This window comes from Prionailurus viverrinus, chromosome C1 (genome assembly GCF_022837055.1).
Source record: "Prionailurus viverrinus isolate Anna chromosome C1, UM_Priviv_1.0, whole genome shotgun sequence".
NCBI lineage: Eukaryota > Metazoa > Chordata > Mammalia > Carnivora > Felidae > Prionailurus > Prionailurus viverrinus.
Genome location: NC_062568.1, coordinates 52598622 through 52732500, shown reverse-complemented (window position 1 = coordinate 52732500; position 133879 = coordinate 52598622). Strand labels below are relative to the sequence as shown.

Here is a 133879-nt window from a genome sequence, read left to right as displayed (position 1 = left end):
CATACATATACATATATACATACATATATACACAAGGATATGTAGGTAGCACACCTACATTTTAATACACACACATACCCACTTCATTGGGTCTAAACATGCACTAGCAAGTTATTTTAGGGCTTCAACTCTTCAGAAAATCTCATTATGTGAGGAGCGAAGTGGCTCTGCGGGGAGCATTATGGAAATATCTGGGCTTGATTTAATGAGGCTGTTCACATTGGTGGAATATCAACTTAACAGAGAAAAGTCTACCCAGGGCGTCCGAGTTACCAAAATGAAAATTGGCAATTGAGATGATAAGAACGTGGCTTTCTTCTGCGAAATCACTTCAGGTAACAGAGATAACATTAAGTAACATACATTCTATGCACCAAGAACAATGTTTTATGTACCGAGTCTCTTATCCGTCTCTCCTAATGACTTCCCTTAGCGGGTTGTTAGTACTTGACAGCAGGTCTCCGTGCGGGGAACTTTTCTCCAATTCCACATTCAAAGGAGGTCCATCAGAGAGCATGATTGGCAATTTTCGTCATAATCTGCACATTATTAGCATCAAAATTGACGTGGCAGTTAACACTGGTGGGTTTTGATGTGCCTTTCTTCAAGTTCAAGGAAACCCCTCCAGTAGCCGGGGTTGGCAGAATGGGTCTCAGCAACCCATCCGTGGCTTTGCAGAGGCGAAAGCGCAATAGACATGCGTGAGAAAGATGCCAAGAACCATTTTGCCCGAGCAAAAGGAAAACGAGGAGGGGAAGGAGTGAGGGGAATCGAGTTCGAACTTAGAAAAGTGTCTAAGGAAATGCTTCAGGATAATATATATCTAGAGATTCAAGTATTTCCCAGATCGAGTGGAACCCGGTAGTTGGAAAACTGAGCTGGAAACGCTTCTTCAAACATTACAACGATCTGTCAATCTTACCCCTCCCCATTCTTTCGTTTCTCTTTCCTTTTCTGGCCAGGCTGTGGCACCCTTATTAGCCATTGCTTTTTGCTTAAAATATGCAAGACGCCTGCATCCCACACCAAAAGATCAAAAGAGAGAACAGCGGAGGGCCGAGAGGGGAGGCGAGACCACCACTCCTTCCGGCCTCGGCTTTGCCCTTCCCCGGGCAGGAAAGACCGCCAGGGCCCCCGCCGGCCTTGCTCCCGCACGCGGTAAACCATCTCACGAACACCCGCAGCCGCCCGCGCTCTCCGTCCGCCCTCCTGGCCTTCTCAGACCTCCCTTCCTCCTCTCCCCGCGGACAGGGCCCCTAACGAGCTCAGGCTGAGAGAAAAATTGCCACCTCCCCTCACCCTCGTGTAAAGAAAAGAAAGGATGGAAGAAAAAGAGCAGCCGCAGGAACCTCGGGGGCGACTTGCCCTTCCGCACAAAGCACTAGCGCACAGCATTCCCCCCTCTCTTTGTTGTGGCTCTCCGTTGCTTCTGGCCACGTGGTTCAGGAGGGCTTACAGCCAGGACCCCAAACCTCTGAGGACCAGTTTGAGGGCGAGGGGATTGTCTGCGGGAAGACCAAGAGCTCCGGACAGAGGCGGGAAACGGGGCATGGGCGGTGGGAAACACTTAGAGGAAAAGATGCTGCTGGGTAGCCAATACAAAAATAGAAATCATTTGAGGGCACACCGCCGGGTTTTTTGCACGGCTCTTTCCCCCAATTGGGTCGGGGCAAGTTCCCTTCGGCCTCCCGCGCCGGGGCGCCCCCTGGCGGCAGCTTTGGCAGCGGGCAGCGCGCAGAGGGCACGTAGGCGCGCGGAGGGCGCGGGGGCGCTCAGGGGACCCCCGGGCACGGCCCCCTGGCGGCGGCGACGTAGTTATCTGGTGAGCGGTGCCTCGTCCCTCTGGTCCGGCGGGCTCACGGCGGTCTTGCTAAGGACGGCGGCTGAGTAGGGCAGGAAGCCGCTCTCGGAGCGAGGAGCCGCGGCGCTGCAACCGAAGTCCGAGCCGCCGGCGGCCCCCGCGCCGCCGCCGCCGCCACCCCCGCCGCCGCCGCCGCCGCCACCCCGGGAGCCCAGGGCCGCCGCGGCCGCTGCTGCGGCCGCCGCGGCGGATTGACTGCTGTGGCAACTGAGGCACGAGCAGGGCGCGGAGCCGCCGCTGGGGGGCGCCCCGGCCGCCGCGGCCGAGGAGGCCGCAGCCGCCGCAGCTGCTGCAGCCGCGGCGGCCGAGGCCGCGCTGTTGAGCCCCGCGGCGGCCGCGGGCGTCTGGTAGAGGCCCGGGTGGCGGAAGCTGCACAGCAGCTCCGGCCGGGAGTAGGGGTGCGAGAGGGCACGGAAGGTGTCCAGCGGGCGGATGGAAGTGGCGAAGGGCGACGAGGCCGCGGCCGCTGCGCCGGAGGCCGCAGCCGCCGCGGCCGCAGCCGTGACACCCACGTGCGGGTAATAGTGCAGCGGCACGTGCGAGTGGAAGGGGTAGGGCAGGCTTCCGGTGGCGGCCGCGTGCGTCATCATGTAGGTGTAGAAGCTGGGGTCGGCCGGGTGCGGCCACGACATAGCCAGGCGCTGCCGCTTGTCCTTCATGCGCCGGTTCTGGAACCACACCTGAAGGGAGAGCCGCACCGCGGCCCGAGTTAGGGAGTGCCCTGAGGCCTCAGCCCCCTCCCTGGGCCTCTGCACCCTTCTCGGACCTCCGAAAGGCCTGACCTACTCCCCTAAGACCCGGCCCAGCTTGGAGACCCCCTACTCTCCCAGCTGGCAGTGAGGGAGGCAGTGGGAACAGGAGTGGGCACACCTTCCTCAGCAAAAATAATCTTCTGCCCTGTGTCCGACTGCTGCGGCTCCTGCTCCCTTACTCTCCGCTGCGATTTACGGTTCCCAACCCAACCTTCCCTCTCCTTCCCGCCACCCACTGGTGCCCAGCCTTGCTGAGCACCGGTCTCTCAATCCCAGGATTTGCACGGGATTCTAGGCCACCGTTGAAGAGGGGCTACCGCGGCAGCTTTTCTAAAAGGTCGCCGCTCGAGGTCTTGAGTCCTCTGAGCTGCAAGGGCCTGCCCCAAGGGCACGGGTACGATTTTGATACTGAAGGGATGATTTTTGTTGGAATCGTTTGCCTCAAGTGAGTGGCGGGAACAACATCCTCGTAAACTGGGAAAGGGACTGTTATACCCCTCCCAAGACAGTCTAATGAAGACATCACTCGTCACAACTCTAAATTAAAGAAAGCCCGATCAAACCAAAGGGAGACTTCCACAACCTCCCTTATCCGTTGGAGCTTCCTCTTTGCTTTTTCTAGAGTGTGAGATCCTCTGCCAAGCGTTCGCCAAATCGCCCAACCTCCCAGCTATCGCTCCCAGGTTAATAAAATTAATCACTTAGAGATATATAAGTATGGACAATTTCGTTGTAGTCTCCCTTCCCCAGGAGGTTGCTTTTTTCCTGCTGCCCAGGAGAAAAAATGTTTAGGAAACTACTTTCTGAACCCAATCGATTTTTAAAATACAGTATTCCTTCCTCCATGTTGTAACGATTTATGTGGAAAATAAATCTCCAAGATCAAGAGCAGATGAAAAGTTTCACCTAGGGTTCGTGCCAGAGGAACAAAGACCAGCCGGCTTTGCCGCCGAGGGGAAAGTGGGGCCATGGACATGGGCTAGGGGCACCTGGGCAGGCGGCTGGGCAAAATTGAACAGAGGCCAGTGCTTCTGGCATCAGCTCCGCCATTCCCCGGGCTTCCCAGGTCAGCCAGGCCGGCCAACCCTTCGGATGCGGCAGCTGAGAAACAAATACACCAATTCCGTTGGTGACTCTACCCCGCAGATTTTCAGGCCCTCAGCTAAATGTGGCCACCCAGGAAAGAGAAAGGAGAAACAAAAACCAACCCAGACACCCCCGCCCCCGGGGGAGTCTAGAAAAGGCGCGTGCTGGAATCGATACCTTGATGGTGGTTTCGGGCAGGTTGAGCGCAGCGGCCAGCTCACACCGGCGGGGCCGCGACACATAGTTCTCCCTGTAGAACTCTTTCTCCAGGCGCGCGATCTGTTCGCGGGTGAACGCCGTGCGGTAGCGCCGCACCTGATCCGCGCCAGAGCCGGAGCCGCCCAGCGACGCGCCCCCGCCGCCGCCGCCGCCGCCGCCGCTGCCGCTGCCGCCGCCTCCATGCAGGCTGCCAAGGCCGGAGCCCGACGCAGACGTCGTGGTGCCCGCGGCGGAGCCGCTCTCCGAGTACCCTGGCAAACAAACGGCCGACAGCGCGAGAGTCACTGTAGGGCCGAGATCTCCGCGCTGGAGCTGAGCGCGGATGGGGGAAGCCGGGAGAGAAAGGCAAGAAGCTGCCTGAATTGATGGGGTCTGTCATGCTTACAAATTGCTGCCGTGAATGGAATCAATAAAGTTTGGGGAGCCCTTCTTAACCAAATAATAGGAACTCAATTAGGAAGTTTCTTTTTTTCTTAATAGAAATTTTCAACTCAGGAGGAAAAGTGGCCAAGGGAAAATGCCTACATCTAGGCGTAGTTTGGTAAACTCTAGGTTTACCATGGTCAGGAGATGGCAGGGCAGCTTTCCGTAGGGTTTCCAACCATTCTTTGATGGTCTTTTGGGTTTGGTTAAAAATATTTTTAGAATTCAAAAGACAGCAGCAGCTCAAACCCGAACCATTAGGGGGTGGACTCTACTTTTCAACTCTTTCTCCCGCTGACCCAAGCGGGTCTCCCAGAGGCGCCCGGCGAGGCTCCCTCCGACTTACTCAGGATGCCCCCTCCACTCGGCCTTGGGGAATCAGGGGCAAGGGGGGTTCAGAGCAGCTACCCGGGGCACCCTTCCCTTAGCGCGACTCAGCGGTTGGCTAGAGGCCGGCCAGCTCGCATGGGCTTTTAGACCAGCCCGAAGAAACATTTTCACTGACTCGGGCGAAGGCGGGCGGGCCTGGAACCTCCCAGGCCTGCGCCTCGCTGGGAGGCTCAAGGAGCAGAGCAGGAGGGCAAGGTTCCCAGCATGCGTCCCGCCCCCGCTCGAGCCCGCTGGGTGCAGCTTGCCTGCGGAGGGTCGGTTAGGGGCAAAGGCAGTAGGAAGGACCAGCAGGGGCCGCGGAAGAACCGGGAGGATAGGACTAGAGAGCGCGGCAAGGGCGGCGCGGTTACCTTTGCCATTGTTTTCCTTGAGCGGCGCGGCAGCAAGGCCGCCAGGGGAGCGCAGCGCCGAGCAGCCCACCTCCACGTCGCTGCTCATGTCCGCCTCGGCGGCCGCCTCTGAATAATGACCCGGCTTTTTACGGCCTTCGGCGGCGGACGAGATTTCGGAGGAGACGGTGCTTTCGCTGCCCGGGTGCTGCAGGTTGAACAAAGTGTCTATTTCGAATTTGCCCTTGGCAGGGAGGTCTCCCAGAGCGCCGTGCAGGGGGGCGGACGGCAGGCGCGGGCTGAGGCGAGCCGGGTGCTGCGAATTTTCCAGGGCCTCGAGCACAGCATTGCCAGCCGAATCGGATAAATTGGAGAACCGCTTGCCCGTCGTGGGGCTGTGCAGCCCCCTCTCCATCAGAATCATCTCTTTTCTTATTCTTTCCATCATCTCAGCTTTCTAAAAAATGTCACAGTGGCCCGGCTGTCCCGTCCTAATGATGGGCTGCGCCTAGGGCTAATTCTCATTCAGCCCCAGCGAGCGCCTCTAAATATTATTATCTCTTTTGGAGGGAGGCGGAAAAATTGTGGGATGCCAGAGCGAGGGAATGACTGGTCAAAATGACCCATACATCCTTCCGAGCCCGAGATGTCATTCATCAAAAAGTAGCGCTCGCTCGTCATTAAGGTACGAATGACGCCGTTCGAATAATCATTTATTGTAACAGGTTTATAAGCAAATAAATACACGCTCCTGTCAGTGGGTAATGAAGGCAGCTTCGGAGCAGACAAATAGATCCAGGTAGGAGGCGAGAAGAGACAAGAAGTGAGGAGGAAGGCTCCGGTCCTTTGCCCGCTCAGAGCCGGTTCTGTTCGCCCGGGGGTTTGGCCTCGGGGGTGAAATTGACAGTCTGATTAATAGAGCGCGCCGCGGCACATTTCCCCCTTCATTTAGGGGCATCATTACGCTCTCAGTTTGCTGGGTTGCCCCTTAGGTCCTAATCATGCAGCGCCTTCCTCATTTTTCCTCGGACACAGATACGTGTTAAATAATAGATAATGCTTTGATTTTCCAGAGTAGATCGTCGGGAAGGTTTTTTTTTTTTTTTTTTTTTTTTTAACATTTACAAGCGGGAGGGGGTAAGGGAGGGGACAAGAGGGAGGATGTAGAAGAGTTGCGTAAGGAGAAGACCTTGCGCTCCTGTCTGGATTACTTATCTTTCGAATTTTAGAATCAAATATGTATTTTATTTAACAAATAGGATGCCTAATTTTCTCTCTCCCCACTGCTTCGCCTCAGCGTGGCTGTTCTCCTCCCACCCCAGCTGAGAGAGAGAGAGAGAGAGAGAGAGAGACTGAGAGAGAGAGAGAGAAAGGGAAAGGAAATATCATAGAGTTTTGAAAGCATTTTAGTGCTACGTGGCTGGGGAGGTGCGTTGGGCCCGCGCCTCCAAACGGAAATCATTAGGTCCTCTCTGATTTTTTAACACCGTTTGCAGAGTGAGTACTGAACTTGAAGTCCTGGGTTTTTTACTTTTATAACCCTGCTGATGGATAGGCTTCTCGCCTACGCATTTTCCCTGGGGGAAATGAACTCGGCTGGACGATTTCATAGTAGAATTCGACAGCTAACTTTAAACACAGTCGCGATTTACAACGCCATATGGGCCGCCCCAGATCCACTTTTTGCGTTGCCAACTTTCCCCCTCCCTCCTCAAATCGAATTATTTGTGGCAAAGTGGCCGAATTTCTAGGTCAAAGGGGGAAAGAAGGGACTTAGCTTCCTTCCCCTACCATCCCGCTATCCTCCCTTCTCCACTGCTCTTTCTTCTCTCCTTCCTCTCCTCCCCCAACCAGGCCTCTTACCTGTGGCCCTGAGTATTCCCGGTGCTGAGCCCCGGCGCGGAGAGTCGCGGACCAGCCTTGCTGCTGCTTCTTGCGGCCTGAGCTTGGCGGCTGAGCCTTTTGGCGATAACTTTGATGGTCATAATGACGCCGGTGGCAACCATTTTAACGAAGATCAATCTTCACTCAAGGCCGTTGCACATCTCCTCCTGCGCTTGCGCCCCACCCTGTCCGGACCCCCAATGCGTGCGGGTCTGCCAGCCAGCAGCAAAAGAGGAGAATCCGCGGCCACAGGCGGGAACGAGAAGATAGGGACAGGACACAGAGGTCGCCTGCAAGCTTCCGAAGCGGCCGAGAGACCCTGGCAATCTGGGCGCCCGGCGCGGGTCTTGCATCCTCGCCTCGGCGCCAATTCAGACCCCAACCCAGCCCCCCTTCTTCCTCCGTGCCGCCACACCCAGCACATTGGGGTGTGTTAGGGGCAAACCCAGAATCTATTTGCCCATCTCTCCGTTGGCGCTTTCCTTTTAACCTTGAACCCGTTGGGGGCGCGTCAGGAATGTAAGGGGAGACGAGGTGTTAAATATATTTATATACATTTATACACATAGTCAATGCCAAAAGTTTCTCTCCTGTTCCCCTCGGCGCCAACTTACTTCAACAACGCGAGCTTTGCTTAGAAAATCAATTCCACCTCTTTAGGTAATAAACGGAATTCTCCCCCAAGGTGAGAAATGGAAAGCTGGATAGGCACGCGGTGGCTACAGAGTTGGGGGGGGGGGGCCGCGGAGGGGGCGTTGGGAACCCAGAACATGACTTGACTCAGCGTCCGCCTCCCACCCTATCCTCGAGGCCACACGACTCCGAGCACTATGACCCCTCCTCGAGCCGGCTTTCTGGCCATTAACGCGGTCAAAGATTAGTCTTGTGGACACCCCCACCTCTCCCTCCTTGCTCCACAGTCCAGGCCCCCAGTTCTGCCACCTCTGGTAGGGTGCTCCTGGCAAAAAGAAGTCGCTGTCCCAGGAACCTGGGAAGGGTACCCTCTCCCTAGTCCCACTTGCTTAGGGAAATGAATGGGACATTTCGGTCCAGGCTTGGGTCCGTGGGTGGCCAAGGCCCTGGCGGGGGTGGGGGGGTGGGGGTGTGATCTGCGGAGGCGCGACCCGGGCGGAAGTCGCAGATGCCTTTATTGCTGTCGTTTGGCGCCCCCGTCTGTTTTATTCGCGGTTTCGGCAGCTGAGAGCTGCTTTCAATCGCAGAAGCCGCCGCTGGGGGCTGGGGTGCGGACGGCAACCCCTTCCTCCTTCGCTCAAGGCTTCTTCCCTTCCTCTGGGACCTCACGCCTCTGGTCCCAAAGCCTTCGCCAAACCGGACCTCAGGCTGTTGAAAAGGTAAAACACCGTTTCTAGGCGACACCTTCATTCATTAGTGGGTTTGAAAACTATTTTGCACCTTTTAAATAAAAATAATATTTCATATTCTAGCACGTTTATTATAAAAGGTACACTGGAGACCATGTCAGAGAAACTATTCACAGTAAAAGACACATAATTTCCCCCTAAACCGTGTTTAGCAATGTTTCACGGGAGACAGTGAGCACTCCGTTACAATATTTAATGTTCCTTAATTTATTTAGATTCCATACCTACTAGTATAGTAATATTGGGCAATTTATTTATAGCTTTTACACTAAAATTACACGTGCTTTTTACATATATTATCTCCTCTAAAGCTCACAGCAACTCTCCAGATCCACTCTATTACCCTTTTACTGAGATGAGAAACTTTCCACACAGAGAGGTTGAAGGACTTGCTGATTTAAACTTTTCTCTGATAATATCCAAGTTGTATATCCAAGTTTAAAAGCTTTGGGGCAGCATTTTTGGTTGATTTTTTTTTCATATTACATATTTCTTCTTTAAATACAGGCCCACCTCAAAAACATTGAGCGTGTATAGAGGGTAGTGAGAAGATTAACATTTGTTGATGTTTGTTAATGAAATGCCCAAACCTTGGACCTCTCTCCAGATTGCAGAGGTTGAAACTGAGAATGGGCCTCTCAAGTGTTCCTAGTTTTTAGACGTAGAGTCCGGGCTATATCAAGGCCTCCTACCTACTACCAAGGTACAGGACTCACTCAATAAAACAAGACAGGAATCCAACCCATGCCCCCGTGGTTTGGCAAGAATTTTTAAGGTGCATTGGGGGCGGGGGGGGGGGCGAGGAGGGCCTTTCTCCAAATGGACTGAAAAAGCACTTTTTGGTCGAAAGGAGGAATTACATGAAAGAAGTCTAATTTTTGTCTGTGTGTTAGGCTTCCAGACTAAATATTTGTTTCTTGAGCAGCAGCGGGTCCTCCGAGGTGAAGTGGTAAACACTTTTGGCCTTCGACTGAAGGTAATAAAAATTTGTCCAGGCTGCCCGAAGGGAGGGCGCCGGTAAAACCGGAGTTGTAACGGGAGCCCCGCGTCCGCCCGGGCCTGGCTTCGGTCTTCCGCACGGTAGGCTCCCGGCCAAGAGGGCCCAAAACCCGCGGGCCCGCATCGGGACGCAAGCTCGTTCGGGGACTGGGACCACCTGGGTGTGGTGGGACCTCAGAACCGCTAAAGCCTGGGCTTCGAACCACTGGTACATTTTCTTTTGGGTAAATGCAGTCCCCGCGGCTTAAGTCTCGGAGGTTTCGGTTTATAAGGGAAGGAGCCTCGGCTTCGGCGACTCCAGGCCAGACTCCTTAGTGGCAACTTTTTGCTGCCATCCCTCGGCAGGTCGTCCTCACGTTGTCTCTTATAGGTCTCTCTGGCTGCTTCTGGTTGTCCTCTTCCCGCTACAATTGCGCACCCTACCAGGGATGACCAGGGAGTGGAGGTAGGGTACTTTCTCCCTGGACTCTGGGGCTGGCCGCCTGAAGCTTGTGCGCCCTCGGACGCGACAGGAAAACTTGCAGGGACATCTAGCGCCAGGCCTGAGGAACTGCGAGCTGCCCGGCCGGGAAACTAAGCCTGACCACTTGCCCCTCCCCCTCCCTCCGTGCGCACCCCCCCCCCCCCACCTTCGTAGTTAGGCATTTCCCTAACCTTCATCCCTTCTCCCTGCTGGTGATCACACGTGGATTCCTCATAGAGACCGCGGGCTCTGCGTAATAGACACACACACACACACACACACACAGAGACGGTGGGGAGAAAGAGAGAGAAACATTTATTTTCTTTCATCTCCAAAGGCCCACAGAGTGAGCACTTACAGGACTTTAGTTAACAATGACATTGCTAGAGAAGTGTATTCCGAGAACAATCCCACACCTTGAGATACAGGACAAAACAGCAGAAGATTGCAGTCCCAGCTTTTGTTGTGGAAAAAAGCAGCAAGTCACCAGTATCCTCGAGCTCTGGGCCCACCCTCCAATGCACTCTTCTCCAGGAGATTAGTGTTTCTCTAAGAGGGAAGACTCTTGCTGTGTTTAATTTTTGCCAGGGCTGAAGGTGTTGTCTTCATCCCAAACAAGGGCCCACTACCCTGTGGGAGGCAGACCTGGGTTCATCAAATAGCGCTTCAGGTTTAGAGAGCGTTCTGTTGTCGCTGTTGCAGACAATTTACATTTAACATAGACTAATTGTATTGTCAAATTCAAATGGAATACATCTCAGACATAGAAAGTGCCCAAACTGAGGATTCCACTGTCTGGCTTTTGCTAGAAACCCCTTTCTTTACCTTAGATTTGTTGTTTAAAATTAAAAAATTATATATCCAACCCGAATGAAACTGGGTATTGCCTACAGAGAGAAAATTCACTTCAAAGTTGGCAGGGTACAGACTTGGTTGAGAGTTAGGACATTCTCCAGCCAGTTCCGCTGGATTTAAGACTTTATTTTGGAATTAAGACTTTATTTCTACACTGAATTGTTGGCTTCTTACGAGTTAATTAGGAAGGTGTCTTGCCTTTCCCGGTGTGACCATCAAGGAAAACACTTTCAAAGGAATTTCCAGCACCCGCTCTGATGGGACTTGGTAATTGTTATCCTACCCTAACGGTCAGGATTATGTGGTTAATTGAGCTCACTGCTGTCTTGGCTAGCAGAGGAACTTATGTTCATCAATAAATCTAAATCGCAGCCTTCACCCACCCATTCCCCAACCCAGGACAAGGACATGATTTGAAAGATCGTCTACAAGGAGGACAAGGGAGGATGTAACTTTCAGAACCTTATTAATTCCCAAAAAGGGTGCCTATGGAAAGAGAGGAGAGAGAAAAGCAAGTGATGGGAAAGGAAGGCAGAGCTGACCTCTCTCTCCCTCTCTCCCTCTCCCTGCTGCTCCCTTCCCTCAGTGGGACCTTGGGCAATGAAGCCTTTCTCACTCAAATCAGGAAATGTGACAAAACTGGTTTCACTGAGTAACACATCAGTGTTTGGAGACATTTCTGTCTGGTGGCAAAGGATTTTCATTTAACAAAGATTATGCCTGTTGTTAAAGCCCCAACATGATGCACCTCCACACATACACAGGGTTCAGTCTGTGCTCCTGGCCAGTAAAGAAAATTATTCCCATTAGGTTTACACCTAAGATCAACTCGGACACAAGGGTACACAAGCTAAATGAAATGTTTCCACAAATTCAGCCTCAAAATTCCTCCACTACCTACCACCCCTGGCTTGTAACCTATGTGTCTTATTAGTTCATAAACACAGCAGCCCTGACTTTGCTTGGTACTCAACCACAGCCCTATGATCCAATAGTAGCAGCTGCCCTGGGGTGCTGGGTCCAGTCTGAACCTCTTTCCTAAGGGGAACTGGCTCCCCCAGTGCCGCGACTTCGAAGGCTGTACTGGAAACAGGTTCAGCGGCAGGGTAGCAAGAGCCAAAGCTCCTTGTTGTCCAAAACCTCCGTCATCCCTGAACATCCGCTAGGATGGGCAGAGAAACCCCAAATCCTGTGAAAGTCCCCCAGGGCAATTGGAGGCAGGGCCATCATTGAGAAGCCTCTTTCAATTAGAGCATTAATGTCTTTCAAAAAGAGCATGAATTGGGACTTTACTCCCAGTCCTGCACAATTTAATTTGCTGCATGGAAAATCAAACCAAAATTGAAGGGCTGTCTCAAATCAGCAAAACCTGACAAATTCTTCCTTCCTAGCTTAATTTCATTTTCTTCATTTTTTTGGCGTATAATCGGCTAATAAAGTGTATCAGATAGAATATGGCATAGAGGTCCCGGTGTGCAAAATCACAGGGATATTTAATTTTAAAAGACTGAAAGTTCATTGGTGCCTGTTATGTCTTAGAAATTATTTCAACAACTTTGCTTTTTGAGGTCGCAGGGGAAAAAAAAATTTAAAGATGCCTGTATTTTCTCTGAGAAAAAGCAAGGAAGACAAAGGAAAAATAAGTGTTTCAGGGCAGCATTCCATGACTGGTTTGGTACCAAAATTGTTGGGTAAAGACGACCCAGCCAAACTCTTTCAAAAAGTCCGCAACTCTGTCACCTGGCCCCGCTGGTGTTTTAAAAACGCCAATTCAGCTTCCATTACTAACTTTTGCCTCCTTGTTTCGAGTAACCAAAATTGCTCTCACCAGCAAACTTCTATTCCCTATGACTTTCTAAAAAGGCTCAGCCCCCTCTGACTCAAATTTGATCATGAACACATCTAGGACTTCAAAAAGGTCAAATTCCCCTGCTTTTCCTTTCCAGCGCCCCTCTCATAACTTTCCCCTTTATTTGAGCCTTTTATGGTTACTGCGTTTTGCGTGTCAACACTCCCAACACCAGCAGCCCACCCTGCAATGCCAGGCCAGGCCCAGGAGGGCCTCTTGGGCGTTTTTACTTGCCCCATCCAGTCATGTCTTGGGTCCAGGAATGGCAGGGCTGGGTGACAAGCTGGCTTCACCAATCAAGGCTCAGGGGAACAATTTTCTTGGAGATGGGCTGACCTGGGGAGTTGATGCTACAGAACCAAGTGGGCTCACTCTGAGGACTCCTGAACCCCACCCAGCACCTTCAACTCCTCAAATGAAACGTTGCTCCTAAGGTGTAGCCTTAAGTCTACAGCCGGACACATACCAGCTCCCCATTAATGGCTAAGATGGGGTGGGGGCGGTGCTGGGGCTCTGTGTCTGAGAAATGGCACGAAGGGATGAATCCGGTCAGGGCTGTGATGCTTGTCACAGGAGCCCACTTTATCCCGGGAGACCAGACCCAGTTGCTCTGGCTGCTCCTATCGGGAGCCCCAACTTTGCTCGCGGGGGAAAAAAAACTACCTTCCTAATTTGCCCCTCTCAGTTCTCTGCAGTTGGCAGCTTGGAAAAGAAAGCGAAACAAAGGTCCCTGGGAAAGTGAAGTTTTCAATTAATTGGTGTGAGTAATGGGCGGGGGCGGGTGGTGGCTGCAAAATGCAAGAGGCAGTTGGGCTGCAGGGGAGGCGCAGAAGTTTCGTGGCGGGCAGCAGAGTGGCTTTCTCCAAGAGCCTTCCGCAGGGTCTTGCTGCTGGCCAGGGGAATCTGAGCAAGGGCCGGGGAGCCCAGTTCGGGAGGCGACTCCCGGCAGGCCTGAGTGTAGAGGCGAATAGTGTGGACCAGGCATCCGTCCTTTTCTCCCTGGGGCAGATCGTCACGTTCGCCGCGTCAAGGCCGAGTCTTTTCGTCCGCTTGACTTACTTGTAAGTCTCTGTCCGGCACCAAGGGCGCTTCGTGGGCATTTTCCTGGTGGACGGTGTGTGTGTGTGTGTGTGTGTGTGTGTGTGTGTGTGTGTGTGTGTGTAGGGAGGGTCTGCTCCAATTGGTCTTAATTCAGAGGATCCTTTATGAGAACATGCGTGAAATGCCTTTGCCCGGTAGCAATGCTTAACGTAGGGAAAATTAGCTCCCTCGGGTTTGGGGTCTAGGTCAGCTAATCCAAGGGATCAAGCAACAGGGTCAAAAATCAGGCTGTTTTCACATCATTCTGATCATCTCTGTCCTTCGCCTTCGTTTAGTTGTACGCTCGGGGATCCGAGGAGAGGTGGCAAAAACAGCCGTGGCCGAAACAAGCGGCAGGCCTCGGCGCCCTTCTCAGTCGCAGACAGGGCCTAGGATGGGCGGTCGCGCAATCAGCTCGTGGGGGTTGGCTTCGGCGCAAACGCCAGGGTCCAGAGGAGGGCGGGAAGGGGCGGTGGGCTGCGCTAGGGGCTGGGAAGGGGTAGGGGCCGGGGTGGGTGGGTCCAGCGGGGCCCGGGCCCGGAGCCAGACTCTCCCGCGCCCCCACCCCCACGTGGCCCCGCGCAGCCAATGGCGCGGCCCCGAGCGGGAGCCCTCGGGGAGGGAGGAGGCCCCCCGACCGGCCCAGGCCCCCTCCCAACCTGAACTTCGTTTTTATAAACGTCCCGCGATGAGCTAACCTGTTGGAGGGCGGGCGGGCGGGAGGCGGGAGGCTCGCAGAGGGAGAGAGGGCGAGAGGAAGAGGGCGGGAGCCAGAGAACGAGAGAGAAAGGGGAGGAAGCGCGCCGCGCCATGGTGTCCTGCGCGGGGCCGGGGCCCGGGCCAGGGCCGGGCCGGGCCGGGCCATGAGCCGCGCCGGGAGCTGGGACATGGACGGGCTGCGGGCGGACGGCGGGGCCGCCGGGGCGGCCCCAGCCTCCTCCTCCTCCTCCTCCGTGGCGGCGGCGGCCCCCGGCCAGTGTCGCGGCTTCCTCTCGGCGCCAGTGTTCGCCGGGACACACTCCGGGCGTGCGGCGGCGGCAGCGGCGGCGGCGGCGGCGGCGGCGGCCTCGGGCTTCGCATACCCGGGGACCTCGGAGCGTGCGGGCTCCGCCTCGTCGTCGTCATCTTCGGCTGTGGTCGCAGCGCGTCCAGAGGCTCCCTCCGCCAAAGAGTGTCCCGCGCCCGGCGCGGCCGCTGCAGCGCCTCCGGGCGCCCCAGCTCTGGGCTACGGCTACCACTTCGGCAACGGCTACTACAGTTGCCGCATGTCGCACGGCGTGGGCTTACAGCAAAACGCTCTCAAGTCGTCGCCGCACGCCTCGCTGGGAGGCTTCCCGGTGGAGAAGTACATGGACGTGTCGGGCCTGGCAAGCAGCAGCGTACCGGCCAACGAGGTGCCCGCAAGAGCCAAGGAGGTGTCCTTCTACCAGGGCTACACGAGTCCCTACCAGCACGTGCCTGGCTACATCGACATGGTGTCCACCTTCGGTTCCGGGGAGCCTCGGCACGAGGCGTACATCTCCATGGAGGGCTACCAGTCCTGGACGCTGGCCAACGGGTGGAACAGCCAGGTGTACTGTGCCAAGGACCAGACACAGGGCTCCCATTTTTGGAAATCCTCCTTTCCAGGTAGGGGCGACGGGGGAAAAGGGGTGGCCGGGAGGGAGGGAGGGAGGGAGGGAGGGAGGGGAGGGAAGAGGGAGAGAGAGAGCGCGAGAACGAAAAGAAAGCGCTAGTAGTGTATGCCCCTACTTGGGAGCTGCGCTAGTCCTCCTGGCCGGCCAGGGTTAACCTATGGAACAGTTCGTCCAGTTTGCCTGAAATCTGTACATTTCTCCTTTGATTTCAACTGTCTTTCTCACAACCCTTTTCTTCTGCGTGCGGGTACAAGCCTGTTTTTCTCCCACAGTTGAAGGTCTTTGCGTGCCCTTTGCCCAGGCCTTGGCCCCTCCTCCCCAAAGAAGTGTCAGTGTTGGGCCCCACTTTTGAAGCACAGGTCTGCCCCAGGGTGACCACTAAGCTTCTAAGAGCTCACAACCTCCAAACACAGGAACACAAGAAATCAAAGCTTGAACAACAACAACAAACTGGATTTTTAAAAGACTGTTTGTATGTATGCCACAGGCATTTGCAGAAACTGTCCTTGTAACTGTCCACAATAACCATGCCATAAAATTGAAGGCTTGTTAAGATGCTGGTTTGAGAAACCATGATGATCCATCAGCATCAAATGGCCTTCACTTTGAAGTGTAAATAATCTTTCTTTAATAATGTGTAAATAATATGTCTGTGTAAACAATAATAAAATGCAAACAGCCTGGTTTTCTTTATTCTCCATACCCCTTCCGAATGTACACACACAGTCCCCAGTGGTGCCCCCAGAAACCCTGGTCTAATTTTTTTCGTGCTTTTTTTTTTTTTTTTTTTTTTTTTTTAAATACCAGGGGATGTGGCTCTAAATCAGCCAGACATGTGTGTCTACCGTCGGGGGAGGAAGAAGAGGGTGCCCTACACCAAACTGCAGCTCAAAGAACTGGAGAACGAGTATGCCATTAACAAGTTCATTAACAAGGACAAGCGGCGGCGGATCTCAGCCGCCACGAACCTATCCGAGAGACAAGTGACCATTTGGTTTCAGAACCGAAGAGTGAAAGACAAGAAAATCGTCTCCAAGCTCAAAGACACTGTCTCCTGATGTGGACCAGATTGGTCAAAGAGAATTTAAATGCTTTCAGTTGTCTCCAAAAGACCTTCGGAAAGACTTGAATATGTATTTAATTCCTCCCACCTCCCTGCCAATCATGGCAAATTTTGTGAATTGTTTTTCTCTCTTCCCCTATCAGGCTCTAAAACCTTTTGCTACCCCAACCTGACTTTGTAGTTCTGTTTCTTACTTGCTTATTATTGATTTTGTTCTTGTCTAGGTTTATTTTTTATGATGTTTTTAATGTTCTGTTTCTCCCTCCAGGCCAGTATAAAGGACTTGAAGTACTTTTGAATAATACCCCCCCCCAAAGAATTTCAGAAGTGCCATTATGATTTTAGGGTTTTATTCTCTTAAATTACTTCAAATGCCTGTTTCCAGCACTGATTATCTTCATAATCTATTAGGGCAGAACGATTTGCAGTCATTCATATCCTGTGATTGGGCAATTTAATCATTAGCTCTCAGCAGTCACCCTGAGGCAAGTGGAAACAGCTCTGGGCAGGCAGCACTCTAAGGTCACTGGGAAAGTCTAAAAACAGGCGGCTGGAGGTACTCTGATGGCTTTAAAAGCAGCTACCTTATTAAATAGGGTTTGTATCGATATCGAAATGAAGACAATCTTCCCTACTTCGGATCTTTCATTTGCTGTTGTACTTCTATGTGTTTAGTATATGTCGTCGATTTGTGCTTTTATAATCTTTAATTTGAAAATAATTTGTCCTCATGGATGCCTTCATTTCCCCAGCTCTGAATGCAGATATTTAAATGGCTGCAAATGTGAGAGTAATCCATGGGTGGTATAAATGCACACCTTCTCCTTGACCCTGGGTCTGTGGGACTAGAACTGAAGTGATCTCCTCAGTCCCCTGAAAGGGAATGAATCAATGTGGCCAAGGGTGGGAACTTTTGTCCAGAACCCAAGGAAGAACTTGACTGTCTGAACAAATGTATTGAGCCCCTCTTGGAATTTTAAAACATCTAACAAATATGAAAATGTGGAGCTCTAAAGTTCAAGGTGGAAAAAAAATGATGTGATGATAAAGAACTACTTTTTAAAGTGCTGCATATTTATACAACCAAGAGATATTTTTGTAGATGAAATGTCTGTGAGCTGGGATATGTGTGCAGTGCTTCAGGCATTTAAAAATGATTTTTTTTTTATTCCTAGGGAGATGCAAATAAACAGAACTCTCTTGTTTCTTCGTCTTTTATGTATTTTCTTTTTCCAAGCTTGTGTTACCTCTTGTGTTCTTATTTATTATAAAATCTTGTTGTCCTCAACATTATGATGTTCGCTATAGATGAAGGAAACTCAATACCAGTTCTACTTTCTGAAACCCCACTCCATTTCCACCACCCCTCTCCACCCTTTTCCCTGTGGCTTTAACATAAGTAGTGATGTCTTTAAATGAGAATATAATTTGCGGTGTCTGAAATGGTATTTTTACCGGGCCAAAAAAAAAAAAAAAAACATCTCCAATAAAATTTTACTTCTCTTTCAATATTATCACTTTATTCAAATAGTTTTATTTTTTTAATCAATATGTATGTTTGTGTCTGGGTGTAGGAAATTGTGCTCACTTGAAGGTGTTCTTCCTAGAAAGGCTGTTATAAATATCTACTCTTGGAAGATCCAGAAATGAGACACATCCATATTTGGCAATTGAAAAAGAAACATTTCAGGCTGATCCCTTATCGCCCTTTCCGAGCAGCCTCCAAACAGCGTTTGAGGACTGAAAACCATAATTATACGCCCTAAACCTCTAGACGCAATTTTTAGGCCCAATGAACTTGCTTTTTTGAGGCCTTTTTGCCACTCAGGGAAATGGCCGCTGAGAAGCTGGGTGCCTCGTGTTGTTAGCGCCTAGGCACAATCAGTTTAGTGGTTGCTAACTTTTTGGTATGTAAGTTAAATACGCATGTTTAAAACCTCACACAATATGTAAACTCTTATGGCGGGAGGGCTCCCTTATGGATCCGCTAGAGAAAACGCAGAGACCCAAGGTCCGGAGCTACTTTCGTTTTCTCTGGCCCGGCTTGATTTCTTTCATATCTTGCATCGATGGTTGGCTATGGGCGGCCAACTTCGTTTTAACTGGCAGAGATAGAGAGACACAGAGGGAGACAGAGGCAAACAGAGAGAGAACGGACTACGACTCAAATTCTGGAGAAGTAACCCTGAACAGAACTAACCCTGGACATAACTACCCCGACCTTCCACTTTAAGGAAGAGTTTCTAATTAGCATGTTGCTTTCCTCGCAAGATGTGCTTTCATCTGAAGCAGGCCTGTTTTCCCTTCTTTTCCAACGTCGTTTTTCCTCCTTTTTGGTAAATTCCAGACTCCAGGGCCGCACTCCATTTCCCAGGTCCATTTCTGAGGTTTCCTGTCGGATGCGGGGATTGCCTGGAGGTTTTCCTTTCATCCGTAGTTTGCTGGTCAGTTTACTCTGCCTAGGAGAAATGGGGAGGTTTGCTGAAGATTAAAACTGCTCAAATGCTCTCCGGTGGAATTTGAATTGATGGCTAAATCAATAACAGATGAAGACGTTGCTATTTATATGCATTCCTTTTATATTCCGAATTGAGGAGGGAGGAGAGGAGCCGGTAGGTGGCCGGAGCGCGGGTAGGGAGGCCCACGGGGAGCAAAGGCGAAGGGAGCTTGGGAGAGAGGCCTTTCTTCGGGCGGAGACCGAGAGGCCGCAGGGAGGACGCGTCTGAAACCTAGCAGGTTTGGAGTGCCGCTGGTGGAGACTCCAGGCCCGCGCGTCTACGCGTGATCCACGAGGCGAAGGAGGCGTTTGCAGCCAGGACGCACCGCCAGACAAAGGGGCGGCCGAGACACTTCCCCGTGTCTGGCAGCCTGCCGGGTGCCTCTGACTCCGCTGTCCCCGCCAGCCTTGCTGCCACGATCTCCGGCTTTCCGAGACGCTTGGCGGAGCCTGGCAGCGGGCCGTGACCGCACGGGCTGGCGACCCCAGGCCGGCTGTGCCGCCCTTCACTGTTGATCTTGACCGTGCGGCGGCGCCTCGCCAGGCGTGGAGCTCGCTCGCCATCTCCTGGGCGGTCGGCGGCATTGGCAGAACTCGCGGTTTAGCTCCGCGGCCAAATCCTCTCCCATTCTCCAGCTCACCAGCCAAGCCTCCTGCCCTTCCCACCAACACCCCCACCCCGCCCCCGCCCCCGCCCCGCCCCGCCGCGCAGTCCTCAGCTCCAAGCTCTTAGCTCCCAGCGTACAACTTTGCCTGCTGGACCTCGGAAATTACAAACCCAGGAGATAAGGTGGGGCAGATGGACACCACTCTGAGCCAAAGAGAAATGGAGGGAATCTAATTGTTCTAGTCTTTCATTGCTCACTTAGTGCCTTTATGTCTTTAGTCCCCAGGGGTAAACCGCTGCTGTGCGGCTGCCTAAGGGTCGGGAGAAGACACCCTTGGACTTGGAAATACCGGAGCATCGCTGCATGCTGAGACGGGAGGAGATGAGACTCCAGGGATCCCTGGAGCTGGAGCTTTTGGGCCTGGGGAGTCTGTAGCTCCTGGAAAACAGGGAGAGTTTCCCAAAACGAGAGCCTGGATCCCTTAAGCCCCTAAGAACTGAGGTTGCAGCTTATGGCTACACCTCCCCACGCCCCCACCCCCAAGGACGGGGAGTGGAGTTTTTTTCCCTCTGTGTCTGAGCTGGTAAGGAAACTCTGACAGAACCCTGAGGAGTCTCGGACATCCCCACCCTCACCCCATACCCCCGCCCCAGAGCGGGAGGAAGAGACCGGCTGCGTTCCCCAGAACCGCCCAATTGGTCGCCATAACTCACAACAAAGTCGCAGCGCGGTGGTCAGCCTTGCCCTCCGGCGGCGCCTGTGTGGTCTCCGTGCCGGAGCTGGCGGTCTAACCAATTCCAGCTTGGCTCGGGGACCGCGAGGAGGGCTGCAGGTTGGGGTGGCCGCCAGTCACGCGGCCACTGGGTTTCTTGGGACCGAGGCAGGGGAGGAGGACCCATAGCCCTCTGGCCAAGCTAAACCGGAGGGCCTGCGGAGGGGGCTGCCGCATTGCCCCCGACGAGGGAGCGCCGCCCCTCCTGCTCAGGCCCCTGTTCTCCAGAACCCCGAACCCGCCAGCGGCCTTGGAGGCGTTGAGCGGAGCAACGCCGCTAGCCTGCTGCCTGGGCGAGCCGTGCTGTTCCCCGCCGAGTGACTCTGGCTCTTCTGTCCTTCCACACCAAGTCCGGGGAGCTCGTTCTGCTCTGCCCGCTGCAGAGGAGTTGAACAGCTTGGAGTTCTGGTTGGCAGGACGTAGTCGCCAAGGTGACTCCTGGCAATAAAAGGAATGTAGCCTTTGGCCATGATTGGCCAATGCAGCTGCCCCTTCCTGGGCCAGCATTCTCCACAGACCGGGATGGCCGCAAATTTCCTGGGAGCAGAGGACTTGGCCATAGAGAAGCACACCAGAATTGGTGTGAAACCACCTTCCTGGGCACCAAACTTGGGCAGAGTTTGTGATGCATTTCTCCTCCATCAGCAAACCTTTGGAGCATGCCGGGTTCAGGCCGTGTGTGGGTCCTCGATGCAACATGACCAGTGCAGAATCCTCTCCAGAGGGACAGGGGCAGGAAGAAATCGGCCTAGGAGTAGCATAGCTCAGGCCTAGGGACAGAGCTGGTGGCCCCACCAGACAGTGGACTCTCTAGACAAGCCTAGCCAGAGGTGCACAGCGCTAGAAAAGGCCGTGGCTGCAACTTAAAGCTCGTGGAAGCAAGCCTGGTCTAGGTAGCCAGTGGGAAGGGGGAGTGCAAAGCCAATCAAGACCAAGAAGGATCCCAAGGGACATTGGGGCAAAGGCACCCAATGTCCCCCGCTCCTGAAGCTGAGCCCGGAAACTCACAGTGGTTTCACCTTCGTTCCACGTTCCTTGGTTCTTCTGCCTGGCAGCCTCCTCCTTCTCCATCGAATATTGCGGGAGTTATCATAATACCCTGAAGGGGGGGAAAACGGGTCGGGGGATGTAGGCGGTGCTGAAATGACCGGCTTTGAAGAACCTGCAGGCAAAGTTTCGTCCAATCGTCTGAGCCTGTCCTCTTATTCCCGGTTGTAACTAAATACTGCTGCGAGCGCAGCCGAAGCCCTTTGTTGGAGATGTGTGAGCGCAGTCTCTACAGAGCGGGCTATGTGGGCTCGCTTCTGAATCTGCAGTCGCCTGACTCCTTCTACTTCTCCAACCTGCGGCCGAATGGCGGCCAGTTGGCCGCGCTCCCCCCCATCTCATACCCGCGAGGGGCGCTGCCCTGGGCCACCACGCCCGCGTCCTGCGCCCCAGCGCAGCCTGCCGGTGCCACCGCTTTCGGCAGCTTCTCGCAGCCCTACCTGGCCGGTTCCGGGCCGCTTGGTCTACAGCCCCTGGGCGCCAAGGATGGACCCGAAGAGCAGGCCAAGTTTTATGCGCCCGATGTGGCCGCTGGGCCGGAGGACCGTGGCCGTGTGCGGCCGCCCTTCGTCCCCGACTCTAGCCTGGCCCCCGCGGCCGCTGCTCTCAAAGCGGCCAAGTACGACTACGCGGGTGTGGGCCGTGCGGCAGCGGGCTCTGCAGCCCTGCTCGAGGGGACCCCCTGCGCTGCCGGCTTCAAGGACGACACCAAGGGCCCGCTCAACTTGAACATGACAGTGCAGGCGGCGGGCGTCGCCTCTTGCCTGCGACCTTCGCTGCCCGACGGTAAACGGTGGCCATGCTCCCTGGGCCAGTCTGGGCTGGGCTGGGAGGTGGGGTGCAGGGGAGAGTGTGCAGAGGGAGGGAGCCGCTGGGGGCGGGCAGACAACTGGGAGCAGCCGGCAGGGCTGACTTGGGTTGGGGGTGTGTTGCAGGCCTGCCGTGGGGGGCGGCCCCAGGGAGGACCCGCAAGAAGCGGAAACCCTACACCAAGCAGCAGATTGCGGAGCTGGAGAACGAATTCCTCCTCAACGAATTCATCAACCGCCAGAAGCGCAAGGAATTGTCCAACCGGCTGAACCTCAGCGACCAGCAGGTCAAAATCTGGTTCCAGAACCGGCGTATGAAAAAGAAGCGCGTGGTCCTGCGCGAGCAGGCGCTGGCGCTATACTAGCCCCCCGCGTGGCCGCGGCTGGCCAGGCCTGCCCTTTTAAGCCGAGGCCTGGCGTGGAGGAAGAACTGGGACTAGGGGCTTTTCCTTCCGCTCCTTCTCCGCTGGTCCCAAGTACCCTCCCACTCAGTCCACAGCCCAGGTGCCCTGGCCAGTTGGGCCTCCACGCTTTCCGATCTCTGGGAGGGGCCTGCAGAAGTTGCAGCACAACCTTGGCCTTGAGGCTTCCCAAGTGGGGGCCTGGGGTCACCTGTCCTAGCTCTTGTCCGGGGCATTTACACGGGGGCTCACTCTAGCACCCTTGTACTTGGAATTCTGCTTCCACCTAGACTCCCTTTCCTCTCCTCCCCAGTTCTTTTTTGAATTTAGCAGGCACCTCACTAGAGCGCAGAGTGGAATTGAATTTAGGAAGGCCTCCGGGAAGGAGTAGAAAGGGCTGCGGGCCCAATTCTCTTTGCCACCAAAGCCGCTTGTGGCAAAGCCAGAATCGTGGCTCTGGAGTGAGGAAAGGGTGCCGCCCCTCTCCTGTCTGCCCTGGCTGCTTGCGGAGGACAAAAGCTACCCTAGACCTTCAGACTTGGAGAGGAAAGGCAAGGGGAAGAAGGCTGGGGTGGCTGGACAAACTCATGGACACCTCGGAGTTTGGGCTGGGCTGACCCTTCCAGCTGGGCAGAATGGGGTGCATACTTCCTTCCCATGGATTCGAGCAGGGAGGCTGAGGCTCCACCACAAACTGAAATCTCTAGACTGTACTGGTAAAACTCCCCTACGTCTCCTATCTCCTCATACACGCCTAGGCCAGAGCCCTGCACTCTGTAACTGGACTGAGCTCTGGTGAGGACAGCTGCTAGTCTGCTTTGAGGCTGGAGTGCACTAAGAGGTGGGGAAAATATCCAGGGGGAGGAGAAGGGAGTGAGCAAGGATAAGGGTGTCCTACATTCCAACTGTAAATATGGCTGTCCTGTCGAGGTGGGTAAGGGTGCGGACATGTCTTTCTTGAATTAGGATAATTAGGCGGAGGTGAGAGGCCCTCCAGTAGTCAGGGGGTGAAGGAGGAGGCCCTTCAAATCCTCAGCCCCTGGTCGCTGCTCTAGACCAAGTAGAGAGAAGTTCCGCTCTCTCACCCTCATCACCACCAGACAACCCCACTGGGGGCCTTTCTGTGCCTCAGCGCTATGCCCTTCCTGAGCCCATGCCTGTCCTGCCTCCATGGAGCCTGTAAGGCCCTGGGCCCTGCTGGGCTTGCTTTGTTGCAGCTGGGGTTCCTGAATGCCAGGTAGAGGTGTTTTGCATGTGCTGGGGTGTCCTGTCTTAACCTCACTGAAACCGAGCACCCCCCTCCAACTCCTCCTACCATCCCCTACCTCTTTTCCCTCTCCTTCTCAGAAGTAGCGCCCCCCAACTTCAACTGAGATGTATGACAGCCAAAGAGTTGATTCCTTCCCAAAGTCGGATGACTTGTTTTTAGTGGGGGACTAGGCCCTAGATGGGGAGTGGGCACCCCACATAGCCCCAAGCCTCAGCCCAACTGACCTCAGTTGATGTTTTGACTAATTGCATTTTCTCTGCTATCTAATAGTTGTTGTGCATGTTTTATGTTGTTTTGATTTTGTCAAAAAAAAAAACCCCACAATAGCTTGTACATATCAGATACATAGAAATGTTTTGAATGGAAATAAATATCCAAGTCCCAGCCAAGTTGTCAAGGGACTGATGTCCATTTTTCTAAACAATTCAGATTCCCTCCTAATGATGTTAGGCCACCAAATTCGTTTTTCTTTTCTGGTTGTGGTTTCGCTGCGGGTGTTGACTGTTCATTAAATGAGAAAATGGCTTCCAAGTCGGTCAGAAAATGGTGCATAAAAGCCCATGAATAAAATGTGTATGAAACATCCAAGTGGGAGGAAAGGGGACTGTAGGCAGACTTGAGCTTGTCTCCAACCTTAAGGGAACTCTAAGCTTGTTGCACCCCAGGGCTTCTGTATGTTGCCTAAATACCCCAATTTTGAAGCTTGCTGTTATGGGGAGGGGGTGCCTGCCAAAATAGGAGGCTCCTCGGGTCTCAATACAAAAGATCTCTCCTTGCCATGTTTTTGGTCAGGCTTCTTTCAAACAGGCTATGCCCTGTGGAAATTCTCCATGCTGGCACCTTTGCCTGGAGCCCAGCATGGTCCCTTGGGAAATGTGGCCTCAGCACCCTTATATGCCTTAGGAGCCTCCAGCTGAGGCTGGGAAAGCTGCCATCCTCTTGCAGACCCCAACTCCCAGCTAGCTCTGAGATGGCAACTAGAGAACTGTTAGCTTTTAGCAAGTGGAAGAATTAGCAAGAACCACTAAATCTCTAAGACCAAGTGTTCATGGGTTCCAACTCCCCTTTCCTGAAGCCAGTTTGATGTGTATGTTAAAAATATTTTTAAAGTAGCTCCTTTAAGAAAAACACAATGGTGGGGGGGGGGCGGGGGGCGGGTAGGAAGCCAGAGGCTCCTGAGGCCCTGTCTTTAGAAATGTTTTCCCACCTGATGGGGCTCAGGGAGGCGGTGGTACCCGGAGCTGGATCTCTCTCCCAGAACAAGGGAACAAAGGCGGAGGCCACACTCAGACCTCTCAGACCTCAGGTCCGGAAAGCTGGGTAAAAGACTAGGAAATCAGACTTAGATGCAGACCCTACAGTAACACAGAGAGAGAGTTTCTTTCCCATGTATACCATTAAATCACCATGTTCTTTCTCTTTAGCCTGGGATGTGGGGTGGGAGGAGAAATTCATGGAGACCACTCCCCAAAGAGATCGAAAGGATTCTAAGTGTAAAATCTTGACTGTTGGTTGGGGCTTCAGCAGTGTTTTTTCAAATCTATCCCTTTTACTGACCCGCACAAATACAAAGGCAGTGGTGTCCTCTCTCCTTTCCTAGCCGAAGTCCTGTCAGGGATTTGGAACCACGATGAAATTCGTAAGAAACAAACGCCGAGAGAAATGATGCTGAAATCTGAGTGCTCAACATTCCCTCGCACAAAGACAAATGCGTCCTCCGAAATGCGGCAGTCCAGGCAGGCCTCTTGATCAAGAAAAAGGGTTTTAAACGAGAAAAAATGGCTTCGTCTGGCATTCAATCGGCTGCGAGCTCAGAGGGCCGACCGGGGGACTCTTAAGGCCTGGGGGCTCTTCCCGAGGGAGGCGGGCTGGGGAGGCTTCCGGGAGGCCGGCGGGTGGAGGAGAAATTCAGAACCGTTGTAAATATTCATGTCTGCGGGGGTGGGGGGGAGGGTGCCTCTTCACCCCGCCTCTCCCAGCTGCATTCACCACCACCCCCCCTTCGTGGGGCGGGGGGGGGGTGCACAGCGCCTGTCCGATCGTCCTTGGACAAAGGTGATCTCCCCACATTTTTGTTCTCCGGTCATTTGACTTAGGGAGTCCATTCCAAAGGTTCTGCTGGGAAGGGACTGGCTCTGGGTGTTTTCCCCCCGCGTTTCTCCTCTTCTTTCGTTTCCTAAAAGAGCATAAATAATTAAAGTTTGGCAGGGAGGAAAAGCTTTCTTGCAGAACTGTAGTGGCAATAAATGAAATGACTCAGAATCCCTTCCCCAGTCAGCTTTTACGAGGGCTGCCAGACAGTGTCTGTTCACGTTCTCCAGATACCAGGGGCGCCCTGACAAAGTTAAGGTCAAGTTAGTGTCTTATCTTGGGTGGCTCAAAATTACCGCATCGCGTCTGGGCGCTGCGCGGAAAGCTACCACTCGCGGAGCAGCTGGATGTGCCGGGAGGGTCGGATGCGCTCTCTGTGCTTCGAGTGGGGCCGCGCAGGCAAGGACAAGGCCACAACGCCGGAGTCTTCATGGTAGGTTCTCGCGGGACGCGCGGGTCGGGAGGCTGCGGTTTTCCTTAGGTTTCGGGGTGAGGATCGAGGAGGGAGCTAGGGCAAAAGGCCGTAGCGGGCCGGGCGGAAAATGAAAGCCCAAGGTTGGGTGTGGGGGCGGGGGTCCGCGCTAACGCGCAGAGAGGGGTCCGCTGCCCCTTCCCCTGTGCACCCGCGCGCCGCTGCAGATGGCGCACCCTCCCCCGCCAAAGCGCGGCTCCAGCCGGAGCCGCCATCGCCATGTCGTTGAACTTGAATGGTTCCGTCCTCCCCATTTCCCTCTTCGGCGGTCAGCAGGCTCCGCTTTGGGGGCAGCAGGCTGCCTGCGCCCCACCCCGTACGAAGAGAAGGTGCGAGAATTTTCCGCACTCCCAGACCCATAAAGACTCGGCTGCGGGGGTGGGGGTGGGGGGCGCAGCCGCTGCCCTGGGTCCTGAGCGGCCGCAGGGCCAGTGTGCAGTGTCCGGGGAGCCATTTTAGGAGAGAGATCCAGGGGCGTCGACCACGAACGAGCCCGAAAGGGAGAGGCTTGGGCGGGGGATGGAGATAGGAGGCAGATAAGTGTGCTGGCGGTCTGGACTGAGGAGAAAGGGGCGAGCGGGAATCTGGGCGAGGGTGCCAGCTGGGAGGAAGGTGCACAAAACGATGGGTAGTTTGGGGGGCTGGGGGAGCCTCCTTGCCCTCCAGTCGCCACCGACCTGTTTGCGCAGCGTTCGGAGGAAAGCAGAGGTGGGAGGGGGGCGGAGGAAGAAGAGTGGGAGGGAGAAAAGGAGGGAGGAGAAAGAGGAAGAGGGGGGGGACAACGGCCAGAAAATAGATATGAGCTCCGATCACCCGCCTTTTCTCTGTCTGTCGGCATGGTGGGCAGAGCTCACCACACGGGCACTGCGGCAGCCGGGGCCAGGGAGGGAACCAGCTTCTCAGCCTGCGTCGCCCGCCCTGAGCGTAGGGTTGAGGCCCAGAACCCAGTTCTGGGATTGCCTGGGCAGAGGAATCTTGGGTACAGGGGCAACTTCTTGCCCTCGGTTCTGGGATTTGGGTTTGGGGAGCTTCTTTCTGAGAGACTGATTCTTTCCTTTGGAGAGCGCTGGCTCTCCCAGAGGCCGGAGTCCAGGCCTCGCCCGGCCCCACGGGGTAGGAAAGAGGGACACAGCGGCAGCGAAGGAAAGTGAGGCCTTGGGGCAAATGGATGGGGGGCCCTGGGGGTCAAGTGGTACAGGGAGGCTCAAGCAAGGAGGAAAGAGCTGCTGAGAGCACTCCCCCCTCCCAGAGCCACCGGACCACCTGGAGGAGCCCCTCAGTGATCATGCCGGCCCCAGGGCACCGCAGGAGCCTGGGGGAGACTCGGCGGCGTGGACGCGTAGGCCTTGGAGGGGCTCCGAAGCAAAGAAGGGGCTGGATGTGAGGCGGGCTGGTCCCAGTCCAGGTCAAAAAGCAGAGAGGGTGAGGAGGGTGGAGGCGCCAGTGGTTTGTCTCCGGTTGGTAGGGAGTGGGAGGCCAGGCACCTTTAGAGTAGGACTCCAGATCCTTTTGTTCACCAGACCCCCCACCTTCTAGAGGGGCATGGGGCGTCTCCGCTGGCTGAACTTCCTCCTTGCGTTAGCATTGGGAGAGAAAAGGCAGAGAGGCGACAGGGAGAGCACAGAGGTGGTGACACACAGCTAGGGGAAAGGAAGAGAGAGGATCAGGGGACAGAGAAAGGAAAGGAAACGAGGAAAGTAAGAGGAAGGAAGAAGGCAAGAGGCTCGAGAGTCAGATGCTCTTCTGACTGAGCCAGCCAGACACCCCAAGGAGGCAAGAGGAAACAAGAGAAGGGAGTGGGAGAAGAGAAGACAGGAGAGAGAGATGTGAGAAAACTGAAGGGAGACGAAGGAAGGAGAAAGAGAGACAGGAACACAGAGAGGAGGAGAGAGGGCGAAAGATCCGAGTGGGCACCGAGGCCCTGGCCTGGGTGAGCTCCTGGTAGGGTTTTGGCGTGAGTTTTTTTCTGAGGCTGGCACTCGCGTTCCCGGGGTCAGGAATGGAGAGAGCCAAGTTATTCCGCGATAAACGCGCAGGGCTGAGAAATATGTAAATCAGGGCTCCTCGCGCCCCGAGAGTGGCGCAATTACGCCCCTTGAGCAAGAAGCAACAAGCTCCTGGCGGGCAAGCTGCAGAGGGTGGCGGCGTCGCGGGGGAGGGAGCGGCTGCAGGAAGAGGTGTGGGGGGTGGGAACCTCACAACCTCACACCTAGTCCCCTGTGCCCTGGGCTGGGGCTCCCCCCTCCGCTCTCCGCTTCTTTCCCTTCCCCCTTCCTCCCCCTTCCTCCCCCTCCCTCCTCCTCCCCGCCGGCTTCGGTCCGCGTACTTAAAGCGGCGCGGGCGGGCGGGCGCGGGCGGGCGGCCCAGCCGGGCGGTGGCAGATGCACCCAGCAGTGGCAGCCGCCGGCGGCGCACAGGTGACCGGCCTGCGGCGCAGCCTGGTCAGGGGGCGCCCGGAGAGTGCCGGCTGGAGAGGGAGACCGATCCGCCCCCAGCGCGCGCGTGTCTCGGCGCCAGGAGCCGTCCCGGGGCGTGTTGGCGAGAGCTGATATAGATATAAGGACATTTCTCTCCATGGCGTCACGTGACATAATTACCACCAGAATCAATCAAGATGAATTGCACGTCAGCGCCCGGTGGGGATTTTTGCTTAGTTGATCCTGGCCCAAGCCTCTTGTGCAATCGATGGCTCAGGTTGGCGGCGCGGGGAGCGGCCCGGGGCTCGCCGGCGCGCACGCCGCGGAGCCATGAACGACTTTGATGAGTGCGGCCCGAGCGCAGCCAGCATGTACCTGCCGGGCTGCGCCTACTATGTGGCCCCGTCGGACTTCGCCAGCAAGCCGTCGTTCCTATCGCAACCGTCGTCCTGCCAGATGACTTTCCCCTACTCTTCCAACCTGGCGCCGCACGTCCAGCCCGTGCGCGAAGTGGCCTTCCGCGACTACGGCCTGGAGCGCGCCAAGTGGCCGTACCGCGGCGGCGGCGGCGGCGGCGCGGGGGGCGGCGGCGGCGGGGGCGGCCCCGGCGGGGGCGGCAGCGGCGGCGCCGGGGGCTACGCTCCCTACTACGCGGCAGCCGCGGCGGCGGCGGCGGCGGCGGCGGCGGCTGAGGAGGCGGCCATGCAGCGCGAGCTGCTCCCTCCCGCGGGCCGCCGGCCGGACGTGCTCTTCAAGGCGCCCGAGCCAGTGTGCGCCGCTCCCGGGCCGCCACACGGCCCCGCGGGCGCCGCCTCCAACTTCTACAGCGCTGTGGGCCGCAACGGCATCCTGCCGCAGGGTTTCGACCAGTTCTACGAGGCTGCTCCCGGGCCCCCGTTCGCCGGGCCGCAGCCCCCTCCGCCTCCTGCGCCGCCACAGCCCGAGGGCGCTGCCGACAAGGGCGACCCCAAGACGGGGGCCGGTGGCGGCGGGGGAAGTCCCTGCGCCAAGGCGACCCCCGGCGCGGAGCCCAAGGGGGCGGCAGAAGGAGGCGGCGGCGACGGCGAGGGGCCCCCGGGGGAGGCGGGGGCTGAAAAGAGTGGCGGCACAGGTAGGCACCCGGTGCGGGGTGGGCGGCTGGGCCGGGGGGCCGCGGGCGCGGGGGGGCGGCGGGGGCCTCCCTCTGCTTGCGCCGTTTTATGTGCTGCTTTATAAGCGTTCGAAGGGGTTTATACATCCTATAAGATTTCCCGGGCCGTTGTAAAGTGTGTTTACGATAGGAAACCAATTTAGGTGGGCTTAAGGTAGACTTCGAGGGGACATTAATCGCTACAGAGAGCTTTTCCCCAGTTTGGGGGGGTGGGGTGGTGCTAGAGACCATGGAGTGAGGGAGGGGAGATTTCAAGCCACTTGGTGAGTGTGGACACTGGAGCCTCCTGCTTCTAAGGGGGGTGGGGTGGGGAGATCCTTGAACTGGACTTTATCCAAGCCTCTGGCTGACGCGCGCTGCTGGCTGGAGTCGGAGCAGATGCCCCGGCGCGCTCGTGTTTCTCTCCCTTAGGGTTCCAACTCAGAGCCTGCCTTGCCCTCTGCTTCTCCGCCTCTGTGCCAGTGTGTGTGTGTGTGTGTGTGTGTGTGTGTGTGTGTGTGTGTGTGTCCGGGCGTGTACACACGTCCACGCCCGCACTCTCCTGTGCCCGCCCATATATCATCCCCCACGACGCAAGCAGGGTCTTTCAGCTGCGGCAGGGGACGTCCCCAACGGGCTGAGGCCTGGCCCTCGCTTGGGCCTGGGCCGCAGGGCGGGTGGGGGTGGGCAGTCAGCGGTCTCTCTCACCTCTTGGTTTCTTTGCCTTGCAGTGGCCCCCCAGCGGTCCCGGAAAAAGCGCTGTCCCTACACCAAGTACCAGATCCGCGAACTGGAACGCGAGTTTTTCTTTAACGTGTACATAAACAAAGAGAAAAGACTCCAACTCTCTCGGATGCTCAACCTCACTGACCGGCAAGTCAAAATCTGGTTCCAGAATCGAAGAATGAAAGAAAAGAAACTGAACAGAGACCGTCTGCAGTATTTCACTGGAAACCCCTTATTTTGAGAGCTCCAGGAAGCACCCCTCTCCCCGAGCCCCACTCACCCACCCTCCTCCCCAGCAACCTGCCCTCGGCAGGCCCAATGTCCTTGGGTTTAATGACGCTTCTTCTCTGTGGAACTCCACGATTCCTTCCCACGGTCAACTCGGGACCTCCCAGCGACCACTGCTGCCTGCGGACGAGGCCGGGGACTTGGCCGAATGGATCCTAATAAGGGGAAAATGGTAAATGCAAACGTCCCTTTACAATTTTACCGCCAATGTGCTGTTGTTCTCCCTCCCTCACTCTGAGTCCCCGTGGGGACGCTGTGGGATCTGTAGAGAGTTTAGGCCGCTGGGTTGGTTGGAAGGCACTTGTTTTTGTTCTGAGTTTAAGGGACCCGACCTTCCCCCTTGGTGAATGCAGATTATTTAAACTCTGGGAAATGTACCTTTGGTCTGTCGTATCGAGGCATAAGTCACTGTGTTTTGTGTGAATAAATGGTTTCTAGTAAAATGGAGGTTACAGCTTCAGCACACTATATGATTTTTTCCTCTTTAAAGAAGTTTATTGTCTGATTAGGGTATTTTAGTAGCCAGAACCTTCTCCCATATGCAACTGAAAATCAAGTGAGATGCTTTTTGATCCTGCTGAAATAAGAGTAGCTCTCTCTCACCTTCTCTAGGTTACACTCATTTTAAAATTCACTCTAGAGATGAATTTCTGAATCGACGGTGGGACCCAGCCATGGTGGTGCTCCTTCCTCCAGGCAATGAGGCTGGGAGAGCAGGACCTAGGAAGGACGTCTCCTCCCCCCTATTTCCCAGCTTAGTGAACTTGGAATTTCTGAAAAGGCAAAAACCATTTTTAAAAAAACTTGTTAGACAAGCCAAATTCACTCTTAACAAGCTGTCAAGGAGCCAGGGTCCCCCCCCCAAAAGAAACCAAGGTTAGAAACCTTCATTGAAAAAAATAATAATTTGCCAAAAGGAAGTTACCAATGGTGGAGAGAGGGCTTGGGGTCCTTGCTAGTGTCACAGCGGGCCTGCAGGAGAGGAGGTAAGACCCCTCCCTGCAATAGGACCTGAGGCTGCAGACCCACTCCTCACTGCATTTATCGCTTCAAGTTAAAGAATGTGGTGGGGGCTGAACAGCACTTTATGTTGCAGGGCCAGGCCAGGCTGTTTACAAAACCTTGAACTGTCTAGACAACACCATAAAAGCCAAAGTTCTAAACAGCTTAATTGGGTTATATTATACACCTTCTGGTGGGCCCAAAAGAGATTTCCGCAATGTGCAATAAACTGTAGGAGTGAGAAAAGCATCTCTTTCTCTGAAAAAAGTAAAGTGAATCTTATGACTCTTAACCTCTCCTAAGCCCAAAGTCAAAAACAAAACAAAACAAAACCATAAGGTGTACAGGACCCCATGCATCTTCAGAGGAGGTATGCATTTCCAAATGCAAAATTTTTTTAATTGCCAAAGTTTGGGGGGGGGGAGGAAAAACATAAGTGCATAAGTGTATGCCTTTGAACTTCCAAAATGTCAAGGTCATCACCTTTAACCTTTCTGAATAATTAGGCGCCTTAAGGTTCTTCTGTGATATTCAGCCGCCACCCACTCTCACACACACACATGCTTACACATATCCAGACCCCCACATACATTTATGACCACACAGAATCATAACAGGGGCTCACCATAAATCTAAGCAAATTCCTAATTTCAGGATCAATAACCTTAATTTCCCTTCAAACATTTGTGTAATTCGATAGCAATTGACTTCTTTTTTAAATACTGGTTAGATTAAAATGTCTACCAGCATGTTTTTTATACAGCTGGTATATACTGAGGTGGGTTTTTTCTGGGGGGGGGGGAAGGTGTCATAGATAGCAGTCCCCTTTGCTGTAATGAAGAACCATGACTTTAAAAGCAGGCGCCTGAAAGAGGAAGCTCTAGTCAGATTTACACCTTCGCTATATTTGGGGGGGGGGGACTGTTGCCCCGTCAGATAAATTATTGTACTTTATGGAACAAAACTAAAAATATTGTGCTGTTTTCCAAAGTGCCCTCTCAACCTTTGGTGAAAATTGCAAGAGAAACAAAGCCTACAATTGAATAATTTCGTTCGGAAGGGGATTCCTTTGTGTGGATTTCTGGACGTCCGTTAAAATGTCAGTGCCCTAGTAGTATGATCGTTGCAGGATCTTAAAACTGGTTTATTTCTCTCTCTCTCCGTCTGTCTTTTTTTTTTTTTTTTTTAACTGCGTCTAAATGTAGCAAGCTTGTGTGTCCACCCTCTTAGGTAAGCCCAACCGAGAGATACCGTTTCCCGTTTGCATGGCCTTGGAGAGCCACACGGGGGCGTGCTCACGTTCCAGAAGCCGCGTTTGGCGGAATAGGCCGCGGTACCGTATCTTTCCAATACTGGATTCTAATAGGCAATCTCAGCCCGTTAGAAACCGGCGGCCCCTAAGGTATTTGTTTGCTGTTTGTTTGTTCTCAGCAGCCACGAGGTGTGGGAAGTTGTATAAAGATGGAGAAAAGGGAGCTACCCGGATTCCTGAAATAGACAATCACCTAATCGTTGTCTTCCTAAAGATAAGGCTGTCGCAAAGAATACCGTAGTATAACCTGGTGGTGTCGAGGAGAGATTTTTTTAGAAGACAAATATGTGCATTTCGAAATAAGCCATGCCACTGCGAGTTAATTAAATTAGAGAAAATCCATTTTCTTGTTGGTTTGAGTATGAAGAAGGATACAGGGTAGGACCAACTCCTCCCCAAAACAGCATCCGCCTGGTACGCTCTCCGACCGCCTGAGATGATTAAAAGGCTTTTGTTTAAGACAGATGAGGGCGCCGGCAACTTAGCTGAGTGTGGTCTCAGAGAAAATGAGCCATGAGCCGCGTTGGGACTGAGGGGGTCGTTCTGGGCGAGGGAGTGCCCCCCAATCGAGCCGTGCCTGGCGCCCGGTGATGGGAGGCTCTGGCAGAACTATGAGTTGGGGCGACAGGGTCAAGCTGGGCTTGGTGGCTGCGGGTAGCCGCAGACCATCCCGGGGAAACATTTACACTACAAGGTGGCAGAGAATGGGGGTTGCATTTGAAGCAAACGAGCTTTGCCTTTGACAGAATCCTGGACATTCTTCCCAGCCGCCTGCTGGCCTTGAGCACGGAGTTTGATTTTGGCACCAGCTCTTGGAAGCGGTTTTCTTGCTGCGTGTCCTCCTTGTGCCCCATCCCCCTTTTGCAAAGCCCCTGACTTTGGGGAGGGCCTCTGTCACCATCCTTGTCCAAAAGGGAGGTTCCAGAAGGGAGGGCTGCAGGACCTGGGCCGTTCTAAGGGAAGGTGGCTATGCCTTCTTTCCCGAAGTTCATTGTGAAGCGCCTCCATCCCCCAGAATTAGTGCTGGCCTCTTCGGCTCTCTCTCCTTTCTCCAGACCCTAGACCAAAGGCCCTGGGTCCACCCCTGGGAGCCGGCATCGGCTTCAGTGGAGGCTGGGGCGCCACGAGCCCCCAAGTGCGGCGTCAGCCAGAGGCATAGGTGTTCCCCGCGGGCACCCCTGACTCCTGTCTGTCTGACTGCGGGTCGGTATCGTGAAGCGACATTTCTCGGAGCCTGACCTGGGCCTCAGTCCAGGTGGGGCGAGAACTCTCCTCCCCAAATGTCGTTGTGTTCCTCTTTAGGCAGCTGCAGCGGGGGTGCACGTGGCCTTTCGGGGGCGGGGGTCTCTTGGCCTTGGCTGGCAGCCTTCCTCAGACAACGGGTACTCGGCAGTCCGCAGTTCCCTTCCTACCAGCAGCGCCCTACATGGGCCTGAAAAAGGACAGAGGATCGGACCAGGACTTAGGGGGGCTGCAGAGCCAACCCCTCCTGACTGTTCAGAGCCGGTGGCGCTCGTGGAGTGTGGCCATGTATCTTGAGTCACCGAGGTCTCAGATCCTGAAGTGGAGGGAAAATGAGCCAAGTAGGAGTCTTTTGTGTCTGTAACGGAAAGAGGCTCCCCAGCGGCCAGCCTTTTTGCACAATCTCCACACACTCTTCATTGAGGTGGTGGTGGCTTCCACAGCCTCCCCACTTGCCCCCCAGATTGCTTTTCACGTTGCCTGGGAGGTGCACAGTGCAACCCGGAGGGGCTCCCTGGGGAAGAAGCCTTTAAAATTTGTCCCCATCCGCTCTGCCCCCAAAGAGTGACACAGCCCTGAGGCCACTCAGGGCCCGAATTCAGGGTGAACCTAGGAGTCCCCAGGTCTACTCAGGCCCAGGGTCACTGCTCTTCTTCCTGGTGACAGAGGAGCGCAGATGCAAGCCACTTCTTGATTACAAATGCTAATTTCTTGCTAAAGCGACCCTATTAATTTTTCTCTGGGAAGAGCTGTGCCAGGGAGAAGGATGTCTCCGCACAAATATGGATATTCATCTCCTTTATAGCACGATATTGATTTATTATTAATGGTAACTGCTCCAACTGATCTAAAGATGATCGAAAACAGCAGCTATGGACCTACATTAAATACTCGTAAGCAAAATACAGGCTGGCCCCGAAAGCCACTGCCTTTTCATTCCATTTGCCCCATGTTAGTTAGCTTTAGAGTCTTAGCCAGATGTTCCATCCTCCCAGGTCCAGATCATCCTCCTGTATTCTTTCTATTTTGCTCAATTTTTATGATAAAATCGCCCTGAAACACTGGAGTCTCTGGCCTCAAGGAACTGGTCTGAAGGCAGATATTTGAGAAAGAATGAAATAGAATTTTGTGATAATAGATTCAAAATTATATCTGATACACGTTTTCTGTGAACGAAGAGGACCTATTTAAAGCTTCCAGTGCGGGGGTGACTTAGAGCCCCAAGCCACTGAGAGTTGAAACAGAAAGGCCCCCAAATTCGGAAGGCAGATCTTGTTTGTTTTGGCTCACCGCTAGACCTACCCGCTCCGCAAGGAATTGCTGGGTTTTCGCCTAATGTTTTCTTCGTGTATAAATAAAGATTATGAAAGGGCATTTGATGGGCATAAAATTCCCGATTAGATTAAACAGTCTTGTCTCACGAGTGGGATAGGGAGAATTGGACATCCGAGTTCCAGGCAGCTCCCCTGGCTGAGATGCAAAGGGACGACAGTCCTGGAGCGCCAGGCTGGCGTCAGGATGCCTGCCGAGAGTGTGTGCAGCGGGCACTTTGTCCAGCCTTGGGCACGCTTAACCGTGGCCGGGATCATGATCTCCACCTTGTGATAAAACCATTTTGGGGGTGATGGTCAGCGGCTGTTAGCTTTGAACAGGACTGTAGCAGGCTAGAGTGAAAAGTTGGATTTTTTTTTTTTCCTCCTGCTTTCCTCACCGCCACCTCCCCATCCTCAAGCTTAAAATCAGCCACCCCTGCGGAAAGGTAATGTTTAAACCCCGGGCTTCGCCAGCCGGCATCCCGCAGCCGGAGCAGTTAGAGGCGCCAGGCTTTTAACCTGACAATGATGTTGTATTTGAACAGCTGCGTAAAGGTTTAAAAGGTCTGTCTCATTGCCACCGTGGAGTTTTTTAAAAGGGGTTATTGTTTGGGCGAGGGCACTTAGAGGGGACAGGCAAAGTGGTCCCAAGGCCGAAAATAATGTTCAGCGCCTGTTTCCACCAGGCCAGGGGAGATTCCTTTTGGGGAGGGGGGACAAAGGGTTTATTGGAAAAGGTTTTTGTGAAGGAGTGAGCAGGCTCCTAGTTCCCCAAGAATGCTGAGACGCGTTAATGAGCATCGGGCTCCAAAGAAATGTTCTGCTGAGGCGGAAACCCAATTTGCCCACAAGTTCAGTCTCTGGGCCTGAAATCCAAGGCCAGCCCGCACAAGGCGAGTGTGGAGAGAAGAAAACACAGACGCCTTCCCGGACCGAGAGAAACTGGTTCCCAATCAGGGTTTCTGGGGCCCTTTTCCTCTCTCAGATGCTGGGAAGGGGATCTGGGAAGCCCGAGGACGGCTCCTGTGCCCTGGCCCGGCCCCTCGCCTAGGGCAAGCCTTTGGAAATCAAGGTTAAAGCTCCCCGCTGCTGCCCCGAGGCCGGGGCTTCCGAAGGGCGGCTCACCCGCCTGCAACCAGAGAACAAGAAAGGAAGTTGTTGGAGAAGTTTCTCATAAAACTCTGAGTTTCCATGGTGGTGATGGTGGTTGTTCTTTAATGAGCTCGACCACAACCCCAGACCAAATCCTCTTTATAGAACTTTCCGTCACCAAAGGAAACAGAGGACTAAGGTTCTCCCACCTCCTTTTTTTCTCCCTCCCCTTACCCAAGCAGACCGGTGTCAAATAATTTTAGGAATTGTCCAAAACTATAAAACTCAACTTCTGACAAAAGTATAGCTTTTAATATTTGACGATTTGTGTTAAAACAAAAATTGACCTTCTTGGTTAGTAGCGAAGGGGAAAAATCAATAGTATAATTTTCAATAATTCATAAAGCGAACGCCATTATGCTAAATCTTAACTATTAATCTTATCCTTTACAAAGTCTCGATTGATTTGTTAATAAAATATCTTCCCGTGTGTGGCAACAGCGGGTATAACTCTTTAAAAACCTTCAGAAGCAAGAAAATTACCAAGTAGCCCAAGAATGTAGATGAGAATTTTATTGATCGCCCTGATTCTTCTTAATATGTATTAATAAATTCCACAACCTTTTGTACCTTGCACTTGTCAGAAACCAATGCTTTTACAAAATCCATAAAAGGAAAACATATTTTTCTTTGCAGAAGAACCAAATGACACCTTTGCATCTCTCTCTGTCTGCTACTCGGCCCAGTCAGTTTTCCAAAACTTCTGGAGTCTGTGGGCGAGAGTTTTCCCCTTTCCTTGCAAAAAATTATTTTCTTTCTCCCTCCCTTCCTTCCTCTTTGCTCATTATTATCAGGGTGTGTGGGGAGGGAAACCTCGGTTTCGTTCTCCCGCTGGGAACCGGAGGGACGCTTTCCAGGATAGCCCGCTGCTGGCGAGGGATTGTCTCCGGGCTGAAAGCTCCCAGCGGCCCGGCCGCAGAGGTCGGGGTGTGGTTCCTCCGACTGCCGAAGGCTCCAAGGCTCGGAGAGCCCACTGGGGCGCGGAGGGGCCGGGAGCCCGCATCTCCCTCGGGCCGGAGGAGGGAATGGACAGCGCCAGAGCCGGCCGGTCCTCGGGGCTCCGGGCTGGCCAGCTGCTTGGCCTCTTAGCCCTCGCGGCTCTTCTCGCCTCCGCTCCCCACCGTAACTTGGCCGCGTCTTTGCGTGAGAGATCTTTACTGTGGCTCCCTGGGGTGGGGTGTCGCAGAGCCCGGGGAATCCGACTCACCTTCCCAGGCTGCCCGGGAGAAACTGAACCAGCCGGGCACCCACCCCCCGCCCGTGCCCCGGCTCTGGGGCGCGTTCTGCCTGGGTGTGTGCGGGGAATGCTTCTGTGAGCTGGCGCCACGGCACTGCGGCTTCCCTCCCCGCGCGTGTCCTCCCGGAGGCCCCTCTGGCCGAGACTTTCCTTCCGCCAGCGGGGCCCGGCCGCCGGAGCGGGGGGACGCGAGTGGGGCTGGCCGGCCGAACGAGCCCCGGGGAGGCTGGCGGGCGACGGAGAGCGCTGGGCCGGTTGTCTCCAGCGCGCACTATCACGGGCGCGTAGTAGATGTCGCTGTTGTCCGTGCTTACGCGGCCGGCCGGCCGGGCTCTGGAGCACGTGACCTGCGAGGAGGCTGCGGCTCAAGGCCATTTTCAAATCTCATTGGCTTGGTTGTCATGTGGTCGGCAGAGGCATCCACAATTACACGGGGAATGTTTTCCTAGAGATGTCAGCCTACAAAGGACACAATCTCTCTTCTTCAAATTCCTCCCCAAAATGTCCTTTCCCAACAGCTCTCCTGCTGCTAATACTTTTTTAGTAGATTCCTTGATCAGTGCCTGCAGGAGTGACAGTTTTTATTCGAGCAGCGCCAGCATGTACATGCCACCACCTAGCGCAGACATGGGGACCTATGGAATGCAAACCTGTGGACTGCTCCCGTCTCTGGCCAAAAGAGAAGTGAACCACCAAAATATGGGTATGAATGTGCATCCTTATATACCTCAAGTAGACAGTTGGACAGACCCGAACAGATCTTGTCGAATAGAGCAACCTGTTACACAGCAAGTCCCCACTTGCTCCTTCACCACCAACATTAAGGAAGAATCCAATTGCTGCATGTATTCTGATAAGCGCAACAAACTCATTTCTGCTGAGGTCCCTTCGTACCAGAGGCTGGTCCCTGAGTCCTGTCCCGTTGAGAACCCCGAGGTTCCTGTCCCTGGATATTTTAGACTGAGTCAGACCTACGCCACCGGGAAAACCCAAGAGTACAATAACAGCCCCGAAGGCAGCTCCACAGTCATGCTCCAGCTCAACCCTCGCGGCGCGGCCAAGCCGCAGCTCTCGGCCGCCCAGCTGCAGATGGAAAAGAAGATGAACGAGCCTGTGAGCGGCCAGGAGCCCACCAAAGTCTCCCAGGTGGAGAGCCCCGAGGCCAAGGGCGGCCTTCCGGAAGAAAGGAGCTGCCTGGCTGAGGTCTCCGTGTCCAGTCCCGAAGTACAGGAGAAGGAAAGCAAAGGTCGGTATGAGCAAGTTGCCACCCCAGCGGGGCGTGCAGCCCGGGAACCCGGCAGAGAGGGAGCGCCTGGGTGCCCAGCGTCGAGCCGGGGCAGCTGAGGCGGGGCCCGACTGGCAGGTGCTGCTCCTCCCGGCTTTTAGAGGGGCAGTCTCAGTCTCGAGAAGGTCCCAGCTTCTCCCCGGCTGCCCTGGCCCTCCTGGCTAGTCCTGGCCCCACGCTGATGGCGTCTGGGCAGAGGAAGGGCTTGCCGGGTTTATTTTTCCTGAGCTAGACCTGAAATGCAACAAAAGAGGGCAAATGAGACCTGCGGCTCGTAAACACGGCCCCAGAACCTCCTTTCTCCCGCTCAGATTTGCAGTCCCAGCTTTGCCTTTCACCCAATGATGATTTTAAGGTGGTCCAAGACACCGTGTTCGTGTTCAAGTGTGTGCACCCCGCATCCTGCGAGCTTGGGGGCGGCAATGGGAACGAGGTGACTGGGCTGATTGGCGCTTGGGCTGGGGAACAGGGCTCCCTACCTCTGCGGGGCTGGGTAACCTTGGCTTTGTCTGGGGAAAGTGCCGCAAGCTTTGCAATCCATTTGCAAAGGGGGCAAAGGCTGAAGGGAGGAGAATGGAATCTGCACGGGCTAGGGCAAAGAGCCAGGGGCTCTGGCTTTTTGAGGAGGAACCCTGCCCCAGAGCCTCTCCCCCAGTGTCCAGAGGTGGGCCACAGTAAGAAGCTCGGGGAATGCTTTTGTGTGGAGACAAGAAGGTATGAGAATTCAAGAAATTCTGGGGAGTACCTCAATGCCCAGGCAGGTCGGAGAAGGTGCACTCAGTTCCTTGGTTATCTTTTGAAAGAGAAGGGCAACTATAAACCTGGTTGTGGGGCTCCCCGCCTGCGCAGGAGAAGTGGGGAAGAGGTGGCAGCCTTGGGGATGTGAGGCAGCAGTGGGGTTGGCAGTCTTGTTCAGGCTGTGGTTTGTTTCTTCCACTCCAGCCCTGTTGTGAGCTGACCACTTAGAACGTTGCTGGGGAGATCCTGAAAGTTTACTATTGTACTAATGTTTTGTGCAGGTCAGAAAGTTGAGAGAGAAAAAGAGAGAGGGAGAGAAAGACAACCCTACTAGCATCGAGGGCGAGAGTACCCTCCATCGTGTCGTTGTGGGCATTTAAACTAATCTGGCATCAATTACAAATCCCTTCCAGGGCCCACCTCATAAGAGGAATGTTTAATACCAGCATTTCCCAAAGCGGCCTGGCTGCCAGCGGGGTCATGGCCAAGGGTACATTTGAACAGGCTGAGAGAGAAAAAAAAAAATCTTGATTTTTTTTTCTTCTTCTCCCTTTAATTTTGTTAGAGGAAATCAAGTCTGATACTCCAACCAGCAATTGGCTCACTGCAAAGAGTGGCAGAAAGAAGAGGTGCCCTTACACTAAGCACCAAACGCTGGAATTAGAAAAAGAGTTCTTGTTCAATATGTACCTCACCCGCGAGCGCCGCCTAGAGATCAGTAAGAGCGTTAACCTCACCGACAGGCAGGTCAAGATTTGGTTTCAAAACCGCCGAATGAAACTCAAGAAGATGAGCCGAGAGAACCGGATCCGAGAACTGACCGCCAACCTCACCTTCTCTTAGGTCCCAGGCCCGTCGGAGGCCAGGATCGGAGAGGGGGCACCGCGTTCCAGGGCCGAGTGCTGGAGGACTGGGAAGGCGGAAACAAAACCTTCATTGCTCTTTGTTTTTTGTTTTGTTTTGTTTTGTTTCCTGCTAGAATGTGACTTTGGGGTCATTCTGTTCGTGCTGCAAGTGATCTGTAATCCCTATGAGTATATATATTAAAAAAAACTAGCACGTGTAATTTATTATTTTTTCATCGTAAGGCAGGGTAACTATTACTGCGCATTTTCATTTGGGTCTTAACTTATTGGAACTGTACAGCCTCCATCGGTCCATTCATCCCTCCAGCAATGTGACTTTTTCATGTTTTTCCTAACACAAAAGGTCTGTGTGTGTGGTTAGTCCATGATCTCATGGCGTTTTGAATACATCCAGTACTTTAAAGTACTTAAATTACATATATATTTAAAAAAAGATTACGAAAACCCACAAGCTTTGGGGGGAGGGGGACTAAAAAAGCACATTACAATGTATCTTTTCACAAATGAACTTAGCAATTGTCCTTGGTGAGATGGAATATTGACGACTTACGCCTTGTAGCCTTCCCTTGTGGTGCATCTGTGGTTTGGTAGAAGTACAACAGCAACCTGTCCTTTCTGTGCATGTTCTGGTCGCATGTATAATGCAATAAACTCTGGAAACGAGTTCGCTCCCTCTGCTTTCTGAAACGGATGTATGTTTCGGTGGAAATGAAAGCCTTTGGTGAGATTATCTTCCTGTTAAACTGCTTGTTTGGGGGCAGTCGGGGGAGGGGGCGGTGATAGAGGGCAGGGGGAGGAAGATAGGAGAGGCTGGAGGAGGCCTAGGGCGCTAAAATTTGGCAGTGGCTGGGGGAATGATAATCCAGCCTGGGTGTGCTGGCTTCATAGTTGGGAAGAAGGGGAGTCTTCTCCCCGCCTCTCCCACCCTCCCCCCCCCCACCTCCCCAAGGTAGTAACAGAATTGAATTCTAGATGGGTGTGAGTTCCCCTCTAACCAGAGCCTGGTAAGTAAGCCTGTGCCCACGCTGCTTTTTTCTTCACAGCACCTCATTTGTGTGTTTTCCTGTCTTTGGTTTTGGTTGTGTTATTTTTTAATACTTTTAGTGGGGTCTTGGCGATTTCTGGCTGGCACGCCATCGTCAGGGGCTAGGTTGAAAGCGGTCTTGCCCACCTGGAAGCCGCCGGGCCTCCATTACAAGAACAAGGACAACCAGCAGCTAGCATTGCATCGGATCCAGTTCTGCTCCCCCTTCCCTCACCCCCACCCCTATCCCAAGCGCAAGACAAGCCAGGCCACAGCGAAGCCGAGGATGGGTGAGTTTTCCCATCCCACTTTGCCCTGGTTTCCTTGTGGAAGGATTTTATGTCCAGTCATTACCTTTTAGGGTCCCACACGAAATTTTCTTAAAGGAGGACATTTTTTTCCCCCAGGTAATGCTCTCTCTATTTAATTACAAAATGCTGGTTGGAGCCACTGTCTCTGGGAGGCAAGAAAACGTACAAAAGGTGACTGAGAGAGAATTTGCAAATGGACATGACTTCCCATGAAGTCCGATGTTCCAGCTGCCGACACAGCTTGGAAAACTCCAGCCAGCCTTCACCGAGAGAGTCCAGACTTATCTAGTGCTGCCTGGGAGAAGGGAGAAGAGCTGACAGAGAATTCGTTTCCCCAGGTTGTGCTGTGGTTGCAAAAGCTCTCCACCAGCTTCAAGCAGCCTCACAGAACACGGCCTTTTCACTTCTTCCTTTTTCTCCATAAAACTATCTATTGAGGGGCTCTAGGCCTTACAGTTCTCATCCAGGGAGTCAGTGGGAGGCTCCGTATTTATTCAGGGTTGTAAACCTCCTCCTGAAAACCAAGAACCTTCCCCAGTTCCAAGACAGAACCCTTTAGGGGAGCCATTTCCTAGGGGCGGGAGAGAGAAGGCTCGGAGTCAATGCCAGGTTGGGAACACTGGGATAGATTTGCCCAGACCTCCATTGGTTGGGCAGGAGAAGGAGGGCAATTTTAACTTATCCGTTTCCTCCCTGCAATGTGGGGAGCGCCATTAGTTGTTGACAGGGGGCCGTGTCTCAGAGGAAAACCCGTGCTACAGGCAAAGGCATCTCTTCTGGAACAAAATCAGAAAGCCATTGGCAAAGGCAATCAATCAGGCCATAAGTAGCCATTTACCCCCTTCCTTTCCGGGGCTCGAGGTGGGCTGGGATCCCTCCAAGGGTGCTCTGAGCAACTTGTAGAGTGCGGAATATATTCTCTGCCGCCTGCTCTGGGGCTGCTTTTGTCTCGGCTCCCAGCGGCGCTTCCGAGGCTTTGTACCATGGATTTGGGAGTGACAATGGGCATTTCCCTCAGATTCAAGGCTGCCCAGCCTTACCTCTGGAGGGGGGGGTGGGGAAGGAAGAAGAAGAATTCAGAAGACAGTGGCCCAAGGACAACCACAAGAAGCGGTCCTGGCCCCGGGGAGATGCGGTTCCCGCTGGCCTCTTCAAGGCAGGGTTGGGGCGGTGGATGGGAGCGGGCCTGCGCTAGCATTTGGGTTCTGCCCTATGGCCTGTTCTCTTCCAGGGCCTTTCCGGCAGCCCCGGAGAAGACAAGGCACCCTGGCCGCCACTGTCTTCGCGGTGCCTACTCGACAGCCTGCCGGCACTTCCGAGGGCACACAGAAGCCCCACCGGTGGCCAGCGAAGCACCCAGTCGGCGGGCCAGGCCGCCCCAGCTCACCCTTCGGGCCGCGGCGTGTGCTCAGCCTCACGTCGGGGGTGTGTGTGGCTGCGCGGGCGTGTGTGAGTGTGGTAGGGGGAGGAGGCCCTCGAGCTGCTCCATCCGTCCGTTTTATTAGGGACACATTAATCTATAATCAAATACACCTCATAAAATTTTTATTGAAAGGCATAATATCATTACAGAGGTCTTCCACCTGTTTTAAACAACACGACAAGCTGTGAGAGAGCGTGTGTGGGTATGTGGAGGGAGGGGCGGGTTTGGGTAGGGAGAGAGGCACAAGGAAAAAACTCCCCTCGGGCGCCAGGGGGCCGCCTCGGAAGGCCGGCCTGGCTTGGGCCTCATCCCGCCCTGCGCTCCCCGGGCTGCTCCGGGCTCTGGCCAAGCGCTCGGTGCGCCCTGGACACGCTGCCGGTGGCTCGAAGTCCAGGCGCTAGGGAGGCAGCGTCTCGGTTCGAACTGCAGGACCGAGGACGACTAGAGGAGACGAACAAATAGTCCCCAGCGCCTCCTCCGGCCACGGTCGGGCGTAGTGGTTCCAGCCACTGCCCGGCTGTCCGAGCCCGGCCGGACCGAGCCGGGCGCACGGACCGGGCTCACGCGCTCTAATTGCGGCGTTTATGTTGATGATGATATATATATATTTTTTAAATCACAGCAGCCCCCAGTTTAGCGGACTGATTTACTCCCGGTATTGGTAAATATGATCACGTGGGCCGCGCGACCAATGGTGGAAGCTGCAGCCTGCGAACTAGTCGGCGGCTCGGGCGCCGGCGGGGAGCGGCGCCGCGGCGGGCAGTGTAACCTTGGGTGGGAGCGCACGGCGCCTCAAAATGTCCTCCAGTGGCACCCTCAGCAACTACTACGTGGACTCGCTCATAGGCCATGAGGGCGATGAGGTGTTCGCCGCGCGCTTTGGACCGCCGGGGCCCGGCGCGCAGGGCAGGCCCGCAGGTGTGGCCGACAGCCCGGCCGCCGCTGCCGCCGAGTTTGCCTCGTGTAGTTTTGCCCCCAAATCGGCCGTGTTCTCCGCCTCGTGGTCCGCGGTGCCCGCTCAGCCCCCGGCGGCGGCGGCGATGAGCGGCCTCTACCACCCGTACGTGCCCCCGCCGCCCCTGGCCGCCGCCGCCTCCGAGCCCGGCCGCTACATGCGCTCCTGGATGGAGCCGCTGCCCGGTTTTCCGGGCGGCGCGGGCGGAGGCGGTAGCAGCGGGGGCGGAGGTGGCCCGGGCCCTGGTCCCAGCCCCGGCCCCAGCGGCCCACCCAACGGGCGCCACTACGGGATTAAGCCTGAAACCGGAGCGGCCCCGACCCCTGCCGCCGCCGCCGCCGCCGCCACCTCCACCTCCTCCTCCACTTCCACGTCTTCCTCCTCCAAACGGACTGAGTGCTCCGCGGCCCGGGAGTCCCAGGGGAGCGGCGGCCCCGAGTTCTCCTGCAACTCGTTCCTACGGGACAAGGCAGCAGCTGCGGCTGGGGGAACCGGGCCCGGGGCAGGGATCGGGTCCGGGTCTGGGGCAGGCGGCTCCTCGGAGCCCTCGGCTTGCAGCGACCACCCCAGCCCAGGCTGCCCACTGAAGGAGGAGGAGAAGCAGCATCCGCAGCCGCCGCAGCAGCAACTTGACCCAAGTAAGTGCAAAAGAAATTGCCCCCTGATTTATTGCTGAAACCTGTAAGGCTCGAATGTGCAAAACTGATAGTTTTACTAACCTATAAAAACGTCTAGACGCCTACCCTAGCCTAGGCGAGCAACACGCATCCATAAAAAGCTTCCCATAACCACCTACCCTAGGCGCGCGGTTTGTACGGTAAACAGAGCGCGGGCATTAAGGCTTTTTATGATAATTCCCCCCAAGTTGTGAAAAGCGGCCATCCTTGGTGAAATTAATTTAACGACCTCTCTCCCCCACCCTGTCGTCTCTCCTTGCCTCCCCTCCGCCCTCGATCCCCTTCTCCAAACCCCCCTCTTCGTAGACAACCCTGCAGCAAACTGGATCCACGCTCGCTCCACCCGGAAAAAGCGCTGTCCCTACACCAAATACCAGACGCTAGAGCTGGAGAAGGAATTCCTCTTTAACATGTACCTCACCCGGGACCGGCGCTACGAGGTGGCAAGGATTCTAAACCTCACAGAGAGACAAGTCAAAATCTGGTTCCAGAATCGTAGAATGAAAATGAAAAAGATGAGCAAGGAGAAATGCCCCAAAGGAGACTGACCCGGCGCGCCGCTGGCGGGACCACTCTGCGCTGCAAAAGCAGCGGGTTTTTTTGTTTGTGGGTGCTTGATTTCCAGAAACTCTCCAGCGATTCGGACATTCCCCCCCTCCCCCCCCTTTTTTTTTTAGGTAGAAGTGACTGTGCGGTTGGTCTCTGTGAGGTATTTGGGGGACTCTGTATTTGCTCGCTTATGTGTTGGAGAAACGAAGTGGCTTTGGGGTTTCGCCTTTTCCCGCTCCCTCCCTTTCCTGACCCGTTGGTTCCATAGGAAATGCTATATTTTGTGAGTGCACGCTGGATTGAAGAGCCCTCTCTTGTGTAAATGTCCCCTATGTTTCTGAAAAGTGCTGTAGTTTAGCCCCCAGAGCTGCTCAAGCAAGGGCCAAGTGCGCCCCACTTCTGAGAATGAAGGCAGAGCGACAACCGTGGGGGGCCCGCCCAGGTTGCCCACCAGTTAGTGAAGTCCTCTTCCCTCAGAGAGCCCGCGGGCCCTCCGCTGAGACCTGAAATGAGGCCGAGAGAGGAGCCCAGGGCCTCTGGTGGGTCGGGGGTTTATTCTCAGTGCACTGGAGGAGCCGCTCTCTCCTGGGGAGGGCTCACCTCGCGTAGGCGGCCGGCCGCGGGTGTAGGCCCTCCGGGCTCCTGCCTGAGGACCAGTTGTAAATGTTACCGCTTCCTACCAATAAATGCTGACCTGATCAAATGGAGCCCAGACGCTGGCCCTGAACACTGTGTGCCTGCTTTCTCTTTTTCTCTGCAAAATATCACCCTCACAGGACTTCTCCCCCATCTCTGGGAGGGAGACACTGCTAAAAATCTGGAGCCCTTACACCTGAGAGGTCTGTCTGATGTGCCTCTGAGTCTCCCTTTGTGTGGGCAGAGGCAGCCAGAGCACAGCCTCTGGGGGGCCCTTGGCTGCTCTGTCTTTCCCCCAGCCTGATTCCAGCTTCTCGGCGAACTCTGTGCCCTGGGCCCAGTGTCAGCCTCACGGGCAGTGCCCAGCAAAGCCCACGCCCCCCCCCCCCCAAGCCAGGCACCCTGTCGCTGGAGCTTTGGCACACTGCACCCCACCTCTCCCGCTGCTGATGAAGTACCAGCCATCCACTCTCCTCTCTAAACAAGGGAAAGGCCAACTCTGTACTCGGGAGCAACTCCCCCCAGCTCTTCAGGCTGGCCGGCTCCCGGAGGGCTGAGCCAGTTAGGCTGGGAACTTCCGCCCTACCCTCAAGAGCCCCAAAGTGACCTTAGCAGATCGAAATGGTCAAGTCTCTCCTCCTCAGCTATCCCCACCCCTTCTCAACGCCCCCTCCCCCCCAACTCAGTTTCGGTGACTGTTTAGCCCCCAGCTTGGCCCTCAGAGGGCCACCTTCAGAGACTAAAATGAAGGTCATTGTAAGTGAGGGTTCGGGCCCAGCACAGCCTTTGCAGTCCTGAGGGGCGGCGGCGCCGTGTGGCCTGGGCTGGGTGGAAGGCGGGGGCAATGGCAGAGTTTGGGGGGATCCTGATGAAAGAGGGGACTTGAAGAAAAAGCAGAGGGGGGCTGGGAGGGAAAGCCAAGGCCCAGATCCGGCAGAAGGTGCTGCTTACTCCCGCCCCTGCGGCCAACCCGATACCTAGGGCTCTTTGAAAACAGGAAGAGCCAAGGTGTCATAAAGCCATCGAGCCGGCGAGACGTCTGGAGGTAATGAGTTTACGACAGGCTCGGCGCTTCGCTTTGAAACCATCTCATTTTGATGTTGTGTTTGTGGGAGGAAGGGAGAAATGCAGACAAAACTGGGTCTTAAAATCTGGACAATAAAATATAAACAAGACTGTGTCGGACCAAGAAGGCAGGGGCTTGGGAGCCCCCGGTGAGGTGTGAGCACCTAGGAAATAAAAATGGGGGAGGGTAGGAAGGAGGAGATGATGTAGTTCTGATTTTTAAAATGGGCCTGCTATTAGAATTAGCCTACGGCGGGTGTCTCTTTACAATATTTCACTGTGGTCTCCGTCTAGCTCGTTCTTTTCTTTCTTTCCTTTTTAATTGGCCTGTTATTTGGAGGTGTGAGAGTTCGTGATCTTGAGTCATTTACTCCGGCCGATGGGTCTCCCAGCGGCATGGTTGCAGAGCCGGCAGGGAAAAATGAAGTTACTTACGTGCCCTTTCGTAAAAATACCTGGCCCTCCGCTCCAAACTTTGCTGCAAAAGTACTGTTGGAAATTATATCTACTTGCTTATAGAAAATGTAATTCTTACAGCTGAATTAGAAGAAAACATTTTTGAAATTGAGAAAAAGACTAACCTGGAAGGAAACAAGCTGATTAAAGCTTTGCTTTAACAAAAATTCAAGTGGAATGCTTAGTCAATTCCTTTCACTCTGTGACTTTTGATGTAAATTTAAAATCTCATTTATTGTGTATAGAAATTCCAATAAACACAGCCCAACAGGGCCTTTCCAGATAGCTGCTCAGAGATCCAGCAGAAAGCTTTTAAATTGGTTTCTATTTCTGCCTCTCCTGCCCCCAGATTGCCCAGCGATATGGGCCTGAAGGATTAAAATTAGGAATTTAAAGTAGCAAATATTCAGGTTTTAATGCTAAGAGTAACATCTTTAAAAGAAAATAATAAAATGAGCTTGGGTCATTTCTTCGTTTTCGAAGTGCTTGGCTCCTCTGACCAAAAACAAAAACAAAACATGTTACAGTTAACATTTAGAAAGTTGTAATTTGTTCGGTCTAGCCCGTCCTATAATTGTGGGCGATTACGGAATGGGGACCTACTGTGTCTGGCAAAAGAAGGGCTGGAAGCTTTTGAAAAAGACTATTGGAAGCTCTCGGGAGTACAAATATCTTTGGCGTTCAGAAGCCCCAGCTTGTTGCACTTGACTTGTTGACAATCAAAGGGATGAAGCATTATTAGTGTCAGCGATCCAAGCCCCAGTCAAACTAAAGAACAAGATTAGAACTGCTTTGAGTCGAATAAAGGGAAGTTAAACTCGGTCAGTTGGAGGCGGCATTTTGCCACTAGAGGGCGCTGTTGCTCCACTTTGTGATTTCGTAAAGCTGGCGTTGCGGCGGCGGATGGTTTTGATTTAATATATTTACAATCTTATTTTTAATTTCAAATTAGGATAAACTTAAGCAAAAATAAGCAATGTACACTATTAAGTTCTCCAGCCGTGTTTTTGTTAGGTATAAAATTTTGGATTAGTCAGGATTTCAGAAAATTTGGACTCCGGCACGGCTGAAACTATAAAATGTTATGGTTAAGTTAATGCATTCTATCAAAACAAACGTGTAGAAGCATAGATCTTTATTTACAAAGTTAATCGTGCCCTTTTCCCATTCAGATTATGAATAGAATGCTTGGGGGGGCGGTGAAACTGTTTTGTCCCAAGAGGAAATGTTAGTTTGTAATGTTATCTTAATTAGGCCAGAACATGTAGAAATGAATTTCATAGTGCTTGTGTTTCTTTTTCGCCCCCCACCCCGAAATCACACAGTTCTGGAAGGTGCCTTGTATAATTGACATCTGGGCTCGTTCTTCTTTTTCCCCATTCTATTCCAAAACCCACTCACTGGTCCAGAGTTTTAATACGCATACACACACATGCCAAACATTGAAGTTAAAAAAAAAAAAATTACAAAGTTGGTTCCAGGGCTTTATTGAGAATACTTCTCTTTTAACTGGGTATTTGCAAGATTGGAGTACAAGTCGTTAACTATCAGAATCTATTTGTTCGCCTTCGGATCTCAAGGAAGTTTTACCTGGCGATATCCAGCAGAAAACAACCCCCCCTCCCCGCCCCCAGTCTCCTCCACTCCATGCTAATTTAAAAAATAAAGCATGCCCTTATCATCTGGAAATTCATTAACAATCCGTTTACCTTAACCATTTCCAGGCATTCCCAGTAGAAACAATTGAATGAGTATTACATACTATCTTGTTATGCCTTTCCATCTCGACTTCATTTTCTCCATTTGCAAAATATGATTCAGTCCTTTTGCAAAATATGATTCAGTCCACAAGGACTGACCTCAGGATCGCACTCCCAGACTGGACCAACCCACGAGTAGGGGGTAGTTGAAACGACTCGCCTGCTGCGCTTTTGGGGGCCGTCTCGGGTTTTTAGACATTTGTATTTGGCGTGAAAAGCCGGCGTGCTGTTTTAGTTTTAGCCGGAGCGTCCTCGGTGGGCTCGGGGCGTGTTTCCGAGGAGGTCGGTTCCCAAGGCTGGTGTGGGCCTGGTGCCCTCACAACAATGGGTTAACCCTAAGGGAAAAGGGTTCGTCCGTCACCCAAAGAACCCACGGGAAAGGCCGAGCAGGCGAGGGAAAACTCACTCAGCATAGACTCATTACATTTATTGGACATTAAAACGGGAGTAGAGAGGGGGAAAAAAGAGATGTGGAGGTCAGAAGATTGGTGGTGTAACGCCAAGCGGCTTTAGACTGAGCTTCTAAAATCAGGAATATTTTGCCGATTCACACTGGACTTGCCCACATGACTCGGGACGGTTCTCTTCCTCACCGCTCACAAGCTAGGATGAGCCTTCTCTTTCCTTGCTTTTGGAAAAGTTAGTAACTTTTTAAGCTGAGTCTAGCGCCCGCTCTCAGCAGAAAGTTCACAGGCTTGGCAGATGGACTAGAATCGTTAGCAGACGATGGGCGCCGCCTTCAGCTGCCTGGAACCGGCGCGATCCGAAAGCCGGCCCGGAGGTTCGATGGGGGGAGGGGGTGGGGGAGGCACTTGCAGGCGTCTGCCCCCTGTGCTCCGCCCGGGGCCACTGCCCGCCCTGGTCCGCTCCGCGCCGGGGCTGGGACCCCGGAGCCGCGCGTCCTGCTCGAGGAAACACCACCCACCCCAGCGTGAGTTCTCCTTCCCGCCTCGGAACATTTCTGTCCGCTTTTCTATTTACTCCCTCAGCAATGCTAATGCCTGCTCTCCCCCCCCCCCCCCGCCCCCACATTCTTCAGCTTCCCCCCTGAGCCTACTGCTGACGTCTATCAAGGGTGAAATGATGGAAACTATATTCATGGGCATGATTTCCATTAAATATCAATTAACCTGGGAGCCTCAGCCAGGCGTGCAGTGCGTCAAGGGTAAATGTACATCTCATTTCCACAAGGCCTGCTCGCCTGGAAAAGAAGGGACTAGATTCGCTTTGATAATGCCAGGTTTTGGGGTCACCCTTGTGGCCTTTTATCAAACCACTTAGGACCCAACCCAACTGTACGCGGTCCGGCCTGTCTACACTGTTTGCCCTTGTTCCCTGGGCTGCGCCCGCGTGTCCTGAGGTGCAAAAGCCACGGCCAACCTCTGGGGGGCTGCTCTAGGGGCCAAGGGAGGGAGTCATTTGCTCCTGTAGCCTCTTGGGAGTGGCCTCCCTGCCTCCCCCAAGTGTAAGGTTCTCTCGCGCCCCCGCCTCGCCGGCCGCGGGCCGCTTTCCCCAGGCCCAGGGGGGCAAGACGAGCCCTTGGCAGTGCGGCTTTATGGGCCCCCTTTAAGGCCGGCGGAGGCATCTCCCGGCCAGCGTGAGACGTCCCGTCGGGAGCGACGGTGTCGCCTCCGCGCGGATCCCTCCGCGCGGTTATCTCGCCCCCATCTTCTCCTCACAGTGGCGTGGTGCGAAAATGCCTCGCCGGGGCGCACCGGGGCGGCAGCCTCGGCGGCGGCGGCGAGAGCGGTGGGAGGGGGCCGCGGGGGGGCCGAGGTGAGAGGTGGCGGCGGGTAGAGGGTGTTTTTTTTCTCTTCCCTCCAGAGCGGGGGTTTGTAAACCGAAGCCAAAGAGTGTCCCCGTGGGCCGGGCGCACTTTTTTTTTTCTTGTCCCGGTGCGCTCAGGGCCGCCTGGTGCCTGAGAGGAAACAGTGGAGGCAGCGGGGCAGGTCACCCGGGGCGTCGGCGATTATATTGTGGCCCAGCCGGCGCGCGCCGGGAAAGGCCGGGCGGGCGTGAGCGCGGGGGCTGGGCGAGGCCCCGCGACCCGCGAGGGAGGCGGTGCGAGGCCGAGTCGGCGGGCGCGAGAGCCGGGCATGAACGCCCAGTAGCCAAGTGCCCGCGGCTGCCGGGCCTCAGAGGCGACGCGCGCGCAGTCGGGCGGGTGGCAGCAGCAACGTAGCCCGGCGGCCCCGGCGGCGGGAACAGCCGCCCCAGAGGCCCCCGCGGCAGTGCGGCCGCGCTGAGGCGCGCTCCCTGCCAGCTCCGCACCGCCCGCCCGGGGCCGCCCTACCTCGGCCCCTGGCCGCCGCCGCCGCCGCCCCGATGAGCTCTTACTTCGTGAACCCGCTGTACTCCAAGTACAAGGCGGCGGCCGCGGCGGCGGCGGCGGCGGCCGCGGCGGGCGAGGCCATCAATCCCACTTACTACGACTGTCACTTCGCGCCTGAGGTCGGCAGCCGCCACGCCGCCGCCGCCGCCGCCGCCCTGCAGCTCTATGGCAACAGCGCCGCCGGCTTCCCGCACGCGCCCCCGCAGGCGCACGCGCACCCGCACCCGCATCCGTCACCGCCGCCCGCCGGGCCGGGTTGCGGTGGTGGGGGCGGCCCGGGCCCCGGCCAGGACTACTTCCACCCCGGCGGGGGCAGCCCGGCCGCAGCCTACCAGGCCGCCCCCCCTCCTCCTCCGCATCCTCCGCCTCCGCCTCCCCCCTGCGGCGGGATTGCCTGTCACGGGGAGCCCGCGAAGTTTTACGGATACGATAACTTACAGAGACAGCCGATTTTTACGACCCAGCAAGAGGCCGAGCTGGTACAATATCCTGACTGTAAATCGTCCAGTGGTAATATTGGCGAGGACCCAGACCACTTAAATCAGAGCTCGTCTCCTTCTCAAATGTTTCCCTGGATGAGACCACAAGGTTGGGATGCATTTTTTTTTTTTTTAATGCGGGGAGAGGGGGAGAAATCTGCTTTCATCGCACGTTCTAGCTTTAAAAACTACCTTTTCCTCTCTCTCTCCTTTTCCTTCTTGTGTAGCTATAGTGGCTCTTATTCATAAAGTAATACTTTTTTTCCCCTTAAAGTAGAAACCGCATAAAGATGATGGGGACAGTAATTGTGAAGATATTCCCTCTGTTGCTCTTGCCTGCATATCCTATATATATCAGAGCTAAAGAGACTTGTGTATGTTTCATCCTTTAGACCTGTTCCAGAAAGCTCCAGCAACCTGCAGAGGCACCATTTCATTTCTAAAACGTTTATTTTCCTCTTTTTTTTTTTTTTTTTGGTTTGTTTATTTTAATCAGCAGCTCCTGGTAGACGAAGAGGAAGACAAACCTACAGTCGTTTCCAAACCCTAGAGCTGGAAAAAGAATTCCTTTTTAACCCTTATCTGACCAGGAAGAGAAGAATTGAGGTCTCCCACGCCCTAGCCCTCACGGAGAGACAGGTAAAAATCTGGTTCCAGAACAGGAGAATGAAATGGAAAAAAGAGAACAACAAGGACAAATTCCCAGTTTCCCGACAGGAGGCAAAGGATGGAGAAACCAAAAAAGAAACCCAAGAGCTGGAGGAAGACAGAGCCGAAGGCCTGACAAATTAACTTCTACCTTTAAATTTTTACCACAGACTATTAAAACTAATGATCAACACATGCTGTTGGACACCATCTATTTTCTTTGTTGGAAAGAACTTTACCTGTATTTCAAGCTACCTTCATGTCACTGCTCTTGAGGTTTCTGCGCTTTGAGAGGGGCTTGGGTGTTAAAAAAAAAAAAAGTTTCTAGTATCGATAGAAGCAGCCCTTGAGCTGTCCTATGTAAGGGTAATTTGATACTGACCTTGTTGCTATATTTTTATAATGGTAGTTTTTAATGTCTGAGCTGGTGATTCGCCTCAACAACATAAACTTCCTAATGATTAGCACTAAATAATTGAATATAAAATGCTTTATTAATCAAACAAGTGCACTTGAACACTTAAAATCATTTCTTTATGGTGAGTAAATTAAAAGAGATCTATTAATTTTTTTAAGAATTATGCCTGCAGAATATTTACTTTATGTTATTTGATTAAAACATATTTATGTTTTATTTCTGCTTTTATAATGAATGGTTCGGGTGCCTTTTGTTTACTCCTTAAAGGTTTCTTTGGGTATTTTGTAAATGTAATATCTCTGGGAAAAGTCTGGGCCAAATATTGAAAAAGCACATGTTAGCTGAAGAGTGTAATGTGTAGTTCGGCTCTGCAGCTTCCTTAAACTTGGGGAAAACGTTGGGCCAATGAGAAAAGTTTCAGGAAAGTGTCAAAGTTGACATTTGATAATTTTTCATAGTGTATACAAATTATGGCAATTTAATCATCTAGAGTGAATGAATACTTGAAAAGCCAATTATAACATTTTCACTCATTAATTTTTCACTCTGGCTAGTCGCCTTGTGGAATGCCCCTCAATTCTCAACTTGCTTTCGTTTTGAACTGCGCTTGGCATCGCCTGAAATCGCTAGGTCTCTGTGTTGTGGCCGCTGCTGTGATTCCGTTTCTCTGAATAGGTGCCATATTTATTTGTATTCCCTTCGCTCTGTTTGCACGCCCATTTTGAGCCAACTTGTGTGCGTCTCAGATGTCGGTTGGTACGTCCTCTGCTGTTCTCCAGGATGGCCTCACCTATTGAAACAAGCCCCGAGAGCAAATGCAGAAAAATCTTGAGTGTAAACAACCGCTCCAGAACATAGCTAGCTCCTTAATAAAGAAATGAATCTTTTTCTAGAGCTAGTGTCTTTGAGCGCCGCACATAACCCTTTCCCTGAGTCAGGAAATACCTCCTGGGCTCACTAGAAGCTGTAAAGCTTCTGTTTGATTTAAAAAAAAAAAAAAGTAGTGGGGATTGCAGGCACTGCGCTGCTATAAAGATACATAAATAAATGCAGGGGATGGGGTCTCTTTTTCATTCCAAACCGGGCTGGCAAGGCTATCCTAGCTTCCTCTTGCTGTAAATAACCTTGCCAAGGTACTGTGAAAGCTTTGAACTTCGCAAAGGATTCAGAGTTGTGGGCCCAGTGGGGGAAGACCCAGAGTCCAGGTTACACCACAGCTTACTCCGCTGAGCCTGTGCTGATGCTGGGGTTTGGGATGTGTTATTACCAAGATACCCATTTTCCATTGGAGGCTTCTCCTGCAGCTGCCATTTTATGAGGGAAGAGGAGGGGGAAGAGGGGTAGTGGAGAAGAGAAATTCAAGTGTACCAGTATTTCTGCCCCCCCAAACGGACAGCACCTCATCAGATAGACATTGAAGAGCTCTTTGCTTTTTCTAGATGTTTTTATTTTTAAGGAGGTACATTTTGATTTCCAAAGTGGTTTTTATTGCACAGGTGAAAAAAAAAAAAAACCCGGAATCTGTTTTGGGCCTGAATCAGCCCCTCAGGCATTGGGGGGCTATTTGCCTGCCACTTCAAGGACCGGGGAAATGTCGGCATGGGTGGGGCCAGAAGTGAGGCACCACCTAGCTTTCTATCCAGGGAAGAGGCCGTAGCTGTGGCATTCGCTGACCTGAGCCAGAAAAGACAATTTTAAGTCACGGGCGGCCTGCGGCTTAAGAAACATTTGCACAAGAGGAGACAGCTGCAAATGTCCATGCTGGATTTGGAAACGTTCTGCTGTGTGCCGCCTGAGACTCTGCTGTTGGCTTCTACAGAGCAAGGGTGCCAAGCGCCTGAAAGCGTGGCTAGAGAACAGCCTGTGGGGTGGGGGTGGGGGGCGGTGGCGGGGGTGGGGGTGGTGGTAGCAGCGGCAGTGGTGGTGGCAAGCTGGCTAGAGCTTCTCGCTGGCTAAACTCCGGTTGCCCTCCATTTAGGGGATTCCTCTGTTAGCAAAATTCGCGGTCTCCTGCTCAAGAATATTCCCCAAATACCAGTTTTAGAGTCACTGATTTGGGGCAAGACTCAGGTAGGAGACCTGGTACGTGAATGGATGTGGAAATGAAGGAATGAAGGGGAAGTAGAAATGTCCTCATTTCCTCCGTATTCTGTGTTGCTCTGGAAGTGTTGTACCTTCTTGTCCCATTGGCCCCAAATCCACAGTAAAATTGTAGCTCTTGTACAGAAAAAAACTCTGTTGCAGTAATTGGTGCATTAGAGAGTATTTGTACATACACAAATTTGGTATTCTGGGGGTATATATTTGGTGTATTTGTACATAAACATGGATTACATATTGCAGAAAGTATTGGTCATAAATGTAGGTATATATGTTTCTTTTTGTAGCTGGGAAAATCATAGATCTGCTTCCAAATAAAGAGTTTGAGGAATTACACATCTGTCTCTCTCTGTCTTCCTCTCTCTCTCTCCCCCCCACACACACCCCACTGTCTTTCTTACAGTGGCTAGAAATCCCCCCCCCCCATCATGGTATTTCATGCAGCCAAGCACAGAAGATACCCTTCTAATTGGCTCAAATCTGTAAACATCCGAGGGGTGCGGCAAAAAGCGAGCAAACATTTTTGCTGCAGAAATTTGCATAAACCTTCAGAGAATCCTTTGCAAACCCAGACGATGCTTTTCAGCCCTGGATTGCTTAGAGTCTGCTTAGAGAGGTCTGTAAACCGTTCAGAGAAAAGGACCCTCCAATGTTAACACTGAATGAAAGAACCAAGCCTTCGAAATGATTTAGGTTCTCTGTTTTTGAGAACCAGGAACACACAAAAGAGGGTGTGGGTCTCAATGGTTTCTAGAGAAAAGTCAGTTCAGGGACTGCCATTTTGTGAGGTTCCACAAAGCCCAGCACACCCGCTTACCTCTGCACAGGAGAAAAAGTACAAATATGGCTGCCTATTCAACAATGCAATGTCTTTTTCCCATCCCTCCTTCCCCAAGCTGAAAAGGAGGGTCACAAAGCTCCGCTTTTATTTGGGCAGGAGGAAACTGACAATTGAGATTATTTCTTAGAATATTTTAGAAGTGAACAATCTCTGTTCAGTTCCACATGTACAGACCAGTATAAAGTGTTCTAGCTTAGAAAGGGCCCCCAAAACTTGCCCCACGTATTTTTACACTTTTCTTACACATTTTCTTTTGTAATTAAAAACATTGTTTTATTATTCTTCAGTGCAGAAGGTGTTGCTATTTCACATCCAAGCTTGTGTCCTCTGCTTCCCTGGTGTTTGCTGAATGTTCCGGCATCTGGGGGTAGACAGGGGAATACAGAGAACATTTTAATGGACTTTGGCTACTGCTGTGGTTCCCTCCAGCAAAACTAGAGCACACTGTTTCTAGAAGGAATATGACTTTTGCTGACAGATGGCAACCGAATTCCTTTAATAAAAAACATCCAAGGTCATCGGAACCTTTTCAAGGGATACAAATGGCCTGCTCCAGAGGGTGCTATGTATTTCCTGCTTAAGTCTACGTCCACGGAGGTACTTACTGGGTGTGAGGATGTTAATAGCAGAGAACCTACACACACACATCCAATGCAAATATTTATAAATGCATTACTAGAAGTTCAAAGACAGTGTCCTTGAAAGCTTAGAGGGATGGGTTACCTCTTTCACACAGGTTCTGAAGCCTGGATGGCCATGCCTATGAATGCATTAATGATGAGGAGAATGCTGGGGACCTCAAGGACATTTAATTTCAGCTGGTGTTCTCTGCAGCAGCTCCTATCAGAAGTGCAAAAGGAATGTGATTCCTGCCTTTGAAGAAAAAAGACTATTTTTTCCCCCAAGGTTGAAATGGGGATCAGCTCTTTTCCCGAACAAATGGAACCCCTCTCCTCTTCAGTGTTGCATTGCGCAGGCTTTCCAATGGTCAAACATTTTGGGGACAAGGCAAGAGGGGGAAATTAAATTGCATAGAAATAAGAAGTGCACTTAGGGGAGACACAGCAAGGGGTTTCATAGGGGATCCAGAAAGACTGCTTCTCCTTTAACCCGGTACTGTCCAGGAGGATATTTCTGCCAAGATAAATTGCCAAGCATTGGGAGTTCAGACTGTTATCCTGGAGAACCTGACAAGCAACCTAAAACCATCACCAGGATTTGAGCTGGTTGGTACCTCTCCTACCCCCAGAAGCCCAAAGAAATGGGAGGGACCCCAATTTATGTTGGAGAGGGAAAAGGGGACGGCGGGCTTTCTTGGCCTGCAGAGCCCAGGTTTTCTGCGCAAGATCGCTGGGGGGGCTGGCTTGCCTGCAGATAGACGAGAGGGGCAAAAACCGAAAGTGCTTGGCTGCCGCTCCGGAGCGGGCCTTTCTGCGAGGGGAGGGGAGGAGAAGCCAAGTGACCCGCGCAAGGAGAGTCAGAGGGGGGTGACTGCCAGGATCAACTCCCCGAGCGCCTGGGCAGTACACCGCATTCATTTCCCCTCTAACACTACGCCCTATTCAGCAGAGGTTTCGAGCCAAATCAAAAAAGAGCAAAAGAAATACTTCCTGGAAGAGGTGAGAGTCAGGACCCATGGAGGCAAGAGACGCAGAGACAACAGAGGGGAACAGAGAGGAAGAAAGAGGAGAGGCGGAAGGAAGGAAAAGGAGGAGGAAGAGAGAGAACAGAAGAGAGCGGGGAGAGAAAGAGAGGAAAAAACATGGCGCTTGCGAGCTGTATGTGCAAAATCCGCAAGGAATTGCAGCAAATTCCTTTTTGTTTGAAGAAAATTTACAACTTGGTAATAGACCTTTTTATGACCTATTTGCGGTCGTCATTGGCTGCGGCTGGTCATGTGCAGGCGCCGCTCGCCTTCACGGCCTTTTTCCTGATTTCCCAGGCGAATTTCCCCCCGCATTCTGCCTTCCTGGAGCCTCACCCCCTCTTTTTCTAACCTTTGTCTCTGCAGAGGTGGGATCCAGTCGCCGGCTGCGGGATTGCGGGGTCCGCGGCGGCCTCCGCTCCCGCCCGGCGCCCAACGTGGCCCCACCGCCGCTTCGCTCGGGCCGCGCCGCTGCCGCCTCCGGAGCCGGTGGGGAGCCCAGCGGGCGGGAGAGCCCGGAAATAGCCCTGGGCTCGGAGGCCCCCGCCGGCGCCGACAACGCTCGCCGGGAGCGGCCGGCCTGCTCCGGGTGACTGCAGCCGCGCGGTTCCGACGCGACTCGTTCCCCAACACGAGCGGATCCCTGCCGCCCCGAGTGCGCGTAGCCCGGCAGCGCCCAATGGATTACTGCAGCCGCCCTGGCCGACCGCCGCCTCCTGCTCGGCAGCCTCCGGGTAAGAGTCGCCCCTCCCCGCGCCCCTGCACTGCCACCGAGGAGCTCCAGGCGCCCACCCCCTTGGGCAGCCCAGTGAGCCTGCCCCGACTCCCTATACTTCTCCGGGACCTTGGGGTGACTGCGCCCCCGGCTTCCTCTTCACTCCATCTCTGAGCAGGCATCCCCTGGGGCCCCGGATGGGGTCCAGCTGAGCTCAGAAGTCGAAGGGAAGCCCCATTTCCTCTCGAGCTTCCGAGAGGTGGAGAGCTGCAGATAGGACCCCACTGCCTGGATGGAGAGCTCCTCAATCCCCACCCCGGGAAGAATGGGTAGATGGTTCCTGGACGGCTTAGCTTTGCTGTGGATCACTTGAAGGCATTCTATAGTATAGAGCAGTGTTTTGCGGCTTGTCTGTGGTCAAAGGTATCTGGGAGGCTAACAGGTGTTTTTTGAGGGTTGGGGCTTGGGGTGGGGGTGGGGTGGATTCTGTATACCCAAGATGTGTTTGGTTTGTTAATCTAGGCTTTGGTGAGTGATGCTGGCTGATTTCTAGGCTTTATTGAGCTTTATGTATGAGATGGAATTTTAAATATTTTAAACCGTTTCTCTAGTTTTTAGAGAATTTTTGTAACGAGAACGTTTCCCCCCATATCTAATAATCTGTTAGGTGAAATTGGATTATTTTATGTCGCAAAATGTATACATGTTTTGGGAGGTAATAGTATCAGAAAAGCTGGTGCAGGTCTTGGGTAAAAAGCAATAGATATTTAAGAAATGCAAACCATGTCTAAGTTCAAATATCGCGTGTCTTTCTTATTTGCCAGAAGAGGAAAAGAGTAGATGTTTTGCTTTCTAAATGCACTGCCGTGGTGTTTGCCTACAAATAAACGTTGTATAGCAACATTTTACCCTCTACTTCAAAATTACTGAACTGAAACATTATCTATGCATCAAAAGAAAATCTTTTGCAGAAAAAAAGAATGCTTTTATCCCACCCATTTTGAACAGTACTTAAGGATGCAGTTCTCAAAATCCTCTTGACTCTTCCCTCATGAACACCTTGCGAAATATTAAAACCTGTGGACAATCTGCCGCATTGCGCATGGGATGGACCTGCGCACCGCTGAATATCTTCCCCAAAGCACCCAGCGGCGAGTCCTAGTAGTCCAGATATTCCTTTGTAATCGTTTTGACCATAAATGTATTTCTAAACAATAAATTACATCTTTGTAGAAAGGTATTTTTAGCAATTCACGATGGAATCACGCTGGTTTCAAAATGGAGGGCCACTATTTGTGGCCAGTTGACGTCTGAGGGATTGTGGTGGATCACTATGATCTCACAAATAAGAAACTGAATGATATTTTTTATTTGGAATGTCTGCATTTTGTAGCTATTTCACCACTACGGTACAATGGCTGTTGAGATCATTGTTTCATATTGGTAAAAAGCATTGCCTATTGAAAAGCAGGCCCCTGGTCAGGCACGTAGGCCTGTCCCCTGGCCTAAGGAGCCCCCTAGGTGGGCTGGGACAAGTGTGGGGGTGGGGAGGAGTTGTGGCTGTGATGGCCAAGCCCTAGTGTTCACTTTTCCCTGGGTTCGGTGGCTGAGTGCGCCCAAGTGACTAAGAACTTAGGCGGGCTGCAGGTCCTTTTAAGAAGCAGAGGGTGAGGTCATGGGCAGATATGGAGGACTGAAGGGTTCTTTGTAACTCCTGTGGTAGCATTAAGAGTTTATTGGAACTAAGTGGTCGGTTGCATTTAAGGGAGTAAATAATCTGCAAATCACATCTGAACTCGGGCCAGAAGGAGACCAGTTAACGCTTTTGCTACTGCCGGAAATGCCCCCATTGTTCCGGACAACCCAAAAAATTAAACCCAATTTTTAAAAATTAAATAAGAAACACTTGGATTGTAAGAGCTCACAAGCCGGGAAGTGTAACTCCCAGCGTATTCAGTGGGAACCTCCATCCGTTTATAGTTCAGGCAGCCGGTGGCATGTCCGGGCCTTGGTGTTTACCGGTCAGGCTGTGAGCTGGGCTTGCACTCTTCACGGGGACCAGCGAAAAGAACGAAGCTCGCTCTTATAAATGTGGCCAAGCACCAGGGCTAAAAACCAAACGTATTTTCTTGTCAGATGCTCCTCCAAACACGTATATTTCGCCAGAATTCTTTCTGAACTAGAGAAGCAGGGGAAAATCGGAACAAAGACAGTATTTCACTCTGGGCAGGCAGGCAGCTGTTAGAGGTATTTACGGCCTTGCCGCAGTGCGGCCGCGGGGCAGGGCACGCGAGGGCACCGGAAGCTAGGGAGAAGCCACCAAGAACTCGGAATTCCGATGTAAGTCCAATTTGGGGCCACTTTTTCCGGAATTGGTGTGAACAGATACCCTCTTTCTAGGAAATGGTCCCTTAGACTTGATGGCTGTGCAGAATGAGGGATAAGTTGTGCTTTCTGACCATAGGGGGTGATTCCCCCCCCCCACCCCGCCTTGATTAAGGACTCAAGAGAAACCGTGCAGTAGATGTGAAATCGCTAATCCAAATGACAACCTTGAGAGTGTTCGTTGACAACATGGCGATTTTGTTGGTTTGGCGGAACAGAGCTTGCAAATCAGAAAGGACCGTTGGGGGTTTTAATACAGGTTTTGCTGAAGAAAAAAAAAAAAAGGAAGGAAGAAAGAAAAAGTACGTTTTCTGCCTCTCTCAGACGGGGTGTCCAAGCTGCTCTGCAGGTAAGCACGCAAGGAGTGCGCGGTGGCACCCACCGCAAAGCGCTGCGCACGCTGCGCTTACCGTTCAGGGCTCTAAGCGCCTGCCACGCACGCTCGTTTGGCGTGTGGCGCATGTGCAGTGAAATAGCCCAGCCCGGGGATCCAACCATAAGGCGCAGATGGGGGGAGGGGTTGAGCGGACTCAGAGCAGGAAGATATAACCTGATCTCGCCACTCCTCCCTCCCTCAGAATTCGCTACTCCTCTTGCCTTTACGCCTGCCTTCATTCTAAATATAGCCAACCACATTGTCGTTGATTACGTTATTTTCAAGCATCTTGACTCACCACCCCGTCCCAATTTAACTATGTACTTTAGAAACAGCCTGCAAATAGGAACTAGTGGCCAAAGGGAAGCCAAATCTTTCAAGGTGTTAAAAGAAACACACACACACACACACACACACACACACACACACACACACACACTTTTAACACTTAAAAGAAGATTTATATGTGTGATCCTCGGGGAAGTGTATAGATTTTTTTCCAGCCTGGTGCCTCTGCTTGGGAAAAGGCCTTTCCTCCTGGCGTCTACTCAAACCGCCAGACTTCGGGCCAGTCCTTCAGGCGGACCATTCCCGGATTTTGTTACTCTAGAGCAGCACGTTTGAGGGCTCTGAGGGGGCCAGTGGCTCAGCATAGAGCGGCCAAATAAATAAATAAACGACAAACTGGAGGGATTTTCCGCCTGGACTCGCCTAATTAATAAGGGATGCACTCTCCTGGGCCACAAGCCGGGACGAGGTTGGGGGTGGGATGGGAGGCATTCTCTGGATCCTTTCGACTTCTGGTCGCCCCAGGGAACACTGAGGGACCAGCTCAGAGCCTTTGGTGCGGAAGACCTCCACCCGCGCGAAGAAGCCTCAGAACGCGGTTTCCCGGGCAGGCTCAGTCCCCCTGCTCGACTGTCGGCGCCTTGTCCAGGAGGAGGCGCTGTAGGACAAGCGTCTCGCCCGCTGCAGCGGCGCCGGAGATGCCCCGGGCGCGGGCGGGGGTAGGGAAAGACATGTGACTCCCCTCCCTCCTCTTCTAATCGCAGGGTGCTTTCAGCCTCGGAGGAGGGTCGGAGGTACGGCACCCACCCCCAGAGGGCCGCTTCCCTGGAGGGGCAGCCGAGGCAGAACTGAGGCCGCGGAGCCTGAAGGTAGTGGTGGCAGGCCACCTCACTTCCTCCGCCTTCCCGGAGGTGGCGCGATTTCTGCGCACTGGGCTAAGAGCAGGAAACCAGGGTCCCGCGGTGGGACAAGCCGCGTTTAACCAGCCCCCTGAGGCTGGGCTGCTGTTCTTGCCACTTTTCCTTACTGCGATCCCTGATACCCAGAACGGACAGCCTTGAAAAGCACTGCGTTCAGCGCCCCCCATCCCGACGCGGTCGGAAGGGCCTAGATTTGGCTTTCCTACGACCGGGCTTGGGTTCCGGGATTCCCTCTGGCCTTCCTTGAGGCTCTCAGAGGGAGAATCTCATTGACTTTGCAGGTTGAGGACACTGCAGATTGTCATCTCTACTCTCTTCCACACCCTTTTTTCACCACTGCGCCCATTTCAGGACTTTGGTGGGCTCCACGGGGTGTTTCTGGCACCATTGTGACACCCACCTTCAACATCGGGCTCTGATACAACCCCACTGATCCTCCATGGCAATGCAGTCTTTTTCTTCCCTCTTTTCCCTACTTTAGGCCAACGATTCTTAATGAAGGCCTGCATTCAAATTGTTAATAATTTAGGTTCCAGGGTCTCAGGCCAGACATTAAATCAGAATATCTGGGACCTGCATTTTGTAAACACTCTCTCCCAAGGCAATTAAGAAGCATGCTTACATTTGTGAACCGCTGGTCAAGAGTCTCTCCTGATTCTTCTATGGTTCTTTGGTGTCCAGGCACCAAGTTCCCTTTACTGCTCAGCACTCCCATAGTTCCTGGGGCTCCCTCCCTAATCAAGTTTTTAAATGTCACTACCCCATAGGCTGATTAATTGCTCCCATCTAGGGAAGGGGAACATTGACTTCTTACTAACTAAAGATTTTAAAGAGAACAAAAATGTTCTCAGTCCGGACTGCTTAGGTTCAATTCTTTACTACTAACCTGCTATGTAACCTTAGGCAAGTAAGGCCTGTTCCCTCATTTGAAAAGCAGGAATAAGAGTACCTTCAAGGGTTGTTATGAAGATTTTTACTTATACAGCAATGCTATGTACCATGCACTATTCTCACCACCTTGCATACATTAACTCACTGGTTAAGTACTTAAAAACAGTATTTTGGCACATAACAAACATTCAGTGTGTGTTACTTATCATCAGTATCCTTTTCCTGCTCAACAATCAGGCCTAGACTTTTAGAGCTGAAAGAGACCTGGTTCATTCACCCAATTCTTGAATTCTACAGAGGAGAAGACAGGCCTAGGCTGGCTCACCCAGGAGAACATAGATCTGGAACTCTTCCTATTGCTGTGGTGGGCCTTGTAGGCCCTGCCCCCTTGGGTCTCAGTATCTGGCATCTGCCTATGGGTAGACTTCAGGGCCACATTCAGAAGGAAAGTGCCCCTAGCTCCTCAGTGGGCAGATGTCAGGTTGAAGAGGCCTTGCACCCACACAGGCACATCTCGGGCTTCTACAGAAGGCTGCAGGCCTCCCACTATGCAGCTCCTAGAGTCACCTTCTCCACCGCCACCTATCACTGACACCCACCAGAGCAAGTCTCTTCTTTCTAGTCTCTTGAAATCTGGGGCAGGATAGAAAAGCCAATGGCCAGTGGGATGTCAGAAGTGTTCCATTCCCTCTTAATCGGCTTATGTTTCAAGATCTTGGCCTCAGGGCCATGGCTGAGCCACAGCTCCCAACTTGGGCCACAGTGATGCCAAGGTAGATCTTGGAGTGGCCTTATCCCCCCAGATTTCCATCAGCTCTTGCAATTTTTTGAGATTCCTTATATCTTTTAAGAAGAGCTATGTAAGTGCTACTTCATGCTACAACCCATGTACACGCACACACCCCTTGTAACCAGGTTCCACCCCCTTAGTCCTGGCTTCCATGACTTATACTTACAGATTTTTCCTAACAGGGCCTCTGAAGCCATTGGCCAAACTGCTTCTCTTGGCTTAACCAGGAGTTCATCTGGGTCAGATTTTCTCTCAAAACACACATGGTCTCTTTAGCTATCAACCACATCAGATGAGGTTTGGCCCATGGCATAGGGCAGTGCTGCATTCCCAGCCACACCCAACCCCTGTGCCATCTAACCTCCACTCTTGTTTCTCAAAGTACTAAGGTGACCACCCCAGACCCTCCCTTTCTTGGGACCACTGGGAGCTTTGTCGCCCCCGGCTCCATCATCAGAGATCCTGTCTCAGGGCCTATTCTTTTGGATCCCATCTCTCACTATTGGAGTTTTCTTCTGGGGTCACCTTTTCTTCCCAGAGGACACCAAGCCAGACCTCCAATGAGAAGACTCCATTGTAGGGGGTAGGGGTGAGGGTAGTGGGAGAAGTGTTCCTCTTCCAGTGATAGAATACAGGGCCAGGAATATGGGATCATATTTCTCTCTTGCTCGGGACTTCCTGCTCAGCCCTTCTCTGGCTCTACCCCCATCCTGTGTTCCTAAGTGCCAGGCCTGTGTAGTCTCCTCCTTCCAACTGCCCCCCCATCTAGGGATTTCATTCAAAGTCCCATCCCTACCTATCCTGGTTATGCAGACACTTAGCTTAAGAGGAGACAGGACACCTAGGTGGCTCAGTCAGTTCAGCATCTGACTTTGGCTCAGGTCATGATCTCATGGTTCATGAGTTCAAGCCCCACATTGGGCTCTGTTCTGACAGTGCAGAGTCCGCTTCAGATCCTCTGTACCCCTCTATCTCTGCCCCTCCCCCACTCATGCACACACACACACACACACACACACATTCTCTCTCTCTCTCTCTCTCTCTCTCTCTCTCGCTCGCTCGCTCAAAAATAAACATAAAGAAAAAAGAGGAGTGCTCAACAATACCTCTGGGCAAGAGGCCTCTTAAAAGTCAATGTCAGAATATTCTTTCCTGGAGCCACATAGCAAGGACCCTTAGGGTGGGCAGAGGGTAGGCCTCATTACATTTGGACTATAGCTGACACCTGCTGGTGCGCCTTCACTTTTTCCTCCTTCCTGGAAAAGCTGCTCTGGCTTCTAGGTTGGTGAAGTCCTACACGGGACCCTACCTCATGGGAGCTCTCTGGGCAGAAATTCCCAGGACTGGCTCTTTCTGGCCAAATGGGGAGGGGTAGTGCCCAGAGTCCCACTTTCCCCCAAAACTAATTCCTTACAAGTTGTAAAGAAGGCTTCAACCTCTCCTTCCCCACCTCTTCTTCCATTACCAGCACCAACACCACCATTGAAACTCCCTGAGAAAACTCCAGCAAACTGGCCCAAGTTAGTATGTTGTTACCTCTGATGCTCAGTCTTTTTATTAGATCAAGTTTGTTCTTCCCTATCCCCACTCTCTCATTCATTCACAGACGCCCGGGACACTGGGGGCCCTGGGGCAAGCAAAGACTGTAGGAAGGTGGCCACTCTCTCCTTAATCATGTTCCTGGCTGCTCTAAGATTAGAAAGTAATGGAAGATGTCTGCCTTAATGTCTTCCTTTCCTCCTTTTCTGTATGCATAGCTAGTTACTTTCCTGTTATTATCTAAATATACAGAGTAGCCTGTGTCATTTTATTAATCTTCCTGTGTAAGCCGCAGTAAAGACTGCAAGCCCAGTCACCATCCTTCATTACCATTCATTCAGAAAAGATCTACTGAGCCCGGATTAGGCGCCCGGCATTGTTTCAACCACCTCCTCAGCCTGGTCTCCTCCTTATATCCCACCCCCCCCATGAAAAGCTCATCACAATTGCCTGGAAAGTCATATATCCTTTGATTAATTCTGTTTTATTAACTTAAGGAGAAATAAAGCTTTTCTCAACCTCTCAAATTCTAATTATTTTTTTACAGTGGATTAACTGGGACTTATTTTGAAACTGTTCACTTAGTCCTAACAGAATCAGAAATCAGTTTTTAAAGGGTCGATCTTTGCTCATACTTTAAAGACAGATGCTACCAACTGTAAAAGAAAAAGGTCGTCCTGAGTGGCTAATGGGGGAGGGGGGTAGAAAAAATGTCCTACGGTAGGTAGGTCGGAGCTAACAGCTCCTGCTTTCTAGCTAATGAAAGTCAAACCAGGAAATGGGTTTAGAAATACACAGCGAATGGGTAGAAATTAGGATGCAAAGAGATCTTTGTAGAGAGGGGTTTCTTTCAGGGGCTTGGTTGGACTTGCTGATGAGAGCTTTTGCAACTGAAGTTGACTTAGAAATCACATGTGTGTGGGCTTTACAAACCTACACATAACACCTATGCTTTTTTAACCAGAATAGTCAAAAACACACGTATTTTCACACTGTTTGGTGGAAACTCTGGCGGGCTATGGAAGGGTGCTGGGGTCACTTCTCGTTTTATTTACCCCCCTTGGTAGGAGCTGGGGGCATCTTTCCCACCCCCACCTTGCCCAGCACAGAATGTCACATCCTCCTGGAGAGCAGCGCTCAGGCCCAAGCTCCTTTTCTGGGCTTTCTCAGCAGGAAAGTGCACTCCCTCCTCCTCTCTTAGGCTCTCCCTCCAGTGGGAGTGGCGGCGTGGGGGTGTAGCTTTGTGCTCAGGTTTGGGCTCAGGGACTCGAGCCCTGTGGGAGTAGGGACATCTGACTTCCTGGGCTTGGGTTCCTTGAGAGCCTCATTTGCTTCCTCACACCCTGTCCCCTTCACACCAGGGCTGTTTTATTGTTTTATAACCTTCTTTAGAGCTTCAGTTGCCAAAGATTCCGATGGGGCTATTCTCCAGTTTCTCACTTTACCAAACCCCAAGTCTTGCTGTTTTAAGCAGTTTGGTCACTTGCAAAGGCTCCCCTTTCAGATCTAAGCAAATTATAGAAACCTCTAGGCATGTGGCTACCTTCACCTTTCTCACTGAGTCCATCCACAACAATACAGATCCAAGTGTTAACTCCAACTGCCCCCCACAAGCCCACCCAGCCTCTCCCTCACCACCCTTTTTCTGTTGAAGTTTGAACAAAATCTCAAATAACTTCTGGTATAAACAAGTAAGAGGTAACCTTTGATTTTCCTCTTTATTTACCACATCTAGAGCTAGAAAATGATTGAAATAAAGGAGCTGATGGTACTCACAGTGAATGCAGCCAAAGAATCATAAGACATGCCCACCAACCAGTCTTTTCGAAATAGCCCTATCTCCCAACTTAAAGAGACTTCTCTGAAAAGATGCTATTTGAAAAGCCCAGGGTATTGATATGAATATGACCCCCCTTGCATCCTGAATATTTGGAACTATTTAAGTGTGAGAGAACAGTTTCAGTGAACCTTTATTTAGTGAATAAAAGTTTAAAGCCGAAGGTTATTTATGGTTGTGCAGAGATGAGACCTGAGTGGCTATTTACGAGCACGTGATTCCAATAAACTTTGTTTTATGGCTTGAGAGTTGACAAGCCAAAATATAATTCCCACCATAAATTAGGTTAAGAGCATACAAGTGCAGATGCTTGGTTCTTGGAGCAGCGATAGGGAAGTGAGAGGCTCCAGCTAGCGCCAGGCTCAGAAGGAGACAGTTCGACTCCCAGTTCCCCTGCCCACTGGGAGAAAAAAACAGTAAGTCACTTACTACTTTTTCCAGGACAACTCCAGGGGTGGGGGATTTCTCTGCCTTGTCTTTTCTGCCTGGGGTGAGGAGAAGTCCCATCGAAATTAATGTTCATTTTAGCCTAAACCTAAATTAACAAATAGAATGGGACTCCTGGGCTCGTCCCCTCCCTTCGGGACATAGAAAGTTAGGAACTGAGGGCTCCTACCTCACAAAAGGGACTTACTGTCTCTCTCTTCCTCATAATGGAGCATCTGCTTCAGACGGGAATGAAACTGTGGTAGTCTAGGTGGAGAGAGTGGCGGGGGGGAGGGAGAGAGAGAGAAAGGATAAGGATGGAGATGGCTTTGCCTCTGAGATTTCTCAGGGAAGACTGCCATCATAGAAGCGATGAAAACTTAAAGCTGGACACCAGCCCCTGTGAGGATCACCGCTTTGCTTTGTGGGCTCTCCAGAAGCAATACTGACAAAATACTGCCTGGTCCATAGAGCTGCATAACAATCTAAAGCATTGCCATTTACCTTCAAACCCATCGATTTTCCTCCTCCTTCGTTATCATTTGAATCCTCATTTCCCTTGGAAATTGCTCTTTGTTTTGAATTGGAGCAGGAGTGGGAAGGCAAGTCCCAGTCATGCCTGGTCCTTCTTTGGGACGGAGAAGACAGGTTTGGGGGGCGCTAGTTGGGGCTGAGGAATTTGAAACTAATCTGAAACTGGCAAAAGGGGTTGAATTGCTCCCAGCGCGAGGCAGACAGGGCGCTGGGGCAGGGGACAGATGCAGCGGCTGCCCCCTCCCCAGTGGACTTGCGCCCACCCGGCTGATTGTGCAGAAGGAAAAACACAAAGGCCCATTTTCTCCTCGCTTCCCGTTTTCCCACTGGGGAAACCCTGTTACAGGCAGCCCGAGTCTGGCCAAGCAACCAGTAAGGTTTTGCCCAAGGGTGCATGGAGTGGGGGAGGTGTTGGGGACCATACTCTGCTACTCCCCGGGTCTGCCCTTGAGGACTGCGGTCTCCCGCTCCGCTCAGCAGAGAACTTGGCGCAGTTCCTGGGGGGCGGCACCCGAAGCAGGGAGGTCTGGGTATTGCTGGGGTGTCTGGGCCTTGTCATTTTTTCTGTGTATCCTCTACCTCTGCTTCATTATCCTGTGGAATTTAAGTGACCCCCGTTTTCATTGCAACAGGTTCGGGACCATGAGAGGCTGCGGCTGTAAGTACCTTCCCGTTTCTTCCGAAATGCGAAGAGGCAGTATTGATAACTGGGGAGGTGTCGGCAGAAGGGCCTCGCCAGAAGAGTGGGCGGGTGGAAGAAGGGCCCTGACTGCCCTGGCCTGGCGGTGCAAGGGAAGCTCTCTCCGGGGTTGGAGGCTCTAAGTTGATTGAGCTCCTGGATGGATTTTCTGGGGCCTAGTTCACAGTCACCTATCCAAGAGAGCACACCGCAGGCGCTCACCCTTGTCTCCTTGGGCCTCTCTGGACCTTCTGGGCCTCCCCGGGCCTCCTCGGGCCTCCCCAGCTCGCACAGGTGCAGCTCCGCAGCAGCCTATGCTTCTGTTAGGAGCTTGCAGCTAATTAGCAGCCCGCTCCATTAACAAGTTGCGGCGAGCATCGCTTTCTGCTCGAACCAACCTGCTAAACACCAAAGCAATGCGATTCTCTTCCGCCCCCCCCAGCCTAGCTTAACCCGTTCCAGCCTGGCGCAGTCTTCTCTTTTCTTCTTTTGTTTTTAATAAAAAGACGAAGGAAAGAAAGAAAAACGTAACCCTCTACGGCTCCGGGTGTGTGCAGTTGGCCCGCTTCCGGGAAGGAAGGGCTGCGAATTCTGAGCTGTAAGTGGAAATCCCTCCTCGCCCCTCGCCCCTCCCCCGGCCACAGCTCCAGACGTTTGGGCTGTGGGCTGGGGACACGGGCTGAGCAAGGAGGGAGAGATACGAAGCTTCTGGTTCACTTCTGTTTCTCTGTAACTGCAATTCGAGAATTTTTGCGCCAGAGCCGCTGGTGTCGCAAGCAAACGTGGTTTTGGTGGTGGTAGTGGTGGTAGAGTTGCGGTGGGGGCAGAGATTCTTGGGGTCCTGGGCTCAGAACTTTGGATCTTTCTGAGTTGCATGTGCCGCGGAAGACAGGTACATTTCTGAGGAGGCCTGTGGGGTCTCCAGGAAGACTATCCCATTTAAGTTGATGGTAGTGGCAGGAGAACCCAGGAAAAGATAGTGACCCTTCCCTTACTGCAAAATGGAGATGACTTTATTTTAATGGGAGATGGAATGAAGGAAGGCGGTAGGAGCCAGGCACCCATCCTCTCTGGTGAGACACCCTCTCTTCAGGGTGGAAGAAACTGGTGCTTGGCTCTGGGCCAGGTTTCTTTGCCTTCCAGGATGGGCAGCCTAGTTGACTTCCTGGGGGCTGTGTTCACCCCCAGGAGTGGAGATACCGCCCAGTTCATAATTCCTCTCTATTAATCAGGCTGGCTTAAGTGAAACCGACTCTGGGTTCCAGGCTGGAAAATCTGGTGTCCCCAGGACACCCTGGTTTTGCCCCCTTCCTGTTGCTGCCCCTGCTCTGGGTGCCTATCTCTGCCAGGGCTCTTCACTTGCAAACCCATTCGGCACCCTGTAGCTGAACACAGCACAAAAGCCCGAGAGATCAAAAGCATTTGTATGGGCAGTTGAGCGGGAGGTGAATATTTAACGCTTTTGTTCATCAATAACTCGTTGGCTTTGACCTGTCTGAACAAGTGGAGCAATAAGGTGAAATGCAGGTCACAGCGTCTAACAAATATGAAAATGTGTACCCTCACCCGGGTCCCCACCCGGCCCAGCAGGCTCCCCCAGTTTGCCTGGATAAAATCTAGGCCCAGTGTCCCCAAGCAGGTGGGTATGTGGGAGCACTCGGCATTAGGGGAAGTTGGGGTGAACCACCCCCTTCAACAAGGAAATTTGGCTTGGGGCAGCCTCAGACTCTGGTTAGAATTGGCACCCAGGAAATCCCTACAAAATAGCCACAGCACTGGAACCAAAGGATGGGGGGTGGGGTGGGGAGCATGCAAAGTGCAGAGTAGAAGCAGGCAGCCAATTTTGCCAGGCTGAGAGGCAGAAAGGCGTTTCTCTGCTCTACCCCACCAGATGAAGGCTGAGGCTGAAACTAATTTTTGAATCACAAGGAGGAAATTAAAACAATCAAAAAAATTTTTTTCTAGCACCTCTGGCCTATGCTCACAGATCCAAAAGCCGGACTTGAGCCCGGGGCATCCTTCTGCCCCTGAAATCCATCCCGGCCCTGAGTGAGTCTGTGTTCTTGGTGCCCTAAACCGAGGGGTGAGCCCTAGACAGCGCTGAGGCACTGGGGCGGGCGGGTGCAACTCATGAACTTTTGTACTCTTGTGTGCTGCTGTCGGCAAAGCAAAAATAATGAAACTTTGTGATATGTTTGTAAATGATTTCGAATGACCCCTCGCCCTGCCCTTCACCATTAGTACGCCGACCCCAGCCCAGGGCAGCTTGGTGCCTGCAAGCAGTGCCTGCCGCAGGGTCTGCAGCTCAGGACGGAGAGGCCAGCCCGGCACAGGGCCCAGGAAGGTAAATGCAAGACCTCTTGGGGAACTAGGTTTGTCAGCCAACCTGGCTTGCCCCTGCACTGGGAAGAAGAATGGGCAGAGGATATTCTCCTCTTGCATCTTTTCTCCTGCCACTAAGGGCATTTGCTCCTTTCTGGAAAATACCACTTGATAAGGGGGAGGGGGTGGATCTAGAGAGGAGGGTAATAAAGCCCCCATTTCTGGGATGGATTATTTTTTCTTCTTTTCTTTCTTTCTTAAGAAGAGTGTCCTGTCTCCTCGGCTGCTCGGTAACTCCGGCCCTGGTGCAAGGATGGGGAACTCGTTGCTGCAAATTGTCACCGAGCTCTTCAAGCTACCTGAACCCTCTCTGAAAGTGCGAGTGGCTGCGTCGGGCCGGTGATGGCTCCGAGGAAGAGGCCGGGGCTGGCAGCGGTCTGGGTACCCACTCTAGGTGAAACCCGGAGGTAGTAACGTTGTCTATATATACCCTGTAGAACCGAATTTGTGTGGTATCCACATAGTCACAGATTCGATTCTAGGGGAATATATGGTCGATGCAAAAACTTCATGTTTCTCCGAAATAGCCATAGTCGGAAGCTGAGGCCAGAGGCAGCCGGGTGCGGGGCAGTTTCCTTTCTGTTTTATTACCTTAGACTCCAGGAAGATGGACTGAGCCTGGTGACACGGGGGGAGCCTTTTCCCCGAAGCCCCTCACGTTTAAACAGAGGTTCCCGTGTAAACCCTTAATTGGTTGCATGAATGCAGGGCCAAAGGGCTAGCTTTTGGGGAGCTGGGGAGCAAGGTGGAAAGCCAGGTAGCCCCAGCCCCAACTCTGCCCTCAAGGAGCATGAAGTGAGGTCAGAGGGTGCCCAGTGAGGAGGCTCACAGGTCGTTGACTGCCACGTGGGAAAAGGGAGTGCAGGGTCCTTTGGAGCCTATCTGGGTGAGGTGGGGGTGCCATCGTCACCTTCCAGGCCCACCCCTCAGCTGTATGAGCTGGGTGGAGGGCGGTCTTGCCATACCTGTAAGACCGACTTTGGCTAAAAGCACTCCATCCTGGGCACTCACAGCAAGCTTGGCAGTTACTCATCGCCTGATTTGATTCGGGCCCGCCAGACTGTTGCAACTTTTGGGTGACCCTGAGGAAGACAAAGCCGGGACTCGGCCTTTGTATGGCAGAGTCCCCGTTCCCGCGGGCGGGAGCCCTGCCTGCCTGGGGTACTCTGCCCAACTCAGAGGCTGCCTCACCCACCGGCCTTTTGGCATTCTGCAGCCTGACAGAGTTGGGGTTTCATTCCCCCTTGAACTGTACCCATTTTGGGGGGCTGTATCTCAGCGGGGGTGAGTGGAGAGGACACTGGAGGTTAACAAAGTCAGTGGCAGACAAAAGCTGGGATTACCTGCCAGGAATGAGGGTGCGGGGAATTGGAGAACTACACTAACATCTGGCGGGGGCCCTCAAATGTGCCATGGCGAGTCACTTGATTACACGTATGTTATTTAGTTAAATTTGTGAAAATTATGAGATGCTCACCAACCCGGTGATAAACTCGCTTCCTCGCTATTGGCTGGCTTGGTCACATGGCCGCCAACTTTATTCAGTTGACAGCAAGTAGGAGGGCCCTATGGAAGGAGAAAAAAAGACAACACGAGAAAAATTAGTATTTTCTACCTTCTGAAATTAATGGCCATGAGTTCGTATATGGTGAACTCCAAGTATGTGGACCCCAAGTTCCCTCCGTGCGAAGAATATTTGCAGGGCAGCTACCTAGGCGAGCAGGGCGCCGACTACTACAGCGGAGGCGTGCAGGGTGCAGACTTCCAGCCCCCGGGGCTCTACCCACGGCCCGACTTCGGTGAGCAGACCTTCGGAGGCGGCGGGCCCGGGCCCGGCTCGGCGCTACCCACGCGGGGTCACGGGCAAGAAGCCGGTGGCCCCGGTGGCCACTACGGAGCCCCAGGAGAGCCGTGCCCCGCGCCCCCGGCGCCGCCGCCCGCGCCTCTGCCCAGCGCCAGGGCCTGCAGCCAGCCGGGCGGCCCCAAGCAGCCGCCCCCCGGGACGGCACTCAAGCAGCCCGCGGTGGTCTACCCATGGATGAAGAAGGTGCACGTGAATTCGGGTAAGGCATGGTCCAGCGACCTCTCAGTCCCCACCCCAGCCTGGAGGCCTGGGCCCCCGAGAGGGGGTGCGAGTGGGTGGGGGCTTGTGGGGCTTCAATGGGCGCCGCAATTACTCTCTCCATAAATTTTTATAGCTGAGGGAGCAGGCCGGGACCATGTGGCTGGCTGCTTGGCTGTGGGCGAAAAAGGGGGTGGAGATGGGGGTGGGGTGGGGGAGGACTCCATTTTCAGAGCGGACGGAACCTGGTAGAGGAGGAGAGGGGGGGGGTTACCAAAATGCTAGGGAATTCCGGAGCTCTCGGTGGGCCAGGGAGATGGGAGCACGTAAGGGGATCCCGGCCCCGGAGCCTGGGGGAGTGGGTGGGTGGGAGTGAGCGGGTGCGCTGGGTACAGAGGACGAGAGGGCGGGAGGGAGGAAGGGAGCGGGCTGGGGAGTGCGCTGGGAGGGCCGCGGGCCTCGGGCACGCCAGGAAGTGAGCGGCAGTGGCGAGGGCCCTAAGAGGAGCCGGGCGCTGACCTGACCGTGCTGTCTGTTTTGTCTCGCAGTGAACCCCAACTACACTGGCGGGGAGCCCAAGCGGTCTCGGACGGCCTACACCCGGCAGCAAGTCCTAGAACTGGAAAAAGAATTTCATTTTAACAGGTATCTGACCCGGCGCCGTCGGATTGAAATTGCTCACACCCTGTGTCTCTCTGAGCGCCAGATCAAGATCTGGTTCCAGAACCGGAGGATGAAGTGGAAAAAAGACCACAAGCTGCCCAACACCAAAGGCAGGTCCTCGTCCTCGTCCTCTTCTTCCTCCTCCTCCTGCTCCTCCTCAGCTGCCCCAGGCCAGCATTTGCAGCAGCTGGCCAAGGACCACCACACGGACCTGACGACCTTGTAGAAGTGGGGACCCTGGGCCCATTCCTCCCTGCGCTCCCGGCTGAGCCGAAGCTGCGGGGGCAGGCCAGGCTTGCTGTCACCTCCCTGGGCTCTAAGGTACTGTGGGGTGGACCTGGGATACGCAGGCCGCCCTCGGACTAGGTTAGCATCCTGCCCGAGGGCAGCCCCCTCCCTGAAGCGGGATGGGGGTGGGAGGGGGGCGGGATTCTCTCTCTAAGTATATTATCATATGGCAGGAGCTACTGAGAACATAAACCTTGGCGAGTCATTAAACTTATGAAAATCTCTGCTGTTGGATTTTGAATTTGCAAATGAAGGTTGGATGCTTTATCCCAGTGTGAATTTGAACATCCTCCCCCACCCCACCCCTCCAGGGATCTTGGTGGCTTAATAAAGTGGGGGAGTTGAGGCAGCAGGTTGGCCATCCCTGTGCTAGGTGCTTTCAGTGGAAACAGGAAAGCTGGGCCAGGATTTCTGAACTTTCTGGGTTATCTGTATAATTTCCGGTGTGAAAAAAATATTTTGCTCCCGGTGGCCCCATGCCCAAAGAAATGAGTCTAAGAAGGAAGTGGAAATGGGTTGGGTTATTTTATGTTTAGATTATATTTGCTTAAATATTTATTTGTTGGGGGATGGGGGACAGAAATAACTGACATCTTAATGCCAAAAATCTTAAGAAGGTGAAAGGGGCTGAGTTTCAGGGAGAAGAATCAGAGATGTGTGGACTAACTTCTGGCTCTAACCGGCATTTTGAACTCCACCCCTCCCCACTCCCCGGAAATGTGTGTGGGGGGCCCTTAACCCTTTTAGAGGGAAGCAAAGGGTCCACTCAAAGTTGAGTTCTTGAAAATATATTTCCACATGTGCTTTTTTCAGCACTGTGCTTACAACTAGTTCTGGGTGATTAAAGGAAAGGGAAAAGAGAAAGAAACAAATGGTCCAACATTTTCCTTCTGGGGAAAGAAAACAACACCTCTATGTTCTGGGTCATTAGATAGTGACTGAATTTTCTATTCCAACTGGATTCCAAATAACCCATGTAGCACTATTTTATAGGAATTGGTATACGGCCTATATGGGAGAGGGGGTGTGTGGTGGGGAGAAAGTGGGAAGGTGGGGAAATCTTGCTGTAAAAAAGAAAGAGAACACTAATTGAATCTAGAAGCCCACAAAAGTTGGTCTTAGGGTTTTTTTCCCTGAAGTTTTTTTTTTTATTTTTTAAACAAGTGTAAGGAAGTTTTTCTCAACCCATTGATTAGAAGCAGAGATTGTAAAAGTATAAAAGTTTTAGGCCCTCCTCCTTGCCTTAAGAATAGTGGTTTCATAACAATCACCCTCAAACAACAGAGGAGTGATGTTCTTTAGTCATTTTTCTTATGCCTTGCCTGAGGATTCAAGGCTCATTTTTCTAAAATGCTGACCCTTAAGGCTAAGGGGTGGGGGGGGGGGGGAAGAGTCAAAGGGAATGGCCAGAGTTCATATACTCAAATGAAACAGACTTTGGAAGTTTAAACCCCAAAGCTGTGGGCTCCAAAAAGAAACCCCTGGTTGCAGCTACCAAAAAGTGACAAAAGAGGGGAGGGAAAAAGGATGAGCTTGAAAGAGAGATTAAGAATTGGAGCTATTTTTTTTTTCAGTGCTTCAGAATGCTTTATAAAGTTCAGAGATAATTTTTTAAATATATTTAAGTGGAGGGAGAAAAAAAAAAAAGACTTTTTCTGCACGCATGTTCTTTGGTGTCTCCTGAGAGCTGAGAGCAGGTATTCACTGGAGTCCCTAGGCTGAAATTCCACTTCTCTAAAGTATCTTCCAAGCCTTGGTCTTTTGTATTAGACCCTGGGGACAGCTCTTTGTTCCTCCTTGGGGTGAGCCTGGCTCTCAGACTTGCACATGGCAATACTTGAATATCGCCACGTCGGGATATTAAAGATGGATATTCCTGCATTATTCGCATCATTGTTTCTATGACAAAAAGCAAAGAGTTCATACATAGTCAAGACGTCTTTTTTCTGACGCCCTCACGTTGAGAAGCTGAAAAGGTATTTTACTGAAGTTCGGCTAAATTACAGAATCAGGTTCATCCAGAGGACAAATTTTCTATTCGATTAGCTGTATTTCAGCCGGGAGGACTGACCTCTAAACCCTTAACCTTTTGGACTCTAACTACCCTTCTCTTCTTTTTTTCCCCCTCTAATGGGGAGAGCAGTCTTTGGATGTAGCATTTGAAAAGAGCCGCTATCGTTAGAGGCAAGTTGGAAAGTTGCTAAGATTCTTTCCTAAAGCCCAAATCTGTGAATATATTGAACCTTCTCCTTGGGAGGGGGGAAAAGTATATATTTTCACGACACCCAACTACATATATATTATAAAGATTATTATATAGATTTCCCCATTCCCAGAAGTTCAGGTTATCTACCCCAGCTTCAGACCAAATGCCAAAACTGCTTCGCTGACTTCACCCATGTCCCAGAGGAAAGCCAAGAGGCATGTTTTGATGAAGAAAACCCACCTTCTTCTCAAACATAGCTTCACTACTTTGAAAAGTAACTTAATCAGAGAAACAACTTCTTTGTTTATAAGTCTCAGTTCTCCTCAGTTTCCAGGGATTGTCTTTTGAAATGTTAATGGAGCTTGGATGGCCCAGGGGGCAGTCCTCAACCCTGTGGTCCCAATCGGACCCCAGCGTCCGTTTGGGCCCACAGGAGTGGGGCAGGGGAGAAGCAGCAGCACCCCCCCTCCCTTCTCAAAACCACGTAGGGCAGGGAAGGAAATGAGTTTCCATCTGGGAACATACTCTGGAGAAACCTAGATGTGGAAAGGCTCAGTGCCCATTTGCTTTCATTTGTTTCCAGTTTGTTCCCCCAAATATGAGCCAGAAGTGTTTGTTTTGGTGTTGTTGTTTTTTTTAAGCTGTGTTGGGGTCGTGACTGGGGAGGAGTGAAGTGTTTACCGAGGACATTGCTCCTCAGACTCCCATCTCACTTTGTCCATTGCAGCCTTTTGTTGGGAGATGACATTGTCTGTCAGCCCCATGGTGTCTGTTCACACAGGATGCTTTTTTAATAGAATTGACCAATGTTCTGCTGCCACTGATTAAAGTATTATTTATACTAATTGTTGCCTGTAGTTTTGATGTAATTCATTGATCTATATTTGAAATAATAAAAGGTGTAGCGAAACTTCCATCCTGTTTGGTGCCTCCAAAGAAGCATTCTTCATTAAGTCTTCTAAAAGCTAACATTCAATATAAACAACTTATTATTTTCTGCATTGTGCCTGACATGTGAAGGTTAAAGTGTGTAAGGGTTAGCAAATCTGTCATTAACCTCTCCCCCACACATACACAGTCCCAATTTGGCCACCATGTTTTGTGAGCATTGGGAAGCCTAACGTTGCATTCAGGCTGCAGGGCATTATTTTTTGGAAGAAAAAATAAGTAACTTCCCAGGCTAGAAGGAGGCTCCAGGTTGGCCCCGGTTAGCTCCAGACACCTCCAATCTCTCTTTGTCTTGTGGTGGGTGAGAGACCTCCCTGCCCCCCAACTCTGGGAGAGTGCTGGGTTCTGGACCAAGCTGAGACTGGCCAGTGGCTGCTGGGACCAAACCCCTCTGGTCTCCAATCTTGGACTCCTACTTTCCTTGTGCTATTTAGTCCCACTGGGGCCTCCAGCACCTGCCCCTCCTTCCCCCAGAGCCCCCTCTGCCCTCCAGACGACAATAAACACTCCCCACCATAAAAAGTGGCGTGCGCTATTTTTTTTTTTTCTGCAAAGGCTTTTTCTCGTCTTTGCCTTGCCTTGGAGAGTGGGCCAAGACAGGAGTCCCAAAATAGCTGGGGGGGGGGGGATTGCTCGCGACAGGAAATGAGCAGAATGCATAAAATCAGACATGTGTCCTTAATATATGGAAGGGCTCGCCTCAGACGCGTGGACATGTGTATTTATAAGTGCGCAGACAGAAGTTTAAATATTCAGACACATTTTATGATTGTCCTCTGCCCGTCTTCTGGTTAATGGCTCCTCCTGTGCCCACCAATACATCAATACCGTTGTGTGTATTGAATCACGGGCAGGGACGAGGAGGAAGCGAGTCCATAGCCGAGCCCGCTTGAGTACAGTACAGTAAATCGGGACCCTCGGCAGAAGGCGCTTCCCGCCCGCCCGCCATGTTGGGGAGCCCTCCCTGCCCCCCGCGCCTGGCTGGGCGGCCGGGGCTCGCCGGCAGCCGGGGGAGGGCCTTTCATAACCCGGAGAATTTTCAAAGTGCGAGGAAGATGATAAGAATAGATTTCTACAAGTCCCGACCACGTGATTGGCGAAATAATTAATTCAGCACGTCCCTTAAGAAACACGGAGTCGTCATTAATCTGCCACGCAAAGGGCTCTCTCCGACTTGGAAAGTGCAGGGATCCCAAGAATATCACCCGCCGAGGGGGGCTGCGCGGCGCCCCCAGCCCTCCACCCTCGGCCCCCAGTGGCGGGCGCGGGAGCGCGGCCAGCAGGTAAATATTTTGGCGACTTTTATTTCTTCGGATTTAAATCCTTAATGAACTTAGCTGTCAGGGCCGCTGACAAATAGTTCCCTTTGCTTCCTGATTTGGAACCGCGCGCCGGCGAGAAGTTGTTAGTGGCTTGGATGGTGACCTTTGGTTCAGCAAAGCTTTGCACTTATGAAAAATTACTGAGAGCGGCCGAGTGTGTGTATGCGAGCGAGCGAGAGGGTGTGTGTGAGCATGTGGGGGTGGGCGAGGGGCGAGGGGGCGAGGGGCGAGGGTGCGCGCGGGCTGCTCCGAAACAACAGGAGTTGTTTAAAAAAAAAAAAAAAAAAAACCCGCCCGGCTGGGGGACGCGCCTGGCGCACGCGGGCCGAGGTTGCCCGGTCGCCTGTGTCTACCGGGAACAATGGTCGCTGTCACGGCATCTGCTGCCTATTCTTAAACCGGTGAGAAAAGGCCCCGGCCCTCTTTTCAAGCGAGGGTCGTAAATTTTTCTTTGCGTCATAATAGAAGGCTATAAAATCGAGTTGAAATTTTACCCCAGGCAGGTTTTAACCAACAGATAATGATTTCCGAGTTGCTTCTCCCACTCCCCTCCTTTCCCACCCCAGCTCTGCTGTTTCGGCCACCCCAGCAAGGAGTTTTCTCCTTCTTCCCCTTTATTTTTGTATTTTTAATTTGGGGGAAGATGGAAAATAAAGGCGCGGGTTAGAAGTCCCTGCCGGCAGGGTGGGAGACCCTGGGGCGAAGGGGAGCCTGGGGCAGGGATGTGCGAGAGAGGCCAGGGAGAGGTGCAAAAGCTGCCTGTCCGGTTGCCTCCCATTTCAGCTTTTCTTCTCCCACACTCCAAGGAGATTCGAGGTCCCACTCGCCACTACGCTGCCACCACACCCCACCCCCAGCTTGCCGGGGTCTGGGTCGGGGCGGCAGCGGGCATTCTCCTCCTTCAGCTTGAAACTCAGGGCCGGTGCCGGGGAGGAGAGCCTCTTTATTCGCCTCCTTCCCTGTCGTTGGCTTTGAGGATGATTTCCGCTAGCTGGGGCTGGCTGCGTTGGTAGTTGTTGTGGGATTGTGTGTATGTTTTGATTTCTTTTTTGGTGTGTGTATATTTCCCCGTCAGGACAGAGACAAAGTTTCCTCCGTTATGAATTATACATTCAAACAATAATACATTAATTCAATTATTCAAAGATGACAAATGTTTATGTGCTTTGCAAGTGACTCCGACGCAGATTCCGGGCGCTTTCTTTGAGCTGCTTGCGTTTTTCTCAATGAGAATTGGCTCCCCTCCCACCCCAACCCCACCCACCCCAACCCACCACACCATCACCTGGTAGGCCCAGAGAAGGAACCCACAAAAAGCCTCCCCAGCCCCGCTGGCAGCCCGGCAGCCAACAGCCTCCCAAGTCCTGGGCTTGGCGGGCACCGGCCCGGGCTATTTTATCAGTGTGACAATTGCCCGGGTTGATGTGATAAATCATCGTAAGTAATTCCTGAAAGGGTGCGAGGCTGTTGGGGGCCGGGCGAGGACTGTAAATCTTTCCGGTTTATTGCTCTATGAACATATGCTCCGATTGAAGAAGGCTTAGATCCTTTCCTGGAGACAAATTCCCGCAAAGCGGCCCCCCTCTTTGGCAGGAGATTAACACTTGCTGCGGGCCCGTTGCTCGGCCCCTGGCGGGAGGCTAGGGGGCGGGATACTCCGGTGGGGGTGAACTGGGGGCACCCACGGTCCGGCTCCAAGAGGCGTCCCGAGTGGGCCTCCAGCCAGGCCCGTCCAGGTGAACAAAAGGAGGAGCTCCCTCACAGGTCTAAAGGGCTCTGAGCAGCCTGTGACCTGTCTTCCGGGACTTCCTGTGCCTCTGCAATGGGGATGAGGAGGACTTTACCCCCTTCTCCCCGGCTCTTCTGGGGCTGCTGAGCACGTTCACATTCGCCTTCGTCGCTCGGAGACCTCGCCGGCGGCGACAGGGCATCTGCTCCGTGCCCGATGCCGTTGGGAGGCAGAACTGGCCATGAAAACCAGACTTCGGGGATGGGGTGGAGACTTCCGCATGGTGCGGGATTCTGGGGAGCGGGTCGGGCTGGGAGACGACCTTGGGGACTCGCGGCAGGCCGGGACCTGGAAGCCGGTCGCTCACCCTGGCTGGGAGCTTAACTCTTTCTCACACGCAGAATTGTTACCGTAAATTCCGCCTGACCACTCGGAGAGTGCTGGGAACAGGTCCCGATGTAATATTTCTAAAATAGAAGCTCCCAGGACTCCCAGATAAGCCCGGCTAGGGCTGATTTCTCAGCCACCTCGCCTTCTTGGAGGCGCCGCAGGAAGCGGGAAGCCGCGGCCTGGCAGTCGCCGGGCCTGCGGATTCCGTGAGCCCTGCCCAGGTTTGGAGGCGCGCGCTCTCGGCAAACAGCAGCTCGGCGCCTTGGCGGCTCCACGCCGCGCGGAACCCGAGTGGAGCGCGCAAGACGCAGAGCAGGGAGACCGCTACGGGTCCGGTCGGCTGCTTATGCGCCCTTTCTGGCTCTGGGGAGTGGCGGCTCCTCTGCCGCGTCTGCGGAACGAGCCAGAGCCCCAGCGGGGTGGGGGTGGGGGTGGGGTGGGGTTTCCCCGAGGTGACCGGCCCCGGTCTGGGAGCTGGAGTCACCCACCTTAGGGCTGGAGCCTGCGCTGTGCCACAACTAATTGCCTCGACCGGGGAGGGGGCGAGCAGCCCGTCCGCCTAGGCGGAGCCTGGCCCGGGTGCGTGCGGATGAGAGGTATCGGGCTCGACTGGGGAGCTAAGGGAACCCTGGGCCTCCGAAGCTCCATAGTCACCTCCGGAGACGCCTCTGAAAGGCAGCCTCTAAAATTTCCAGTCCGCGGGCTGGTCCGGTGGAAGGCTGGGCCAGGGTCAGAGGTCGTGGGGGGTGAGACTCTCAGCGCCCCTCATGCCACTGCCGGTGGCCGGACTGGGGCTGGGTTGGACTCGAGCTGCGAGATGAGGGCTTTCTTTCCGCTCCATACCCACTCATGCCTGCTCCGGGGAAGGGGCCCGGATCCCACGCTTCCCGCCCCTCCTCCTAGCCCCCAGGCCTGGCTGCGCTCCGGGGCTGGATGGCGTGAAAGTTTCAGCCTCAATCAGTACAATCTTCCCTTGGGGTCACGTGAACAAATATGCTCGCATTTGAAGGCAGCGTCTGTATTTCCCGACCATGAGGGGGTTTCCGGGGCTCTCTCCAAATCCAGAAAGGGCCACATTCCGAAAGCAAAACAAACCCCGAGCTCTGGGGGGTCTGGGAGGGCTGGGCAGGAACCCAGGAGTGGGTGGGGGCGCGGGTGGCCGCCGCTCTGGGCCTGGGAGCGGACAGGCGGGCGGGTGGACCGACGGGCGCGCATCGCAGGCGAAGCCAGCTCGGGGACTGCGAACTCGTTCCTCCTGCGTTTATTGGTAGTTGAACCTCAGCCTGGTTCCGTTCTACCGGGAATTCCGTGTGCTCGGGTATATGGCCGCGTCTGCGAGCGCGCAAGACCAGGGTTGGGACAGTGTTGTCTGCAGACAAAGGGGGAAGGCTAGCTCTGCCCCCCACTGGCGCCCACTCTGAGGCCGAGGACACCAGGTTTATGATAAATTGGGATCCAGGTAAGCAATTGCATGACAAAATGGAAATCTTTGGGCACCGGGCTGCTTGCTGCCCTGAGCGGGATACTAAATATGATTTATTTTGTGTAATCTGTGATCTTGATTATTGCCAATTGGTGAGGCAGTCCGCGTAGACCTAGATACACTTCTACATATACATTGAGGACGGTGATTAATCGTAAGGAGGTGCGCTTTGTGGGGATGCTCCCCGCCTACCCAAAGGTTAGGAGGACACACTAGCTTGCCAGGCTTGGGGGGTGGCTGATGGCATGGTGGGGGGAATGTGGCAGTTTCAGGAGAGGGTCGGTGAAGGGGTTGGGGGCTGGAGGAACTATTTTGGGGGTAAATGTGCAGTTATGAAAATGGGCTGGGAAATGAAATGAATAAAAAGAAACTTTTTTTACACTGTCACTGCCAAAGTAAGATGGAGCGTCATATTAATTCTGTGTCTTGGGCTGCCTGGCTGGGCATAGGCAGGTTGATTTATATGTATTTAAAATAAACTCTGTGACCAGCCAGCTCCCTGCATTGTTCTGGGAACTAGCTCCATATACGAACGCCTTTATCTCTTGCTGTTGGCTTAATATTTTTTTCCTTTAGAGGTTAAAGTGCTTCTCAAGCTTCTCCCCCAAATTCAAGAGAACCCCCAAACTACTCAGAAGAGTTTGAGAGGCTCCTCCAGTACATGCTCCCTCAGTAATCTGGGTTTTGACTTCCAGAGTGGCAGAGAAAAAAGGTTTAGGGCTCCTGGGTTCTTCTCCCCAAAGAACCCAGGATGAAAGCTAAATCATTATTTTGGCTCCTGCTTCCCATCCATCCTTTTGTTTACGGGATCCTGTGGCTCCTGGCTGGAGGAGGACAGGACAATTCATCCTGGATTTTTCCGGGGCCAAAGCCCAAGTAAGCAGCTCCATGAGTCCGAGGGAGCGGCCCCAGGCTCATGGGAGCGTCACACAGCCAGGCCAGACTGGGCCTCTGTGGGGAAGGGTCCCAGAAAGCAAGGAGCAGTCCCTTCACCTACGATGGGACAGGCCCCAGCTGGAGAGGGACCGACTTCCAAGAGGACATCGCCATCAAAGGAGAGCAGTAAAGCTGTTTTGTCAATCGCCTGCTCTTGGCTCCATCAGAACTTAAAGTCACTGGACATTTTTCTTCGCCTGCTGCCTTGGAGCAGCGCGCCTGCCAACTTAGTCAGCTGAATCCAATTACCGCGAGCAGCATTTCATTTGGCCCCGTGGAGCACTCACTTATAACTTCCCCGAAAATTTCAATAATCCGAACCAAGGCTCCCTATCCTAAAGACTTTTCCTGGGGATGCTGGTGGGGGCTGGGGTATAGGGCCCGGCCTGCTGCGGACCAGCTCTCCGTTGACAGCTCCCAGATGGGTCTCCCTCCCGCTACCCCAGTTTCTGGCTGTGGAAAGGGTACTTGAGCTGGTGGCCCAGAGCCAGCAGGGTTAAGCCCGAGATTCTGGTCAAGCAGGAGGCTGAAGTTGGGCTTGTGCTGGAGGGTGGGTGGGCTGAGCAGGGAGCTCGAGAGAAGGCAATGGGGACTCTGGGTGGCCTCACGTTGGCCACCTTGGGGTCCTCTTTTCTTTTCCCTTCCCAAGCCTCCTGAGCCTAGAGCACAGGGTGCACAGGGCATCCCAGAATGCCCAGGAGCAAACTTACCCTGATCATCCACGGCTGGAAAAACAAAATCTAGCTACAGGCATCGTGGGATCAGCCCTGGTGGTCTTTCAATTTAGCCCTCTTCTGAGGGGGAAGATCCTACTTTTAAAGAACCCCCTTTAAAAAAAAATAAAACATAGTCAAGCGGCGAAAGTTGATGTCTGTTCACGTGAACGTATCATATAAAGTAGCTTCCGGCTCGCTGATCAGGTCTGAGTACCTGCGTACATCGCACACCCACTGCACAGCCCTCAAGGCGGGCCTAGCGGCCTGGGCCCCCTGGGCCCAGACCGGCTGGGAAGCTGAAGCCTGGGCTCGATATTAGGAGCCCTACTGGGCTGGGATCTCTCCGAGGCGCTTCCGTTGGGTGTTCATTAAGGGGTGAGTTATTGCTGTCTAAGCCAAAGGTCACTTCAAAGGCTTATGGCTGTGCGCTCTGGTCTTTAGAAGGGACTGGAATGCTTTGTGTGGGGCTTTCTCCTGCCCGGTTTAGTGTTTGCAAACTACTGAGTCGACAAATTGCACAGGGCAGATGCAAGAGGGGGGATTGTGTCTCTCCTTTCACCTGACCTGCATGGGCACCCGCTAAGTGCCCGTAGTGGTGGGCAGCTTGGTCTGTTGGGTGGAAGGGATGTGTGTTTCTTAGATTGTTTGCAGCCTAATCCCGACCCAGGAGTGGGCAGCCCAGGCCAGGATTGTGGTGGGTACCGACTGGAATAAAATAAATTCAGAGGAACCATGCAAGATACAAAGTACAAATCAGGAAATAGCGCCCAGCTCCCTTTCCACTGGGGCTGAGTAGGGCAGCCATTGACTAGGACCCACCCAGGCCCATCTTTTTCAGGTGCCCTATGCTGTAGCCTCCCTCCCACGCCAATTTTGTACAGTCCTTCTCTTTTACTCCTAGGAGGTTTGGGCTCAGCCTGGGAGACTAAGGCACCTGGAGCACTAAGAGCTTGGCTGAAGCAGGGGGAGAGGACAGATTCCCCTTGTGCCTTTGACCCACTTGGCTCACCCGTTGCTTGAGGGTCTGGCACTTCCCTCTGGTCTGAGCTCCTCCTTCCCCCATCCAGCCAAAGATTTTGGTGTTAAAGGCCACTCACTCCCTAGAAGCCAATCAAGTCTCCCTTTCTGCCAGGGAGAAGGTGCCTGGAATGGCTTCGGGCAACATATACAATAGTCACATTGATTATGACACCCTTAAAGGGGAAAGCCTCTCAACATGTGTGCGTTAGAAGCGGCTGCCACTGAGAGTTTTCCATTTTGTTCCAGATCCGCCTCAACAGAATATCAAAAGGACCCTGAAGAACCTAAAAAGAGTTACAGACAAAATTCGAGAGCTTGCGCGGGCACACACACACACACACACACACACACTGTGGTGAGTAGTGTGATTTAAAAAAATAATTTCCACTACATTTCCATCTGTCCTGCAACTCAAGGTAGCCATCTCAGGATTCATACATCAAGACATAAAACAAAGGGCGGCTTTGAAGTGGATCACCTCCGTGTGAACTGCTGCCCGTTACATGATAACCGATCATCGGCCTTCAAATTTATGGCGCTTTAATGGGGTGAGCCCAGTGCCTTAAATGGAGGGTGTATTACGTATTGAGTTATCTGGGCTAAATAAGAATGATTTAGAAGGCGCGTCCAGGGCTTCCCATAGGGTAGAGGAGGCTCAGGCTGAGAGATCGAGAGAACTCGGGCAGAGAGCGAGCCCAGCTCTGCAGCAAATATATCCCCACTGAGCAAACCCGAAAAGGAGTGGTTTCGGAACCCCCCAATAGTAAAGCCAACAGGGAGTGAAGAATCGTTGCTATGTTCCAGCGAATTAACGGAGGTGCCCAGCACAAGTCTTGTCTGCCAGAAAGAGATGTGTGGGTTTCCGAGGCCCTGGTTTAGGAAAAACAAAAACAAAAACAAGGAGAGGAGCCAACTACAACCTTAGAAACATTTGAGAGCAACAGAAGCAACCGGCACATCATCGCCTCCCCCTTCTCTTTCAACTTGCCCTGACTCTACCGGCCCATAATTTACTGCGACTGCCGCGCTAGTCACAGCCCAGCGACTGCCGCCCCCTCCTTCCCCGAGCCCCTCGGTCTTTCACGGCCCCGGCGGGAGAGCGAGCGCCGGGCCGGCCTCTGAGCATCCAGCGAGCTTCCCGGCTTCCCCAGGCAGCGGCGGGCAGCGGGTCTTCGGCCCCGGCGGAGCTGCGCGCGTCCGGTCCTACGTCTGGCCGTGCAGCGGAGCTGTTCGGAGAGACCGGCGCCGGCCACTTTATATAATCCCCCAGCTCGCGGGGCGCGGGGCCGGGAAAAGTGCGGAGTAGGGAATTCTTTTGCCGCTCTTCCTCCTACGCGGAGCCTGTTTTCCACTTCTGAAAAGTGCCGGGCCTTGGGAAGTGTTTTTCTTTTCATTCCTTGCTGAAGCGTTTACTGCCGCCGTGCTTGCAGTCATAAATTTTGTTACAAACCACAATGACAGGTGCATTGATATGCACCGTGAGAGCTCCAGCTGCTTAATAACCCCGTCCCCTGGCCGCTGTGAGCGCCTTTTATTTATTCGGTATCATATTAGGTATTGATCCCGGGCAGAATTAAGTGCAGTGAGCAAGTATCAGGGTTCGGCTGTTTCAGAGGCGCGGCGAGTGTGGCGGTCCAGCGCGGCCCAGGCGGCGGGCGGTGGTCGCTCTGAGGCCGCCTTCCTTCCGTGTGGCTAGGAATCCTTTGGCCCTGCATTCCCAGCCTGCGGTTGGGCCTCCAAGCTGAGTTGGGCAACTTCCCGGGACCGCAAGAAAGGTCGAGTCAGACCCTGTGTAGTGCCCTTACTCTAGAAGGGGCCAGGCTTGGTGCCGGCGGGGTTCTGGGGAGCCTGCCCTGGCCGGTGCCCTGGGGGTTGAGGGGAGGAGGAATGAGAGAAAAGGGCAGCTGAGGACTTCGAAGACTGCCCCTCCCCCCCGACACGGGCTAGTCTTCACCCCAAGGCATTTGGGTCCCCGAGCAAAAATGAGCAGAGATACCAAAGGGCCAGGAAAGAAAGCCTTTAAAGGGGGGGGGGGGGGGATCGAAAAGATGAGCCACTGAACAGTTGACCATTGTCCAAGTGATTTATGACCCATTCCTGCTTTTTAGGTTCAAGCAGAGTTCACAAGGAGTAGGGATTTCTAGAAAGAAATAAGCTTTTTTATTTTTTTTAAACCAGTTTTGTAACAATATTCTCAGGTTCTGTTTTAGGAGAGGTGGCTTTTTGGGGGCATTGTACTGCGGAGGTGGGGGGAGTCTGCAAAGCCCTTCCTGGTGAGGAGAGGGCTACTACCCTTGCTTCTGGGGCAAATAGACATTGGAGTGGTGGATCATCACTGAGTGGGCCTTGAAATCCCTTAAGACAATGAAAACAGAGGCAGAACAGACGCTGTGGTTATTCATGAAGCTGCCAAATATTTACACTTTTAAGGCCCAGTACACAGCTTTTCCTAAGAATATACCATAGGAAAAATATATATGTAAAGCCATCTGTTTCAAAAACCTGGTCAGTTCCTAAAGAAGCTATTTTAATGTGACTGGTCCACCTATCAAGATAACCCTGGTCAACCTGGGAGGCAAGAGGGAAAGTATTTTTGCTTCCACACTTGTAAATGAAATGACAGAAGCAGCAGTGACTTCTGGTGGGTTGAGTGTCAAATGTGGCCATTCTGATATCCAGAGGGCCCAAGGTTTAAGACTGGAAGTAGGATCCCAGAAAAGTCCAGAAACAGCTAAACCAGTCCTTTGGCTTGGGGGCAAACATATATAAACGTTAGACAGAGGATGAGGCTGTAACTTTCCATTTGATATTCAGGAACTTTAATAGTCAGAATGACATAGAAACTGAATGAAAGAAAGATTAACATCAGCTTTGCTAGGTAGATATCTTAACCGCATACATTTCAGAACAATAATAGAAACAATTCCTAAAACATAACATCCTAGTATTCTATTATCCCATTGAAAAGGGTCTGTGTCTTATCAAGATAAATGCCATATTCACTTATTCTTTGTAACAAAATGGGCAACAATACTACCAAACAAAGGCTAATATAAAGGATTTTAAAAATTGGGTTAGGCTGTTTGGTGAAAGTGGAGGGGGAATGAGTGAATGGCAGAGTGGTTTTGGTACCAGTGGTCAAATCCTTTAGGCCACATAAGTTGTCTAGACAATGTGGTCCATCATGATGACCATGATGGAAGCCCAGGGAGTTTTGAGGAAGGAAAGGTGCCTGAAAGAGGAGATCAAGAATTAAGACCAGGGAGCTGACCTATGAGTTTTCTTTATCAAGCACACAAAAGTGGTTGAATGCTATTAGTTATACTTTAACTCCTTAGGAGCCTTTCACGAGATGGGGGTGGAGTGGTTGACAAGGAAAACTTCCATCAAGAGTCAGAGGACACAAAAGGGAAGAATTTTTCTTAGTTTTTTTTTTTTTCTTCTTCTAATTCTGGGTCCATTCATCATGCCATGAGAGGTTCTCTCATTGGTTGTAGAGTGGGTGGAGGTGGGGTGCAGTGTATGATCCAGAGCAGAGGTCAATAATAATATCTGTTCACCCAATTAGATGCAGGATAAAAATGATAAAGTTGTAACATGAAGCATTCTGCATTTACCCATGCTCCATGCATTTCAAATTCTAAATCTCTTTACCAAGTTTCTAGTGGTATCCACTTAAAAGTAGTGGAGGGCAAAGTAAAGAGTCTAGAAAAATGTAGATGAAAGAGAAGAAACATCTTTCTAACCTCAAGATAAGTTTGGGAGTCTTTAAGTGTTCTTGGTTTTTATCTCCTGGTAGATTTCACAGTGCTGACACACAGAGTTAACTGGGTGGATTCTCATCCCGGCACCAGAAAGTGGACTGTCTGGTCTCCATGAAAGATGCTGTGATTTTGAAACCAGGTGGGGGAGATACTTTTCTTCTTCTCCTCCTTCTCCTTCTCCTCCTTCTTCTCCTTCTCCTTCTCCTTCCTCCTCGTCCTCCTTCTTTTGAGAGTTCTGGCTGTTCTGAACTTTCTTTGTTCATCAAAACTGTGGGATGACCCAAAGATTGATTGACAGGTCCATTTATTCACTCATTCAATAAGCATTTATTACACTTACTACATGTAGGGCACTGGGCTGGGTGTTAGGAATATATAGATGAATAAGACACAAGGAGCTCAAAGTCCAGTGGGAGAATCAGCCATTAAAATGTATGAGTCCATAAGTGCTTTCCTATGCCATATCAAAAACTATTTGAGGGGAGCCTGGGTGGCGCAGTTGGTTAAGCGTCCGACTTCAGCCAGGTCCCGTGAGTTCGAGCCCCGCATCAGGCTCTGGGCTGATGGCTCGGAGCCTGGAGCCTGTTTCCGATTCTGTGTCTCCCTCTCTCTCTGCCCCTCCCCCGTTCATGCTCTGTCTCTCTCTGTCCCCCCCCCCCCCCCCAGAAAAAAAGCTATTTGACAATCTTGAAGAAAGAAAACATTATCCGGGTGGGGGTGGGGGAAGCCCCTTCTCTTGGATGGAGTTGAGCTAAAGAGTGGGAGTGGTCTTTTCATGTTTATAAGAAATTCCTTCTGACTTTTTCAAAGGTTCAAATAAGTTGAACTTCATAAAATCTCAGCTCCTTCCACTCTGAACTGGGTGGGCAGCAGAGAGCCTGGGCTAGCTAGTCCTTATACATCGACTGCCCTGTCAGTTACAGTCTCTCTGGGGCCTTTCGCTTTTCTTCTCCACAGGTCACCTGGTGCCTGCGGCTACCCCAGCCCTCTCGGGATTCGGCAGACAGTGGAGGTGGTGGTGAAGGAGACAGTGGTGGTCAATGTTATTTGAGCAGGGTCAACAGACCCTGGAACTTCCTGAGTGCACGATGCAGAAGGCTGCTTACTATGAAAACCCAGGACTCTTCGGAGGCTACGGCTACAGCAAAGCCACCGACACTTATGGCTACGGCACTCCCCATCAGCCTTACCCACCCCCTGCCGCTGCCAACTCCCTGGACACTGATTACACGGGCTCCGCCTGTTCCATCCAGAGTTCCGCACCTCTGAGAGCCCCAGCCCACAAAGGAGCTGAACTTAACGGCAGCTGTATGCGTCCTGGCACTGGGAACAGCCAGGGTGGGGGGGGTGGCAGCCAGCCTCCCGGCCTGAACTCAGAGCAGCAGCCACCACAACCCCCTCCTCCGCCACCAACCCTGCCCCCATCCTCGCCCACCAATCCCGGAGGTGGAGCGCCTGCCAAGAAGGCCAAGGGTGGGCCCAATGCTTCTGGCTCTTCAGCCACCATCAGCAAGCAGATCTTCCCCTGGATGAAAGAGTCCCGACAGAACTCCAAGCAGAAGAACGGCTGTGCCGCTGCAGGTAGCTCTCTGAGGGGGCTCATCCTGGGCTAAGTCTCCTCCACCCCCCCCCCCCCACACCGCACTGAGCCCCAGAGGCTAGCTCAGGCTCATCTAGGAATCAAGAGACTGGGGGCTAGAAGCACAACTTTGGAGGCCACATGTCTAAATTCCTACTCATGCAGAAATGTCCTTTCTTTTTAGTGTCCCTGATTGGACCCATGCCCTTACAGTGACAGGGTGTTCCATTCCGGGCTGTTGGTGCCATTGCTGGACAAGTCCCATAGTTATTAATAGATAGCTCTTCCATATATTGACTTAACATTTGTTTTCCTGGGTGGCTGGTCATAACTTGGCTCCTTCTACCATCCAATAGCTCTTCGAAACTTGTGATTCCCCAAGCCTGGGTTTTTAGGTATCTTACATCACACGAATCCCGTTCCCTTAAATTAATAAGAACTAAAGTCTGTGAAGGGCTATGTTAAGAACCATGGTAAGCGCTTTACAAGCACTATCTAATTTTCCAAAGAACCGTTTGAGGTAGGTATAGCCCCATTTTACAGATAAAGGGTTAGACAGTTGCGCAAGATCACAAAACCACAGAATGGGGCACTCGAATCCAACCGGAGCCTGCAAGACAGCCAGACTCTACTTGGTCCACGCCAGCCCAGTTCTCCCCATCCCAGCAAATCCATAATGGGGAGGGGCATATCTTAAGGGAAGGGGATATGCTCTAAAACAGGAGCAGCCTTGGATTTCTCTCCCTGAAAAGGGAGACCCCAGAGTTGGGAAGATCTTCTGTGGGTCTATTCAGGGTGGGCAGAAGAAGATGGGCAGGGCCAGGAGCTCTGAGGCCTACTGCCTCTCTCTGTTCAGCCTGCCTGGTCCCTAAAATTTTCTGGCCTCGTGTCGTTTGATGCAGTTTATCTTCAGATAGATGAATATGCTTCCAGGTCCAGGGCCAGTTTGAGGCATGGGATGTAACTACCTTGTTATCAAATCTCTGGTTTGCCTGCAACTCTCTGGGGCTGCTGCTCTTGGGGGAAAGTGCCTTCCAGCCGGTAAGCTCCTTCTCCTGCCCCTCCCTCCCAGCTGCAAGTCCAGGCCCCTCCCTCCCAGGAGAAATCCATTTGTGTAACCAAGGAGGGAGTGGACAAGCTGCGGAGAGGTGGCAGGGGTACTGGAAACCAGTGTTCAGACTGCTGCTCCTAGCACTGCAATACTCAGAATGCACCCAGGCTGGTCTTGGAGCCCCTGAAACTCTGGAGAAGTATTTTTATGGCTTATCACTTCCCTGGGTTTGGGTGCAGCTGAGCTGGGGTGAGGTGCCATGATCTCTACCCTCATTCCATGCTTCCTGGGGTGCCTTGCCCAGGAGCCAGCCCCTAAGCAAGGCAAGCTGGGGCTGCCTTCCTCCCCCAGCCCGGCAGAGGCTGGGAAGAGTATTCAGAGAAGTCTGTTCCTTCTTTAATGGGGGTTGGAAGAGGGGGTAGGCCCTACCAGCTGCTACTAGTTTCTCATTAAACTCCAACACAGCCTTAGCCTTAGGGACAGGATGATGGACTAGGCTGAAGGGGAGGGGGTGGCAGAGTGAATCGGACCTCAGAAGGCAGATGTGTGTGTGTGTGTGTGTGTGTGTGTGTGTGTGTGTGTATGTGTGTGTGTGTGTGGCGGGGGTGGGGGGGTGGGGGGGCTGGAGTTCAGGTGCAACTCATAGGTATGGCTGGGGCCTGTGAAGTCCCGATTGGAATCTTACGTCTCAGACGCCCCTCCCTCATTCCAGCCAGCATTAAGGTGGGAGGAGAGGGGGAGGAAGAGGAGGGATCCAGGGAAGCACCCCGCTTTGGCCCTGGATGTCCTCCCCATCCCCCGCTCCCGCTCAGCGTCCCCTCTGTCTCCCTTCCTGCCCAGGAGAGAGCTGCGAGGATAAGAGCCCGCCGGGCCCAGCGTCCAAGCGGGTGCGCACGGCCTACACGAGTGCGCAGCTGGTGGAGTTGGAGAAGGAATTCCACTTCAACCGCTACTTGTGCCGGCCACGGCGCGTGGAGATGGCCAACCTGCTGAACCTCACCGAGCGCCAGATCAAGATCTGGTTCCAGAACCGGCGCATGAAGTACAAGAAGGACCAGAAGGCCAAGGGCATCCTGCACTCGCCAGCCGGTCAGTCCCCGGAGCGCAGCCCGCCTCTGGGCAACGCCGCCGGCCACGTGGCCTACTCGGGCCAGCTGCCACCCGTGCCCGGCCTGGCCTACGACGCGCCCTCGCCGCCCGCCTTCGCCAAATCTCAGCCCAACATGTACGGCCTGGCCGCCTACACGGCGCCGCTCAGCAGCTGCCTGCCACAGCAGAAGCGCTACGCGGCGCCCGAGTTCGAGCCCCACCCCATGGCCAGCAACGGCGGCGGCTTCGCCAGCGCCAACCTGCAGGGCAGCCCGGTGTACGTGGGGGGCAATTTCGTCGACTCCATGGCGCCCGCGTCCGGGCCCGTCTTCAACCTGGGCCACCTCTCGCATCCGTCTTCGGCCAGCGTGGACTACAGCTGCGCCGCGCAGATTCCCGGCAACCACCACCATGGACCGTGCGACCCTCATCCCACCTACACAGATCTCTCGGCCCACCACTCGTCTCAGGGACGCCTGCCCGAGGCCCCCAAACTGACGCATCTGTAGCGGCCGCCACCGGCCCGAACTCGCGGCGCAATTACCTCTCTTGCTTTGGTGGCGGGGGTGGCGGGCGGGGCCCGCGGGGCAGCTCTGTGACCCCCCCCCCCCCCCCTCGCTCTGGCCCGGTTGCCGCCTCCTGGGTCTCGGGCCAACAGCGGCCGAGGCGCAGGCGACTGGGCCTCCCCTCCAGGAGCTCCCTCCTTTGGGTGACTCGCCATAAATCAGCCGCAAGGATTGTCCTCTGTAACCCTGACAGTGCCATATACTGCGGACCGAGGGACTCTAATCTGGTAATGGTGTCCCGAAGGTAAGTCTGAGATCCACCGGCGGCGCGCTCTGCAGAGGGACCAGAGCCCGGACAGCCCCGGGCCTGGCCCGCGTCTAGCTTAGTTGCGGAGACCTTAATTTATATGCTCCTTCCCGTCCCGTAAGGATTGCATCGGACTCAACGACCGTATTTATTATTTGAAGCGAGTCATTTCGTTTCCCTGATTATTTATCCTCGTCTTAATGTATTTATGTGTATATTTGTAGAATTCTCCAGCCGAGCTTAGGAACGCGCTCCCAGGCCGCGGGGGCCACGTCTCACCTCTTTAGTCCCCTTGCTCTGAACTAGTTGAGAGAGTAGTTTTGAACAGTTGTAACCGTGGCTGGTGTTTGTAGTTGTAAAGGATTAAGACCGCAAATTGTCCTTCATGGGTATAGAGTCAGGCGGCCCCGTGGCGTGGCACGACACCCGTTACTCATTTCTCAACAGCCGCAGCCCTCACCACTCGACACAGTTTATTGATTTCAAATTGTCTGGTACTATTTGAACAAATATTTAGAATAAAAAAAATTTCTCAGTCGGAAGTGTATCTGTGTTAATCAAGCACACTTGGAAGTAGATCGCTCTGCCTTTTATCTTTTGCACAATCCCAGCAGAAGGCCCCCGAATAGGCTGACTCTTTGATATATCTATTTTTCATTTATTTGGAATCTGGTATAGGAATTGGTTCTGGGGATACTTGATTACATTGCAGCTATTGACATTGGTGGGGGGTGGAAATCTGAGGATGCAAACCCAGAAATGCCCCGGGGAGGGGGGGGGGGAATAATCTGGGTAGGGCTTTGTGCTGTGCCTGCTATGCTATTTCCACCACCTTCTTTTTAGACATAAATCGACTTTTTAAGGTTGCATTTACACTGGGGAGGCCAGCTCTCACGTTTCTGCGCTAATAAAAAATAAACTTTGAAAGAAAACTGACAATCAAAGAAAAGACACAAGAGAAGTTATAAGAAGAACTGAGCTCTGAAAAAGCTAAGGTGCACAAAAAGAAACGATCATTTGGAGACACGCACCTAAGCTTTTTCTCTAGGAAATGCTATCAGGACTTTTTCCTTTATGATGGTTGGTGGTTCATCTCTCAAGTAAACAAAGGTTCCCCACGATGTAAAGTAATAAAAGTTTAATTAATGGAACACAACAAGTATAAACACCTTGTTTATTCCGGTTTCTTTGTACAACACGGGCAAAAATGTCTTCAAGGATTTATATCCACTTTGTAAATATTAGCCTGGCTTCGGCTAGGGGTGGACAATGTCCACCCGCTTCTCTTGGAGGAGACACTTGGAAAGCGCCTTCAGATAAGGTTCAAGTCTTTTGTATTTCAGCAAAGTCAGCCCACGCATCTCTATTGGGTTTGACAAATAATACAGCTCCTACTACATCCCCCCCGTGACACGAGGTGAAATTCCCATTGTGTGGAAATAATTTAACTTCTAATCTTCTGGTGGAACAACAATCGTTTCTATTTGGATGTTTGTGTTTCGCTAAATAATGATAGCTCAAATAATATCTAGTTCCCTTGTTCCTTTGTTTTTAAAATGGCATGTTAGATCGGGGGTGGTAGGGATTATCCTTTTGCAAAATTTCACTTTATCTGAGCAGGTTTAGAGTATACATGTTGTACAAGTGTATCAACAGAATAAATGACTTCAACTGAAGGGATATTTTACCCATTTGCAAGGTTTAAAATTGTTTTCTATGAAACTTGCATCCATAGGCAGAATTTCTAATTGTCTTGTAAGAAATTATTTTTTAAGCTATTAGGGAAGTCAAAGAAGAGCTTGCTGCCTTGCAGGGATTACAACAACCTTTCTTAACTGGCTAAATATTAAATAGATGAATTATCAGGCTGTTTAGATTCAGCCCGGTTTTCCCTCATCTCCTCTTCCTACCATAAATAATAATAAAAATACATAATGCATTATGGCTCCAGGCGTTTTCCAGCGCGGTGTGTTACCGCAGGAGTATCTGCTGAGTCTGCGGGTGTCTGCAAGGCCCCAAGTGTCATCTGCGGCTTAGGTCTCATGGATTAGACTTTAAACGGTGTCTAGGCCGGCTGACATCAGCTTCCTCTCACACTGATGGTCCAGAGAGGTGCGGGGTCGGGGGCTCCCTCTCCGGGCAGTTACCCGGAGGCACCCCTCTCTAACGGGGTGGGGGAGTTCGCTTGGGACAAATTGACTTTCTCTCACCTTTGGTGACAGGTTTCCTCGAGGCTTCCTAGAATGGCTTGGATTCTTTCCTGCCCTCGGCGTGTCATGTGATGGGCACACTCCGCCGCTCCCGGCGCGGGGAGGAGGGCGCGGTGGCGAGTCTGGGGAGGCGCTTCCCGCGCGGCCGCCGGCCAGGGCGAGAGGAGGGCCTGCAGCACAGCCATTTAAAACTTCATAAATTATAAACAAGCCGCCTTGGCCTTCGCCATAAATTCTGCTCCTTTTGAGCCCGCAATTAGTGTTAGGAAGCACCGGAGTCTAAACACAACCAAACGCCCTCTGAAGGCCCAACTGCCCAAGGTTGCAAACCTTTATTTATTTCCCAGTACCACCCCCCTCTGCACCCCGAGGTCTGCGCATACAGTCGCCTCCTCCCCCGCCAGCGGTACACTCGGTTGGGTTCCCGCTCGGCGAGGGAAGGTCACAATAGCTGCTCTATCGGCGGAGGCGCCCGCCTCCTCCCTCCCGGGCCTCGGGAAAGCAGAAAGAAGAGCGTGGGGGAGGGGAGCACCGGCTGGGCAATGGCGCTCTGGGCCCAGGCCTCTCCTTCCCGGGGAAGTTGGGGGGGGGAGTGTGTGACCTGGAGCGGGAAGGGGCAAGCTGGCAGGAGAAGGAAACCTCCACCCCGGCCCGTGACTTTTGCCCGAGACGGCCGCGTGGGGTACAATGGGGGAGCGCACAAGGCCTCGACTGTCCGGCGCTAGGTTGAGGGCGCCGAGCAAGCCGGGCTTCCAGGAGCGGCTGCGCCTTTGTGTGCGCAGCTTCCCCAAGGGCTCCGCGTCGGGAAAGGCCTCACAATGGCACTGTTGGGCCTACGCCTGGAGGTGGGGAAGGGCCGGGCCTCGCTTTGGGCATTGGTCTCTGGGAGGTTTACCCCCTTTGCTGCTCCAGAGGAGGACGTGGCTCTCTGGCTCAGGCCTTGACCAGCTCGGCTTTTTTTTTTTTTTTTTTCCCTATAGAGGCGGCGGGGAGCGCTGGGGGAGGGGAGGGATCAGCGAGGTTGTGGGGGATCATCCTGAGGCCTGAAGAAAGGGTCCATGGATGGGGGTGGCAGCGGTTTGGGAGCCCCTGGTTGTTCTGTCCAGGCAATCAAATGTTAATGAAAGCTGGGTAGAGAGGAGGCTGCAAAAATGGCCTGCAGTAGAATGGGAGGTGGGAGTGGGAAAAGATTTAGCCATAAGGAGACCTTGCCGTGGCTACCAGGAGAAACTCAGGCCCAGCCAGGAGTGGGGTAAGAAGACCCAACTGGGCTAGCCAGGGGTACGGGGACGTGGCAGAGGAAAGGTCTGAAGAGCAGTCCTGGCCCCTGGAAAGGCGGTAAGAAAGGGCGATTGAGTAAATGTTCTGCCTCCTGACTTTCAGACCTCAGCCTCATCCTGGGTCCTGACAGAGAAAAATCCACCTCTGATGGAATCATTAAGTTAACCATCCATTTGTACCATTTCTTTGTACAGGCTTTCAAATGAGAGAGAATGATAGAATATAGAGTGAGTACTTTCCCCCTGGTGCAGCCCCAAGCCTAGTCCCTATCACAGACACATCAGCCAAATCGGTTTCCCAGGCCCCAGAGGCTGCTAACCTTGCGGAACAGGATTTTTCGGATTTCTATCTGTAAGGAGTATTAAAACACAGTAATTACCTATACTAGCTTCCCATTTCTTCTCTCTCCCCCATTCTGTACAAGCCAACCCAGCCTTGAGTGAAGTGCATCTTCTCAGTCATAAGTCTTGGGAGCCTAGGCTCTCCATCTGTTGAGGTTTGTTCATTAGGGAGGGACAAGGGGATGTGTGTGGGTGTATGCTTGAATAACAAAGAAGAAACCCAACATTCTAATGAAAAGTGTTCCTCTGCTTGACCTGGAGGAGCCAGAAGCTTGTTTACACTGTCAGTGTTCAAGGGACAGTCACAGGCCTGTTTGCTTTTATCCTGAGGATTAGTTGAAACTTTCTCTCCCAGTAAAGAACTGGTTAATCCCAGTTACAGATCCAGGAAGGTCCTCTTCATCTGGGAGTTCTTGGTGTTACTTCGGTCCTTCTTTCAGAAACTGTAAGGGAAAAAAAAGGGGGGGGGGATGAAGAGAAGTTTGTGAGTATTAACTAAAAATAAAAAGAGGGGCAGGAGGCCCCAGTTCCCACAGGCCTACAGCCTCACCACTTTAGGGCGCTGTGCCTTCCCAGAGGGGATATAGCTACCGGTGAGCAGACTCCTCCCTAGACACTTTGGACACAGTTGAGACACAGTTGAGACTGAGTCACCAGCCATACCCTCCACCATCTCTGAGCACTGGCTCACTCTTGCAGAGGGCCCGGATGGAGAGGAAAAACGACTGGGTAGGTGAATCCTCTGTACTTACAGCATTGTTGGTACTGGTGGTGGTGAAGATCATCACAGAGGGTGAAATTTTAGTTTTCACTGTTCCCCTCTCTTCTGGTGCAGCTACACACGCCCTTATCCTTGGGGCCCAAAGTTGGTACCAAATGGATTTACACACCTGGCCCCAAGTCCACTCCTAAACACCTCCCTCAGGTCTCATAACCACCTTGGCAAGTTGGAATGGTACAAGGGGAATTCAAGGACCCACTTTCAGGCCAGGGGCAGCCTGAAGCACAGTGAACAAAAGTTTCCTTCCACACATGAAGAAGAGGAAATGTAAATGGATGTCCAATCATTTGCAGTAGCAGAAGCAGGTGAAAGGTCCCTAGGAGATTTGCAAGGTGGGCAACAGTAGGTAAATCCTCTTGTCCTAGATCCTGTGGCAAAATATCTTGACTGGTTCCTATGGCTAGTCTGGATCAATTTATGGAAGAATAATATCTGGAAAATAATGAAAATGGGATGTTTACATCAGTAAGAGTCCAAGGAGGAGACTTTAAATTAGGATTCGTGGAGAACAGATGAAGTGTTTTTACTGGGAAAGCAGGCCTAAAAATCAGGCCAAGAGGACCTGTTGGGCCACGGCCTTTCCGAAAGAGGGGAGAAGAGCCTAGCTGCCTTGGGAGGAGACCAGGGAGAAGGCCTTTTGATGGCTCTATTGTTCCAAGAGCTTGCCCTACAAATACCACATCCCTCCCCGTCTCTTCCGCAAGGGCAGAGCGGGAAACTGGGTCGGTCGGTTGGGCCGAGCTCGAAGTAGCGACAGCGCTGGCACCAACCTCTCGGCCCCTTCTGCGGCCCCTTGGGGCGGCAACGGCGCGCCATTCCCGTCGCAGGCCCAAAACACACAAAGGAAGCCCCCACCCGTCCTCAGATGTGGGGACACTCTGGGGAGGAGGCTGGCGTGGACCCCGAGTCTGAGCACCTCCCTCCCCCGCGGGGAACAATAGCCGCCGCCTCCCCGGGGCGGCCGGGCGGTCGCGCGGCACAAAGGCCGGCTCCGGGCCGCGCCACCATGTGACGCGCGCGCTCGTTCCGCGCTCTCCGGCCTGCAGCCGGGCGCAGTCAGCAGAGAGCTGGAGCGGCCAGGCTGCCTCAATCCACCTGGCACACTTTCCGAAAGACAAACGGTGAGTTAATCACCCAACCGGCTGGCGGCCGCGTCCCCTCTCGCCGGCGACGAGGCCTGGGGAGGGGTGGGGCGGGGGAGGGGGTGCTTGGGTGAAGGATTTCTCAGTGTGTGTCGAGGGTCGGGGGGGGGGGGTGGTGGCGGGAGAGGTTAGTCCTATTAAGAATTCATCAATCACCCGGTGTGCACTTTTCACTCGACAGCGGTTCCTCCTACTTCAGAGCAAGTCTGGGCCAGCTGGGAGCCGACCAGAAACCGCAAGCAGAGGAGACACAGGCACCCGGGGTGAGCGCTCACGGAGGGCGCGACCCGCTGCCCCACGCTCTGCGGCGCAAGGCCGGACACCCCCCCCCCCCCCCTCGGTCCTCCCGGCCGCCTGCCGGCCCCGCCTCTGGACCCCTTGCAGCCCACGGCTCTCCTAAGGGGCGGCCCCCGCGCCCGCCCCAGACGCACGGAGACTGTATACCCTACGACCCCTCCTGCTCCCCGCCCCCCATCACACCCTTAGCGCAGCTGTACCCCTGGAAAGGGAAGAGGAAAATCCCAGGTTTTGCAGACACTATGTAAGAGTCTTAAAAAAAAAAAAAAAAAAAAAAAAAAAAAAAAAAAAAAAAGATTCCCAGGGGACTAGAATTCAGGGATGGGGCGGAGCTAGTTTAGTTCTCTTTTTTACCTGCAGGAGTCATTTATTTGGAAGGAAGCAAGGGTATCCCTGTTAAACTTCGAACTAAACCTGAATGCCATATAAAAAAGAACAATAAAAATACACGTAAAATGCCAACCATAATGATATGCCTCTCCTCTCTTTTCAAGTGTGAAGGAAGGACTGGAGTATTTTTACTTCAGCTCTTTTGGGGTTCATTTTAGAAATACCAGAAAGGGATAGACTGAAAACTGTGAGCGTTGGTGGAGGGAGAGAGAAGGAGGTCATTAGCATTAGAGCTGTTTGCAGCAGGAGGTCGTGGGTAAAGTGGGTGGTGAAGCGTTCTTATGGTGGTGCTTGTAGTCCTCGGGAAGTTCTAAGAAAGTTTCAGGCTACCCCCTCTTTTACCCTCTTTTTGAGTGACATCAGCTGAGAAATTTCTGACGTTAGTTAAAAGTTGTTGCCTTAGCCTATAGGAAAGAGCCCCTGAAAGACAAAATCCCAGCTCCTCCCTCCCTGTCTTCTCTCTCAGCATCCTCTCAGGTGGAAATTAACTTGCTTTGGAGAGATGTTCTACTATCATTTTACTTTAGATAGATAGAAGCTGTAGCATTAAGTCTTGCACAGTGTCCTGAATTCTTTAAGCAATTACAATACTGGTCCTCTTGTCCTTGGGTCAGAGTCTCTCTCTCTCCTTGCCTTTCAGCAATACCTGCTGAACAGCTCCTGTGTGCACTGTGCTGGGCTCTGAGATCTAAAAATGGGTCACTAATAGTGTATGCCTTTTGATCTACTGGGGAAGAAAAAGAATCCTAAAACTGTGACAGATGCTAGAACAGAAGTATGGCCTAAAGGTTCCTGGAATAAAGAGAAGGAGCCACTGACACAAGTGTAGTGTCAGAAAAGGCTTCTCAGAGGAGGTGAATTTTGATTCCTGAAGTATGAGCTTTTTAGGTCTAGGAAGGAGGGACATACTCGGTGGAAAGAGCAGCACACGCAAGCAGGGAGGGAAGAAAGAACAAGGTCTAGACCTGGAACAAAGAGAGTTTGGAGTAGAGCATCTGGCTGGCAAAAGAGGTTGTATGAGGTCCGTGGAAAGGAGTCTGGAATTAATCTGCAGGCAGTGAGAAGCCACTGAAGTTTTTAAACTGGGACATGACGTTATCTATTTGGAAAGCTTGCTCTTTGGGAGGGATGCTGTGTCTGACTGGAGGAGGGATAGGAGGCAAGAAGGAAAGAAGAAGGGGAAGCTGCTGCAATAATCCAGCCTAGGGAGGAACTAAGGTAACGAGGATGAAGAGGGAAGACATTTAGGAGGACAAATTCACAGGACTTGCTGACAGTTGGACAAGTGAAAGAGGAGTTATGGATGTTAATCCCTAGGCTTCTATTTAGAGGCCCTGATTGGGTAGCCAGGTCATTCACCAAAATGAATACAGGAAGGGGAAAAAGAAGATTTTGCAGGGGGAAACTAAGGACTTCTGTTTTAGGTCTACACTGTATTTTCTGTTTTGCTGATACATTGTATGACCCTAAACAATACACTTAATCTTTCTGGCCTTCAGTTTCATCTTCAGTGAAACAGTCAATAGATATCTACCTCATAAGTTTATCAGTAAAGTTGCGTGTGTGTGTGTGAGTGTGCGTGTGTGTGTGTGTGTGTGTTATCTTCACCAGGTATCTTCACCAGGTCTAAATGAGAATCACAGGCAAAGCTAAAACCGAGGGAAAACATCCTCTTACCCACACCATGCTGATCAATAACTTAGATCCTGGATGTCCAGTGAGAAATAAGTCTCAGGAAAATTAAAAACAACACCTACTGCTTCCCAGATATTGAATACAGGCTAATGCTTAGGACTAGGTCAGATCATATTGCTAATTAGAGCTCCTCTGCTTCCGGAGGGTACTCTCCAGGGACACATGCAGAAATGTGGTCTTGGTATCAGACCACTAAGGAGGAGGCCTCTTAGCAGATGTTGGAAAGCTTTTTTATATCATGTGTCTTTCAGGGAATGCTTGAAGCCACCCACTCTCTCTGAATCTCCTTAGGCTTCCTCGGGGCACAGGGCAGTACAGGAAAGAGTGCTGAACGTCTGACCTTGGCCATTTACATTGGGTGGGATAACGACCAACAGTTTATCTTTTCTGTGTCGCCATTACTATTTGTAAACTAGAATTATGAAAGGATCAAACAAGATAAAAAAGAATGGCATTTTTGGAGATGCTATAAGGATAAGTAAAAGGTATTATTCTTTATTTATCAGACTGACAAAAATAAAAACTTTTACTATCCCACTGACTTGGCAAGGGTATGAGGTAACAGGAATTCTCATATGTTGCTGGCAGAAGCATAAAGTGATTCACATCTAAGGAGAGCAATATGGCAATCTGCGTCAAGATTGCCAGTGCACATACTTTTGACTAAGTAATTCCATGTCTGGGGATTTTTCTAATAGGTTAAAAACTTGAACATGTGTTTGTAATGGGAAAACAATGAATAATAAGTGAAATATCCATTAATAGGGGATTAGTTAAATAAATTGTGGTAGGTGTGTACAGCAGTACAGCATGAAGTTGTAAAAATAAGCCAGGAAGTTCTGTATGCATTTATAGGAAATGATCTTCAAGATACAACAGGGGAAAAAACATGGTGCGAGAGAGTCTGTCTGGTACACCATCATTTAAGCAAAAAAACCAAAAACCAAAAAACAAAAAAACGTGGGGGGATTTATAGATAGAGAGAAACGTAAGAGAAAGACATGTAAGAAACTCTTAACTGGTGCCTATGTTGAAGGAGAACTAGGTGATGGGAGAAAGATGCTCACTGCATACCACTGTGTACCCTTTGAATCTTGAACCATGTAAATTTCAATGTATACCCTATTTACAAAATAAAGGAGAAAAAGATTAGTACAAGTGTAACCGACCTGGGTATACCTGTGTTCACACGGTCCTAAATCGGTACTATCCAGTTACATTAATGGAAAGACACCTCTGGTTTTGATCCCCCAGGGGTCAAGCTCAGCAGGAAATGAGGGGATCCTTAACCCTTGCGTGGTGGAGGGGGTGGGGACCCAGATCCATCTCGGCCTTCTCTAGGAGTAGCTCAAGGTTGGGCCTCAGAAGTCTGGAGCACCAGTTCAGCAAATTGCAAAGGGAGGCCAGCAAGCCTCCCAGGCAGTCACACTGCCTGTGTGGCCTCCCAGAAACAAGGGTGTCTCCTTCAACACTGCTCTGCTTGCTCAGCATTGACCCTGCCACGGTGCAAAGGAGGGGCTGTCTTACTCTTTCCTCTTCGTACACTGTGGACAGGCAGCAGACTGTAGACAGTCGGGAGACCCAAGTTAGTTCCCTCATTTTTTGCGGGGTAGTTTTGTCTTTTTTTTTTTTTTTTTAATGTTTATTTATTTTTGAGAGAGAGAGAGAGAGAGACAGAGCAGGAGTGGGGGAGGGGCAGAGAGCAAGGGAGACAGAATCCAAAGCAGGCTTCAGGCTCTGAGCTGTCAGCACAGAGACCGATGCGGGGCTTGAACTCACAGACTGCAAGATCATGTCCTGAGCCAAAGTCGGATGCCCAGCCGACTGAGCCACCCAGGTACCCCGATAGTTTTGTCTTTTAACCACTGAGTAAAGTTACTTCCTCTCTGAAATGAGGGGTTCAATGTCACTCATCTCTAAGGGGCCTTCTTGCACTGACATTTTATGACATCTTGATCTTTAATCAAAGGAAGAGTTACAGCTTAGGCCAAGGGACATTTCATTCCCTCTGGCTCCCCGGAGCTCAGATGTTCATTCCAGACAATTTGGGAGAGGTGGAAGGAAAGAAGAGTTGGCTCCGCCCTCTTGAGACTCCTATTCCTACTCCTCCTTCCTTCTTTCCATTACCTCAGAACTACTCTACATTTTCTCTAAAGAGACTGGGAGAGACAAACGCCTTTCACTTCCTACCTTACTGGCATCCCTAAGGCCAAGTTAGGAAGGTGACAAGGAGCGGAAGCCAGGTCTCTGCAAAGCACTATTTTATCAGCAAAACTTGGGAAAGTTCTACTGACTACTACTTAAGGATATTTTATAAAACTTCACCCCAACTAGACTTAGGCTGCCAAACCAAAATGTGAGAGCCATTTCACATTCTCTGCCCCTACCACCCAAGAGGCTTCTGGGCACTGTTCAGGTATAATGTTCCCGCTAGCCATGAGCTCTCATGATGCTAGCCAAGGGCCCCTCCCACCGAATTACCCCTCTCTTCCCACATTGCCCACCCCAATTTCTGAGAGGCAGAAATTCTCAAAATATGGTTCCCAAGAACCCTGCTTGAGAATCACTCAAGAGGCTTATCACAACTCCTACTGGAGTCAGGCATACTAGATAAAAGTCTCTTGGGTGGGCTCAGGAACCTGCACTTTTAAAGAAGCTTCTATGCTGATTTCCACCCACATGAATTGGTTTTGGGAGCCGTTATCTAAAGATATCTTTTATCCGATATTAGTCATGGTAAAAACACACCATTCTGTCCATTTTTATTTCTGTCCAACAAACATTTCTTGTATGTTTACTGTGTGCCAGGCAAGGGCTTGACCCATGAGCCTTTCATTCACAAAGCTCGCAGGGAAAGGCACAGCACTCCAAACTGTTTTCCTCAAGGAGGGTCCTGTTATCAGGCTTCTGATAGGTTTAGAATTCCTGTCCTTCACCCCCACTTCCATCATGGGATGACTGAAGGCTTCTGCAGAGAACTACAAATCTTGCTTGAGAGAAAAGCCCAGAACCCCCCCCCCCCCCCGCTTTTCACCCCAACAAGCAAGAGCCCTTCTACCCTTTGGGGCTGTGGAGCCAAGAGTCTGCATGTGCTCAAAGCGTCTCCAAGGGGTAACATGAAGAGGCTCGTGGAGAGGGGTTGCAAGAGGCTTCTTAGGAACAACTGTAAACATACAGAAGACCAGAGTGTCACCCTCCCTCACTTCTGTCTTCTGTCTGCAGGAGAAAAAAAAGTTTGTTGTTTGAATGAGAGACAAAGGTTTGTCATGGGGGGTGGGGTTTCAGGGTGGCTGCCCTGGTTAGCAGTATGGGAGAGATTTCAAAGCATTCCTACATCAAACACAACCTGGCAATCAGGCCCCTCTGCTGTCACCTCCTGCTGAGAACTCACAGCACCCGGACCTGGCAGGGCAAGTGACCCTTGGGAATTCATGACTTGAACAAGCAATAAAATTAGTAAGACATTTCTCCCATACTCTGTGAACATCTAGGAGACAAACTTTAAAGTTACTCAAAATATCCTATGTTCACATCTTTCTGCATATAGCTCCTCCAATAATATCTTCCAATCTCTCCTTAGAGAACTATAGATTCACATTCTTCTGGAGTAGATTTATAGCATAGTTGAGACCTGTGCCAGAAATGAATCCCTTGTTCCTTTGGTTTGAGAGTATCTTTTTTTGTGCAGCCTAGACCTCCCCTAACAAAATGTTCTTACACAGTAGGTCCTTGGGAAATGATGAATCTGAGTCTGAGATGACCAGAGTCTCGGCTCCCATATAAGTCAAGGACCAGTCCAGGAGTTGAGATGGCAGCTCTTGGCCCCAAGGTGTAGGATATGCCAAAGCCTGAGAGGTTAGAGGGAGTAGAGAGAAGGACGAACAGAATGTAGCTCTCTGTACGCAATGATCATTGAACTGCAATTGGGTCTGAACGAATACTGAACACCCTCCTCCTGGCAACTCTCACTCATAGTTCTGAAAACAAAACAATACAATTTTAAGAAAAAAATCTCATTCTCTTTTAGGACATTTTCTTCCATGAGCGAAAGTTCAATCTCCAAAATTTTGCTTCAGAGAAACAGTGTAGACAGCTCATGGGTGGATCAAAGTCAATGCTTAATTGTGACAGGAAGGACCCAACCTTTGCCCCAAGTGCTTAGCAGCAGAAGCCTGGTCTCTGTTGCAATGAAGTTTGCCAAGGCACCTAGGCTGCCTGTTTTCCCTGAAACCTTAGAGCAAAGGCCCTTAGTGTGATAGGTTTTGGTCAGATCTGCAGGGCAATTAGGCTTAGTTTTCTGTCCTACATCCTGAGTTGCAGCCTGCAGGATGCCTTCTCCAGAGAGGTTTAGAAGGTCATCTTCCTTCTTGACCTGCTGGGGCTTCTGGGCCTAGGAGTTGTGATTAACCGAAAACCTTTCGAGAGAAAGACTGATTTAGACAGAGGTGTGCATGCTAGGTCACTATCCTGGTAAAAACTGGCTCTTAAAGTCTAGCCGGGGTGCATGAGGTGTTATGTGAACTCAGCAGCATCTGGGTCGCTGATATTTTTGTATGGCCATCAGAGTTGGGGACAGCAAAAAAAATGTTTCTACATATGAAGTCTCAGCTAGGTCTGAAGAGCTCTACCATTCCCTGTCCAGAGAGCTAGAAAAGAGACTCTATTTTTCTCTTTCAAAGAACTATTTAGGACCTTTGTCATCTGATTGGCTAAAGGAAAAGACTGAAGTAGCAACATCAAGTTTGAAGGGCCATCTTCAGCACAGGATTCCATTTCCCAACCAAATCCCAGAACTCCAGCAGTGCTGCAACACCAGAACTATTAGCTCTGTGCTCACTCCTAGGTGGGTACCCTCCACCTCCCCCCTCCCCACCTTGGCTCAACTTCAGCCTCACCAGGGTAACACTTCTGGCGTGGCTCTGTTTATTCACAGGTTCACATCCCTGTAAGGAACTGGCTCCCCGGACTGTGATGGCTCCTATTTTCCCGGCTTCCTCAGAGTGGAATTTTAGGCAAGGGCTCAATCGCTCTTGCATGACAAGTGGATCAGTGAAACAATAATAAAACCTCCGTCACCATAACTAAGAGGCTATAATAGATCAAATTCTCAAGGGCACTTGAATAAGTCAAGAGTAGACCGTATTCACACAGTTTTAGGAAGCCACCCTCTCTCATGACTGCTGTGTGTAAATAACATTTATTTATATAGTTTTGCTATTTTCCTGCAGCCCCAAAGAAATGTTCAAGGAAGTTGAAAAGTTTGTCCATGTAAAGCCGGTCTTTGTAACCTTTCTAGTCTTCATTTCCTGTGCCAGTTTCACTTTTATTTCCCGTCTCTCCACGCTCAGTAAACAAAACCGTATTATCAAGGGAAAGACGTGAGCCCATTAACATTGTGAGCCCTCAGATTTCACTCGCAAGAGACGACGCAGCACTTATCTGATGGAACAGAAGCTTTAATTGCTTCAAGGTACAAGCCCGTCCAAACCTCTGAGATCTGACGGCTCCCTGGGAAGCCTCTGCACCCTCCAGCCAAGCGCCCCAGCCAGAGCGTGCGCAGCCCGGGTGCGGGAGCCAGCCTCCCGGAGAGGAGCACGAGCGTTCAACCACAAGCGCAGATGCTGTATTTGGATAACCCAGTTATGGGGGAAGCCTGGTAAACTTCTCCGCAAGGCAGAAACCTTATCTTTTGTCCCAATCAAAACCTGGCGCTCCAACACTCGCCCCCACCTTGACTCCACAAACTGTAAGAGCGGAAACTGAAGGGACTCTGCCCAAGTAACGTGAAAATCTAGTCTAAACGTGAAGATCTGATAACGCCCCAGGTACACAGCGCCTAGGGCACAACATTCAGTCCGGTGAATCGGAGGCAGGCTGAAAGCGAGGGAAAAGTAAACACGTCCTCTAGGTTTAGGGGAAGGGTAACACCAGTGCCAGGAAAACCGAAAGCGCATAGGGCTCTGAACAGTGACCACGGGTCGAACTCCACGCTCCCTTTTAACCCCTTCCCCACCTCAGTGCCCACTATCCGCACCCGAGGGATCAGCCACCCACCGATCCAGAAGAACAAGCGTCTCGCCCTCTGTCCTCTCGTCCTCACCCGAGCGGCTAGTCTTGCCTTTCTCCTCCCGCTTCGTCCAGTGCCCGTCCCGGGGGGCAGGCGTCCGGCGCTCTCGCCCCGCCCTTCTCCACGCCGCCCCGGGGCCGCGCCCGCTCTCCCCGCGGCCTGAGGGCGCTGGACGGCGGCCACCCGCAGGTTTGGCAAAGTTGGCGGCGGGGCAGGCGCGTGGAGCAGCGCGCCAGTCGAGACCCCGGCCGTGCGGGGCAGGCGCCCATTGGCCGGCCAGCGCCACGTGGCCACCCCCGCTGCTATATTAGGCCACTATTTACCTCCGACCCGCTCGCCATGGCTCGGCGAAGGCAGTTCGGGTAGAGAGGAAAGGCGGAACGGCGCAGCCCGCGGCGGTCCTGTCCGGCCCCGCGCTCGGGCCCCCGCTCAGGCGGGTGGGCCGGAACCATGAGCTCCTACCTGGAGTACGTGTCGTGCGGCAGCGGCGGGGGCGGTGGCGACGCGCTCAGCTTCGCGCCCAAGTTATGCCGCGCCGACGCCCGGCCCGTGGCCCTGCAGCCCGCCTTCCCCTTGGGCAGCGGCGACGGCGCCTTCGTCAGCTGCCTGCCCCTGGCCGCCGCCCGACCTGCGCCTTTGCCCCCGGCCACCCCCGCGCCACCCCCCGCGCCGCCCTCGGCCGCGCCCTCCTACGCGCCGTGCACCCTGGAGGGCGCCTACGAGCCGGGCGCCGCACCTGCCGCGGCAGGGGGCGCGGACTACGGCTTCCTGGGGCCGGGGCCGGCGTACGACTTCCCGTGCGCGCTCGGGCGGCCGGCCGACGACGGCGGGGCGCACGTCCACTACGCCACCTCAGCCGTCTTCTCCGGCAGTGGCTCGTTTCTCCTCAGCGGCCAGGTGGATTACGCGGCCTTCGGCGAGCCCGGCCCCTTGCCGGCGTGTCTGAAAGAGCCAGCCGACGGCCACCCTGGGACCTTCCAGACCGCGTCCCCGGCCCCTGGCGCCTACCCCAAGTCTGCGTCGCCGGCCTCCGGCCTCCCCGCCGCCTTCAGCACCTTCGAGTGGATGAAAGTGAAGAGGAACGCCCCTAAGAAAAGTAAGTATCTGGGCCTTGGACGGACGCGACTGGGGTTGGGATCGGAGCCTCCTCCGCAGAATTGTGCTGGGAGCGCGTTGCAGCTGCCCCTCTGGACGGCGATTTAGGACTTAGGAAGGAAATGCGTCCCGCAGCGCTGTTAAAGTAGGCGCATTCCATTGAGCGTGCCCCAAGTACACGCTCCGAAAATGTGCCAGGCATTGAGGAAATTTCGGGAAGGCGCTCTCCGTGGGGCGTTTCTTCTGGCACAACTTGCGTCTCCAGAGACCCAGGAGAGCTGAGCTGTGATTTTGATTCTCACCGGCCCCGCTGGTCGCCCGCGTTCTATGTCCGCGTCCTCTCACCCCACCGATGCCCTGTCTTTATGTTGCAGGCAAACTCGCCGAGTATGGAGCCGCTAGCCCCTCCAGCGCGATCCGCACGAATTTCAGCACCAAGCAACTGACAGAACTGGAGAAGGAGTTTCATTTCAATAAGTACTTAACTCGAGCCCGACGCATCGAGATAGCCAACTCCTTGCAGCTGAATGATACGCAAGTCAAAATCTGGTTCCAGAACCGCAGGATGAAACAGAAGAAAAGAGAACGAGAAGGGCTTCTCCCCTCGGCCACCCCTGTGGCTTCCCTCCAACTCCCCCTCTCAGGAACGAGCACCACCAAGTCTGACAAGAGCCCAGGGAGCCCTTCTCAGGCCCAAGAGCCCTCATGAGCTTTAGTCTCGGGGCTGAGAAACCTTGGCCTGCAGAAGTCATAGGTCACCTCACCCCTGCCTAGACTTACTAGCTCAGTTTGGGATAGAGGTTTCACTTGGGAAACGAAGTATCCTAGTCGGCTTCTGAGTTCTAGGCTGTAGGTGTACAGATATCAATTTGAGGTCTCTTAAGCCACTCGTTTGTGTTTTATTTGTGTCTTATCAGGGAAAAGGTGCCCAGCTGCCAGCCCAGCCCTGCTGCTATGTCGCCTAACTTAGTCATATGCAATTCTTGGGTGCCGAGTGGCAGAGTTGCTGATCTCTGACAACCCCTGATGTACTCAGAAGAACATCTACCCAAAGTTTTCCAGATTTTAATTTAAAGGGCGGGCTACATGTATTCAGCTTGAGATGACCAAAGCTAGTTAGGGCCTCCTTGATGTAGCTAAGCTGCTTCAAAGATGATCGTCACATTTGCACTCCAGTTTTGTTGTTTTTTTCTTTAAAAAGCAGTTTCTACCTCTTCATGTGCCTGAGTGAAGATACAATCGCTGTTTAGTTAGTAGCTGAACAAATCCACAGGGTGGGTGAAGATTCGAACCTGAACTACACCTTGACACCAACTACTCAGACTTGAATGTAAATATATACAGTATGTATATTTTTTAAAATGTTTGCTTGCAATGAACTTCTACATGGCATTGAATGTCATAGCATGTAAAGAGTTCGAACTTTTTTTTTGTAATAAAAATTACAGAATCTGCTACTCTCTGTCTTTCCTTATGCTCCTTTCATTTCCATGATTTTTCTTAAAAGCTAATGGGGTTTCTTCAATTTGGAATTTCTTGACTCTGCTCTGGGAAATTTTTGACTGTAATAACTTTAAAAAGTAACAAACACATTTTTTATAGGTTGTTTACACAAACAAGTAGCGGACAATTATCTGAGCAGTTTAAGGGTGAAAAAAAACTACTCTGCCAAATATTCAAGTAACTAAGGAGGTACTATAAGTGCCTGAGGTTTTTTTTTTTTTTTTAATTTTTTTTTTCCAACGTTTATTTATTTTTGGGACAGAGAGAGACAGAGCATGAACGGGGGAGGGGCAGAGAGAGAGGGAGACACAGAATCAGAAACAGGCTCCAGGCTCTGAGCCATCAGCCCAGAGCCCGACGCGGGGCTCGAACTCCCGGACCGCGAGATCGTGACCTGGCTGAAGTCGGAGGCTTAACCGACTGCGCCACCCAGGCGCCCCTAAGTGCCTGAGTTTTATGGTGAATACAGAGACTGCACATTAACTCAAAGGTGTCCACTGTGGGAATGTTGTAAAGCCAAGAAGACACTGCAGAATGACCTCCTTATTCTTTTACCTCTTGCTCTCAGGCAAGGAAAAGGCAACCTGAAGATTTTGTTAGTTGGTTTGCGTTCTCTGAGAAAGGCAGCTGCATATCAAAAAGTTCTCAATGGCTGAATTCCCATTTCCAAAGTCAGGAATTACAAAGGAAGCTGGCAGAGACTTTCTACTTCCTGTAACCCAGACTAAGCATCTGGCCTACTAAGACAGCACAGAGGTGTCTCCGTTTTTAAAGGTGAAATATTTTCAAAGAAGTCTTTGAAAGAAGCACAAAATTTGAAAGTTGGCAAGAGGGTGGGTATGTGATAAACTTCTTGTTTTCACCCAAACTCCTAGCTTCTAACCCTGAAAGCACTCATGGTTGACTAGGCTTTTATGCAACCTTACAGAAATATTATGTGAAAAAATGCAACAGTCATACACAAAGCCAAGTGGATACTTGAGACAATTGTCAGGGCAGGTCCTCACTTTATGAATAGTTATAGCTGTATCTTTAAAATCTCTCTATAGTTCAACCAAAAAGCATAAAGGCCCAGATAATCCAGATAAGAATTTTTAAGCTCTCCTTTTACCTAGATTTCTAAATTCTAATGTAATGCTTTGTTTTCTTTAATGTTTTATTTATTTTTGAGAGAGAGGGAGAGAGCACAAGCGGGGGAGGGGCAGAGAGAGAAGGCGACCAGAGGATCCGAAGAGGGCTCTGAGCTGACAGCAGCAAGCCTGGATGTAGGGCTCAAACTCATGAACTGCGACATCATGACCTGAGCCAAAGTCGGAAGCTCAACCGACTGAGCCACCCAGGCGCCCCTAGCATCACGCTTTAAGTCCAATAATTCAGAAGTCTAACAGTTGTGGGTGATTACTATCCCTGTAAAACTGTGATGCGATTGTCTTAGGAGATTGAAGTTACACTTAAATTCTTGTCTTTTGCACCCACGGTTTAATGGAGTTGAAGAGATCGTGTAGAACTCAGGTCTGTCAATATTATTCTTTTTTTTTTGTTTTTCACAGTTTCACCCTCTTTTTTAAAGGTTTTTATTTAAATTTCTGCTCGTTAACATACAGTATGATAGTAGTTTCAGATTGTTGATATTATTCTTGTGTTTCACCATCTGCCCTCCATTGACTTGATGCTAATCAGATCTTGTTTGAAAAACAGCCCCACCTCACCCTTCCACTCCCAGCTTTGTAGCTATTTGAAAGGACTTGTTACAGGAGCTGTGATCTCCTGGCTCCAGCCACCTCAGGGCTTCCCCTGCAGCGGTCTTTGACAAGACAATGTTTCCTTTTTGATAAGCATTAAATGTATACCTAAACAACAACAACAGTAAAATACCAACACGCTTGGTCATTTCCTTAATCTACCACCGTTTTCTCTGAGAAAATAAAGCTTTTCCTTTTGAAGCTGTAGCTAGCACTTAACCCTGATGGATGTCTTCCTTGATAAAGGTGGCTGTTTTGACATATGTATAATGTTGTTCTATGAATCAGACCAATATTAGCTATTTTTTGACCAACCCCAGGGATCTTTAAAAGCTTTCTTAATGCAGATCACTATATAGCTATATTCAGTATTAGGGAGAGTCCTGGCTGGAGATCGGGATGAACTAGGTGACCTCTGGAGGTACCCTCCAGCAATGAAAATGATACAGAAACAGTTCAAAGATTTCTGCATATTTTATTTTAGGCCTAACATTGGAAAAAAGTTCAGCTCTAAGAAAGTAAATGCAGTCCATGGGAATACAGTGATACTGTGTTTGTATAGGAAAAGTGGATTGAAAAAAAATTTTTAATGTTTATTTTTGAGAGAGAGAGAGAGAGAGAGCACAAGAGCAGGGGAGGGGCAGAGAGAGGGAGACACAGAACTGAAAGTAGGCTCCAGGCTCTGAGCTGTCAGCACAGAGCCCCATGTGGGGCTCGAATCCACGAACTGTGAGATCATGACCTGAGCCTAAGTCAGACGCTTAACCAACTGAGCCACCCACACGTCCCTGGGAAAAGTGGGTTTTAGAGTTTGTTAAATATATCTTGTCAGTGGAGGTACCCAACCCTTGTGAATTGTTTATAGAACATTTCCCCTTCCCATTATTCAGAGCCTTGCATTATTTTGAGTCAGATCGTCCATGGAGTATGATGGTAGCTATGCACACTGTGAAACTGCTAGAACAATCCCATCTCTATTTTATAAAAATTCAAACTAAATATGCTAATGTACCCACCAGTGTTCCATTACAAGAATGAATACACAGTGGACCGTTCCGGCTGTTGTATAATTTACTGTTCAATGTTCTTTTGTCTTCACAGAATGACCATGTGTCTGTCTGTTTTTCTGGATTCAGGATAGTTAGGAATGAGGAAGAAGAAATAAAGCATTTAATAATACTTAAAATTCCATTACTTGAGTACTAGCAAACAAAGGGCTTGCTAATGTAAAAACCTAAAGCAATGTCACCTAAATCCTCAAAAGATTAATTGTATGTGAGTCTTCTGTCCCAGTCTTATATACGGTGCGGCCTGGGACCAGACAAGGTTATGTCCGATTATCATCAGAAAAGAGGGGCAGACTCAGGGAGACCTACAGTAGCTCTGGAGTTCTTAATTATTTCTTATGGCCTAACAAATGCTCTATATTTGCTGAATATTGAATTTAAAAACCTCAGGACCTAATCAGTTTCAGAGAGATATTTAGTCTGACCACAGACCTCTCAACAAGAAAAATGCCGATTGTTAAAACTGTATTTGTGGTTTTAAAGTGAAATCATACTGGACATAGCTCACAAATAATGATAAATCTCCATCTAAATAGAAATCTAGTTTTTCATGGTTTTGACCTCTAAAGCATATTTCCAGAGCATGAACATGCAACAAACATAGAAAATAGTTCTATTTGGCATCTCACTTATAACTGCTTCTGAAGGTATTATTGTTATGCAGAAATATAAATTCAATAGAAACTTTAAATTCAATAGCAAACTAAGAGGAAAGAATTCCTAAATATTGGCATAAAAGGAAAGTCAATTGCTTAGATTGTAAAGACTTCAACATTATCTCTTCCACTTCTACTAGTCTTATTGATATAATTTAATACATACAAAGGGTGGCCAAAGACTGGTGGTCATTTGGACTTGGAAATAGCTAATACAGCAGGTTACTGACCCTTTTGAGGCATTTCTAGAGAATGCTAGACTATAGCACCTTCTTATATTCCACTCTTCCACTATATTCCCTTCTTAGGGGTTTTGTTGAAACTAAACTACAATTTGGGGGAATATCTTTAAGAAAAAAAATTACGAATACAAAATTGCTATCTTTCAGGACCTGAAAGGGCCCAAGTTAGTGAAGCTCAAGTTTTTTTCTTTCTTTTTTAATTTTAATATTCTTTTTTTTTTTTTTTTTTAGTTTTTTAATGTTTATTTATTTTGAGAGAGAGACAGAGAGTGAGCAGGGGAGGGACAGAGAGAGAGACAGACACAGAATCCGAAGTGGGCTCTGGGCTCCGAACTATTAGCAGAGAGCCTGACACGGGGCTCGAACCTACCAACAGTGAGATCATGACCTGAGCCAAAGTCGGACGCTTAACCAACTGAGCCACGCAGGCACCCCTTAAGATTCTATCTTTAAGTAATCTCTACACCCAATGTGGGGCTTGAGCTCACAACCGGAGATCAAGAGTTGCATGGTCTACTGACTGAGAGCCCAGGCGCCCAAAGTTTCTTTGGGTTCATGGTCAATCCCTATCTTCCCCTTCCGGAAAAGGTTGCTCCATTCCTAGTATCCAGGATTGTTTGCAAGATGATAGCAGTGATTGCTTCTCTCCAACATCTTGGAAACAGAAGGTCTTTTTGCTCCTCTTGAAGTACATCAAGTAGTGGCAGATAATGCAGGCAAGAATAGGTTGGGGCTTTGTCCTCCACGCTGAGTATCTCAATCCCACTCTGCTCTTCTGGGCTACTGGCTGGCTGAACTATTTCACTGTCTTGGAAGGAGAGCTCTGTCTCATCCAGGAGGCTCTTTTCTGTTGTATTTCCTTCTCAGTGTTATAAACAGAAGAGAAATACAGAACTAGATATGACACAGCTACACAGTTGGCTTCTAAGCATTTCCCAGAAGGATGGAATCACTGAAGCTTAGGTAAAGGACTGGGAAAAAAAGAGAACATTATTCTTCAGGGAGGAGATGCAGATTTTAGCACCAGTTGTGTTTTCTTCTTTCTTTCTTTCTTTCTTTCTTTCTTTCTTTCTTTCTTTTGTTTAACCCTTTTCCTTTCTTTTTGTTTTCTATTTATCTATTTTTTTAAATTTAATTTATTTTTAAAAATTTACATTCAAGTTAGTTAGCATATGGTGCAACAATGATTTCAGGAGTAGATTCCTTAATGCCCCTTACCCAGTTAGCTCATCTCCCCTCCCACAACCCCTCCAGTAACCCTCAGTTTGTTCTCCATATTTATGAGTCTCTTCTGTTTTGTCCCCCTCCCTGTTTTTATATTATTTTTGCTTCCCTTCCCTTATGTTCATCTGTTTTGTATCTTAAAGTCTTCATATGAGTGAAATCATATATTTGTCCTTCTCTGACTAATTTCACTTAGCATAGTACCCTCCAGTTCCATCCACGTAGTTGCAAATGGCAAGGTTTCATTCTTTTTGATTCCCGAGTAATACTCCATTGTATATATATGCCACTTCTTCTTTATCCATTCATCCATCAATGGACATTTGGGCTCTTTCCATACTTTGGTTATTATTGATAGTGCTGCTATAATCATTGGGGTGCATGTGTCCTTTTGAAACAGCATACATGCATCCCTTGGATAAATGCCTAGTAGGGTAATTGCTGGATCATAGAGTAGTTCTATTTTTAATTTTTTGAGGAATCTCCATACGGTTTTCCAGAGTGGCTGCACCAGTTTGTATTCCCACCAGCAGTGCCAAAGAGATCCTCTTTCTCCGCATCATTGCCAATATCTGTTGTTGCCTGAGTTGTTAATATTCATCATTCTGACAGGTGTGAGGTGGTATCTCATTGTGGTTTTGATTTGTATTTCCCTGATGATGAGTGATGTTGAGCATTTTTTCATGTGTCAGTTGGTCATCTGGATGTCGTCTTTGGAGAAGTGTCTATTCATGTCTTTTGCTCATTTCTTCACTGGATTATTTGTTTTTTGGGTGTTGGGTTTGATAAATTCTTTATAGATTTTGGATACTAACCTTTTATCTGATGTGTCATTTGCAAACAGCTTCTCCCATTCTGTCGGTTGCCTTTTAGTTTTGCTGATTGTTTCCCTCGCTGTGCAGAAGCTTTTTATTTTGATGAGGTCCCAGTAGTTCATTTTTGCTTTTGTTTCCCTTGCCTCTGGAGACGTGTTGAGTAAGAAGTTGCTGTGGCCAAGGTCAAAGAGGTTTTTGCCTGCTTTTTCCTCGAGGATTTTGATGGCTTTCTGTCTTACAGTTAGGTCTTTCATCCATTTTGAGGTTTGTTTTTTTTTTTATATGGTGTAAGAAAGTGGTCCAGTTTCATTTATCTGCGTGTCGCTGTCCAGTTTTCCCAGCACCACTTGCTGAAGAGACTGTCTTTATTCCATTGGATATTCTTTCCTGCTTTGTCAAAGATTAGTTCACTATACATTTGTGGGTCCATTTCTGGGTTTTCTATTCTGTTCCATTGACCTGAGTGTCTGTTCTTGTGCCAGTACCATACCGTCTTGATGATTACAGCTTTGTAATACAGCTTGAAGTCTGGGATTGTGATGCCTCCTGCTTTGGTTTTCTTTTTCAAGATTGCTTTGGCTAGTCAGTGTCTTTTCTGTTTCCATACAAATTTTAGGATTGTTTGTTCTAGCTCTGTGAAGAATGCTGGTGTTATTTTCATAGGTATTGCCTTGAATATGTAGATTATTGTGGGTAGTATTGACATTTTAACAATATTTGTTCTTCCTATCCAGAAGCGTGGAATATTTTTTCATTTTTTGATGTCTTCTTCACTTTCCCTCATAAGCTTTCTATAGTTTTCAGCATATAGATTTTTTACCTCTTTGGTTAGATTTATTCCTAGATATTTTATGCGTTTTGGTGCAATTGTAAATGGGATCGATTCCTTGATTTTTCTTTCTGTTGCTTCATTATTGGTATACAAGAATGCAACCAATTTCTGTGCATTGATTTTATATCCTGCGACTGCTGAATTCACGGATCAGTTCTAGCAGTTTTTTGGTGAAATCTTTTGGGTTTTCCATATAGAGTATCATGTCATCTGCAAAGAGTGAAAGTTTGACCTCTTCCTGGCGGATTTGGATGCCTTTTATTTCTTTGTGTTGTCTGATTGCTGAGGCAAAGACTTCCGATACTACGTTGAATAACAGTGGTGAGACATCCCTGTCTTGTTCCTGACCTTAGGGGAGAAGCTCTCAGTTTTTCCCCGTTGAGGATGATTATTAGCGTTGCGTCTTTCATATATGGCTTTTATGATCTCAAGGTGTGGTTTTTCTATCCCTGCTTTCTTGAGGGCTTTTATCAAGAAAGGATGCTGTATTTTGTCAAATGCTTTCTCTGAATCTATTGAGAGGATCCTATGGTTCTTGTCCTTTTTTTTTTTTTTTAATTTTTTTTTTCAACGTTTATTTATTTTTGGGACACAGAGAGACAGAGCATGAACGGGCGAGGGGCAGAGAGAGAGGGAGACACAGAATCGGAAACAGGCTCCAGGCTCTGAGCCATCAGCCCAGAGCCCGACGCGGGGCTTGAACTCCCGGACCGCGAGATCGTGACCTGGCTGAAGTCGGACGCTTAACCGACTGCGCCACCCAGGCCGCCCTTTTGTCCTTTCTTTTATTGATGTAATGAATCACATTGATTGTTTTGCAGGTATTAAACCAGCCTTGCATCCCAGGTATAAATCCCACTTGGTCGTGGTGAATAATTTTTTTTTAATGTATTGTTGGATCTGGTTGGCTAATATCTTGTTGAGGATTTTTACATCCATGTTCATCAGGGAAATTGGTCTATAGTTCTCCTTTTTAGTGGAGTCTTTGTCTGGTTTTGGAATCAAGGTAATGCTGGCTTCATTAGTTGTTCCTTCCATTTTTATTTTTTTGGTATAGCTTCAAGAGAAGGTGCTAACTCTTCCTTAAATGTGTGGTAGAATTCCCCTGGAAAGCCGTCTGGCCCCGGACTCTTGTTTTTTGGGACATTTTTGATTACTAATTCGATTTCTTTACTGGTTATGGGTAGCTCCAGTTGTGTTTTCTAATTGAAAGGGAACATAATTTCCCTGGTCTCAGTTTCTTCTATAAAACAGAGGGGTTGGTCTGGGTGATCATTAAGTTTCCACATCACCCTATTATTCTGCTGGATTCCTTCTCTTGCTGGTTATTACTGAAAAGTTTATTTAGCAGCAATGTAGCTGTGTAAGATTAGCATCAACAAGAAGCTTTTACATTTTCATCTACTTGTGTGTGTGTATGTGTGAACCAGATGATGTTTCTCATTGGTCTTAACTGGAGCAAAAGAGCTAACAATGGTGATAGTTACCCCCAAAGTTACCACTTCCCTTTGATCAGATAAATTAGGGTCTAATAAACTTTTCAAATGTATGTCAGTGCTTCAAGTTAGGATTCTCAATCTCCTTATTCTTAATACTTCAAAGTAGACAGCTTTCAGAACAGAGAAATAATTTGGAATTTCTCCTCCTTTAAGATATGTGGGATTCCAAAGTAAATACTCTGTTCTGTTCAGGAAGAGAGATACAAATATCCAACTTGCTCCTGCTTTCCATTAGTCACCAAGCCCTACTTATTCTTCCTTCAAAATGTCTCATGCCTTCTTTCCTTCTCCATTGGTTCAGGCTTTATCATCTCTCAATCAGCTACGCAATGGATGCCCTGCTGACCTCCTTGCCTCCGGTCTCCTTTCTAGCCAATCCGTTTTAAAGCCCTGTCTTCATGTTGTCCATTTTAAATTCTTGGTAGCTCTTGGTTGCCAGTGGGAAAAACTCAAATGTTTTAACCTGAGACCCAAGTCTCTCAGTGTCTGTGTCCATTCATGTTAATCTCACACCTGACATAGAAACTTTACCCTAATTAATGTTATCTCTTCATTCTTTTCCCCAAGGAAACTTATGCTTTTTCTGCCTCTGCACCTTTTCCTATGCCATTCCTTTCTCTTCTGCCTTTCTGCCTATCCAAGGTCATCCTTTATGGCACAGCTCGCATCTCATCACTGTGACATCTGTTTGCACCACCCAAACTTAAAGTGAACTCCTCTGAGCTTCTGTAGCATTTGTTTGTATTACTCATTCAGCACTTACAATATCCTGCTGTATTGTAAGATCGCTTTCTCTCTCTCTTTCCCTCCCCCTCCCTACCGCTGTTTCCCTCTTCCCCCTTCTCCATTAGTTTTCTCTCCATTGTTATATATTTTATCTCTCACTGAGTATCTGTTACACAATAGTGATTCTGTATTAGTTGCTGAATGTTGAATGCAGTTTTATTACATCATCACATACAGTGCACCTCTTCTGCCAGGAATATTATAAACAATTTGTTAAGTATTCCTTTTCTTTCTTTCATTTATTTATTTTTTTTAAAAGTAATCTCTGTGCTCAATGTGAGACTCAAACTCAGGATCCTGAGATCAAGAGTCACATGCTCTACCGACTGAGCCAGGCTGGAACCTCGTGCTAAGTATTCTTCCTTCCTTTCTTTTTTTTTTTTTCAAAGTTTATTTATTTATTGTGTGAGAGAGAGAGAGAGAAAGAGAGAGTGCACAAGCATGAGCAGGGGAGGGGCAGAGAGAGATGGAAAGAGAGAATCCCAAGCAAGCTCTGTACTGACAGGGCTCAATCCCACGATCATGAGATGATGACCCAAGCTGAGATCAAGAGTTGAACGCGTAACCAACCGAGCCACCCAGGTACTCCATTATTCTTTATATTTCATTATTCACAGAAGAACATGAGCTATTCTTGGCCACACAATAAACTACCAATAGGAGGTGAGGAAGTGAAGGAGGAACTATGAATTTCCCTTCTTGAGCTTCAAGGCACATTTTTTTTTCCAAGTTTTTTTTTTTTAATTCATTTATTTTGAGAGAGGGAGAGTGTGGGAGGGGCAGAGAGAGAAGGAGAGAAAGAGAATCCCACTGTCAGCACAGAGCCTGAAGCAGGGCTCGAATTCAGAAACTGAGAACATGACCTGAGCTGAAAACAAGAGTCAGACATAACCGACACAGCCACTTAGGGGCCCCAAGGCACATTCTTTCAACTGAATATATTGTAAACCAACAGAGACTGTGAATGTTATCTAAAACTATCCCTTTTATCCTTATAGAATATAATGTATAATGCACTTTGGTTGTTATTTGGGGCTTTGTAATATACTGTATTGCATTCATTACTATAATTACTTGAGTACCTTGTGGGAACTTGAGTACCTTATGGGACTAGAACCATTGGAAGAGGAGTTTTGAAACCAAACGAGGTCTAGTATGGGGTTTCTCAAGAATGGTCTGGAGACAATTAAACATAGTGGTTACAAGAGTGCATCTTGGAGGCAGACAGTCTTGGGAGCAAATCCCAGGATGGATAATGCAACGTCACTTAGCCCTACGTTCCTCCCTTAAAGACAGGAATAATAATATCCTTATTTCCTTGACTTGTGAGGATGAACAGAGGTCATTCATGCATGTTGCTTCACACAATGTCCGATGCTTAATAACCATTCACAAATTATTAAAACAGGATGGATGGATTATGAGAGTTGTAACAGGAAGCTAAGATGGAAAGACACAGGCTGAGGGAGAGAAATATTCATGTATATATAAAACATATATTTATTGAGCTCTTAGGTGCCAGGCACAGAGAATTAACAACTAGAGTTGAAGAGATATTGAGAAGGGAACACGAATTACAGGGAATCAGGGGCGCCTGAGTGGCTCAATCAGTTGAGCATCCAACTCTTGATCTTGGCTTATGTCAGGATCTCACAGTTGTGAGACCAAGCCCTGAGTCGGAAACCTGCTTAAGATTCTCTCTCTCTTTCTCTCTCCCCCTCTGCTCTCCCCTCACACTCATTCACTCTCTCTCTCTCTCAAAAAAAAAAAAAAAAGAATTATAGAAATCAGGTTGGAGTGAATAAGTAAAGGTTTAGGGTTATTGATAAAATTAACAAAATATAGGTGGTTCATGATAACAGACTAAAACAAAATGGTAGTTAATGAATACTCGATGAGAGCCATGGCTGAGCACTCACTGAATTAAGATCCCAAGACAGAAGATCCCAGCCTAGGAGAAATAAAGGATGAAAGGGGCATTAGACCATTGACCTTGGCTTCCAATTTACTAGATCATTCCAAGCAATGCAAAAAACTTAAGTCCATTATACTCAACTTTTCCCTATCCGAAAGGACATGTGAAATCACATGCATGGCATTTTGAGGGTCGGGCATCATAAATTAGATTGCAGTGATAATTTACATGAGTTTCCTACATTGTGGCACTTCCCCAGGTTTGAATTTATCAACCTTAAAAATAGAGACTCTGGTTGCTGTGTTCTGTTGACATCAAAGTTAAAATAGGATCAACCTATTGATTCTGTTGCTGCAGAAAGAAGAAATTCCTCCCTCTACCTGCTTTGGCAGTGGGGAATCATGAATTTTCTTAACTGTGCATAAACCTGTAACTATTTCCATTGTGGGTTTATGAAAGACTGCCCTTAAACTGGAAAAGAAAGAAAGAAAGAAAGAAAGAAAGAAAGAAGAAAGAAAAGCTTGCTGCAGAGGGGACATTTTAAGGCAAGATTATCCTATGTAAATAGAAAGTATCTTATTTTTCCTAAATGCCTATGACCTAATTGTCGAAATAGTGTTAGTATTCTATTGCTTGTATGAGTAATTACTCTATCATATATAAATGTTTATATCTCCTTTTACATTTGAAACTTGAGCTACGTTTCAAATTCATGAAGTGTTTTGGCTTTACTATAGGGGGCAAGGAAAGAAATTGCTAGCTTATAAAAGAATTGTAGAAAATATAGATTCAAAGTAAATAAATATAACAAGCTACAAAGGACGAGTTAAAAAATATAATATTCCTGAGGTGTCTGGGTGGATCAGTCGGTTGAGTGTCTGACTCTTGATTTCTGCTCGGGTCATGATCTCATGGTTGTGAGATCGAGCCCCTTGTCAGGCTCTGTGCTGAGTGTGGATCCTGCTTAAGATTCTCTCTCTCTCTCCTCTTCTGCCCCTCCCCTGCTTATGCTAGCTCTCTCTCTTTAAAAAAAAAAAAGTTTAAAAAATATATAATATTTCCTATTCAGACAAGGATAACATACTATTTGTCCCTAAAAATCTTTAATCAACTTTAAAAACAATTTAAACTTCCTTGGGTTAACCTGCCAAGAAGCCCAGTTTATTCCTCTGTTTTGACTGCAAGTGAAAGCCCACATGCAACCAGAATAATCTATTTTTCTAGTAGCATATGGTTCCTTTGCAAACTTCAAAACCAGCTGTGTTTGTGTCTCTAAAGAAGCTTTGGAATTTGTTACATGGTGATGCTATCCAAGAACTGTCCAAGTCTACTTTTATTGAAAGTTTGTGATTTTTGGCTTGGCCCTGAATTTTGAAAATTATATAGGTTATAAAAAAATGTTAGGGGCGCCTGGGTGGCTCAGTCGGTTAAGTGTCAGACTTCAGCTTGTGTCATGATCTCACAGCCCGTGAGTTCGAACCCTGCATGGGGCTCTGTGCTGACAGCTCAGAGCCTGGAGCCTGCTTCAGATTCTGTGTCTCCCTCTCTCTCTGTTCCTCCCCTGCTCGTGTTCTGTCTCTCTCTCTCTCTCTCTCTCTCTCCCTCTCTCTCAACAATTAAGAATAAACATTAAAAAAAAGTTTTAAAAAAGTTATAGATTTCTTAACTAGTCTCATATAAACAACTATTATAAGTTACATATTTTATTATACCAACAAACTGAAAGAACTTCAGTCTGAATGATCAAAGATGAATAAAAGTATTGCTTTATACTTGTCCCTAACGTCATATGCATCACAAAGACAAAGGTGAGCTAGCACCAGATTATTTGTAAGTAAAAGTTTCAGATTTTCCAATTCTGTTCCCTTGTAATTTTAGTTGTAAAACACAATTAACATTTTGAACTCAGAACAAATAGAGTTAGCTTAAAGCTTTCTGAGTTAAGATTATGTAGTATTAGGGACACTAATAAAATCAAAAAACACATATGAGTTGCTAAAGTGTCCAGACTTTTAAGTATTTTCCCCCTTAGTGTCAGAAGGCTCTTCTAGAGACTACTCTCTCAGTGAAGAAGAAATAGTTACGTGTTGGGACACCTGGGTAGCTCAGTCGGTTAAGCATCCAGCTTCAGCTCAGGTCATGATCTCACCATTCACGAGTTCAAGTCCCACATCAGGCTCTGTGCTGACGGCTCAGAGCCTGGAGCCTGCTTCCAATTCTGTGTCTCCCTTTCTCTCTGCCCCTCCCCTGCTCACACTCTGTCCCTCAAAATAAAAATAAACACTAAAAAAATTAAAAAAAAAAAAAGAAATAGTTACCTGTTAGTTTCATCTGTTTCTCATTTCTTAAATTCAATATTTTTATTTTAAACATTTTTTTTAACGTTTTATTTATTTTTGAGACAGAGAGAGACAGAGCGTGAACAGGGGAGGGGCAGAGAGAGAGGGAGACACGGAATCAGAAGCAGGCTCCAGGCTCTGAGCCATCAGCCCAGAGCCCGACGCGGGGCTTGAACTCGTGGACCGTGAGATCGTGACCTGAGCCGATGTCGGACGCTTAACCAACTGAGCCACTCAGGCGCCCCAATATTTTTATTTTAAAACTAACACACACGGTATATCTCCAGTTTTAGAAAATTATTTCTGTGTACTAAGCTATCTCTGCATGTGTTCATCTATCATTCCTCCTGTCTGTGTGTCTACATAGATAGGAATGTCAAAAAAGATGTTCACCTAATGTTGACGATGGTTGTTTCTACACGGCAGGAAAATTTTGTTGATTTTTTCTTTGTAGTACTTTTTTATGTTGCTTAAAATTTTAAAATAATGGATCACTAAATGTAGAGGTAATACAGTCATTACTCTAAAATATATGAAAAAGGGAAAATTGCATTGGACAGTCACAGTCTTTGCATTTATTTTTGCCAGTGGAAGACCCCAGAGGAATTAGGTAATGCATCTCATGTGCCAAATCCTGAATAATTAAATAAAAATGTCTGTCATATACATGGGTGTACACATGAGTCGAATAAATGATAGATAAGGTCTATCATTCATTTCTTCAACAGGGAATTCAGCACTTGGGTGTCACATATGTTCAATTTTCATCCTACCAGTTGGAAACAAGCTCTGAATCATGCTGATAAAAGCAGAATTCGTGATTAGCAGAAGAATAAGAAAAAAAATACGTTTAGCTTAAGTAAAATGGAGAAAGAACCAAGAAATATGGGAAACGACACTCTATTCTATTGTATGGAACATAGTTTTTAAAGGGAAGTATGGTTGACACACAATGTTGCGTTAGTTTCAGGTGTACAACACAGGGATTGGACAATTTTTAAATTTTTTTTTAACATTTATATATTTTTGAGACAGAGAGAGAGAGAGAGAGAGAGAGAGAACATGAACAGGGGAGGGTCAGAGAGAGGGAGACACAGAATGTGAAGCAGGCTCCAGGCTCTGAGCTGTCAGCACAGAGCCCGACGCGGGGCTCGAACCCACAGACCGCGAGATCATGACCTGAGCCGAACTCGGACGCTTAACCGACTGAGCCACCCAGGCGCCCCATGATTGGACAAGTTTATACGTTATGCTGTGCTCACCACGAGTGTAGCTACCATCTGTCACCACACCTTGCTATTATAATACCATCGATTATATTCCCTGTGTTGTGCCTTTTATTCCCTTGGCTTATCCATTCCGTAACTGGAAGCCTGTATCTCCCACTCCCCTTCACCCATTTTGCCCATCCCCTAAACCCCCCCAAACTAGACTCCTGGTTATCATTTTTCCATACGTCTAAAGCAAAACTGAGGAAACGTTGCTTTTTATGTGAAAACCAAGTTTCCAAAGACGCGAGCAAACTTTTGATAAGAAGGAGTATTCTTAACTTGCGTTGCATTTTTCCTGGAGAGCGACACCAAAATATCCTTTGGTATCTATTGTCCATTCATGTTGTAGAAAGACTAATGAAATGTCACGGTGGTCTGTGAGAGAGACCCACCAAAAACTCAGGTCCAGTTGAGCCTCTGGGAGGCTAGTTCAAGGTCCAATAACTACTGTGAGAAAATGCTAGCTCTTTCACTGGCTTTATTTCGGGTTGGCTTATTTTGTTAGCAACTTGATACCTCTAAGTTTTTGTGAGAAAATTTAAAACGGATACGTATTCCAACCGTATGAGGTGTTTTCATGTGGCCAAAAGTATTAAAATTCTGTGGAGCACCTGCATTGCGGCTGCTAGTGGTCTGGTCATTTTGGCTGACCTTGTGCCTTCTTCTTTCTCCAACAGCTTTCCGCTTTTTTGGGGGGTAAAGGAACAGCTGATTGTCCTGCCCACGGCAGCGAAGCCAGCTCTAGGATGGGTGCTGGCTTATATTGAGGGAGGTGTTCCTGGCTGGCTGGAGAGCCTCCTCTGAGCGAAGGTCTGTGACCCTCCTGGAGGAACCACACCTAATCATTTTCCCACCCTGTTTCAACTAACTTGAGTGGGTCCAATGTGTGCCTCTTAGAACCCTGTGTGATGCTCTGCCCTCAAGGAACTTAAAAACTGAGTAGTAAGGGAGATCAGACAAGTCCAAAAATAACTTTAAGTGCCTTATCGGAGCTTCACATGCTTAGGACTGTGTCTACACAGCACAAAACAAAGTGGCAGTCTGGCACGCGTCCAGTCGCTTTAACAAATTTGGCAGCCCATTGGATACATGAGGCTTCAGATCTATCATAAGATCTCTGGAGAAGGGATTCCACAACTTCCACTGGAAACTCATTGTGAGTCGCTTCATAGACTGGCATTAGAGAAATGGAACAGGTTTTTTTCCATCCATCTCTTTTGGTTTCCAAGAAGTTTCTCAGCTCAAAGTGGGAATTTTGAACTCAATGATGGCAAAGATCCCATTGCCAATTGCTTCTTGCTTTGTTTCATAGTTTGATTAACTTTAATTCTATTTCTAAATCCTTCTGTCTTCCACTTTGCATTTTGTACACAAAATGTCGCAATGATCTGCATCGGTGTCTGTCTCCTCCAGGAAAGGAGCTGTAGTATTCGTCTTCCTAACTCTGGATTCCCTACCTTATCTGTTTAGTGTTACGCTGGTTTTACACACCATAATTACTGAAGAGATTTTTGTATTTTTTTTATTTTTAAATGTTTATTTCTTTTGAGAGAAACAGCGCGAGCAGGAGAGGTGCAGACAGAAAGGGGAACAGAGGATCCCAAGCAGGCTCTGCGTTGACAGCAGCGAGCCCGACGCAGGGCTCAAACTCATGAACCATGAGATCATGACCTGAGCTGAAGTCGACCACTCAACCAACTGAGCCACCCAGGTGCCCCTGAAGAGGTTTTTCTTTAAAGGAGTTGTCCATGTGTCCCACTCTGGTCCTGTTAGAAGGTTCTTTCGCCCATGCTTGGGTTAAGATGATAAAGTAAGAGAAATTTGTCTCTATATCTTCTTTTTTTGAGGCACTCTCTGCTACTCCTCCATTTACCCGTGCTATCTAGTCAGTTAGCAACAAGCAGTAGCTGGCAATATTCTATCGCAACCAGGTTACACGGGTAGTTGAAATTACACACGGAAGCTTAACGTACCCTTCTGCCTGTATGCTGTATTTCACCATCAAAATAAGTGAGGGGTGCCTGACTGGCTCAATTGGTACAGCAGGCGATTCTTGATCTTGGGGTGGTGAGTTCAAGCCCCACGTGTGGTGTAGAGTTTACTTAAGAATAAAATTAAAAAATAAGTGGAATAATGCTTGTTAAAAACGGGTGTCCAGCCTGGGTTTCCCTCTGAATGTGAGAGAAGACTGTTTTAATATGTGTGAAGCTTCTTCTAAAGGCAAGAGTGAGGCCCTGAGAGAGTTAAACTCTCGGATGACACAGAAACCAGTGCTGTGAGACAGATTGGATGGGATGAGGCGGTATCCGTGAGGCCATTTAACGGGTTCATTTCAATAGACTACATGAGAGATGATGACGGCTTGAGGCAAGGAAGAAGATGGAAAAACATAAAACAGACACTTTGGAGGAAAAATGGGAAGGAGTTAGTGAGACCAGATATAGACCTTGGAGCTCTAGCAACAGAAACGATTAGAAAATAAGTTTTTTGTTACGGTAAAAGATACATAAATTAAAATCCACCATTGTACGCACTTTTACGTGAACAATTCGGTGGCATGACGTGCGTTCACATTGTTATGTAGCCATCACCACCATCCATCACCAGAACTGTTCCATCTCCCCAGACTGAAGCTCTGTGCCCATTAAACACGAACTCCCCATTCCCTACCCCACCCCCCGCTGCCCCAGCAACCACCATTCCCACTGCTGTCTCCACGAATTTGTCTCTTCCAGATACCTTCCACGCGTGGAGTCATGTATTATTTGTCCGTTTGCGTCTGGCATATTTAAGTTAGCATGATGTTTTCACAACAGGAACGAATGTTGTTGTGCCTCCCCTCTAATACGAGGCATTTAAGGTAAAATAGTGTTTTTCAAAATCACACCAAATTATACGTACCCTTAAATTTAAGAAAGCATATCTCTGGATTTTCTCGTTGCAAATTTTGGATGATTGAAGCTAAACTTTTCTCTCTTTCTGCGTCGGGGGTGTGGGTGGGATGCGCGTGTAGGAAGTGCTGTCCGCTCACCTATTGGGTATTCCCCCCGCTCAGGGGCCTTCCAACACCCGGAAACGCTGCATTTTCAGATCTTTCTCAAATGTTCTTTAAACATTTCCCAGCTAACATTCAAATTGTAATTAGGGATTTATTTTTATTTTTGTTTTTTTTACTAGACCTTAAAAATTCCTACAGACAATCTAGAAAGGGAAATTCAGGAGAGACGATGGGAGACTTTGGCCAGAGCAGGCTTGGGGCTCTCCCAAATCTCACATGCGGATGAGCACCTGGGATGGCTCTAGGGCCCCAGGACAGGCCACTAAAGGTGGCTGGTGCTTTAGGTGACATGAAGCAAGGAGGGGAGGAGGAGCTTTTCACAACACAGAACTCACAACACACAACTCTGCTCGGGCCAGAAAGAGACTTAGTGATTTTCCGCTCCAGTCCCAAAACATGGGCTTGGAAATCAGAGGATTGGAGTTCGAATTCTGACTCTACTCCTTACTCTTTGCCCTTGGGCAGGCCGTTGGACCTCTCTCTTCTGTGCTTGAGTTACCTTACGGGGAAATGCACAAAATGGTATCTGCCTCATAAGACTGTGGTAAGGATTAAATACAACAATATATAGAAGGTGCTTATATGTTTATAAAGGTAGTGGTTTATTTATTTATTTTTAAAAAAAATTTTTTTAACGTTTATTTATCTTTGAGACAGAGAGAGACAGAGCATGAACAGGGGAGGGTCAGAGAGAGAGGGAGACACAGAATCTGAAACAGGCTCCAGGCTCTGAGCAGTCAGCACAGAGCCCGACGCGGGGCTCGAACTCACGGACCGCGAGATCATGACCTGAGCCGAAGTTGGACGCTTAACCGACTGAGCCACTCAGGCGCCCCAAGGTAGTGGTTTATTTAAAGCAACAGCAATCACCCGTGACCTCACAGTTTCTGCGTCTTGGGAATTCTGGAGTGGCTTGGCTGGGTTGTTCTGGCTCAGGATGTCTCCCGAGGTTACAGCCAGATATCAGCTGCTCTTTTTCTTCTAATTTCAGTTTTCAAAAATACCCAAAGGCTACGTTTATTACAGGGTAATGGACTGCAAAATCTTATTTAATTGCAATGAGCATATTTAGTGGAGTTACAAAAAAGAAAAAAAATACGTAATTCTGTGAACATCCATCAGTTTAGAAGAATCAAAACCACTGTTCTCACTCTCCTTTACCACTCCTTCCATCCTCATTCACTCCGACTTCACAGACCTTGAGAAAGCAGGAGACCCTGGGCCTCTACATTCAGAAGGCCTTAGAGACCCATGGCTCAATGGAGTTGGATGTATCTAACATGCTTCAGGGGTGATTCTGATACAGGGCTTTCGGGTGGCTCTCCACCAGCAATTTCCAGAACCTTCCTCCTCTGCAGACTGAGAATGCTCAGCAGACAGATTGTGTTGGGGGGGACCCTTGGGCCACAAGCAGTCCCACTGTCTATGAGCTATTCTGGTGCATTCCCTACTTACCCTGAAGACAGTGTGAGCACTTTCTGAGGTGATTAACAGTGGCCTCACACCAACAGTCTTATTTACGATTCTCGAATTGGAAGCTATTTTAATGGAAGAATTTCTCCAGACATTTAAAAGCAATAATTAAAGATAGATAAAACACACGAGTTTGGGAAAAGTTACTTCACTCAAATTCTTCTAGCAGATCCCGGTGCTATTACGTATATGAGTATATTTAATTCAATCTAAGATGATTACTTCAAACTGGATTCTCCTGCTGTCTATATCTGGTTCCTCAGGGATCCTGTGAAAAATCTGAGGAAATTTCTTGCTGATTGGGGAGATATTAAACGGCAACATATGGCCCACACATGTGATTAGTATTCCTCTAAGGAAAAATGTAAAGGATTATATTTAGAACACAGGGTATGTGTTCAGTGGTTCTGGATGACCCGGGGGATTATTAGGTTCTTCTTATGGAATTTTCTATAGTTAAAAGATGAACCCGGAATTCTGACTGTTTGGTGTGGACATGGGAGCTCATCTGTAAGATTTTGCAGGTGTGAGGCCTGCCAAATTTTCAATATCATGTAGTTTCCTGAAAGGTATTTATACTGTTCTTCAGAGATTTTCTGAGTTTAGCATCTCTACCATATATTTTAGAGGAGTCTTCTCACACAGGTGTCTTCTGAAGGAAAAAATTAATAATTCATGAGCAATATGTTATTGGCCCCCAAGTAAAATGGGTTGAGCCTGTACTGGCATTACCCGTTTTGTGCCTACAGTACCTTAAATGAAATAATCCCAGATCTCATTCTTTTTTGTTCTGACATTTCACCACAAATGTGTTTTACCACATAGTTGATCATGGAACTAAAGAATGGGACATGATTTCTGATAAAATTCTGACACTCACATCATGGTCCTGGGAGGCCGCAGGCAGATATCAAGATGGCCTGCTGCCTTGGTCCAAGGCCATGGCTAATCTGACCATCTCAGAAGCTCCATAGTCCCTTTTCGGTCTTCTGGTAAAATGTTCTGTATTGTAATATGAACTCCTTGTTTTGTATGTATCCGACTTCAATCACAAAAATCCTAAAGAACAAAAGGGCTTCCAACCACCTATGTGAGGCCTTTCCCCCTGAATATCCTACTACCAACTCAAAATCATATCCCACGCCCAATATGCCCCTCCAGTAAACTGGTTCTCCTTCCTGCTTACTCAAGTCCTGTCAGTTTAATGGTACCACCTTCTCCTCATCTCCAGTCACTCAGGTGAGAATTTTGGGGAAGTACAATTTTGTTCATTCTCTTACACTAATCCCTTTCTAAGTTCCTTTACTCATTTTTCTCTTCAAGCATTTGGATTCATTTTCCACATCCCCCTCCTTTGACATCACATGGGAAGCTCTGATTATAGATATTTTCCATAACTCCGGTGTCCTTCCTGTCCAGTTCAGCCTCAATCCTGTCCAGTGATTCTTCATGAACCATCCCTCTCTCAGTTGTGCCACTGCCCTGGGCTCCAGACATGGACAGCAAGCTTACACTATTTTATCTCAAAGGCGCCTCTAATAGGAATCTATTCATCTGGTCTGATTTCCCACCATCGCTAAAAAAAACCTTCTACTTCAATCAGGTTAATTTCCTTCTGTCTTTTCCCCTTTTTTTCATATTAAGCTCTTGTTCTGTTTGTTTATTTTTTTTTCTTCCTGGAATATTTCTCTTCCCACCTTTCAAATCTCCATATTCAGACCTCTGATAATCCTGCCTCCCAGTAGCTTCTTCTTTCTCTGTACTTAAAATCAACAAAAACATGCTTCAGAGTCTGTGTCTTACTCTTTCTCTGCGCCTCCCCCACTTGTGCTCTCTCTCTGTCTCTCAAAAATAAATAAATGTAAAAAAAAGGGGGGGGGGTGCCTGGGTGGCTCAGTTGGTTAAGCTCTGACTTTGGTTCGGGTCATGATCCCAAGGTTTGTGGGTTTGAGCCCCGCGTCGGGCTCTGGCTGACAGTTCAGAGCCTGGAGCCTGCTTCGGATTCTGTGTCTCATTCTCTCTCTGTCCCCCCACCCCCCAACTCATGCTGTGTCTCTGTCTCTCAAGAATACATAAATGTACAAAAAAAAAAAAAAGATTTTTTTTTTAAATCAACAAAAACAAATCAAAACCACAAAAATGTGTTCATATTCTTCAATCTAGTAACACCATTTCTAGAACTGTATCCTAAGACATTAACACTAATAAAGTAGTGTTCACTCTTGTGTGAACGAAGTTCCTCCTCCCCTCTGACACTATTGATACTATTGAAGAAATGGAAACAAATTATATGTTCAGGGATAGAAATAAATAATTATCATACATCACTCTATGGAATACACAAAATGACTACTATAAATACTATGTAATTATATAAGATTTTAAAAAATATAAAGGTAACCGGACAATAGCAAGAGAATATTGTGTGTATATAAACATTTAAAATCAGCCCTTAATATGCAAATTTTAAAAAGGTTTGATTATGAAATGGTGAAAGGAGATAAATTAACCCTAAAGACATTACTGACATATGAAAAAAAAACCACAATAAAAAACCGCATCTATTTACCAGTTTCTATGTAAATAAATTTGGATTTTTGTTAAAAAGAATCTAACATTTCTTATGTACCTATGACATTCTAGTTTTCTTATATTTCATTTAATCCTTACAATACACACCGTGAGGGAGGTATTGTTGGTTCTATTTTACAGATGGATGAAACAGTCTGGGAGAGGTTAAATAATTTTCTGAGGATCACACAGCTAGGAAATGGAAGGTTCTGGATTTCCACCTGATTTTGCTGCATGGGAGTCTGAAACAAATTTAAACACTTCTTCATTCCTAATAAAACTTCTGTTCTTGAAGACTTGATTATTAAATAATGTGCTTATTGTAAACTTTAAGAAGTAGGGGACAAGAGAAAGAGAGAAGGAGTTTGGGACTTCTTCCTAAGAAGGAGTCAAAACAACACAGAAGTTAATGACAAGGACCATGCTGGTGGACCTTCTGGGTCCTTCTGGGAGCTCTGGTTCACCATTTTTAGCTTTAACATTTATGATTCAGAGGTGACAATGATAAAACTGCGTAAGCACTTGAATGATTTGATTTGATTAGGATGCAATCCACCCTCAAAATCAGATAGAAGAAAGGATGCTACCACCTTTCTATAGACTAGAGATTCAGACTCAGGTCTGTTTCTGGAGTGGAAGAGGATCCTGTAGTCATCTCCCATACATGGATCATAAGAAGCTATGAGATTTTGGCAATTTCTGACTGCAAGTAATAGGTCAATCTGCAGAGAATCTTGTAAAAATAATGTTGGCAAAAACCTAATTTTACTAGATTCGTGGAATTGGCAGCCACCTGGGAAAGGTTAATTTCAGAGATCCATCCATTTTCCCCTGGGACTTGAAAACTGAAATCCCAAACAGGTTTAAAAATTAAAATTCTTCATGTGAACAGCTTTCGCAGACAGGAAATGCTGAAATTAGCAAAGGTGCACGGCATGACTAAGAACATCCACCAAGCCTTCTATCTGACCACCTTAACTGCGTGATAGAGAAAGAAAGAAAGAAAGAAAGAAAGAAAGAAAGAAAGAAAAATAGATAAAAACATTAAAGAGAGAGAGGGACAAAGAACTCCAATGGGCTTTCTCTCTTTAATGTTTTTATTTATTTTCGAAAGAGAGAGAAAGAGAGAGAGTGTGAGCGGGGGAGGTGCAGAGAGAGAGGGTACAGAAGATCCAAAGGGCTCTGTGCTGACAGCAGACAGCCTGATGCAGGGCTCGAGCTCACGAACAGCGAGATCACGACCTGAGCCAAAGTCAGATGCTCAACTGACTGAGCCACCCAGGAGCCTCTCTTTATCTTTTTTTACTTTTAAGCCTGCCTAAAGTCTCTTTTTATGTGAAAGGTTAGAAGCAGTATGGCTTCCATCTTCAGAATTCTATTCATTTGAATGATTTTCAAGGTAGATAACTAGTGATTCATCTTGGTATTTTCTTAGCTTATATTTTCTCAAAAAGAATTAAATACTTTACTTTTGATGTACATCACATGAGTAGAGTACAGG

The 133879-nt window shown here is 50.5% G+C and overlaps 11 protein-coding genes and 4 long non-coding RNA genes across 20 annotated transcripts in view; 10 read left to right on the top strand and 5 right to left on the bottom strand.

Annotated features, from left to right (window-relative positions):
* Nucleotides 1–1614: 1614 nt before the first annotated feature.
* EVX2 (even-skipped homeobox 2) lies at nt 1615–5508 on the bottom strand. The gene is made up of 3 exons (XM_047871722.1): nt 5082–5508; nt 3877–4169; nt 1615–2541 (listed from the first exon to the last, which is right to left on the bottom strand). Exons 1-3 carry the CDS (start codon nt 5506–5508, stop codon nt 1816–1818), a joined length of 1446 nt encoding a protein of 481 aa, XP_047727678.1. The 3' UTR covers nt 1615–1815.
* An 8827-nt stretch (nt 5509–14335) lies between these two features.
* Nucleotides 14336–17478, top strand: HOXD13 (homeobox D13). The gene is made up of 2 exons (XM_047873847.1): nt 14336–15201; nt 16017–17478. The coding sequence occupies exons 1-2, from the start codon at nt 14436–14438 to the stop codon at nt 16265–16267; spliced, it is 1017 nt and encodes a 338-aa protein (XP_047729803.1). The 5' UTR covers nt 14336–14435; the 3' UTR covers nt 16268–17478.
* A 301-nt stretch (nt 17479–17779) lies between these two features.
* Nucleotides 17780–20275, bottom strand: LOC125174080 (uncharacterized). Its single transcript, XR_007155245.1, has 3 exons — nt 20091–20275; nt 19635–19815; nt 17780–18731 (listed from the first exon to the last, which is right to left on the bottom strand). It is a non-coding gene; the product is annotated as an uncharacterized LOC125174080 (long non-coding RNA).
* A 48-nt stretch (nt 20276–20323) lies between these two features.
* Nucleotides 20324–21728, bottom strand: LOC125174079 (uncharacterized). The gene is made up of 3 exons (XR_007155244.1): nt 21637–21728; nt 21158–21248; nt 20324–20587 (listed from the first exon to the last, which is right to left on the bottom strand). It is a non-coding gene; the product is annotated as an uncharacterized LOC125174079 (long non-coding RNA).
* HOXD12 (homeobox D12) lies at nt 21143–22370 on the top strand. The gene is made up of 2 exons (XM_047873848.1): nt 21143–21982; nt 22132–22370. Exons 1-2 carry the CDS (start codon nt 21409–21411, stop codon nt 22368–22370), a joined length of 813 nt encoding a protein of 270 aa, XP_047729804.1. The 5' UTR covers nt 21143–21408.
* Nucleotides 22371–25686: 3316 nt separating this feature from the next.
* Nucleotides 25687–30761, top strand: HOXD11 (homeobox D11). 2 transcript variants are annotated; one of them, XR_007155163.1, is made up of 2 exons: nt 25687–26200; nt 30517–30654. XR_007155163.1 is itself a non-coding variant. In XM_047873426.1 (2 exons), exons 1-2 carry the CDS (start codon nt 28987–28989, stop codon nt 30750–30752), a joined length of 1017 nt encoding a protein of 338 aa, XP_047729382.1. In that variant the 5' UTR covers nt 28612–28986; the 3' UTR covers nt 30753–30761. The 2 variants fall into 2 exon arrangements, 1 of the variants encoding a protein (XP_047729382.1); XM_047873426.1 differs by lacking the exon at nt 25687–26200 and adding an exon at nt 28612–29767 and having other exon boundaries at nt 30517–30761.
* A 7587-nt stretch (nt 30762–38348) lies between these two features.
* HOXD10 (homeobox D10) lies at nt 38349–41609 on the top strand. The gene is made up of 2 exons (XM_047873425.1): nt 38349–39303; nt 40646–41609. The coding sequence occupies exons 1-2, from the start codon at nt 38349–38351 to the stop codon at nt 40921–40923; spliced, it is 1233 nt and encodes a 410-aa protein (XP_047729381.1). The 3' UTR covers nt 40924–41609.
* A 2585-nt stretch (nt 41610–44194) lies between these two features.
* HOXD9 (homeobox D9) lies at nt 44195–46592 on the top strand. The gene is made up of 2 exons (XM_047871282.1): nt 44195–45297; nt 45643–46592. Exons 1-2 carry the CDS (start codon nt 44502–44504, stop codon nt 45882–45884), a joined length of 1038 nt encoding a protein of 345 aa, XP_047727238.1. The 5' UTR covers nt 44195–44501; the 3' UTR covers nt 45885–46592.
* A 3587-nt stretch (nt 46593–50179) lies between these two features.
* HOXD8 (homeobox D8) lies at nt 50180–54571 on the top strand. 4 transcript variants are annotated; one of them, XM_047869708.1, is made up of 3 exons: nt 50180–50583; nt 52575–52722; nt 53110–54571. In XM_047869708.1, the coding sequence occupies exons 2-3, from the start codon at nt 52698–52700 to the stop codon at nt 53403–53405; spliced, it is 321 nt and encodes a 106-aa protein (XP_047725664.1). In that variant the 5' UTR covers nt 50180–50583; nt 52575–52697; the 3' UTR covers nt 53406–54571. The 4 variants fall into 4 exon arrangements, with proteins under 4 accessions (XP_047725664.1, XP_047725663.1, XP_047725662.1 ...); XM_047869707.1 differs by lacking the exon at nt 50180–50583 and adding an exon at nt 50590–50733; XM_047869706.1 differs by lacking the exon at nt 50180–50583 and having other exon boundaries at nt 50753–52722; nt 53113–54571.
* A 2300-nt stretch (nt 54572–56871) lies between these two features.
* LOC125171610 (uncharacterized) lies at nt 56872–62762 on the bottom strand. Its single transcript, XM_047868806.1, has 3 exons — nt 62661–62762; nt 58618–59109; nt 56872–56981 (listed from the first exon to the last, which is right to left on the bottom strand). Exons 1-3 carry the CDS (start codon nt 62760–62762, stop codon nt 56922–56924), a joined length of 654 nt encoding a protein of 217 aa, XP_047724762.1. The 3' UTR covers nt 56872–56921.
* Nucleotides 62763–72499: 9737 nt separating this feature from the next.
* HOXD4 (homeobox D4) lies at nt 72500–78160 on the top strand. The gene is made up of 2 exons (XM_047869709.1): nt 72500–74090; nt 74638–78160. Exons 1-2 carry the CDS (start codon nt 73655–73657, stop codon nt 74976–74978), a joined length of 777 nt encoding a protein of 258 aa, XP_047725665.1. The 5' UTR covers nt 72500–73654; the 3' UTR covers nt 74979–78160.
* An 11382-nt stretch (nt 78161–89542) lies between these two features.
* HOXD1 (homeobox D1) lies at nt 89543–110794 on the top strand. Its single transcript, XM_047869704.1, has 4 exons — nt 89543–89546; nt 90579–90587; nt 108661–109386; nt 109760–110794. Exons 3-4 carry the CDS (start codon nt 108741–108743, stop codon nt 110092–110094), a joined length of 981 nt encoding a protein of 326 aa, XP_047725660.1. The 5' UTR covers nt 89543–89546; nt 90579–90587; nt 108661–108740; the 3' UTR covers nt 110095–110794.
* On the top strand, nt 90581–100606 carry HOXD3 (homeobox D3). 2 transcript variants are annotated; one of them, XR_007154607.1, is made up of 4 exons: nt 90581–91135; nt 93025–94083; nt 100023–100104; nt 100499–100606. XR_007154607.1 is itself a non-coding variant. In XM_047869702.1 (2 exons), exons 1-2 carry the CDS (start codon nt 90595–90597, stop codon nt 93780–93782), a joined length of 1299 nt encoding a protein of 432 aa, XP_047725658.1. In that variant the 5' UTR covers nt 90581–90594; the 3' UTR covers nt 93783–94633. The 2 variants fall into 2 exon arrangements, 1 of the variants encoding a protein (XP_047725658.1); XM_047869702.1 differs by lacking the exons at nt 100023–100104; nt 100499–100606 and having other exon boundaries at nt 93025–94633.
* On the bottom strand, nt 94667–108621 carry LOC125172142 (uncharacterized). Its single transcript, XR_007154608.1, has 3 exons — nt 108278–108621; nt 98671–99131; nt 94667–98361 (listed from the first exon to the last, which is right to left on the bottom strand). It is a non-coding gene; the product is annotated as an uncharacterized LOC125172142 (long non-coding RNA).
* A 19505-nt stretch (nt 110795–130299) lies between the features above and the next one.
* Nucleotides 130300–133879, top strand: part of LOC125172143 (uncharacterized) — a 25525-nt gene continuing 21945 nt past the window's right edge. The window contains exon 1 of the long non-coding RNA XR_007154609.1: nt 130300–130376. This is a non-coding gene — a long non-coding RNA (uncharacterized LOC125172143). The remainder of the gene's footprint in view (nt 130377–133879) is intronic.

Bases quoted from the DNA above. Each gene is read 5' to 3' on its own strand.
- HOXD12 (XM_047873848.1), top strand. From the start codon at position 21,409: ATGTGTGAGCGCAGTCTCTACAGAGCGGGCTATGTGGGCTCGCTTCTG. The intron at 21,983-22,131 runs GTAAACGGTGGC...GGTGTGTTGCAG, and splicing joins GCGACCTTCGCTGCCCGACG to GCCTGCCGTGGGGGGCGGCC.
- HOXD9 (XM_047871282.1), top strand. From the start codon at position 44,502: ATGTCCTCCAGTGGCACCCTCAGCAACTACTACGTGGACTCGCTCATA. The intron at 45,298-45,642 runs GTAAGTGCAAAA...CCCTCTTCGTAG, and splicing joins GCAGCAGCAACTTGACCCAA to ACAACCCTGCAGCAAACTGG.
- HOXD4 (XM_047869709.1), top strand. From the start codon at position 73,655: ATGGCCATGAGTTCGTATATGGTGAACTCCAAGTATGTGGACCCCAAG. The intron at 74,091-74,637 runs GTAAGGCATGGT...TTTGTCTCGCAG, and splicing joins GAAGGTGCACGTGAATTCGG to TGAACCCCAACTACACTGGC.
- EVX2 (XM_047871722.1), bottom strand. From the start codon at position 5,508: ATGATGGAAAGAATAAGAAAAGAGATGATTCTGATGGAGAGGGGGCTG. The intron at 4,170-5,081 runs GTAACCGCGCCG...TTTGTTTGCCAG, and splicing joins CAAGGAAAACAATGGCAAAG to GGTACTCGGAGAGCGGCTCC. The intron at 2,542-3,876 runs GTATCGATTCCA...CTCTCCCTTCAG, and splicing joins TGCCCGAAACCACCATCAAG to GTGTGGTTCCAGAACCGGCG.
- LOC125171610 (XM_047868806.1), bottom strand. From the start codon at position 62,762: ATGTCTTTCCCTACCCCCGCCCGCGCCCGGGGCATCTCCGGCGCCGCT. The intron at 59,110-62,660 runs GTCGAGCAGGGG...AGTCACCCCAAG, and splicing joins TCCTGGACAAGGCGCCGACA to GTCCCGGAGAAGTATAGGGA. The intron at 56,982-58,617 runs GTTAGAAAAAGA...GTCTACCCCCAG, and splicing joins CCACCTCTGCAGAGACAAAG to ATGCCGGAACATTCAGCAAA.
- HOXD1 (XM_047869704.1), top strand. From the start codon at position 108,741: ATGAGCTCCTACCTGGAGTACGTGTCGTGCGGCAGCGGCGGGGGCGGT. The intron at 109,387-109,759 runs GTAAGTATCTGG...TTTATGTTGCAG, and splicing joins GAGGAACGCCCCTAAGAAAA to GCAAACTCGCCGAGTATGGA.
- HOXD11 (XM_047873426.1), top strand. From the start codon at position 28,987: ATGAACGACTTTGATGAGTGCGGCCCGAGCGCAGCCAGCATGTACCTG. The intron at 29,768-30,516 runs GTAGGCACCCGG...TTTGCCTTGCAG, and splicing joins TGAAAAGAGTGGCGGCACAG to TGGCCCCCCAGCGGTCCCGG.
- HOXD3 (XM_047869702.1), top strand. From the start codon at position 90,595: ATGTTATTTGAGCAGGGTCAACAGACCCTGGAACTTCCTGAGTGCACG. The intron at 91,136-93,024 runs GTAGCTCTCTGA...CTTCCTGCCCAG, and splicing joins GAACGGCTGTGCCGCTGCAG to GAGAGAGCTGCGAGGATAAG.
- HOXD8 (XM_047869705.1), top strand. From the start codon at position 52,128: ATGAGCTCTTACTTCGTGAACCCGCTGTACTCCAAGTACAAGGCGGCG. The intron at 52,723-53,109 runs GTTGGGATGCAT...TATTTTAATCAG, and splicing joins TCCCTGGATGAGACCACAAG to CAGCTCCTGGTAGACGAAGA.
- HOXD13 (XM_047873847.1), top strand. From the start codon at position 14,436: ATGAGCCGCGCCGGGAGCTGGGACATGGACGGGCTGCGGGCGGACGGC. The intron at 15,202-16,016 runs GTAGGGGCGACG...TTTAAATACCAG, and splicing joins TTGGAAATCCTCCTTTCCAG to GGGATGTGGCTCTAAATCAG.
- HOXD10 (XM_047873425.1), top strand. From the start codon at position 38,349: ATGTCGCTGTTGTCCGTGCTTACGCGGCCGGCCGGCCGGGCTCTGGAG. The intron at 39,304-40,645 runs GTCGGTATGAGC...TAATTTTGTTAG, and splicing joins ACAGGAGAAGGAAAGCAAAG to AGGAAATCAAGTCTGATACT.